We start from the raw sequence: 121,896 nt of genomic DNA, 5'->3' as shown, positions 1-121,896 counted from the left end.
AGGACCCAGTAGGAGGTCGCAGGCCTGACCCACCTCCCCTCCAGCGTGGCCCCCCCGATTCCCATGAGCCCTTGGCAAGTTAGCATAACTGGCCTGTCCCATCTGCCTGGCACCGCGGGCAAACTGGGACAGTTGGGCACCCTCTTCTCAACTGAGTCAAGGGTCAAGGCGGCTGGGTGGAGGGAGGAGGGACAGGATGGGTACCGCAGAGGCCCCATCAATGCCAGCCTTGGGGTATTCTGATGAAACCATATGGAAATGAGGCAAGTGAGTTACCGTTACCGAGCCCAGCCCTGGGTTTGTAGCAGAGCCTCAAGGAACGGGCGCGGCCCCACGCTCAGCCAGCTCTCTCCTTCCCACGCCAACCACCCCCCACCATGGAAGACAATGGACAGTCCTCTTTATAAGGATATTTTTATTGAAAATTAAAAAGGCATGGTACTTTCTTCCTTGTAAGTAGCATCCAGCCTGCCTCCCCCACCCCCGCCCCCAACGCTGCCGGTCCTGCCCCCTGGGTGCTCTCCGCACAAAATCCACAGTAGTGGCTCGCTCACTGGTGGACAAGATGGCCAGGACCTCACGTTTGTCCACGGTGACAGAACTCCTAGAGACAAGAGCCCTCTTCGTGTGTGCCCCCGGCCCACCGTCAGGAAGGCAGATCTCAGGGTATTGACATTCATGCATTAGACAGCGTGCACGACCTGGGCTGTTGAAATCAGACTTTGTACAGATTCGGAGAGTACAGGGATTTTATATAGATATATTTATCTCTTTAAATATATATATATAACTATATATAATATATATGTCTATATTTTTACAGCTATTAGTCTCTCTTCCAAAACTTGCTTTAGAAGCTTCTAAGGAACACCTAAAAACTCTGGGAGATCCTATAGGCCATTCTAAGTTGGGCTCAACTAGGAGATAGTTAAAAAATATCTATTTGAAGAAAGGCGGAGAAGAAATGTGCATTTCGTTCTCGACCTCCACGTTTGGGCTAGTCTGAGGATTGATCTGTGTTGAGGGACTGCAGATACATTCCTGAAATAAAAGTTCCGAGCTCAAATACCAGGCCGAGTGTTTTTGTTTGTTTGTTTTTTTTTTCTCGTCACTTAAGCCAAAACTCCGGTGAGGTTCCCTTGTTGCCACATGTGGGAGTTTCCAAATGGCCAGTTCTAGGTTTGGTGGGTTGACTTCTCACGTAGATTCTTTTTTAAGAACTGGGCTCTTCTCTTGGTTTTCACTAACGGAGCGATAAGAGACTTTATAAACACGATTTGGGGGAATTTATGCACAAATATTAGCTTCTCCCAGAGCCCCGGCTGTGTCCCCAGGGAAGGGGACACTGGCCCCAGAGCCTGGTGGGTGGTCATCGAAGTTCCTCACAGGGAGCCTTGCCAGGGGCTGAAGGATTTAGCTAGTTGTAAAACCTCCCAGGTTGAAGCCAGGGTCAGGGAAGGTGGGATTGTGCAAAGCAGGCCTGTGCCCTGCCTCCCTGGGTGCCTCTCCGGGCCGGCTGCCCACCCCTCCGGCACCCCTTAGCCAGGATTCTCCCCTCTGACCACAGGGGCCTTCCCATCCCTTCTGAGCCCAGGGTGGCATGTGCTGAGAGTGGGGTTCCTGCCAGGGTATCTGCTCAGGGCATAGGCAGGGGACTTGGCAGGAGGCTATAGGCCGTGAGGGAAAGCGTCTCGCTGCAGACTCACACCCTCTGGCCTCTTGTCACGGGCCCTGCATCCCTTGGGGGGGAGTGGAAGGCATGGGCGCCCACCAGCTGGGGGCACTGACCATGGCCGCCCGTGGTGGTGTGCCATGCTAACGTAGGCAGGGAAAGCAAAATCCAAATCCAAACTCAAAACAGGTCCTCACACCGAAGGAAAACTGAAAGGAAGACAGAAGCCTTTCCCAGAGGGTCTGGGCCTGGACCTGTCCCCAGCCTGTTCCCGCTGACCTGGGGGTGGGGGGGGGGGGGATCCGGGTTAGGGTCTCAGCAAACTCACCTTCTCCCTCTGCCCTCTGCAACACAATGGACCACAGACTGCTCCATGGCACAAGGGCTCAGGGACAATGGATTTCTAAGGTTCAGCCTGAACGGGGACTTGTTTTCTGTCAGGCCTACCTGGATGGGAAAGTCTCACCGTGGCCCAAATACCCTCCAGAGAACTACACGTGGTGGTCTGGGAGGTGGACAGGATCCACTTAGCTAAGTCCCTACACAGAGAGAGCAGACCCACGAGGTCAGGAGCGTTCTCCCAATCCGCCAGGGGAGACCAAACCACAGGCCGCTGTCGCCACGGGGTTAGTCATGTGGCCACAGGGCCGGTGGCCCCCGGGGAACCAGGCCGGTGGACGAAGATAACCAGGCCTGGAGGGTCTTCCCATTCCTTCCCTTCATCTACCGACCCCTCCGGAGGTTTCAGCACGTTTAGAACACAAGACCCGGGGAAGAGACATTCAAAGGGGAGCCCTAGGAGAACACCACCTCCCTGTGGGTGAGGGGAGGCCGGGGGCTCTCAGGAGAGAGTCTGAGTACCTGGTCAGGGCCTCTGGAGGTGGTCAGGGAGACCCCGCGCCAGGCTGGGGCAGCCCAGCCCGGAGCGCCCACAGAGGGCTTGGCACAAATGGTGGCCTCCGCCGGATGAAGGCACGGCCTGGCTCACACGGTGGCGTCAGTCACTATGAGGATCCACTGTGCGAATGAGTCTGAGGACAGGCAGAGGGGCCTCCATCCTTCCTGGCTCCTCGACCTGGTGTTCAGGGAGTTGTTTTGCCCCTGGAAGGTCAGACACTAAAAGAGCCCCTCTGTCTGCTATCAGGAGGGGGCTCCACAGGCTGGGCTCACAGCCCTCCGTGGCACGGGGTCGGGGGTCTAGAGCCAGGGGCCCCGGATGTGGGTGGGAAGGGGAGGGAGGAGGCAGGCCCTGAAGACTGAGGACAGTCGCAGATGCGGCGGCAGACAGATGTGTGGGAAGCACCTTTGGTAGGGGACGTCTCGTGGCCGTGCCGATGGCTTCTGTTGGGACGCATGGTGAATGGAGAAGCAGACAGGCTTGCTGGGGAGGAGGAGAGGTTTTCTGGCAGGGGAGTGGCCCCTGGATCGCCCTTCTCTTGGCTAAAGCGGGATGCCTCCCCAGCCCAGCAGACAGACTCCCTGCCTTTGTCAGAGCGCGGCTGGAAGACGGGAAATCAAACACAAGACAGGGAGGAGATGTGCGGAGCCTGGGGTGGCGGCGCTGCCCCTGGGAGCTGCGTGCAGGGGAGCCTGGCTCAGCCTGGTGTCTGTGCTGCCCTGCCTGCGAGCTGACCAGGGGCAAGGCTGGGAAGAGGTTGGTTTCTCCTTCGGAAGTCCTGGACAAGCCCAGTGTCAGCTCGGGTCCACCTGCTTTCCCGGGTCCTCTAATGCCACCAAGGTACCCCTCTGGCCAGTGGGTCCGGGCTCTGCAGACTCACACCACGGCGCTGTTCACGTCCACCCCTTTGTTGCTCTGTGAGGAGGTCATGGGATACTCAGCAACACTGGTGCCGTTCTCCTCTTTTCTCAGTGGTTTCCTGGGTGGGGAGGCAGGGACAGCCGTTAATGACCAGGGACTGGGGTGGGGGTATTATGTCCTTTCAGGGAGCCCACCAGGCTCTGTTTTGGGTTAGCATCCTTGGGCTGCTGGTCTGGTGGGGGCCTATCAGAAGCTGGAGGTGGTTTCAATGAAGGTGACTGCATCATGTGTCATGCACACCAGGGCATAGTTGAGAGTGAAACAGGGGAGCTTTTAATAATGAAGCAGGGACAACAGGCATGAATCGGGATTGTTCTGGACAAATGAGAAAGGAGAATGTATGGTCAGCCTAGTAGGACACATGGTCCGGCTTTGATGGGTCTCACTGATTATGAGCGAGCAGATGCGGAGATGAATATTTGGGGGTGAGGAGTGAAAGAGGAGAGGTGCCAGAGGTTGGATTTTGCAGTCTTGCCTCTGTGTGGTCAGAGGTAAGTGGAAAATGTGATGAAGAAGATGGCAGCGAAGGCGATGCTGGGGGTAGTGATGGGGGTTGAGGTGGCGGGAATAGTAATGCGGCAGAGTTGGTGGTGGAGGTGTGGTTGGTGGTGGAGGTGGTGGTCATGGTGGTGTGGGTGGTGGAGGTGATGGTGATGAGGGTGGTGGTGGTTATGGTTGTATTGGTGGTGGTGGTTATGGTAATGACGATGGTGACAATGGTGGTGGTGATGGTTGTGTTGGTGGTGGTTATGGTAATGACGATGGTGACAATGGTGGTGGTGGTGGTTGTTGTGTTGATGGTGGTGGTTATGGTAATGACGGTGGTGACAATGATGGTGGTGGTGGTTGTGTTGATGGTGGTATGGTAATGACGATGGTGATGGTGGTGGTGGTGGTGGTTGTTGTGTTGATGGTGGTGGTTATGGTAATGACGGTGGTGACAATGGTGGTGGTGGTGGTTGTGTTGATGGTGGTTATGGTAATGACGATGGTGATGGTGGTGGTGGTGGTGGTGGTTGTGTTGATGGTGGTGGTTATGGTAATGACGGTGGTGACAATGGTGGTGGTGGTGGTTGTGTTGATGGTGGTTATGGTAATGACGATGGTGATGGTGGTGGTGGTGGTGGTGGTTGTGTTGATGGTGGTGGTTATGGTAATGACGGTGGTGACAATGGTGGTGGTGGTGGTTGTGTTGATGGTGGTGGTTATGGTAATGGCGGTGCCCCTGATGTTGGCAGTAGTCACGATGATGATGGTGGTGGTGGTGGTTGTGTTGATGGTGGTGGTTATGGTAATGACGGTGGTGACAATGGTGGTGGTGGTGGTTGTGTTGATGGTGGTCATGGTAATGACGATGGTGATGGTGGTGGTGGTGGTGGTGGTTGTGTTGATGGTGGTGGTTATGGTAATGACGGTGGTGACAATGGTGGTGGTGGTGGTTGTGTTGATGGTGGTTATGGTAATGACGATGGTGATGGTGGTGGTGGTGGTGGTGGTTGTGTTGATGGTGGTGGTTATGGTAATGACGGTGGTGACAATGGTGGTGGTGGTGGTTGTGTTGATGGTGGTGGTTATGGTAATGGCGGTGCCCCTGATGTTGGCAGTAGTCACGATGATGATGGTGGTGGTGGTGGTTGTGTTGATGGTGGTGGTTATGGTAATGGCGGTGGTGACAATGGTGGTGGTGGTGGTTGTGTTGATGGTTATGGTAATGGTGGTGCAGCTGATGTTGGCAGTAGTCGTGGTGACGATGACAGTGGTGGTGGTGGTTGTGCTGACGGTGGCAGAGGTGGCGGTAGTGAATGTCCAAACTAAAGGAGTGCCCACTAGTGGTTCTCAAACACTTCATGTTGGGACATTTGAAGTTCATTCAGAGGCTGTTTAACCCCAATTGCCATTTCTCCCATCCATACACAGCTCAGGAAGGCTGGGAGGGAGGCTTTGAGAAGGCTCTTGCCCATGTGCAGAGGTTCTGGATCCACAGTCCTACTTTCTGGCCTGGCTCCAATCCCACCTCCTCTCCTGCCTGGTTCAGGAGGGCTCTGGCCCCCAGCGCGAGGCCTGCTGGCTACAGCCTCCCGATCTTGGCCACTTACCGGCTGTGGTGCCCAATCCCATATTGCAATACTGCTGCCCCTTGTGTGATGCTGAGGCCCATGGGGTCATACACTCAGTCACCTCCTCTGTCCCCACTAATGCTGGGGCTGAGCCTAAACTGGCCTCTGTTGTGTGTTGTCTAAACTGAATGTCCAAGGCCATCTTTGAAAGCCTGGTGATTGGTTGCTTCTGCCTTCTCAAATGTCCCTGGAGCCTTCCCAAACCCAGGCTGAGGAAGACTGGTACCTGGTGACCAGTGGGTGCCTACGGGACAAAGTCTTAGGTGAATTAGTTTGGGGGAGGCAGGGTCTGCAGGGTGGTTATCAGTAGTTTCATGGGTGGGATTATCAGGCCCGTTCAGAGGCAACACCCTGAGATCACATCTATTAACTGTTCCCTTTTTCCTTGCAGCAGAATTAGCTCACAAAACATAAAGAAACCCAAGTGCACTCCCTCCGGGTGTCAGGCTCAGCCACAGTGGCTTCTAGAAACATGAGGTGCAAACTAGCCCTTCCTCCTGGGGCCTATCACACTTTGTGCAAAGCACTCTTGGTTACAGATTTTCTTGTCCGCTCTCACAATGGTACCCTGAAGAAGCCAGGCCTGGGGTTAAGAGATTCATTTCATGGGGAAACTGAGGCTTAGGGAGAGCTGTCACTTGCCCAGGGACCCCCAGCTGGTTGGGGGCCACCTGCTCCTACCACATCCTCGTCCGGACATCTTTCCATTACGTCAGCGTTCCCAGCAGGCGTTGCCCCCCAACACAGGGGGTTCCCATCAGCTTGGGAAGGCCTTCCTCCACCCTCCTCCTGGAGAGTTCCAAAGTTTTCAAGGGTCCCGTCTCCGAGAGGCCCCATCTCATTTTGCTTGAACCCAGCACATCCCAAGAACCCCATTTTATGGATACGCTCAGGGACACTTTCCAGAACCTCCAGGATTGTAGGGGTCAGACAGCTGCCTTGTTTGTGATGGGCTTGTGGAAATGACAGCCTCTGAGCCAGCCTCTGTCCCTGGGCCTTTCCCCCTTGGTCTCCTTCCTTTCTCCCCTGGGCCACCCACCCCTTACCGGGGCTTCGAGCAGCTCTGACTTTGCTGGGTGGGCTTTATTTCCGACTCTGAGTTTGCATGGCCCGGGAAATTGGGTGGGTGGGGTGCACTTCCTACATTTGTCATCAATCTACAAGGGGGGGGATGAACATCAGAATCAGGATTCCAGAAAATAGGAACAAACATCTCTGAGCCCAAACGCACACTGCTTTGCTCCCTAGTAAATGTTCAGTCTTGGGCTAGGTCTGAAAAGTCAGCCGGAGCAGGTCCGGGTCAGGGGAGATAAGGCTGAAGGGCCTTCCAGAGTGGATAACGGAGAGATGAAGAAAGGAGTCTGGAACTCCCATGGAAATGGGCAAAGCATGGAGGGCACAGAGTAGGAAATCAGCAGGATTTCTTCCGCCAGGAGAAGAGATGAAATTTCTAAAGCCAGGCTGCTGGTTAGGAGACCCCTTTGCATTCCCTGGATGCAAAACTTTGCATTCCCTGGATGCAAAACTTTGGAACTCTCCAGGAGGAGGGTGGAGGAAGGCCTTCCCAAGCTGATGGGAACCCCCTGTGTTGGGGGACAACGCCTGCTGGGAACGCTGACGTAATGGAAAGATGTCCGGACGAGGATGTGGTAGGAGCAGGTGGCCCCCAACCAGCTGGGGGTCCCTGGGCAATGTTGGCACAGAGGGCCCAGCAGGAAGCAAGCCTGGCTGGAGGGATGCTGAAGACAAGGCAAGGAGACAGCCCCAGGGCCTTCTCGATGGCCCCAGCCAGCTTCCCAGGCAGGAAAGGACAAAGGGGGTCTGGGCAGGGGTTCCACCCAGCAAAATGGTACTTGTGGCTGGCGCAGCCCACCCTCCCCGACCCCCACCAGGAGCATTCCAAGAGTCTGGGCATGGCAAGGGGAGCAGAGGGTCACTGTCCCAAGGGTTCTCTTGAGAAATGGACCTGGTCTGCTCCCCTCCTCCACCAGAGCTGAGCCCTCAATCACTCTACTCTCTGGCCCGCAGCCCCAGCCCACTCCCAAAGCCCTTTTGGGGTTCACAGAAGCCCAGTGGAGTCTGAGGTGTTAGCTACAGCGGGAGATGGCTCTGCCTCACCCCTCCCCACACTGTCCTTCCTCTAGCAGGGCACTTCACGGTGATGCTGCCCAAGCACTGGGATGTCACGGCTCAGTAAACCCAGGCCCCGCCACTTCCAGCTGTGTGATCCTGGGCAAGCCACTTAACCCCTCCCTGCCTCAGTTTCCTGGCCTGTAAAATGGGCACAATAATGGTGTCCATTTCATAGGCTTTTTGGGAAATACATTAATGTGGGTTAAGCACTTAGATGAGCATCTGGCATACAGTAAGTGCTCCATAAGTGTTTGTTAGCTCTCGGTACTGCCGTTGGAAAGGGGTCAGCGGGGAGCTGTCCTGTGGGCAAGCGGCGGCCAGCGCTCTCCGGTCTGCACAGACTTCCTACCTAATGCGTGCCCCGTGGGGCTCCAGAAATGCCAGAGAGGCTTGCTGGGACCCAGCCTGGCTCCACGGTGCCGTGAGACAGCCAGGGCTGGTCCCACTAAACCAAAGAAAGGCATCTGCACCCTGGTGCAGGAAGGGATGGCCACAGACGACGCCCTACAAGGCATGGTTCCTAAAACCAAGAGAAAGGGGAGTGAGCTTTTCCTTGGCCGTGTCCAGGATTCCTGCGTGCCGGAGGTGGGTCCCCCGCCCTGAGACCCTTCCCCCTTGCCCGGCCAGCAGCAGGCACTGCGTGGTCTTTCCATGGAGCACTGTGCTGACGGCTCGGGGGGCTCAGGTCACCAGCCATGGCCTCCGCGGGAGCCGCCTCCCTGCGCCACCCGCCTGGGCAGGGAGGGCCAGGACCCAGGCGCCCCTCTTGAGTCCTGCTGACAATGATATGACAGGTCCCACCCTCAGCCTGCTGCTCTGCCAGGGGAGCTGGGGACAAAGACAGCTCTGAGGAGCCTGGCAAGGGAAGGCTGCCAGCTCGCTCCGTGTCTCAGGCCCCCCACGGAAGGGTCTGGTTTCCGTGAGGTTTAGAGTCTCAGACTCCCTCTTCCGAAAGCATCCATCCTCCCCTGCACCCACCCCCGAAACACACCCCACCCCGCCTATATACACACACCCACCCATACCTACACACATACCTACACACACCAGAGCACCCATACACTCACACCCACGCACACCCTTCACACACACACACCCCCTTCCATGACGAGATGCCTTTGTCGCCTGCAGGCTTCTCCAAACCTGGGTCAAGAAGCCAGGAAAAGCCTTTGCGAGCCACCCCCAGGGTAGTTGCTGAAGAAGCACAGCCTCATTTCTAACCCAGCACACCTCCCCTCACCTGCGTGAAGGTGAGTGAGTCAGGTATGCAGCTGAGGAGGATCCTCACCCTCTCACCGAGCCCCCGGGTGGACTACCTCCCTAGGGCTTCCTTGTCGGGCCACCTCCGGCCGAGCAAGCTGAAGGCGGGCATCGGGAGGCTCGCGGTCTGGCGCTCACCTGGGACCCAGCCAGCAGGGCCGGACATTTGGATCTCACTCCAAGGGCTCCTTAAATCAGGGACTCCTGTCTTACCCCTTGTCCCGCCCCACAACCTCCACCCAGCATGTCTACAGAGATGAGTTCAGGGAGGGATGGAGCTTCCTGGTGACAAAAGCGCCCTGAGAAGCAGGAACCCGTCTGGTTCCCCCATCCACTGGCGCTGAGCGTGCCCACCATCTGCCTGCCTTTCTGGCCACGACTGGCCTGCAGCACCATGGGCCTCACTGCACAAAGCTGCTCCCCCTGCAGCCTGCCTCCCACCACCAGGACGGGATTCCATCTCCAGCCACAGCAGGTTGGTCCCCGGTTGGGGGCAGGGCGAGGGGGCATAAATGAGCCCGAGCGAGCATCTCCGCCCAAGGCAGATGGGGACACACAGTGCCCTTGCCTCTTCGGGGCCACGTCTCTTGCCCTCGGAGGGAGGACTGTGCAGGTGATAAAGATGAGAGATGCTGTGGCCTGTGGGACTCAAGAGAAGCCTGTGTGTTGACCCCACCACTGGGGAAAAGCAAGCCCTGTGCTGCCTGGAGGGTGGCTGTGAGCCCCGGAGGAAAGACCACCAGCCCCGGAGTTGGAAGACTAAGTCTTGGTCCTGCAACAAAGCACAAGACTCTGTTCCCTGAATCCAGCCGAAGTCCCCAAGGAAGTGAGATGGTCTTGGAGCGGCCACGGCCATGTGTCTGTGCTCAGCGCTCAGCCAGAGGTGGTCCCTCCCTGGAGCACACTAGCTTTGACTTGACTCACGGCACAGTCAGACGTGGTGGTCTGGACTGCCAGCCAGAGAGGCTGGATTTGGCGCCTGGGGGGTGGTGCTGTTACAGGAACGTATGGGGGGGGCAGCACGGAGAAGTGACAGATGGGAACGGTTGGGTCTCAAGTGTCCAATCACTGCATCAGGCCCCGCCTGGCCCAAGAGGTTTTGGCACAGAGACAGCTCCAGTCTCAGAACCCCGGGGATCTGAGGGGCCTTCAAGGTGAATGTCTCGCTCCCAGTTCATGTGAGATGAGGCTGGATGAAAAGGTTCCACTCCTGTCCCCAGTCCCTGCAAACCGCCCCCCGGCCCCGGGTCCTGACTGTGCAGGCTGGTAGGGGCCGCGGGGAGAGGGCTGGGCCGGTGGCGTGTGCACTGGGGCTGGGGAGGAGGCAGCAGAGGGCGGGGGGCCTGCCCCAGTGTGTCATGCCCAGGCGGGAGGGAGGCCGGGGAGGCCGGGTCACCCAGGGCATGGGGAGGGGGTCGCTGAGTCACTGCGCACGCACACCAGCTGGAGGACAGCATGAAGGCGGAAGACACTGGGGCTTGGAGGGAGGGGAGCCGAGCTGGAAGCCCAAACTGGTGAAGGGGAGGGGCCAGGCATTTAAAACCGGGCACGTGTTATCTCCTCAAAAAGCAGATTCTACTTCACTTACCCAGAGGGAGAGAAAAAAACTGAGTTCACTGAAATTCTCAATAGAGTTTGCTAATTTAAAAGGTAGAATTTGAGGGCACCTGTGTGGCTCAGTCAGTTAAGCATCCAACTCCTGATTTCGGCTCAGATCATGATCTCAGGGTCAGGAGATCGAGCCCCCATGTGGGGCTCCGTGCTCAGCGGGGAGTCTGCTTAAGATTCTCTCTCCTCCTGCCCCTCCCCCAGCTTGCGCTCTCTCTGGCTCTCTCTAAAATAAATAAATAAATTAATTAATTAACTAAATAAAAGGCAGAATCTGGCAAGTCTATGTAAACAAGCCTCCATTCAAGCCACAGAAAGTCACGGAATAGTGACTACGCGCCAGATGCCATCGGGGAGATGAGGGAGATAAGATGACCGCCCGCCCCACCCTCTGATGTGTGTGCAAGTGTACACGTGCGTGTGCACACAGTCCCTCACACACATGCGGGGGCACATGCACGTGTAAACACCAACATTAACCTGCCTAGAGCAGAGAGCAGAAACGTAAATCAGGGAAAGCTCCAACTCCAGGGCTGGGGCCGGGAAGAAGGACCTAGAGCAGCCTGCGACACGGGTCAGAGGAGGTGGTGTCTGAGCTGGGGCCTGAGTGAGGGGTAGGAAGGGCTGAGCTGTGAGAGGAGTAGCACTGTGTGGCTCAGAGGGAGCTCCCTGCGAGCTCAAGGAGCACCGAGGAGGGCTGGAAACCTCCGTGACCTGAGCCAGCTCTCTTCCCCAGCCTGGACTCAAGTTTCCTCCCATGACCCGGGAGGCTCATTCTGGCTCAGACCCCACAGGAAACTCCCTTCCACCCTAGGCCGCCAGGTCTTCTCTACTGGCCACAAAGTCAGCAAGAACCCACCCTTCTAGGCCACCCCCTCCCAAAGCTCCAAAGAGAATGTCAGTTCTAAAAAGAAAATGAACTTCGCTGGCTGACTGGCTATGGGGTCTGTGATTCAGGGAAGATCTTGAAACAACTCCACCATGGTGTCAGGCTGGAGAGAGCAAGGATGGGAGAGGGAGCGGGCTGAGTGGGGCAGGTTCCCAGGGAGCTGCTGGCTGCCCATCTGCCCCGGAGCGGACAGAGCCTCCAGGCAAACCCGGCACCTCGGGATAGATCACCTGAGGTAGCAGTGCACACAGAGAGGAGGTGTCGCTGACTCCAGGGCAATAACCACATCGCCGCACACGAGGTGACTGAGCGGCAGACAGCACGCTGTCGTGTCAAGGTAGACTCTAGTCACGACCCCCACCCGGGAGACCCCTGTAGGCAGGGGATGGGGACCGGGTGGTGTTCTGTATGTCTGTGGGCCCTGGGAGGGTGCTGAGCCTTGCTTCTTGGAAAGCCAACAGATAATGTATGAAATGGAAAGAAAATCCTCATAGCCGTATACACAGTGCTCAGAGCATGGAAAGACCAGAACCACTGACACCCAGAAGCGGTGGTCTCTCAAGAACGCGGCTGCGGGGGCAGGGGGGGCAGTCAGGGGGCTGCTGTACTTCTTACCATTCTTGTGGCAAGTTGATGGTTTAAACTATGTGCCTGTATTACCTCTATAAAAATGTAAAAAGGTGGTTGTGGGATGTACGAAGCCCTAACCTTTCTTTCTAACCATAAAGCCGCATCAGGAAGCAGGCACAGCGTTCCCGACTCTTGGGGTGCGGGGAGCACCCCCTCTCCCAACCTCTTCTCTTTCTCTCCTCCAGCTCTCTCGAATTCTCCCCCTCCTTCACAGCACTCAGGTTTTAAAAGCACCTTATTCATTTGTGCAACAGCTTTTTTTTTGTTTTTTAAAGATTTATTTATTTATTTGAGAGAGAGAAAGAGCATGAGTTGGGGAGGGGGGAGTGAGGCAGAGAAGCAGACTCCCCGCTCGGCCGGGAGTGGGATGCAGGGCTTGATCCCAAGACCCCAGGATCAGGGCCTGAGCCGAAGGGAGACGCCTACCGGATGGAGGCACCCAGGCGCGCGCGCGTGTGCGTGTCTGTGTGCGTGTGCGTGTGCATGTACTTAATCCGCTTACACCACTAGTGAGGGGCTGAGGGCTCATCTTGCGTATCTCTACATCCCTGGCACCTAGTCTAGTCCGCAGCACGCAGTAGGTGCTCCATACATATTTGTGGACCAGGCCGAGGAGCACCAGAGCCCAGCGACAATGTGTGTGCTCGGGCACCCTCGGGTGCACACACACCAGAGCTCACTCCCAGGGAGCAGCACGCTTGCTCACCGCCCGCAATCAGTGGTCTGTGGGATTGGCCACACCGCTCTGTAGCCTCTTATCGTCTGTCCACCAATACCTTGTCAGTCAGAACAAGACGGCCGTCAAGTGGCTTAATGGCAAATCGACGGCAGAAGGTGAAGGCTCCGTGGCACGGATGGCCGGAGGAGGAGGAAAGGTGCTCTTCGGGCGCCTGGGGTGCAGGGGTGACTCGAGGCAGGGGGCCTGGAGGGGATGGGTGTCACCTGTTCTCTGCATGAATGGGGGGGGCTGACAGAAGTTGCAAACGCCCCCCTAGGACGGTGGGCTCAGCCCGGAGAGTCCATGAGCCTGTGAACTTCCTCCTGCTGGCCTGGCCCTCCTACCCGCGCCCTGGCACTTTGTCTCGGTGACTCACACCCATCATTGCTTGGTTGAGGTCCCCATCCTGTCCCGGACCAATAGCTTCTTTCCTTGTGTCTGCTTTACATTATTTCCACTTGGTAGTCCCTCCAGATACTCCTCTCCCGAGGGCGGTCTGATCAACACTGTCTCCTCCCCGCACCCCCCAACTAGGTGTGTGCCTCGAGGGCAGGGACTGTGCCCGAAGCACCCAGGACGGGAGCCCCTGTGCCAAGCACAGCTCCGCCGCCTGGCCTAGACCTTGGCAAGCATCTCCGTCAGCATTTATACCTCTGAGCAGTGAAATGTCCTAGTGGCAGTCCTCTAGCCACCTAGGGATGGAAACCAAGGCTCAGGAGCTAGACAGAGACTTAGAGGACCCTCGTTTTACAGGTAAGGAAATAGGCCCAGGGAGGGCAGCGACACCCACTGAGCTGGCGGCTGGCTGGGAACAGAGCTCAGAGGTCTGGACTCCCAGTCCTGGGTGCCTTTAACAACTCCGGGCTGTCTGATGCCATATGCATACCAGGCCTGGGGGCGGGGAGGAGGCCTGGCTGGAGGCACAAGGGTACAGAGCACCCAAGGGCTCTTTGGCTCCATCACTCTGTAGCTGTGAATAAAGAAGCTGCTTGGGGTGCCTGAGGGGTTCAATCGGTTGAGTGTTGGACTCTTGGTTTCGGCTTAGGTCGTGATCTCAGGGTCTTGGGATCGAGCCCTGCATCGGGCTCCGTGCTCAGCTTGGAGTCTGCTTGGGACTCTCTCTCGCTCTGCTCCATGCCCCCCCACCCCTCTCTCTCTCTCTCTCTCTCAAATAAATAAATCTTAAAAAAAAAAAAAAGAAGAAAAAGCTGCTCACAGCAAGTTCATGGTAAGGAGGCCACTGAAATGTAAGCTGTGTGGGCTCCCATGGCTGGGGACCCTGCAGAGTTTGGGGTCATTGACAGGGGACCTGGGAGCCACTCTATGAGCTAGTCCCGCTGTGAGAAGCTCCCCCTTCTGAGCCCCTTGGTCTGATTAACACCCTTCCCCTTCCAAGAAACCTCTCAGGGCCCTGGGTCTGGGGGAGGTGCCCCTCCTTGGGCTCCCCGCCTTGGAGCCCCCCCATCCCCGAGCACCATGTCACCCAGTTCAGAGTTGGGACTCCGGGTGCATTTGTTGACTCACCGACGCAGTTTGATTCACTAAGTCTGTGAGTAGGAAGTGCTGATTCGACCCCACCTCCCACCAAGGTCATGCCCAGTGAGGGCACTGTGGGGTGCTGCTTCTGCACCTGCTCCTGTCTCCTCCCATTCCTGCAGAGGCCTGTGGAGCCTGCGGCCTGCACCCCAGATGCCAAACCAAGCTGGCGTCTCCAGAACCACCTTGCTACCCCAGCTGATTCTAGAACCATCTTCCCAGCAATCTGGCTCCCCAAGGCTACGTTGGGACCATTCACAAAGATCTCTCGGAAATCCTCCCCCAGGACATCAGGCTGTGAGAGTTAAAAAAAGATCCGGGTTTATCACTGAATTTTCCTCTTAATGGTTTTACAGTGACATGAAATGCTTTTGTTTCCTGAGAGAAGAGGCATGTTTCAAATGAATTATTAACCAAAAAGAATTGGCCGTGAGCAAGAAATCCTCCATTGACTCTGGAGAGAAATGCACACAGATAGCTGGCTGGCGCAATGCTATCTCTTACAGCCCCCAGCAGAGGTTAGCCCGGGCAGCAGTAGGGGCCATCTGCTCTCCCACACAGCTACAACTCGGGCTGCCCCCTTCTCTCTCCCCCAAGGGGTTAAGCTTCTCCCACACAGGTCTCCTTCCAGGCCAGTTCTGGGAGTGCTGGCCTCTATTTCTGCCTCTACTTGACCCCAAAGAGAGCCCCCTCCGGTCACTGACTATTTGTCTTTGCGGGCTGGGGTACCCTTTCTGTATCTGTGCTGCCGAAGCGAGCACTGGGATACCCTTGCTGGATGATGAGGTCTGGAGGAGCAGAGGGCTGGGTCTTCTTCCCATGTCCCAGGGCTTTCGAAGAGGAGGATGCGGATCAGAGCAGGGACTGTGCTGGTCTCTGTTTCTGCCCCCACGCATCCAATCCATCCTCTCCCTGCCCTGTGCCTTGGGAGGCTGACGCCTACCACTGCATGTCCTGGGAGTCCCTGTTCCTTGGGTTTGGCCAGTGAGAGGCACCCTCAGGAGATGAGGGAGGGTGGAGAGAGGTTGGGGTGTATCTCCCCTACCTTTCCTGTTCTGGGGCTCATCTCCATCTGTTCCAACCACAGCTCCTGCTAAGCGGCCCCTCCTGAGTCTCGGGCTTTCTAGGTTCTCTAGTTCCTATGGCACCGTTTCGTCCCCTTGTCTTGGTCCTAGGGGCGCTGACGCCCCCTCACCGCTACGGTCCTGGAGTGCTTCATCAGCCCCATTTACTCCCAGGACCCGCCCGAACTCCTGGAGGAAGCCCCGCCCACACCCTGGAGGAAGCCCCGCCCACATCCTTGGGATGAAAGCCCCGCCCATACCCTGGAAAGGAGCCCCGCCCACACCCCTGGAAGGGATCAACGGAGCCATGTGGCCTGGGTTTGGTGTCCTTCCAGGCCACTGACAGATCCAGGAACCAAGAGCTCAGAGCCTGTGTAAGGGGACAGAGGGCAGACAGGAAGCCCCTCAGCCTGCTCTGAGGGGAGGGGATGGGGCACCCCCACACGCCTTCCTGGCAGACCCCCAGCTCCGCTGGAGCAAAGCCCTGCACGCCACAGCTGGCCACACCGCCAGTCAGCTATTAATGTGAGTTAGTTCTCCTCGTGCCCTCCTGACGTTGGAGCAGACAGCACGTCTCTCCCGAAGTTTGCGGCAGAGAGGGAAGGCAGAGGTGACCTGAGAATGCTGCCTCTCTCTTTAAGGGGTGGGGCGTCCTTGAGGGGACAGTGGCCCCTCTCTGGTGGGTCTTGCGTGCTCTTCCTGGCAAACCTCCCGTAGCTCCCTGTGCCTCCCGAGCCCCAGCAAGCCGCTCAGCCCGGTGGGCCAAGCACCTCCCCGTCAGGCACGCGGCTCCCTCCAGCCTCATCTCCCACCGTCCAGGAGCTTCCTGGTGTCCTGGTGCTTTCACTCACACAGGTGCCTTTGTCTGGAAAGCCTCCCTGCTCTGCTTCTCAAAATCCTCCTCCCGCTGCAGCAGGCTTTCAGCTCGGATGCTGTATCATCCCGATCAGAGTTAGCCATGACTCCTCTGGGCAGCGCCACAGGCTGCCAGCAAGCCTCCCATAGCCTCATCGCCACCTGCCTTGTAACATGGTCATGGTCATGCGCGTATCTGCCGCCCACCGCCCTTCCGTCGGGTAAGCAGCCCACAGGCATGGCCCGGATCTTACCTGTCTCTGTCCCCACAGAGCCAGGCACACAGTAGGCCACTTGGGAATCTGGTTGGCTGTGTCCCCCGGGGGTCTCCCAACGTATCCACTTTGGTCTCCAAGGCCAGGCCTCCCCCTGAATTGCAGGGTCTGGGAGCCTTGGAGCCTTTCTGTCCATCTGTCCTCCCTTCCTCAAAGTAGGACAGCGACACCCCAGGTGCCCAGGCACCCTTGAGGAAGGGCAGACAGGAATAATGAGGTCCGCTCTTTGCTTAATACTAATGATACCGGCCGCAGTCTGGGGCTGGGCTTTGGAGTCACGTTCAGATTCCGGTCCATTGCTCCCTGGTTGTGCCATTCTGGGCAGTTCCCTTTATCCCTTTGCACCTGGTTCCTCATCTGTAAAATGCTGTGGATTGGAAAAAGATGTGACGAAGGCGAACTGAGGGAATGTTAGGGGGGCCAGGAGCCCCACACACACGCTTGTTGAAGAGACGCTGGGCTACAGCCCCTCCCTTGCGACTTGTCATTGTTTGTGGACGTTATCTGATAGCATGAGGGCCGGGGGCTTCTAGAAGGGGCTCTTGGCCGAGAGGCAGATCCCCAGGGTTTGGCCGATGTCCGGGGAGCTGCTGTACCTGGGCCCTGTCCTCCTTGTGTCCTGCCAGGATGCTCCTGCTCGCTCTGGCCCGTCGCCCTCCGCGCCTGAACATGCACTCGTTGTCAGACTTTTAACTTGATATTTTACTCTTTCTGCTTTTGAATTATTCAAATGAAATCACATAGAACAACGGATTGAAAGGCTAAAGTGAAATAGTTTAGGTGTTCCGACTGTTCTTAAGAGAGACCCCCTGACTTTGGGCCTTCGGGAATTTTCAAAACCTTTATTAGAAATATATGAACAATGCCTAGCACCCTCGGGTGTTTTGCAACATTTTTGTTTGTCTTTTGACTCTCTCCTCCCCCAAGGTCCCAGGAAGTTGGGGTAGATGGGGAACATTTTTTGGAGGCTGGGAAGTCTGGGGGTCAGGGGACCAAAGGGGGGAGCTGCTGTGCTGTAATTCCGGGGTGCGGGGAGGGGCATCCACCACATGGCCTATTCTACCAGACTTAGGGGCCCCGGACACAGCTTAAACCTCAGACCCCAATGACAGCCACACTCGGCTGCAGACCCCAGCTCCACAAGGCAGGTGGTGACGGGTGATCATTTTTGAAAGGCAGGGTGAGTTGGTAGTTACAGAAAGGACAGAGAGTGTTTGTGAAAGCGAGTCTGCTGTTTGGATCATTTACGACTCCGCTGGAGCACCCCTGTTCATCCTCCAGAACCCAGCTGAAGTCATGTTCACTGAAAATCTTCTCTGAGGCATCTCAACCTCTCTCTTCCACCCAGAGAAGCCTGGCTCTCTGTGTCACCCTTCCTCCTCTATCTGCGGCACTGGAACAACGGACCCCTGAGCAGTACTCTGCAAGCACCTATTGTATGCCAGGCACTGCAGAGTATACATGTTGCGCATACTGTTGACAGAAGCATCTCACCACGCCTCCTGACAGTATACAGCTGTCATTCTTTCCCCCCATTTACAAGTAGGGAAACCGAGGGTCAAAGGGGTTCAAGTGATTTCTTCCTGGTCCCACAGTTTGAACTGGTATCTGAATTTAGATCTGGTTCCAAAACCCAGTTCCTACACCAAACCAACATGGCGCCTCCATCCCCCACCCTGCAAGGATTATTTCCATACTCTTAAGTCCTAGGCGCCTTGAGTGAGCTCCCCAAGGCAGGGCCTGTTACTTCCAGGTGGGGGGGGATCACTATATGTACACATGTGTGTATATATATATATATATGGGCATTCACTATACATTCTTTCTGCTCATTAAATGCTTAACAATTTTTATGGCTTAAAGAAACATGATGGGGGTGGGCGGAGCAGCTGCCAGCCCAGGCGGAGCCCCCTCGGGGCTCAGAGCCCCGTGAGCACTCACCTTTTGATGGCTTTGTAGCAAATGATGACAAGCACAGTGAGAAACACCAGGGAGGCACAACATACCGCAATGATGATCACCAGCCCCGACCGCCAGCTTTCCTCAGCAGGGCACGAGGTAGAGTTGGGGGCTGAAAGACATAGTGACAGGCTGAGTCTCCGCCAGATGAGCAGGTGCCGGCCACGTCAGAGGTGGACTGTTGTGGGTGACACCAAGGGCGGCCTCACCATCATCAGTCCCCCGCCCTCCAGGATGAAGGCTCTCTGACCTGCCCTGCCGTACCCACTCCCACCCCAGAGGCAGGTGACATCATGGCTGGCCCCCAGCCAGACACGTGCTCCGAGCAGGGGTTAAGCGCCGAGGCCCGGGCCATCCATCCTCCCTTGGCATGAGCTAACTGACAGCAGGGTCAGGTTTAATTTCCCATGAAAAATAACAGAACATCTCATTCTCTCAGTTGAGGCATTAAATCCGCTTCCTCCGAGGGTGGGGGTGGGGAGCAGGGCTCACAGGGCTCACACTGCGGGAGGAAGAAGAGAAAGGGAGGCCCATCAATGTCAGTGTGGTAAGCTGATTTCTTCTAAGAGGCAGGCTCTCTCCCTTCTTGGATTTGGCCCAGGCGGTGAGTACCTACAGCCGCCTCAATTTGCACGGGTGGCCAAAATCTGGAAAAGTGTCACTGACAAAGCATCTGACCCTGGGTGCCGTGGGGCCCCTTGGTCATTGCGCAGTCCATGGAGTCTCTGAGGGACCTTGTCCTCCCCCTTGGCACCAGTTATGTGGGGCTGATAACGAAGCACAGGGGTAGCTGAGGCTCACAACAAAGCTGGTTCGCTCTCCTGAGAAAAGCAGAGACATCACACAGCCTCATCCCAGAGGCTCTGAAATGTCCAGACACAACTGGAAAGAAGTGCCCTGAGTTGCAAAAGAAATGGGAGAGGGAGAGAGGGGGGAAGGAAAGAGAGAAAGAGGCAGGGAGGGAAAGAGAGAGGGGGCTGGTGAGGGAGTGAGGGACAGACAGATGGACAGATAGACACTACTAGCTTTGGGCAGGTCTTCAAGACCTGTGACTCTGTGCAGAGGAATCAAAACTAGGCTCTAGGCTCTGAGTCCAGTGAATAATAGACACCTTCAGGGACTCCACAGCACATGGGCAATAAGGGACTGGTTTCCCAAGGATACTGTGGATGGCTTCATCTCCATCATCATTCTTACTATGGACGTTGTTGTTGTCCTAATCATCAAGGTGTAAATCCCATATGGTGACTCTTACCCACTGGAAGTGTGTGGTCTGATCGGCTTTGACAAATACGTTCACCTGCCTAAGCCACAACACTGTCATGACATAGAATATTTCCATCACCCCAGAAAGTTTCCCTGGGCCTCCTTCTAGTCAATCCCTGCCCCGCAGGCCACCACTATTTTGCTTTTTAAAATCATTGATGAGATTTGCTTGTTCTTGAAAGTTCACAAATGTAATCATGCAGTGTGTGGTTTTTTGTTTTTGTTTTTTTTGCTCCTTTTGTTTAGCAAAATGTTTTTGAGATTCATCCACGTTGCTGCAAATTTCAGCAGTTCCTTCTTTTTTACTGCTGAGGGTTATTCCATTCTATGAATAAACCACAATTCGTTTATCCGTTCACCTGTTGTGGACTCCTAGGCTGTTTCCAGGGTTTGACTTTTGTGGATAAAGTTACTAGAAGCATTTGCATGCGTGGTATAGATCTGTTTTCGTGTTTTTCTTGGCTAAATGTCTGGGAGTGGGCTTGCCGGGTCCTAGGGTGTGTGTGTGTGTGTGAGTAACTTTATAAGGACTGCCATGCTTGTTTTCCCAAGTGCTTTTTCTCTTGTATACGCCTGCTGGGAACAAGGAAAGAGAAACAAGCTGGGCAGAGGGGTTATAGGTTACCGACTTGTTACCGGATTGTGGCATTTTTGCAGCTGGGCAGGGAGACGCAGGAAGTCATGATGGGCTTTGCAAGGAGCAGGTGCTAAAGCCCTGTTAACAAATGCAAGGTCCCCAGATGTGGCGCTCAGATAACCACACAACCAAGCAGATTCGGAAATGCTCCCTGAGCGGGGCCGGGGACAAGGGTGTCACCGAGCCATGGGGCTGCTCTCAGCCAGGGCGAGATCAGGCCTTTAGAAACCCCAACGCTGAGAAGATATAGAATATGAAATTCAAAATAGGAATAAGCTCTAAAATAAGGGAAAGGAGATTCAAGAGGATTCTCTTTTTCCCCATGATGAATGTCTTCAGTATTTTTTTGGTGAAATATCAAACACAAACCTCTCTCTCCCCCCCGCCCCAGAGAAGCCTGGCTCCCTCCCCCCACCCAGTTCCTCATTTTGGGGTGTCCCTGGCTTAGCCGAGTCTTCCTGGAGTGACCCAGCACAGATGCAGGCCCCATCTTCCCTACAGTAGTCACTGCAGGACAGTCTGAAATGCAACCAGATACATGGGGTCCCAACCCCAAAGGGCTTGCCTCCTTGTTTTCGCTGCAAAGGGAAGCAATTTTGGTTTCTGTCAATTCTACCTCAGGCTGTAATATTTCTGGACCAAGTCCCAAGGGCCATGCCTGCAGCCCAAGGGGACCCTCACACCTGCCCTCCAACGGCGCACAGGTGGCTGGGGCTCACATCACCAGTGTGTATCCTCAGCTGGGGGCAGCCCCCCTCCAGAGGGCACTTGGAAATATGGGGACAGGGGCTGTCTCTGATTGCCACAGTAAGTGAGCCCAGGAGCTCCCGAAAACAACAGTAACCTGGATATTCCTACAAGGTCGAACTGTCCCTCCAAAAATGCCACCAGGGCATTTGTTGAGAAATCCCATCAACTGGAAACAGAAGCGTTGTTCCTAAAACTCATCTGCAATTTGACACTCAATTTCAGAGCGTCTCTTGTGATGTTCTTTACATTCATTGGTAATGAGGTGGGGATTTCCTTCTTGCTCACTTTTTTGAGACACAACTCATACAGAAAGCAGGAAGTCTGGCTTGAGAGGGTCCTTCTGCTTCGGGCCCCCAATATTATTCAGCCGTGTACTGCTCAGCACACGCCTGTGAGGAAGCTACTCAAGGCAAGAAGCTGACACATAGGAAAAGAGGGAGGAATTTTGTGAATCTGGTCCAGGGCATAAATCTTGGATTTTGCCAAGAAAACAGCTCTTGCGTTCAAGGAATGCATCCTTATTTATCCTAGCTCCGGTCATTCTTTTTACATTAGGAAGGATCAGGGACTGTAGGAGCTGGAGGAAGGCTAAGAAGTATCATTTCAGAAAAAGGACAAACAGGGACGCTCGGGATCAAGAAGCATCTTTTGCAGGGGCTGGGGTTGGGGCACCGAGCTTTGGGCTGCAGGCCAGGTCTGCTCCTGCCTGAACTTCCTTCCTATTGGTGTGGCCAGTTCTCCTTTGCAGATATGATAAGCTTAGCACGTGAGCAGACTGATGGTGCATATTTGAGAAGGTAGCATCATGAAGGTGCTCATTCACTTGTTCGTTCGTTCCTTCATTCTTTCCTTCATCCACCAGCCATTTGCTGAGCACCTGCATCCCTGGCATCACGCTAGGAGTTGGGAGTGCAAAGATGGATTCGATAGAAACTGTGCCCTTTCCAGGTCTGGTACCAGCTGCCCACGGATCATTACCGGGCTGGCCAGAATCTGCTCGACTTGCTCAAGGTGCCAGCAGGCTCCAAGAGACCAGACATGCAGATTTGCTAATGTGCAAGAGGAAGGTCATTTGTGGCTGAGGGGAGGAGGCCATTTGGTGCTAAGGATCAAGGGCTAAGGCAACGCCCGTGAGAGGCAGGTGGTCAGACGGAGAAGACCGAGGCAAGCAGGGTGTGAAGTCCCAGACAGGAGCCTGCTGGAGCTCCGCCTCCTCTGGCACTCCCCCCCCCCCCCCCACCAGCGCCACCCCCCCTCGCTCAGGGCCAAGATTCTGCAAACACCCGACAGATAGGCAGGAGCTGTCCTGACCTCTCAGGGGTAGAAACACCCTCTCTCCTGTGACTCAACAAGGCTCTGTCTGCTGTATTCATTTAAACTCTCCTGACGTCCATAAAGATGATAAAAGTGACAACCAGAGAACGTGATGTGGAACCACCCAGGTTCGGTTTTGCTTTATCAAAGGAGCTGCTTTCTTCCCAGTCAAGAAATGCATCATTTAAACTTCTATTTGGGGGGCCCCGGGTGGCTCAATTGGTTGGGCGTCCAACTCTTGGTTTCGGCTCAGGTCATGATCTCAGGGTCGTGGGGTGGAGCCCCAGTCAGGCTGCCCACTCAGCACGTAGTCTGCTTAAGACTCTCTCTTCCTCCGCCCCTCCTCCCGCTCACGCTCTCTCTTTAAAATAAATAAATCTTTAAACAAACAAACAAACAAACAAACAAAACCCTTAGATTCAGGACTTCTGCTTCCAGCTAAGATGCAGTAACAGGGCCAGATTTGCTGTCCTCCACACACCTGAAACATCCACAAAATATACCAAACACATACAACAATGGTTTTCAAAATAGTGGACCTCAAGGCCACAGAAGGCGGGGATCTCTGAAGAACAAGAAACGAAGGAGGAGAGCCCTGACTGCCCCAGCTTACTGCCCGAGAGTTTGCAAAGAAGGGTCCCAGGAGGGAGAAGCCAGCAGGGCCCAGCCAACTGGGTGAAGTTGGGGAGATGGAGCCGAGAGTCCAGGGAGTGAGCAAGCCAGATGAGGTCCCTCCCAAGGCGGGAAAACCAACAGCATATCAGGAGATCCACCAAGGAATGTGTAATTACGCAACTGGCAAATGCTAGAAAAGAGATGAAAAAGAGGTCAAGATGCTCCCACATCTTGTGGAAGTGTCTGGAAAAGGAGCAGCTATGAACAGGGGAGCTGTGAATGTGCCCATGTGAACCGTATCAAGGAGCCTGAGCAGACCCACGGGATTCCTGTGGGCTGGCGGTCCGGTGCCCCAGGGAGCTGTGTGACGTCAGGCAGGCCACCCTCCGCTCCCTGCTCCTGGCAGCCCCGCTCGTGGCCCATCAGAGGGTCACAGCCACGCAGTGCAGGCGTGTGGGGGGCCCCCTGTGCGGCGCCCAGCTTCCTTCCAGGGGCTGATGCCCATGAAGGTGCTTCCCGACCAGAGGAGCCATTCAGCCTTGCCTGTGGGAAACCGGTCAGAAGCTGGCCCGGGCCTGGTGACATTGCCAGGTTCGCGCCACGGTTGTGTGTGCGGTACTGCCCCAGGGGTCTCACAGCCCCGCTCCCAGGGACGCCTCCTGGCACAGCTGGCCCTTTGGGTGTGGGGCGTCCCTTTCCGTACCACGTCCTCCCCTCCACAGGAAGGGTCCCGAGGACACCATCCGGCCGTCTGGGAAGAGCGCGCCCCAGGTTGCTAAAGCTCTGAAGAATGTTTTCGAGCCGTTCACTCTCGGCCCCTGCCTCAGCCTGCTCACCTCAAGCACCGCTGGTCCACGGGGCTCCTGAGGATGGCGAGGTCCAGAAGCTTTGCTAAAACATCTGTGTGGCGACAGAACCTGTTTCATAGGCCCTTTGGTCAAAGACGGGGGGCTGGGGCTCAGAGGAGGGGGGAGTGGAGGAGCAGATTGTGTCCCCCCACCCCCCGTCTCAGCCCTGCCCCTGGGACCCAGAAGGACACAAGCTCTCAGAAGTTCCTTCACGGTTGATGGCCCTTTCCCTGTCTCTGCCTCGATGTCCCCAGCCCCACTGCGGAAGGAGGGGGTGTGGGGCAGCCTCCTCCCCCGCCCCCACACAGAGCCCATTGTTTCCGGAACACAAGGGGCCGACTCAGCCCACTGCCATCCATTCATGGGCACAGGGCGTCCGCGGGGAGGCCTGTGCCAGGGGCGTCTGCCCTTCCCTGTGGGTCTGCTTGGGGGTGGGGCCGCTCACTCATCTCCCACCCCGAAGGGTGTGTGGCCCGACTTTACAACCACAAATATGAGATCAGACCCTGGCACTCTATGCAAACCTCTGAAATAAGCCCCCATTTCTAGAGAGAAAAGTCTCCTTTGGTGCTGCGCCCGATGAAAACAGTGAGCACGTGCATTTCAGCCGGAGGGGGTGGCTTCCAACCCTTCTCCGCTGACGGGAATCTGGCTCAGGCTTTGGGTACAGGACAGAATCCCCCTCTGTGATAAGTCTTCCCAATTCCGCCCCCCACCGGGGGCCAGGGGTTCCTCTGTGTCCCCCCACTCTCCGCAGGGCTCAGGCTTTGGGGAGGCGCATCCAGCCCAGGAGGTGGGTTTTCAGTGGTGTTCAGCCAGGCCTGGTTGGTCTAATCCTTCTGCCCCTAATTCATTCTCAGGTGGGCACATCAGGTAGACCTGGCCAATGACACATGAGGGAAAGACTCCTGGGAGCTTCCAGAACTGTCTCCTTGCTGGTAAGGGAGCAGCAGGGAAATAGGAAGGCTCTTTTCCTCATGGACACTGCCATGTCCTTTTCTCGCCCCTCGACAGAGCAGCTTTGGGGGGGCTGAGGGTGCTGGGGTGCAGAGTGGGTGGGTTGCAGTGTGGACGAGGGCAGCCATGGTGGCTTCAAGGGGCAACATGTGAGCAAAGACTGGGATCTGATAAGGGGGTTCATCACGCAGGTGCCTGAAAGAAGAGCTAAAGCCAAGGCCCTGAGGTCAGTGGGGATGTGGCATGTCTGGGGAGCAGCTAGGAGGCTCGTGTGACTGGGATGAAGCAGGCAAGGGAAGACAGAGGGGCTGAGAAAGCTTTGGGCTTTTATACTGAGAAATGCGGTGCCGTTGGTGGGTCTGGAGAGGGAGTGGTCAGGTCCAACTTCACACTGGCTCAATCACTCTATGTTCAGAGTAGACTGTGTGTGTGTGTGTGTGTGTGAGGGTGGGGGAGTATAGGAAGCTGGGGGGTCATTGCCAATAGCCCAAGACAGACAGCATGGTGGCTCCGATAGGGCTCAGCAGTGGAGGTGGGGGGAAAAGGGTGGATTCAGGATACATCTGGAAGGTCAAGTTCATGGAAGTGTGGATGTGTGTGCCTGAGAGTCAGAGAAGAGTTACAGGTGACTCTGAGCAAGTGGAAGGAGGGAGCTGCCATCAACGACGGGGAAGGCCGGGGCTGGGCAGGCTTGCTGGGCGCGCAGGTGGGGAACCAAGTCTGGCAATCCCATCACACCCCACGAGAGATGGCGAGCAAGCAGCTGGATCTAGATGCTGAATTCAGAAGCAAGCGCTCAGCTGGAGCGATCAGCACCCAGGCCCGAGATCATCAAGTGCGGGAGCGCAGACAGAGCAGAGAAGAGCGTCAGGCCTGAGCCCTGAGAGGCCTCCATGTGAAGAGACCAAGGCGAGAGGAGGCCAGGAGGAGAGGCCAGTGAAGGCAGAGTGGGGGCCAGGCCATGTGGAGTCCTGTGGCCAAGTCAGGGAAGGACATGGAAGAGGAGGCCAGTCACCGTGACCAGAGCGGGGATGGTTTTGGGGGAGTGGAGGAGGAAACCTGATTGGGGCCATTTAAGAGAGAATGTGGGGAGAGGAGACAGAAATAGCAAGAACGCACAGCTCGGTGGTGCAGTTTTGTTGCAAAGGGGAGCAGGAACAGAGAGCCATAGCTGGGGGCAGGGGGAATATGGTGGCTGGGGAAAGGTTGTAAGATGGGAGATGGAGTATGTGTGTGTGCGCGCACATGGGTGCGTGCTGGGTGTGACCAAGGAGAGGGGATGGGCCCCCGTGCACAGGTGGGTACTCCCACCCCGATATGTAGGAAAGGTGACAGGTGGGGTCGGTGGCTGCTTCCTTCCTTCCAATGGTTTCAGTTGTCTCAGCGAAGTGGGAAGCGAGGTCAGCAGCTGAGTGAGGATGGGGGAGGTGTCGGACGTCCGGTGGGGCAGGAAACCCAAAGTGGGTCCGGTCCAGGGCTGGCAGTTTCACCCCACGTGCCTTCACCCCATGCCCAGGACAGCGGGGGGCAGACAGGTTTTCCCCACGGTGTCGGAAGGGAGCGCGCAGCCAGGGGGCTGAGGGTGAACCCGGAGCGGGGGGGGGGGGGGGGTGAATGCAGTGCTGGACCAGGAGGGGGAAATGGTTCGTGAAGGTGCCCGACTTCACTGGGGCAGGTGGTGGAGCTGGGATCTGAACTCAGACGTCTGGCTCCAGGGCCAAGCTGCAGCCGTCACCCAGATAGAAAGCAGCAAGCAAATCCAGACAACTACAATCCGGCAACGACAAAGTGCCGAAAGATACACTTTGGACAAAATGAGACACGGTCGCATGGAGGGATCGAGGCCGTTTGTGGAAAGGGGACATCAGTGTCACCCTGAGCATCAGGGAAGCCTCTTTGAGGAGGTGATATTTAGGTTGAGCCCTACAGGGTGGGGGAGAGGGGCAGCCCTATGGAAAGGTCCCATGTGGGTTGGTTTAGGTCAGCAGAGGAAGGAGCAGGGGGCACGGGAGGGTGGCACCCAAGCCTCTCTGCTCCCCCCGCCCCCGGTTGGTGTTTGGGACCTCCCTGCTGAAGCCCTGGTGAGGGGCTCCATGCCCTTCCATCTGTGAATCCCAGCCTGTTGCCCGAGCTCCACGGGACACTCACTTCTCTGATTTATTTATTCCTGCCTGGCATCCTGGGCACGGTGCCCAGCGTGGTGGCAGTGTGGCTGCTTATCATCAAGGACGCTGTTCTCAGGCCCGGCTCCTGAGGGGGGCATTAAAAAAAAAAAACTCTAATACATTATTAATAATTGTCTCCATCATTCCCGTGCCTAATTAGGAAAGGAAAATTATGAATTGGGTTTCAGTCTCCATGGTGGGGGCAGTCCCGGCTTTTCCTGATGCAAGGGAAAGATCTGGGCGGAGACCGGAGCAGGAGGAGGGAACCGCAGGCCGTTGCCTGGTGCAATTAATTATGCTTCTGGTGGCGACTGTAGAACACGCCTCCCCTTGTTCCTCACCCAAACAGCCCTCTTTGTGAGGCTCCATAAGGCTAGGACTTGTTACTCAACAGCATTCCTCCCTCTCCGTAGCTGCAATCCATCCTTTCTCTGTTCCCTGCCCTGGGGACCCTCCCCAGATCCCCCGAGCCTTCTGTGCCCATCCAGGGCTCCAGATGCCCTGCTGCCCAGAAGGTCCACACTTGCCAGCTTCAGCACAGTGCACAAGTGACGGGAAAGCCCTGGGTGACCACTTGAGCCCACCCTCATGGCCCAGAGTCCTCCTCGTTTGTGTGCTAAGCCATTCACTCACCCATATCTGTTAAGAGCCTACTCTGTGCCGCGCGTGCCCTGCGCTAGGTCCCGGGGATAGGAGGGTCAGCAAAACAGACAGGGACCCTGCCCTCATGATGCTTACAGTCCACTGGAGAATGGACACTAATTCAGCAATCACCAGACAAATGCCTACCGACTCCTGTCTCCCCAAGACACTTAGTTGCACATGTGCCTTAGGTACCAACAGCAGGAAACCAAAAAGCAAAACACACTAATGCCCTGAACATGGGAGCCAACGTTGCTTGACTGAGGATAGTGAGCTTATCTTTGTTTGTGAGAGACTCATGACCTTGGGATGGGAAAATACTCCCAAGAGTATATATTAAATGCTCAGCAGAGCCCCGGTACCTAGTTGATACTGAATAGATGCTGAATTGCTTTCTTCCCTTCCAGCGGGCACTTAATACATGAGGGGGCCTCAAGAATGCCTAGTTAGGTAGAATCCGCTCTGTCCGAACAGTTGTAATCATGCTGAACAGGGATTCACGATCAACTTGGACCAATGGTCGACAAACTCTGATCCCTAGGCCAAATCTGGCCCGCCACCTGTTTTTGTGAATAAAGTTTTATTGGAACACCCATTTGTTCATATATGGTCATGCCCCCTACTGGCTGCATCTGCCAGGCTGCGTAACTGCATCATAGACAGAATGGGCCCCGCAAAGCCTGAACTGTTTACTATCTGGCCTTGGACAGAAAGAGTTTGTCTTTACCACGAGAACGTGCTCAGTGGTTCTCCCAACAGCAGAGGCAATGCCATTTGGGCAGACCTAGGACTGACATCTCTAGGAACTGTCTACACTCTTTAACTGCCTGACAACGGAACAGGCTGGTTTCTGAGGCAGGTACAGCCCGCCACTTTGGTGCCAGTCTCCAAGGCTCTTTCTGGCTCCCAATCTGATGAGAAGCTTACCGTCAGCTTAGCTGTGAGGTAGGACAGGCAGCTCCGTCCCATCCATTGTCTGGCAGTTTTAAGCACACCGGAGAGCCACCAACCCCTCCTCTCTCCCCCTGATCCCTCCTGGTACATCCTGGGGTGTTTTTGTTTGTTTGGCACTCAGACTGCAGCTTCTGCCGCCACCCGACTCAGTCCTGGCTATGGAGGTGCGCCCTATAAGGGCCTGTGCCGGGGTGCAGGCGACATGCAGCTATAATGTCGACTTTCTCAGGCACCCGGAGCCCTTCTCTGCAAGATTGCCCTCCGGCTGCTGGAGTGGATACGCATGAGGCGGGGAGCCTGGAAACTGACTCCCCCACACCTCGGAGAGTCCATGACCAGTGACCGACAGGGGCCAGGTGGGACAGTCTAGCCCCCTGCTGCCAGCCGGGAGCAACGGTAGGACATAAGGAATCCTCCAGAGTCCCCCCACAGGATCGGGCTCAGGCCTCCTGGACTCTCACTTTTCTTCTTCCCTTCCCTGTCTCACCCTCCAGTCTCCCCTGGGCACACTTCCTTTAAGAATCCTTGTCTCTGACTCTGAGGACATGTTCCATGGCAGGAACCCCAGACATAGGTCGCCAAGGTGTGGAAAGTTCCTGGCCTGCCTTCTCAAGCATCAGATGGATGACATCACCTCCCAACAAGATTCATGTGAGCTTCTTATGTTCCAGATTCCTTCCCAGAATCACCCTTTGCTAGTTGTCTGGACAGAGTCTAAGTCCTGTTTCCAGGTCCCTGTTGGCTTAAGCTATGAATGGTTTTTGTCCAGGTTGTGAACACAAAGGGCTGGTGACACAGCTGAGAAAAATCAGTACCGCTTTGTTGCTCTTTGTGTTAAAAAAAAAAAAGAATGTCTGAAATGTCAGTGGCTTTGGGGAAAAAACCATAGTATTAAAGAGGAAAAAAAACACAAACCATGCTAATGGTCCATGGCTGCACTCTGATATAATATACATAGAACATGTGACTACTTAAATTTAAATTAATTAAAACAAAATTAATTAAAAATCCAATAGCCACACGTCGCTAATGGCTACCACATCAGACATCACAGACATAGATCATCTCCAGCACTGCAGGAAGTTTTCTTGGATGGCGCTGGTCCAGGGCCGTGAGAGGTGAGCTGCTCTTCTTCCCTCTCCAAAAAGGCAGCAAGAGTTGTTCCCTGCCCCTCTGAATGGCTGTTTCCAAAGCACCTTCTTCTTACATTCTTTTTTTTTAAGATTTATTTATTTATTTGAGGGGGGAGGGGCGGAGGGAGAGGGACAGAGACTCTCAAGCAGACTCAGCACACAGGACTGAGGCAGACGACGCAGGGCTCGATCCCCTGACCCTGAGATCAGGACCTGAGCTGAAGCCACGAGGCGGACGCTTGACCGACTGCGCCACCCTGGGCCCCTCTTACATTCTTTTATTCTCATGTACCCCCCCCCCCCCCGCCGCAGACACAGGCAAGGCGGGGGTTCTTAGTACCGTTTCATAGGTGAGGACATTGAGGATTCCTAAGGGCCAAAGAGGCAAAGCGGCAGAGCCGCTAAAAACTGACAGAGTCAGGGCTTCCAAAGCCGCTGCTGAGACGGTCCCCACGTGTGTGGGGGCAGATTCTAAGGCCACGCTTGGCACGCACGCTCACTCGTTTAATGCCACAAGGCTTGGGGAGCAGACGGCCCCTTCTTGAGCAGATAACAAAGCAGAAGGCTGGGGCGGGCTGCGCCCCCGCTGATCAGTGATGTGGCCTTGCCGTGAAACGGGGCCAAGTCTGCGGCCAAGAGACCCCGGGGCTACACTCTCCGCGGACAACTTCTGGAACACTGGCCTGCTCAAGGGACGGCGCATGCTGAGACTGGGTAGAAGGTCCCGAACTTGGCCTCAAGCCCCTGCCTGGGAATTTCCTTCTCGAGCCACGCCACCTGGCTTCTGGCATTGTCTTGGAAACCCTCTGAACTTTTGCAGGCACTTCATCAATCTGGACCTCAGGTGGCCATCTGCCAAACCAAAGTGCCAACCTCGGCCGAGAGCAGTAGGGTCCCTCAGCCTCGGCACTACTGACACTCGGGGCTGGATCGTGCCCTCCATGGGCAGCCGCCCTGTGCACTGTGGGATGTTTGGCCGCATCCTTGGCTTCTCCCCACGAGCTGCCAGTAGTTCTCCTCTCCCAACTGTGATGCCCAAATGTTCCCCAGGGGAACACAATCTCCCGGTTGAAACCCGGCGGCCTGGAAGATCTCCAGGACGCTTCCCTGTCTCCTACACTCTCCTACACTCCTTCCCTGTCTCCTTCCACTGTCTCCTACACAGAGACGGATGCCTCCTGCAGGGGCCCGGCCAGCAGCACAGACTTGACTCAGCCTCCCAGAGTGCACCTCGCCAAGCCCGGCCAGCGATGCGAGGAGTTAAGCTGGACGGCCTTCCAGCTGGAGCCTACGATTCCGAGCCAGTTGCCTCCACGATGACCTCCCGCTACTCAGAGTCTCCACAGTGGAACTGCCTGGAACAGGGTCCAAAAAGAGTCGAATGCCTTATTTCCCAAGGCATCCATAATCCTCTCTGCCAAGACAGGAGACAATGTGCCTTTGCCACCCACAGGCCAGTTCATTCTACATCCGAGAACAAGGAGCCCATTTACTCTCCGGAGGGGCAGGGGGCAGGCCCCCAGCTCTTCCAGGAAATGGTGGCCTTTGACCTGGGTGGCTGGCAAGGGTGACACAGAACCTTGGGAGCTGGGAATAGGCGCAGCTCAGTTGCCTTGTTTTCTCTGGTGGAAGAAGGGACCATACACGAGAGGATGTTCCTCCCGGACCCACCTGGCTGAACCTCATCATCTCTCCCAGGGGGAAGGCCCACCCACAGGGCTCCTTCTCAAAGGCCACTGGAACCCACTCTTGCCAAACTGGAGGGATGGCCCTACCCTCTTTCCCCTTTTCCCTTGATAAATGGAAAGCACTTTGGAGCACGGCTTCTCTGACCCGTTCCACATCCGAGTGGAGGATGCCAAACGCCATGATGCATTATACCCCACAATGCGAACCTGGAACATCCTTGCCATGGTAGAAAAGATGCGACCATCGCCACCTGCACGGTCAGGCCACTATCACCGCTGTTCATGCCAAACGCCAAACCTCTGGCCTGGGCCTGCCAGGCTACTTCTGAGCCCTGACTAGTGTTTGTTATTTGTCATCTCCTGGGAGACAAGCAATTGCTTAAGGTTTCAGAAAACCGTATGGAGGAATATCTTTATATTTTCAAATTATTTCAGGGAGCTTAATAAGAATGTAATGGTAATAACAGGAGCCCCCCCCTTGCTAAGCGTCCATTCAGCCACTCTGCGTGCATGCATACTACCTGATTTAAGTCTCCTGATCCATCAGGAGATGTGGGTGTCCCTGTCCCCATTTACAGAAGTGGGGACAGACTGTTAGGGAAAGTCAACAGAGAACCCAGCATTCCAGGACAATCTGATGCCGAAGTCCATCTTTCTACCGTATCCTCTTGCAAATCTGGCAAAGATCAGATTTTTCTGCCAGAGCACCTTGGCCCAGATGAAAGAGCTGTGAACCTGGAGAGGCTGTGACCTCTGCCCTGTGGCCTCCGGGACGGTGCCCCTAGCCACACTCGCAGCCTTCTTCAGCCTCTTACTTACTCCTCTTGAGGGCAAAGGGCAGGACTTACTCAATGAAAGAATTTGGGGGGAGACCTAGGAGCACCAAGTTTGCTTCATGCCCACCTTGGGCCCCAGGGGTGATGAGAAAGGGAAGCAAAATTCCCCACAAGGGAGAAATGAGAGAGTAACTTTTTATATCACATGCAGGATAAATTCTCCCCTCCTTTAATTCCTTATAGTCATGAGCTCCCTGGGCATATTGTTCTAAAATCCAATGGACATGGAGCATCTCAAGAACCCTGCTGCTGCCACCTGCTCTTTATTTTTCCTGACAGCTGGCCAGACAGGTCACCATAATCGACCGTCCCATCATCTTCCTTTGACAGGGACATTAATGGGGCCTTGGAGGTGAAGACCGCCTCATCCAGACAGGGTGAAGTCTCAAAAGCTCTTCTGATGCAGACATTCCCCAATTCTGGGGAATCTTCCGAACCATAAAATATGATCCATGACCCTGAAGGTTCTTGAGACATCCAGAAATCGGTGAAGGGGAAGGAGACCCAGGGGTCAGCTCAGCTACCCGGTTCCCCTCCCCAGAGGCCACCACTACTGAAACAAATTTCTGATGTATCCTTTGAGAGAGCGGGCCTATGTGCATTTTTATATATTCCAAGTGAGAGCCCCTTTAATACCCCCCATCCCCCAAATTCATACATTAAGCTTAACCCCTAAGGTGATGAGGAAGTGGGGTCTTTGAGACGTGTTTAGGTCATGAGGGTGGGGCTCCCATGAAAGGGATTGGTGACCTCATAAAAGAGACCTCAGAGAGGTCTCTGCCCTTCTGCCGTGTGAGGACACAGCAAGAAGGGACTATCTATGAAGCAGGAAAGGGGCCATCCAGATACCGAATCTGCCTGGACCTTGATCTTGCACTTCCCGGCCTCCAGATCTGGAAGAATTAAGTTTCTGTTGTTTATAAGCACCCCCAGTCTATGATATTTTCTTATAGCAACCCTCCTAGACTAAGACCAACACCTCCCCCCACACACATCGGGGTTGCTATCTTTGGTGACATAGAATATATATTCCACTTAATACATTTTGGCAAAGCTTTCACATCGGTATAACTGAGCTGCCTTTTTTTTTTTTTTTAAGAGAGGAATGGATTGCCACTATATGGCTGTGTTGTGATTTACTGAACCAGCTCAGGAGACACTGCTTTTCAAGTGCAAGGACCTCAACTTTTGATTTGTCATTTTTAAACCCAAAAGGTAGTTTGCCGCCCAAAGTAATTTGGTAGCAAAACCTGAGCGGCGAGGAAGTGGGGTTCTTGACGGTCTTGATGGGATATGGTCTCATTTAGTGTGGTGCCCACACATCTCACTGCAGAAACATCACCGGGCGGCTGGGCTGCTGGCCCTATTAATCTGTAATATATATGTGACACTGCTTTTCCAAAATCGGAAGCATTTGAAAAATGCCAATTCGCAGGGATGAGAGGCGGGCATTTGCTGCAGGTTTCTTGGGGGCAACGCAAGGAAGAGACTACCAAGCAAAGCAGAGAAGAGAAACCATCCCTAGGCCTCCAGGCACCCTGTCATCCTCCCCTGCCCCCAAAGGCCATCCCCTCAGCTCCTCCCCTCCTGGACCCGACACTGCCCCAGACTCTCCCTGTCACCTTGAAGAATACCACTCCGAGCCTGGTTCAGCCTTCCCTTTCAACAGCACTTCAAGATGCTGATTTTTTAAAAGAGAATACAGGAATCAGGATTTTCAAAATGTGAAGTATCTTTGATGGATAAATACTGTTTCTTTCTTTTTCTTTTCAAACACTGGTTGTGGCCATGGCCCACTGGTGTGGCATCCACTATGGCTGCCATTCCCATACCTCTGGCGGGGGGCAGGCAGTGACCCGGGCGAGGGATCAGCTTTCATCTATCTCTTGGGGAAGAAAGGAGGAAAAGGAAGCTGTCATCTAGAAAAATGGGAAGAAAAGCGCATGCAGTGTTCTTAGGTCCCGAGGTTGCAGTTGGCCTTGACCTGGCCTACCTTAGCTTCTTACCTGAGGGTAGTGGGGGCAAAGGTCCTGCAGCTGCGGCCCCCGGCCCCCGTCTCTATCCATACTCTTTCCCCAGAAGATCTCTCCAGTCCCCTGGCTTCAAAGACCAGCCAGATGCCAAGAGCTCCCATATTTAGAGCTTCAGTTCCAGTACCTCCCCCAAGCTGCTGATTTGTACATTCAACCGTGACTCAGTGTCTCCACCGGGACCGTCCACAGGCTGGCTCAGACTCACATGCCTCAAACGGAACGCCTCATTTTTCACCCCTCAACCTCCTCCCCTCCCCATCACCCATGTACCCGGTGGCTCAACGCAGAGACGAGGGGGTCCTTCCCGACAACCTCCCCTCTGTCCAAGCAAATGCGTCTCATCAGTTTCTGCCTTCAGATTTGGTCTCTGCCCGCCGCCCCCCTGCCCCCGTCCCTTCCTCCCCCTTCACTCATACCCTCGACAAGAGCCTCCTAGCTTCGCCCTCCCTGCCCCCAATCCATTCTCCACACAGCCGCCACCAGAAGGTTCCTTGGAAAACGTAAATCAGATCATATTACACTCCTGCTCAACCCCCTTCACCAGTGTCTTACCAAATGCAGAATAAAATCCCATTTTTTCACCACGGTCTTTGCTAAACTTCGCTCCCCTTTTTGGCCCGTTCAAACCCTTGTAGGGAAGAATCTAGAAACTTTCCAGGCAGTGACAGAACTGCCAGGGCCAGCGCTTAGTGGGACACCTTCCAAGGGGAGGATGAATACGTTGTGGGATGTGTGTTAGAAGGGAAGGAAGAAAAAAAAAAAGCAAGCAAGACAGGAATTAGTCCTCCTTCTTTAGTGCCTGCACCTCCAAGGCAGTGGCCGCTTTAGAAACTGTCAGCCTGGGCTCACGCTCCTGCTGGGCGTCCGGGGAAGAGGAGCCGCGGGGTGGGCACGTCCGAGCCGGCTAATCCCACAGGGCTTTAAGTGGCCGGCGGAAAGCATCTTAGAGTTGAGTAAGGAAATAAACTGCTTTGCTGGTTATAAGCCCCCCCCCCCCCCGACTTTTCTCTAAGATGAGACTTAAATCCTTTGTGTATTTCTGACTGTGCAGGAATGCAGGGTTCCAGCCTGGAGGCGGAGGGTGGGCGGGGGCTGGGGAGGAGCAGCGGGGCTCTGCAAACCAGCCCCGGTGACCGAACCTCCTCCTCCGTAGGATGCCCTTCCGGCTCTCCAGGGCACGTGAGGGCGCCGGGCTCTGGCTTGGTGGGAGCAGGAGTTCAGCAGAAATGGGGCAAGGAGGGAATGAAAGAGGAGAGAAGCTGACATCTCGAAAGCAGGACGATGAAATCTGGTAGGTCTTTATAGCGATGGATGGTGCCGTAGTGGGGCCAAGAAATTGAGAGCACGTTGTGCAGTATCTAGCTGGACGGAGGCTCTCCTGGCTTCTCAGAGGGATGTGCGGTAGCTGCTGTTGCCCCCTCCCCCGCAGGTCACTGGTGCAGTCAGGGGTCAATAACTCACTGATACAGAGGCATCAAAGGCTGCCCCTCGCCTCAAGGCTTCCTCATTGGAGCTGTTCACAATCCAGCACTTCCTATGGACTCTCCTGAAGCAAGCTTCCAGCTGAAGCCATACCCTTCCTGGACTCCTTCCCCTTTCCTGGCCTGCTTCCCTCACTTCCCTTCCACTTCCTCCTGAAAGCACTTCGGCCATAATAACACACACCTGAACCCTTGCCTCAGGCTCTGCTTCCAGGGTACTGGAGCTAAGACAGGATGACTAAGGAAAATCAAGAAAAACACAAAGTCTGTCAAGATATAGCCCAATAAAGTACCTGACCTCATAAGACTCTGTGTTAAAGTTCAATTTCACGTACCAACATTCGAAAGCATTGAGTAGAACAAGAGCCCTGTCCTCCGGCCAACCAGGATCAACAGCCATGACTAGAGTCCTTGGGTCAATTCAACACATCCAAAGTTACGGAGTGTTCTGTGACAGCGTGCGGTAGGCTCCCTGGGGTGGATGCAGGGATGGAGTGGACCCATTCTCTGCCTCCCAGGGGCCTGCAAGTTAGTGGGTCCCCAAAGACTACTAGTCATTCCACGATGGGAAGCACGAGCCCTCTGAGGACTGGACCAGGTCTTAGATATTTTGCTTTTCTGTTGTTGGCAAGGTGTTTTGTAAGTGCCTTATAAATGAATGTGGACTAGCCCAACAACATCGTGAGTGAAACAGAATCATCCAGAGAGACAGTAAGTGTCTTCCACCATAGCAAGGCGGGTCACTGAGTCTTCCAAAAATGGAAAGAATCTGCTCTCCTCGGGACTTCAGGTTAGGACTTGAAACCTGGCCGGTTCAAAACAAGGCTTAATGGCTATGCAGATTCTTGGCAGGGGCTCTATCAGTAGAAAGGGGAGGCACTTCATGGTGTAGACCTGTCCCTTGCATGACATTCATTACCCCCAACCCCTGTCCACTCAATGCAGCAAGCACCCACCCACCCACCCCCAGTGACTACGGCAACAAAATATAAATACCCCCACATTTCCAAATGTACTCTAGGGGTTGTTTTTACCCTGATTCAGAATGAGTGGTAGGATAAAAGTCAGCTCAAGGTGAGAGAGAGAGAAAGAGTGTGTGAACCAGACAGATGCCATCTTGAACAATGCAACAAATGTACATAACAGCTCTGAGACCTGAAGTCTTGAGCGCAGCCCTCCCCGCATCCTTTCCTTCTGTTTCCCTGCAGTGTGTGTGTGTGTGTGTGTGTGTGTGTGTGTGTGTGTGTGTGTGTGTGTGTGTGTGTGTGTGTGTGTTGGATGCAGGAGATTCATCTGACCTTGGAAAAATATGAACCTGGAGGATAAGGGAAAGGGCCTGAAGTGGAGGAGGAGGAGAGGAAGGAATTAAACACTCCCTGGGTATTCAAAGTAACTCTGCGTTTCCAGCACAGAGTTTAGAATCTCTTCAAGCCAGTCATTCCTCTGGTGCAGTGGACGGAGTAAGAAGGGAAGCAGTTGCTATTTCCCCCAGCAGCCTAACGTGCCAACTGCAGTGCCATTCATAATCTCAACTTCCACACGTCGGGAAGGGGAGGCCTTCCTGGAGGAGGAGCGGCCAAGAAGAAGGACTAGGTGTCACCACCCTGCTCTGAGGTCGGCAGAGGCCCCAGTGTGAACACACAGTCTGGAAGCTTCCCAGAAAGGCTGGTCCAAGCCACCTTGAACTTCTACTGAGTTCCTTCTCCAGAGGCCAAAGGGCAAAGGGTAGCAGAGAGGTAATTGCCAGGTCATGGCCAGTCTTGATGAGCTGCAGGAAGGCCCACGCTGCAGGACAAACAGACACCGTGCCCATTTGCAACCTAACCATATTCAGAGGGAGAAAGGGGACAGAGAGGGAGCCTAAGTCAATCCCCATAAACTGATGTGTGACGGGGAACAAAGCAAGGCCAACGACTTGGTGCCATCTTGGAAAGAGATGGTTGCCACAGCCGGGAACCAAACAGACACACAAATGTGCAATGGACCCAGCCTCCTTCCCATCTCTGTAAGAGTAATGGTCTGCAAACACCACCTCGGTTGCTTAACCCAGCTGCTCAAAAACCTTCAGCTATTCTAGAATCACATCCAAACTCCTTGGGCCATCCATGCTGAGACACGTCCACTCCCGTCACCCTCCCTGGTATCCTACACTCCTGAAAAGGAGAACCACAGGTTCCCAAAAGGCCTCAGACCTTCCTGACTCCCCGCCTTTGCTCAGGCCATTCCTTCCCCTTGGAGCACCTCTTTCATCCACCTCTATATCCTTCCCCACATCTGCTCTTCAAAATCCCAACTGCTCTCTGAGACTGTTCAATGCCACCTCCTCCAGGTGGTCATCCCTGATGGCTCAGGGCTCACTGCCTCTGTGCTCCTGCAGCACTTTGTACCCATTGCACTCTGTGCTGGATGACAGCTTCTCATTCCCCCTCCCCTGACCAGTGAGCTCAGCCAGGGCCCGGAACAGTTCTTACTCATCTCAGGGTTGCACGAGCCAGAGCCCAGGACACGGGAGGTGCTCAGTTCACACTAGCTGGGTAAATCAGCGTCCTTGCTCAGCAGATGATCCCAGGGCCACCAAACTCTTGGCAGATACTGGTTGGCATCAACTCTTCTTTGGACCTCCTCCCTTTGACTCCTCGCTTTCCTTCCCTACCCTCCTCCATCCCGTCCTGCGGGCTCTCCACTGTCCCAGTCTTGGCGCCCGGCTTCTATGGTCTGAACAACGGCTGTAGCTTCCTGACCAGTCTTCCCCACAAGACTCTTGCTCCTTCAACCCATTCTCCTCTCAGCCACCGGTGACTGTCTTAAAAACTAAATCTGTTTGTGCACCTCTGGGACCCAAGCCTCTTCAACGGCTCCCCATTGCACTCTGGGGGGAAAATCTAGCTCTGTGCTACGGAAAGTGTGGTTTATAAGGCCCTGTGCGATTTGGTACTACCCTCCCCATGCTCCCCCTTGATCACTGTGCCCAGCACAGCTGTCCCACCGCAGGGTCTTTGTACGTGCTCTACCTTCTGCATGGTATGCTCTCCCCAGTCTGCACAAGGCTCCTCCTTCAAGTATCAGGCAGCCTCAAAGGCCTTCCTTGGCCACGCTGTCCAAGCTGGAGCCCTCCCTGTAGCCTCCCATTCTGCCCGGAACCACTGGTACAGCTCACATCCCCAGCTCCTGCCACAGCATCTGGCCCAGAGTAAATGCTCAGTAGGTGTTTGTTGAATGAACGAGTGAGTGAGTGAGTGAATGAATGGTCCTCTTCAACACCTGCAGTGGTCTCCCTCTGGGCATCTTGATTCTAGTTTCATTTGCTTCTTGACTAACAAAGTTAGAAGAGTTTTGTGTTGTGAACTTTTTTTTTTTTGAGTAGGCTCCACGCCCAGCACGGAGTCTGATGCAAGGCTTGAACTCACAACCTTGAGATCAAGACCTGAGCTGAGATGAAGAGTCAGACGCTTAACCGACTGAGCCACCCAGGCGCCCTTGTGTTGTGAATTGTTTTGTTTTGTTTTGTTTTGTTTTGTTTTAGCAGAAACCAAGAATGGCTTCTTCCTTCTGAGCATATGTGGCCTCTTTATTGTTCTGTTCATTTGTCAGCATTGACTTACTTTAGAGAAACATCCCCATGTTTCTGACAGACCTCGACTCTCTTCTGGTAGCCACAGGAACAACCTCCCAGGACGGTCCCTCCACGAAGCACCAGGCCTGGGTGCCAGGATGGAGGCCGCTTTGGGAACGCCAGCCATGTGGCCTCTGGGCTTCCCACCTGGAGGCACCGGGTGGCGGGTCTCCCTTCCCCGCCCAGCAGATGCAGAACTCATGTCTCCTTTTAATTAGACCAAGACCAGGCCACTTGCGAGGCCACCTCATCAGAACCCTGTGGGGATCGGAGTTGTCAGCCAGGGGCTGTCTGGGACATGAGACCAAATGGCTGTGTCCTGGCTCCAGGCCAGCCCCAGCCCCACCACCCCTGGGGCCGCTCCATGGAAGACTCCACCACAGCCGCTTGCTTTGGAGCAGCGGCAGGGTCCCTCCACCCCTCTCTGCTCCTTGTCCTGCTCCCCCAGGACACTGCCCTTCGGGACCTGGCTCATTGCGAGATGCAATGGGCTCCCATCCGGAATCTGACCATTTTCACCATCCAGTCGGTGTCATCTGCTCCCAGGGGCCATCACCTCTCACCGGGACTGGTCTCCCCGCTTCTGTCCTGACCCCCGCTTCTGCCCTGAACCCCCACAGTCCGGTCTACACAGCAATCAGAGTGAGCCTGTCAGGAACAAGTCTGGTCACGACCCCCCCCGTGCCCCGCTCACAGTGGGCCCATAGGACCCACTCTGCTGCTCCTCATTTTCATTTCCTACCCCCCTTCCCTTTACTCCACTCCAGCCACACGGGCCCCTGGCTGCTCCTCAACCACCCGGGCAAGTCCCCGACCCGGGTCCCAGCTTGGCTCTGCTCTCCACCTGGGACAGTCCTGAGACTGGCTTCCAGGTGCCAGCGAGCTCTGCTCCCTCTCTGAGCACGAGCCTTTGATCCAATGCCATCATCCGCTCTTCAGACTGCCGCCCGGCCCCGCCCCAACTTGCCCTGGTTCAGTCCCCACCTCCCTAGCATCTATGATACGGATCACAGGTGTATCCTGCTTACTTCTCCCTGATCTCTCTCCCCAGCCAGGATGTGCGCTCTGCTTTATTTTGTTCCATGGTGTATCCCAAGCTCCTAGAACGTAGGAATGCTCAAGAAATGTTTGAAGGTACAAAGGGCTGCCTGCCCTGCTGTCGCCTTGCCCAGCTTCACTCTCAGCGCCCTGGAAACTCTGCCTCTGACCCTCCATCGGCGCACATGCCTATGACAACGCACGCCTCCCCTGGGGGCCCTTGGTTGCTCCCAGCCCCATGCAGCCGGCTCCCTTATGTTCCTCATGGCCTCCCCACTCTGGGAGGCCAGTCGTACTGCTCCCCACCTTTCAGGCCTACAGTGAGCTCTGCCTCCTCCTTGGGGACCCCCTCGAGGATACTCGTTTGTATCCCCACCTGCTTTCCCGTGGTCCCTCGGTGGGAGCCACCTGTCTGTTTCACCTCTAAGTACTTACCCTTCTTCATTCTCCTTTCTGGGAGGCACAGGTAAGTGGATAAGGAAGGTGGCGAGCAGTGTCTGGTTCCTAACTCTGTGAGCTGTCCCCAGCCCTCGCTGCTTCCTTCTTCCCAGGTCACCTCTCTGGTTTTGCGCTTTCTCCCTTTGTGGCTGCCCTTTCTCAGGATCCTCTTCCTCCTGAACCTCAGGCTCTGTCCTCCCAGAGCACTCTCTCCCGGGGTGATCTCTGGTAGCTTCGGCATCATTGCTGTCACTGCCCCCCCACCCCCCTGAGGGCCAGCTCAGGGCTCTGCCCTCAACCCCAAACCACATGTCACTTCCAACACTACGTGACAAAACCTGGAGCTTCTGAACCCTTGGAGCCCTCTCCCTCTGTGTCCTGTCTCCACGAGAGCATCTGATCAGACACCGTAAACCGGGAGGCTTCCTTTTCGCGCTCTCCTGACAGGAGTTGGTGACTGAGTCCAGAAGGTTCTCTAGCGCATGACCCCCTTGCTCACATCACCGCCTGGCCCAGACCACCATTCTCTCCCCAGTTCACCACTCTCTCCCTGCTGTCTGCCTTCGGTCTCCTGCCACTTAGCCCCTAAGCAGGGCTGTCTGAAGGCAACTTAGGTGGTAGCTTTCCACGCAGACCCTCTGGGCGCTCTGCACTGCCTGGAGTTCAAGTCCAGGACTCCTGCATGCTGCACCGCGCCCCTGCTTCTCTAACTCATCTCTCGTGCCTCGCGCACTTGCAGTCCTGGGATGGACAGACTCTCTCTGGTCTCCAATCCTTCGCCCCTGCCGTACTTTCTACCAGGAGCACGCCCCTCTTCCCCACTTCCACTCCCAGCCTTCACTTGGAGAATCATTGCGCCTCAGCTCGCCTCCCCCCCGCCCCCCCCACCGCAGGGTACCTGCTCCGGGTCAGACACTCTCCACTCAGCTGACTGGGGATTCTTAGTGCTCTGTTTAGTCTGCAATCCTTGTATCCTGCACCCCTGAGCTGTCCACACGCATCCCAAACTCCACATGAGGACAAGCAGAACCCCGATCTTCCTCCATGAGCCTTCACTGGGCTGTCCTCGGTCTCTGACCACAATGGAGAGATCTACACATATCTGCTGAATGAGTAAATGTTTGTGAATGGATTACTGCTCTTTAAATATATAAATCAGGTATCCCAATGATAGGAGAACACTCACGAGTGCTGATGTGCTTTCTTGAGTGGGAAAGAGGGGTATGGACTCTTGGAAGGTATAGACCCAACTGGGTCTGACCAGGGGTGAGGTCACCCATGGCGATTCCAGTGGAATAAGGCGACAGCCCATAGCCTATAGCTGGTGTCCTTCCGGGGCTCACTGGCTCGGCTGTCAACTGTCAAAGCTGTATCTCTGTCTGGGAAAGTGGGTCCCCCACTCCCCTTGGGATCAGTTCTTAACTGTGACCCCAGCTCCCTCAGCCCGCGGGTCCGGTCACTCTGCGGGGCTGTCCCACACCATTTCCCAGAGCTCCGCAGCAGGACTGAGCTCCCTCCAGCTGTCCATAGGGATGACTGGCTTGACGTCACACCTTGCCCTGTCTCCCACTCCCTTTCCTTATTGGTGTTTTCTGGGATCAACTCCCAAATAGCCACCTGTCCCTGAATTCTTGTCTCAGTATCTATTTCTGGATCCCAAACTGAGACGTGGTCCCAGATGCTCCCTGGCAAATGGCAGGCTCAAAACTGTGAGTCCCCCTCCACACCCCCTTGCTCCTGGAGAGCTTAAATTCTGTCTTCACCGTCAGTCATGCATTTAGTCAAACACTCAGCGTGCACCTTCCATGTGTCAGGCTCTGAGCTGTCTCTGGGGACAAAGATGAATCAATAGGCCTAGTTCTCAGAAACTTAACAGGTCAGACCGGCTGCTTTGTCCTGGGCACAAGGAGGACATCCTATATGAGTTCTGCAATAATATGAAATCGCTAACATTGACAGGGTGATCGCCCTGGGTTGGCATTGTTTTAAGCACTGGTGCACAAGCTCGTTTGACCCACTCAACAGCCCCATGAGGGAAATGAGGTCCACACCAGGCCAGAGTTACAGGGTGTCAGAACTAGCTCTTGATCCCAGTGCAACAGGTGGGGGCCTTTCAGCCAGGATAGTGCCCCTCACCCTGCAGGATCCCTTTCCATCACAGGGTCACCTGCCCTGCTCAGTGGGCTGAGCCTGCACATGGCCTCTGGATTCCTCCCCACAGCCACACTGCGGGAGGAGGCCTCCTCCCCACGAGGAGGAAACTGCGGCTCACACTGCTTCAGAACACCCAGGTTTGTGTGAAATGTCCAGAATAGGGACTGTGAAAGGGGCTGTCTTAGGAGGTATGAGGTTCCCTTTTGGGGTGATGAAAATGCTCTGCCATTAGATTCGGGAGTGACAGTTGCATGACATGGTGAATGTACCAAACACAGCCCCCAACTGTCCACTTCCAAATGGTGAGTTTTATATTATTATATGGACTTAGAGCACCCAGGAAGTGGGCGGGATGTGCGCTCTGGCCAACATGCGTGTTTCCCCATCTCCACCCCCATGCTGAGTCCAGACTCCTCCCCAGATTCCGGATTCTCAGGGGGTCAGGGTCCAGTGTGGCCCTGATCCTGGGGACCTCCCAGAGCCCATGGTGGCACTGAGATGTCACTCACTGGTGTGCAAGTCTTACCGGCCTTTTGGCGCCAAGTGCCTTTGCACACACGTGTTCGTTTTCTGGTGGCACAGACCCCTTCCTGCCCACGCCTCTGGTGACAGCCGAGGGTCTCCGCCTTGATTTGGGCAAGAATCACCTCCCTCCAGGGTAGGCCAGGGCATTGGTCATTTTTAAAAGTCCCAGGTGATGCCAACACCTCCCAGTAGCCAAAGCTCAGGCATCCAACCAGAGGCGCGGGGCTGTGTACGATTCATCTCTGCAGCCCCTGGAACCTGCCAAGGCACAGCCTCTTGGCACACGTTTGCTCAGTAAATCAGCAAATAAAGGTTGGTTGAGCAAATTAAGAGTCCACATAAATGTGTAATCTTTTATTTGCTGGATACCAGCAAATAAATGGAAGACAAACAATTCCATGTATTGAATTGGGAGAAGGAAATTCAGTACTTAAAAATAAATAAAGAAAATCACTTAAAAGAACAAGCCAGCAGTCGTTAAAGCTCTTCTGAGTATCAGATGCTCAAGTCCAGAGACAAAAATCATGCTCACATGCGCGTGCACTATGCTCAGTTTAGAGTGGAAGGCGAGGCAGAGCCAGCCCATTTTGTGGATGGGGGAGCTGAGGCCAGCTTGGATAAGAAACTTGCTCAAGCCAGGATTATGTGGATGAGAGACCCTGTTTACTGAGAGTGGGAGTGTACCAGGTGCTAATCAAGGCCCTCACGTACTGTTTCTACTCTCACCCCCGCCTTCGGAGGACAGCCTCATCCTCTGCCTTTGGCAGATGAGCAAACGGAAGCTCGGAGAGGTGCAGTGACCAGCACACGAAGCTAAGGGCCAGAGCTAAGCCCAGCCCCCAGGCCCTCCTGCTCGCAGGCCTGCAAGTGGCTCAAAGATGACAGGACGGAAACTCCGACCCACAAATGATGAATGTCCAGTACCCCAAGGTCCCAAACCACGGTGACAGTGAAGACCAGCTTCACCAATGCAGCCCACGAGGCAAGACACTTGCCAAGCGACACGGTCCCTCATCAGGTCTCACTCTTGGCCAGGACAGCACCTTCATAAGGAGCTGGTCATGCACTTTCATAAGGAGCCTGGCGCCCTGTGGAGAAGGCCCGTCCCAGGGGTCGGCCTCCCCCTCTGCACCCATCTTGAGCTTTAGAGTCCTGAGAGGGTCTCCACCTCTGCTGGCCCCAAACTGCTCACAACCCGGAAGAAAATCTGGGTGGCTTCTTTAATGTGATGAAGTGTTGTTAAACCCTGGATTTGTGCTAAAGCCCCAGAGGCTGTGTCCTTAAAATGGCAGCCGCTGAAACGGTGGGACATCTGAGCCTTTGCTAACCCCTTCACGACGCCATCCGAGTCTGCCTGATGACCCCACTGGTGAGATCACCGACATCCGGAGGACCAAGGAGAGGAGCAGCGTGGGTTCGTCCCATGGCTTCTCTGCTCCTTGATCCCACAAAACCCAGTGGCATCACTGCCTCCTGTCCCTTCCCTACAACCACAGCCACCACTGAGTCCCATCACCCTGCCTCCAAAACCATCTTAAATCGGACTGGGGCTTGACACCGCCTGCTCTCCCTTGCCCCCACGTCCCCCCCATTCCAGGCCACACCACTGGCCTCCCCACCACCATCTGTGGCCTGAACCCAAGTGACTGGTCTCTGTAATGTGTAAATGAAGCCATGCCCCACCTCTGCTCCAAACCGTCCAGAGGATTCTCGGTGCACTTAAGAGAAAACCCAACCCCCCTCCCTCGCCTCCAGGGCCCTGCGTGGTCTGCGTGCTGCCTCCCTCTGAGCCTCGGCTCCTCCTGTCCTCCCTCACCCAGTAGCCAGAGCCACCCTGGCCCTTCACACACACCCCCAAGCGCCGCCCCTCGTGAGGGACTTGCGCTTGCTGTCGCCTCTGCTGAGAATGCTCTTCCCCTGGGGTCTTCCACTCCGCCTGGTTCCCTTCCGCCAGCTCTCAGCTGAAACATCACCTCCTGTCCCCAGACCACGCGATCTAAGTGACCATCCAGTGATGCCCTATCAGATCACAGGATTTTAACGACCTTTGTAGGTCGTTTCCCTCTATTTGTGATGTTTTTGGTTTATTTTCTGTCCCAGCGCCCCCTGCCCTGCTGGAGCCTACACACAGTAAAATGTAAACTCCGTCACTGCAGGGGTCCTTCTGTCAAGTTCACCACTGCCTTCCCAGAACCTAGCCCAGGGTCTGGCAATAGCAGATAGTCAAAATTATTTGCAAACCACATGGACGAGTGGCTACTGAGGACCTGCGATATGCCGGGCACGCACTAAGGAACTTGGCTATATGTAGCAAAGGATCCAGGCATTAGCCAATTAATTAATTAATTGCCAAAGATCGAATCTGATACTTAAAAGGGTCAGATGACTGCTATAAAGGAAAAAGAAAGTTCAAAGAGTGTGTGCGTGAAGATGGAGGGTGGCGCGCTTTTTAAAATGCAGGCCGATTCTCTGACACTCTATCAAGAGGCGGGAGCTGAGTCCCACTCCCCAAATGTGAGCAGCTTTGGGCCCTTGATTCCAAGGAACAAATGCAGTAGGAGCGATGCTGTATGACCTCCTCAGCCAGGTTCCACCTGCTTCTGGGGCTTGGCACGCGGCCGCCATGCTGCGAGGAAGCCCGAGCCACAGGGAGACAGCACGTGTGTCTGGTGCACGCGGCCGGCTGGGGACCCGACCAACGGCCAGCACCAGACACCAGACGTGAGCAGAGAAGCCGTCAAGGGGGACCAGGCCCAGCCAACTGAGTGCAATCTCAGGAAAGGCCTCCAGTGAGAGCCTCCTGGTGGAGCCCCGTCAACCTCCTACCCACGAGAGGAAAGGTAATGCACCTGCTGCTGTTTTCACTACTAATTTTGAGGGCGATTTTGTTTCTTAGACAGAACTCCAGACGGTGGGACCTCTGTGGAAGTCAGGGAGGGTTTTCCTGGAGGATATTCGAGCTGAAGTCTGCACGAGTTAAGGTCAACTACTTTGAGGGGCAGTCTGGTGCCAGGAAAGACTCATACATGCAAAGACTCTGAGACAGAAAGGAGCAAGGCTCAAGGACAGGAGGGGGGACTCCCAATGCTGACTGTCCATAATGGAGGGGAGGAGGCAGGCAAAGGATGCAGCAGGAAGCAGGAATGACCTCCCCTTCTTACCAGCTGTGCAGCCTGGGACAAGTAACTCACCCTCTCTGAGCCCTAGGCTCCTCATAGAAATTGGGGATAATACCACTTACTACAGAGAAGAGTGGTTAAGGATTAAATGAGCTGAGGAAAGAAAAGCTTCCACCGCAGTACCAGGAACCAAATATCATTTTCTTTCTAGTGTTCTGGGTGAGTGAAAAAAAACATTCTAGAACTTCCACAGTCCCATTTGTTTCTCTTTGTTAACACTTGGCCCTTGGCACAGGGGATGGGGAGCCAGGTGACCCCACTCTAGCTCCACCACTGCTGGGCGACCTTTGGGGAGTCACTTAACCTCTCTTCTGGCTTTTCTAAGAATAAAACAAATGCAAAAATAAAACCTCTATCAGACTTGACTCCGTAAAGACAGGCACTATGGAGATGCAGGCTCACGCCTCTGTTCTGCCACAGCTATTTTTGGCCCAATCAGCCTCAAAAGCAGGTCTCACAGAGGGGTGTACGTGCTTTTCCTTGAGGGCTGGTACATGTCTCCTTCCACGGCCTCAGCCATGTCTGAGTCACACGCGGGGACGAGTGGGCATTGCTGACATTTACCAAGCGAGCCCAGGTCCTGAGCTCTGGCGGCTGCCGTGGGCTTTCTGCTCAGGTCCCATGAGCGTGCCTTTGCCTTTGCCAGGATTCACCCCTGCCCACGCCTTCCAGAAATATATGGACCTGGGGGACCCCGATTAACCGCGAGCCTGGCGAGGGCTGCCCCGAAAGGGGCCCCAGGCGGGACTCTCTGAAAACCTTTTCCTTTCTGTTGAAAACCTAGGAGAGCCGACACATCCTTAATGAGCCAACTTCATCCTCAAGTTTCTAACCTGATGCTCCTTTGTCAGCAGACAGGTGCCAGGACCGTGTTTAAGTAACTCCCAACCTGGAGGCCAGTGACCTTTTATTATTACTACTCTGATCATTAATATTTATTAGCTGCCATTTATTGAGTATGACTTGGGCTCTGGGTTCTGCACTGTGTTAACTTTATAGCACTAAACCCCCCAACCACCCACATGCAGTTGGTGTTGTCATTAGCCCCATTTTACAGATGCAGAAACTGAGGTCCCATGCAGTTAAGGATACCTTGCCCAAATCACTTAGCTGATGAGCAAGATTTGGCACCAGGTCTAGAGGGCGGGAAAGCTGGGCTGCCACAGGGCTTTTCGAGCATGTAGTTCCTGCCACGTGCAGCCTATGTCATCTCCAGTCTTCCCAGCAATCCCTTCTCCAGGGGGTACCCCCAGCCCCACTTTACAGATGGGGCCCTAAGAGGGAATGTGACATGCCCAGCACGGCAGACTTAGCAGCGGAAGGGCCGGGTCTGCCTCGAAAGTCCCCTGTCATTCTCTGGGACACCAGGACGGTCCTGGGCAAAACAGGACACGTTGGTTGCCCTGAGCAGCAGGGTGCTATTTGGAGGAAGAGGGTGGCCTGCCCGCCCAGCCACATGGAGAACGCCCAACAACTTCTGGAGGTCACTTTCACGGGAGACCATACAGGTCTGCAGGAAGATGCACAGAGCTTTCTCTCTTCCCTCCTCCCTTGATCCCAGACCCACACACTGTAGCCCACACTCCAGCCGACGAACATTCCTTCAGCAGGGAGCCTTCTGCCTGATCCTAACTCTAGGCTTTGTTTCCACCGCTCCCTCTCTCCCACGGCCTAGCCCGGCCAACATCTACCGGAGAACTCTTTCATGCCATCCCAGATCCTCCGTTCCAGCCCCTGCTGGGGAGGCCAAGTCCCTGTGCCCCTCTGGGTGCCGCTGGCGTGCCCACTGCAGGCACTGGGCAAACACTGACCCGTGAAGGAGAGGCCCTCGTGAGCGGAATGGATGCAAGACGCATCCGTGGGACAAATGGGCAAAAGGCTGACATGCGCTCAGAAACAGCGTCTCCCGAAAGACGGCAGGAAAGGACACTCCTTCTGCAAACTGAACTTCGTGAGGGCAGGAGCCGCCCCCCTCTTGCTCACTGCTGACTTCCTAGCCCTTGGCACCATGCCCGGCACCTGCTGAGCTCCATGCACACCTAGTGAACAAAACCACCACAGAGGCTTCACAGCACCGAAGCCCTGTGCCTGCTGGGAGAGGCCGATTCCTTGGGGACTAGAGAACAGGCTGAAGTTGTGGCTGTGGCTCTGTCTCTGTCTGACATTTATTGGGCACTACCTGTGTGCAGGGGGCTAGGCTGAGCTCAACAAGGACGGAAAGAATGTACAAAATATTTTCTCTGCCATTAGTCTCATCTGCCTCACATGCCCCCAGGTAGGCCATGGCCCCGGGGGGCATCCTCTCTCCCATCCCTGCCCAGTGTCCATGTCTTCATCCTGAGGTTATCGCCTCTCTACCCACTCCACCTGGCTCTTCCCTTGGAAAGCCATCCCCTCCTTTAACCTCCGGCCCTGAGCGTCAATGCTAAGGGAGGTCACATGGCCCAGGCCCGATCAGTCAGCCCATTCCATCCTGTAGGACTGACCACCACTGACCCAAGGACAGACATGTGACCCAAGCTGGTCCCCTGAAAGTCAGCCCCAGGACTTTAGTTGAAGGATTCAGGAAGAGAAGCTCCCTTTGTGGGAAGATTACTGACAGTAAGGTTGATGGAATCCGGGAGCCTGGGGTCCTCAGGGACTGGGTCAGCCTCAGAGAAGGGACAACCCAGGGGAAACCAGAAGACAGAACGACAGAGACAGAAATCCAGTACTATCATCATACAAGGCCTGCTGCTGGCTATCCTGACACGTGAGCCAAGAAACTAACTTCTCTCACCCTGGTTTTAGTATGGCTTCAGCGGCTTCGAGATGCGTCTCTGCTCTGTGTAACTGAAGGAGCCCAGCCATAGAACCAAGTGACACCTGCTCTCCTCAGCCCCAGAAGCCCTCGGGCCCCAAACCCAACATGAGGCACCTGTCCCCCCACACAAGGCACTCCCTGCCTGCCTCCCCGTCTCTGCGGCTCCCAGCCTGGCTCCAGGCCCTCGTGGGCGGTCTGGGGCTTGAAGTCTCTTACGAGTTCCCTACTCGACTCCAGTCTAGCAGCTCACCCCCAAGCCACCCTCCACATTGTCAGGAAAATGGATCTTTCCGAAGAGGACAATAGAGAATCATGCCAGTTCCCCGATTCACACCTTTGTGGGCTTGCTGCTCTCCACGGCAGATTCCTAAAGCATGGGGTGCGTGTCCCTGCAGGTAAGTGAGCTGCCTGCAGATGGCACGTGGACCCAGCACGCTAACACACGGAGACAGAACAAGAAATTTCGGTCCCCTCTGGCTCTCTTACAAGCCTTCTGATTTCTTTATAGGGAAAAATCTCTCCATGGTCCTACTAGGGCTCCGACATCTCTACCACTTGCTTCTCTCCCTTTTTAACAAAAAGAGGGAAAGCCTTGAGCTGGGCACCTTCCGCAACAAGCTAGAACTTCAAAATATTGTTTTGTGCTTGTTGCATTTGTTTTTATGGTCACTTTCTGTGTATGCAAATGATAGTGGTTTTTCATTGACAGTAGTTATATAAAGGTTTCTTTGGAAATTAATTTATATAAACACAAAAGTGAGTCTATTTAAAGAAAAACTAAGGCAAATGACAGGACGTATACGGAGATGGTGAATCACGTTTGGCAAACAATGATTCACAAGATGCAATGTGATCTCCTCAGCTGGGCACACGACACCCTCACGGTCCGCCCCTTGACCACTCCTTCAAACCCACCGAAGGGCTTTTGGCTCCCATGATGAGGCTCACAAAGTCAGACCTCCAAGCCTCTGCCCACGCTGTTCCTTCTGCCCAATGTCCTTCCCTCAGACCCTCCTTCTCAACCTAGAACAATCTTATTTATTCCTGAAGACCCAGGTGAATGTTGCTGTCTACTGCGGCCCAACTGCTCAAAGATCTCAAGGGCCCCCCTGTGCTCTCTTGGGCCACTTTTTAGGGATTGCTGAGAGGCCTTCCCTTTGAGGCTGAGAGACCTCAGAAGACCAGAATGGTCTTTCACCTCTGTGTCTGGCACAGAAGCTCAGTTAGCATGGGGGGGATGTGGACCCATCAGATGCAAGCATATCTGGGGACCACAAAGGCCCAGAGCCCAAACAGCGGGAAGAGAAGGGGGTGGGGAGTGATCTCCAGACGCAGGTGCCTGAGGCTCGGCCCCACGGCACAGCTCAGGAATTCCCTCAGGAGACAGGAAGAGGTGAGCATCCGGGCTACCGGGTCCTGCAGAGGCCTGGAGCAGACAGCCTAGCAGGCCAAGCTTCTTGACTTTAACTTGCATTTGGATCATCTTTGGACTTGTAATGCCAATTCCTAAGCCTCACCCAAACACTGGCTCGGTGGGTTTGAAGTGGGTCCTAAGCTACACTTTAAAACGAATGCCTCGGGGCGATTGGGTGGCTCAGTTGGTTGAGCAGACAGACTCTTGGTTTCGGCTCAGGTCATGATCTCAGGGTCCTGGGATCAGGCCGCATGTTGGGCTCTGCACTCAGTGGGGAGTCTGCTTGAGGATTCTCTCTCTCCCTCTGCCCCTCCCCCCACACTCTCTCATGTGTGTGCGATCTCTCTCTCAGATAAATTAAAAAAGAAATGCCTCAAGTGATGGTGAGGCCCACACTCGGAGAAACACTGGGCCACAGGTGTCCGCACGAATGGAGACAGGTAAGGGCCTAGCAGACAAAACGCAGAAATGCATCTGAACGGCAAAGATCCTCCAGAACATCGCATCACTGTCTGGCCACCGAGAGCCTGAAGACACAGTCTACTGGAGAATGAGCGTTGTCAAGGTTATTTACAGTATGCCCCCAAATAATTCAACGGAGATGTGTTTAATGAGGTAGATCCACGCATGATCACAGGCAGTGTTATACGCCGACCCTGGAGTGATCCATCCCAAATACAGAATCTCTTGTTAGAGACCTTCTCGACTAGCGATTGTGAGCAGGAAACTTAACCCCTCCGAGTCAGGATGAGGCCATTTGTGGCTAAAGAAACCCTCCTTTGGGGCGCCTGGGTGGCTCAGTTGGTTAAGCGACTGCCTTCAGCTCAGGTCATGATCCTGGAGTCCCAGGATCGAGTCCCACATCGGGCTCCCTGCTCGGCGGGGAGTCTGCTTCTCCCTCTGACCCTCCCCCCTCTCATGCTCTCTCTCTCCCTCATTCTGTCTCTCAAATAAATAAATAAATAAAATCTTAAAAAAGAAAAGAAAAGAAACCCTCCTTCGTTCGAATGACCAGGCAATCAAATTGTTCGTAGATGAAATCCAGGCAAACCAGAGAAAGGGAGGTTTCTAGCAGAACTAGCTGCAAATGGCAGTAAGAGCCTCCACTTTGGTTTGTTACCAGTCGCCTCCTCACTTGCGAATTAAAATAGAGAAGTGAAAGCATGTGGACCCGTGGGGTCTTTATGGCCAGCCCAGTGGCTGCCCCCCTTCCAAGCTCTGGCCTTCAGAACAATCCAGGCCGAGTCACTCATCAAATGGAGATTGACTTTTATCTGATTAACCGATGGAGAAACAGCCTCCTCCATCTCGCAGGAACATTCTGTGGGAAAGGCGTTTTGCAGACTGCAGGGAAAAGTTGGGCCTTGGCTTCCCTCCTGCTTGGGCAGTGGAAAATTACAAAGGAAGCAAGGCTGTCCTCTGCTCTGCTCACGGGTTCTTCCTGGGCCCGGAAAACACAAAGAGAACCCCGGAAACGGAGTGAGCCTTTACTTACCTGGGGCGGAGAGGAGTCGGGGAGGTGGTGGGGGCGGGGGTGGTGGGGGCAGCAAGGGAGGGGGGCGGCACTGGCAGATGTGTTGACAGCTGTCGGTCACCTTGGAGCAGGACTTCTGGGGCTCACCATGCGTCACCTGCAGAAACGGGCAGGTGCCCAAGAGAAGAGCATGAGGCCGCAGGGAGCAGAAATGGGCCCGCCCCACCCACTCCCAGCCAGGCTGGAACTCGGGATCCTTCCCCCAGGCCACGGAGGGAGGAAGGCAGGAGTCAGGGTGGCTTGAAGGGAACAGTGTTGTGGGAGGCCGGCCTGGTGGGTTTAGAGACCAAGGTTTTATTCCTCACTCTGCCAGGGACAGGCTATGAGACCGTGGCCCGTGACCTGGCCACTGAGAGGGAGACAAGAATTTTATGGTTAACTCTTAGAATTTCCCTAGCGCACAAATGAGGGACCTGAGGCCCAGGCTGCCCGAGGTTCCCACACCCGGGCAGTGACTGGATACCGATTTTACCTCCTCAGTAACCTGAGCCAACCATTCCTGCAGTCTTCCTTGTTACAGCACAAGGCCAAGCCCGCCCCTTCTCTCTGCCCACAGGTCCTGACAGCCTTCCTATGTCCACGCAGGGCCAAGGTGCCCCCCATCTGGAGGGAGGAACCTTACCCAGACCGGCCATGTGAGCAAAGGCAGCCTGAGTGGTCTTGTGGGAAACACACCAGACCAAACCCTCCTCATCCTCCTAACAACCCCTGGGCACCTGCCCACAGCTCAGGAGCTCACGTGGCCACAGGGCCCTGCTCCAGAGGCCCCTGACGATGTTCCCAGCCCCACCTCACGCCACGCTCTCAGCTTCTGCTCTGCTCCCAACACCCTTCTTCTAGTCCCTGGGCCCTGGCCACCCCCCCACCCCCCTTTACGTATACTGCTCCACTGTCCCAGAATGTTCTCCCACACCTTTCTCTGACTTGATCCATTACTCAGCTTGGCTATCGGCTCCTCAGGGAAGCACCTCTGACCAGGTCAGGTCTCCTTTTATAGGCTCTCCTGGCACCAGGCTGTACTCTGTGGGGCAAAAATCTACATTTGGGTGATTATCTGATTCCTACCTGTCTTCACCATTGGACTAGATGCTCTGTAGGGGTAGGGGCCCAGCTTTTTATTTTCATCCACTAAGGGAATCCCTGGCATCCAATAAATATTTGGTGAATGAATGAATATTAAAAACTGGCCCAGAATCCATGCCTCTCGACTCCTGATCTGGTGTTTTTTCGACACCAGTCTTTAGTTCTTCACCTGTCAACCAGCTTGGGGCTGGGCTCAACCAGCAGTTCCCAACCCTGACTGCAAATGAGAATCTCCCAGGCAGCTTTAAAAAAATACTCATGCCTGACCCTTTCCTAAGACCGATTAAATCAAAATTTTGTGTAATTTTCCCAGGCTAGACTTCTACTGTATAGCCCGCATGTGTACTGCTGGCTTAGACACACCGTCAGCCTCCCTCCCCATGGCAGAGTGCCCTAACCTGCGAGCCTAGGGTTCTGTGCCTGTCCCAGGGAACAAGGGGATGTAAAAGCATGAAGGAAAGAGTTGGTGGGCATCCCCACCTCAGTGAAGCCCCCAGTAACTTCTCCGGCTGTCCTTTTGGGGGAGTAGAAACCCAGAACCCCAGTTTCTCTGCAGCTAGCCACCTGCGGTCTGCCGTTGGGAAGGGCATGCTATAGACCACCTTTGGGTGCCAATGCAGTCCCTCCAACACGCGTGTCCTGGGCCGGCAGGGAGAGTCCCTGGGGCTCCGATGCTCCCTTCACACTTGGCGGCTCTGAACAGGCTGGGTGATGACCACTGGGTGATGGCAGTAAGAGGTGGTTGATTTACAGCCCCTAACTTACTCTGTATGAGGCCGAGAAGCCGAAGCCGCTGCTCACCACCTTTTAGGGTTCTTAAAGGGCCACTGACTGCGTTTCAAACTCCGAAGGCAAGCTCACCTCCCACCAGGAAGAGCAGATCCTCGGATGGGGTGTCTTTCCTAGTTAGTTGACGGGAATGCCTAACTCCCTGCGCAGACGTGGTAACCCCCACCAGCTTCTCCACCAGTGCACCTGTCAGCTCCCCCGTGGTCATAGAGCCACCCTCCTCCCGTTCCACCCTCCTCCTGGTGCCGACCTTCTAAGACCACGGCCAGGTCGGGGGGTGGGGGGGAGGTGGGTGTTGCTTGGAAGGCTCCATTCTGCCAACGATAGCCTCCGAGGTCGCTTCTCTGCTGGACTCTACCAGTGTGCAAACGTCAAGCAATGCTACGGCCAAACCAAGGACCCTCGCTGAGGGGCAATTTATGCAAGAGTTCCAGAGGAGCACGTCTGCTTAACCTGGCCCAACTCGATGACCCATTTTTGTGAGAGGATACAAGGGCACCGATGGTTACGAGAGTTTAAAGTGATAAAATTATCAGCAGGGAAGCTGGGGCCAAGTTTCAAGACTGAAGGGGGAGGGAACAACGGAGCGCATGGCATTTAAAAAAAATCCATGGTTCCTTCGTCTGTCGGATAATGGCCCCACTGGAATGGGAGTGTGCACATCTGCCTAACCAGTCACCGTCACAGAAGTAATCCGATTTGGGGTGTCTATCCTTCTCCCTGATTGGGGGGGCCCACCTGGGGTCCTTCACTGGCGTTTGGTCCAGCGCAAGCCTGTGGCCACTGAGCCGCTCTTAACTGACACTTGGTTACTCAGACCTTGATCCCCTTGCCAACCTCCGGAACCCCATTGGATCCACCTGCTCAGGGCTGCTGCCTCACCCTGTAATCTCTGGGGCACTCTGCCCCTGTTTTGTAATGTCTGCTCCCCGCACTGAGCCTCGAGCATCTTGGGGCAGGCAGGCGGGTGGGTCTGTGCTTCCCGAGTCCTGACCCAGTACGCCTTCCTGAGCCCTACTGTGTGGGAACCACGGCTGGTAAGTGAGAGAGGCAAGCGTTACCACTGACGCTTATGGGGGGCGGGGGGGTGGGACAGGCCCAGCGAGGCTAAGTAACCTACTAGGATTTCACAGGGCCCTGCATTCAGTTGGCACACAATGAAAAGATGTGTTGGGGGATGGTCTGCCCACCAGTGGAGAAACACAGGATCTATTCTGCTCCCCAACTCTGGGTCCACTTGGGGGTTCTATGGATTGGCGGTGTTGTATTTAGACCAGTCGAGAGGAGACCTCAGCATTGAGAGCTCGTCTCAACGCCTGGCTTGCTTGGTTTGTATCTTGGGGAGTCCCACAGGGAGAAGGAACTTTCCCTGAAGCCACCTGCTCTTGGCTGGACTTGACGAAGCAGGGGCAGAGGCTCAGAGAGGTCAACGACTTGCCTAAAGCCCGCAGAACAGAAGCTGACATCATGACTTCCTGCGGCCACTTTTCGTCCAGTTTTGCTGTCCCCTGCCTTCCTGCCCCTGCTCTGCAGCATTGTTCTGGGGCCAGAATCTTGTCAGTGCTACTGTCGTGGAGAGTGGGCTAAGGCGCAGGTAGGTCCCACAGTCACCTGGATTTGGTACCTGCCACTGTGGCCCGGCAGCCATCAGTTTCTGCCCATTCTCACTGCTACCACCCTAAACCAGGATACCATCATATCTCCACTGGGCAGCACCTGCCTCTCACCTAGGATTATGAGATAAAATAGAGGGCATCTTGTTAAATTTTAGAGAAACAACCATTTTTAGTATAAGTATATCCTAACTATTGGGTGGGATATACTTACACTAAAGCCCGAGGCGGCGTTTATTTGAAATTCAAATTTAACTGGATGTCCTATATCTCTACCTGCCTAAATCTGGCAACCCTCCCCTCCCCAGCGTCTTTGCCCCCTTGCCTCACCCCTGCTGCCCCAAATCCATCTTTCTGCTGGGCCTGGACCGAGATTTCTAAAATGCCAGCCAGAGACTATGTCATTTCTTGCTTAAAACCTTAAAACGGCTCCCATAGCCCTCGGGATCGTGTCCGAACTGTAAGGCATTATGTTAGGGGCTTACAACAGTGGCCTTACCTGGGACTTCCCTCCCCGGGGTTCTTCCCACGCCCCGTTCTCTCCTCTGGCCTTGGGGCTACTCCCTCTGCCTGGACACTTCATTCATGCCTGCAGCCTGCTCCTCTCTTGTCCTTGTTCACACTTCAGCCACAGCACTACCTCTGCAAGCCTTCTCTGACTCTCCCACCAGGTCTCGTCCCCAAGCCGACTGCTCCTGCTGAGTTCTCTTGCCTATAATTGCTTCATTTCCTCTCCAGCACCAGGCTGTCAGTGCCGCGAGGCCAGGGACCACTCCCCCCTTGCACTTAACAAAGGGCCTGGCAAACAGTAGGTGCCCCCAATAGATGCTACTGACGAGATAAGCCAAGCTGTAGTGACTGATCATAGGAGGAGCTCAGCATTGCTGGTGGCCCCCCTTCAGCACACAGAGACCCATTGGCCCGGGTCACAGCCTGTCTCCCTGGAGGACACCCACAAAGATGATGGCTTCTGGCATCTTGTATGGAGACAGGCCAGCACCACAGTAACTTGATGAGACACACTCCTGTCACACCTAATAAATTTGCCAGCCTGTCATCCTCTTTGCTTGCAAAAAAAGGAATCATCTGGAAGTGAACTTAGAAGAACCTAAATCACAAAAGCTCAGAATCTCAATTCTAGACATATTAAAGAAGAAAGGGGGGAGGCTAGGGAATGCCCCCACCAACCTTGTGGCAATTAAAATGTCATCCGACTTTAAGGATTATGTTTCTTATCCTCTGGGCGACAGCCAGAGCTTCAGGCTGATTTCAAGGTGGGAACCTGGTGCTTCGTGGGGGACCACAGGTCTCTTGCTTCACCAATTATCCTATCAATTACAACTCTTTGATATGTTGGTCTCACTCTTGCACATGTTTACAACTTTGGGGGATTCTTCTGGCAAAATGCTTACGAAAGCACGGATAGCTCTGAGTTCTTTCTCTATATTCAAGAAACTCCTATGATGTGGCAGATTTCAATCTCTCCACTTAGAGGGAAATACATGGCCCTCATGCACTTGTATCTTTCTTTTCTTCCCTCGCTTCTCCCGGAGTCAGCTCTTTTCCTTAAAAACCAGATCCATCCATTTCAAAGCCCCTCTTCCCTTGGCTTCTCAGCCTCTTATCAATTGTAGATTAATTTTTCCAGAGCCTCCTGCCAACGTTTTGCCCATTTTACTTGTCTGGAGGACTCCTGTTCTAATTGATTTTCACAAAAATTGACTTGTATTGAGTAACAGCATCTGAAACACACACACACACACACACACACACACACACGCATGCACGCACGAGCGCTGCCTGGCTGAAGGACATTGCTAAAAAACTGAGCTGCGTTCACAAGATTATTTCTTTTGGTGGTGATGGTGGGGAAGCAGTGGGTCTGCTGTGTGAATCCTGCTAGTTCACGCCACAGAGATGCCAGCCTCGGAGGCTGACAACAGCACGTTGCTCTCTAGGAGTGTTAGGGAAAACTGTAAACAGATGAATAGAAAAATCAAGTGAACTTCACATCTGAGGTTCAACTAAAAGTTGCACGAGGCAAGCTGGTCCCAAGCCGCCCAAGTGTTTAGAAGTGATAAAATCCTGAATCCTGAGGAGGCACAGCTGAGTTTAATAGCTGCCGTTTCACACATTAAACAAAGCTGTCAATTCCGGAAGGAAAACAATCGTGAGGGAGACAGAGGGAAGCCAAAGAAGCCAGAACAGAAGATGAGCCTGGGGCTGGGGCTGCGGTTGGGGGGGGGGGTGTGGCTGGCCGACCCACCTGCTCAACTAGCATGCTTCTTCCAGCCTGAGAGCTCCTGGTGCTCCCCAGTGGTCACCCAGGCCACCATCCAAGCAGGACAGACAGCTGGTTTCCAGTGGGGCCCCATTGCGCAGGGCAGCTCAAGGACTGCAGCAGACCGGCAAGTGGTCTCACCCTATCCCCTCTCCTTTGGTTGATAGCCCCCTACTCAGGGCAACCATCTGAAAGATCCCCAACCCCCAACATGCCACCAGAAGAACATGAAGCCGCAAAACCTCCCGAGTTGGGGATGTCGATGCTCAAAACAGTAAAAATGTCCTCCCGTGCCTGTGGAACCGCTGAAAATTCAAAAACGTCCAACAGATTCTGTCGTGATCAAGAGAGTAGCTGGCCATCCAGATGGAAGAGCAGCGTGACTATTACTAGTATCGACAATGGCGGTCACAGCCACCATTGAGGGTTTATTATGGTCCAGGGGCTGCGCGAGGCGATCTTTACTTGCTTGACCTCATCAAGTACTTACAAGGGCACAGTGAGGAACAAGAAACCAAAGCCCCAAGAGGCATGACCTGAAGTCCTGAGCCGGTGAGGGGCAGAACTGGAGCTCAAAACGCAGAGCTGACACCAAAGTCCACGTCACCACTCCACTGTACCACTGACCGTGGACATTCTGGAAGGTACCAGGGGCCACGCCATCTGACCCTCTCCCTGAGCCTGACAGAAGTCACTCCAGCTGGTGGCCCCCTGGCCCGTGCCCCGGGGTCTCGGGGGCCCAGGGTGAAGGCTCCAGCCCCAGGCAATCCTTACAGATGGACAGTTTCTTCCTACATCTCCACCAGGGGCCCCATCCACAACCTGTCCACATCCCCAACTCCGCTGCCTCCAGGAAACACAGCCCCAGCTGTGGTTAAGTCCAGTTTAAGAAGGCTAAGTACAAGTTTACTAGTGATTCTGGTGGGAAATAAAGAATGTATAATTCTTGGGATCATTTCCTTCTTGAGTTTGTAGAAGCTCTAAGGTTTCTTTCCCTGCATTTCTGCAACAGAATGTTACCATCGAGAGGGCACTCCCAAGCCCTTTCTGTTTCACGGCTGTCCTGCAAGCCTTGCTAGGCCAGGACTGAGGCCTGCCCCAGAGTTTTTCCAGATCTTTTCAGGGCCAGAGTATGGAGGGGTAGGGAGAGTGGGAGGGCATGCACCTTTTCTTGTCCTAAGCTCTCCCCAGGAGCAATCGGAGGGGCGGCTGCAGGAAGCCAGGGTCGTGGGAGTGAAGTGCCACCGCCCCCCTTCCCCCCCCCCCCCCGGCCCCCCGCCCAGAGTTGCCCGGGAGAAGGTCCTCCAGCCCGCCAGCCGCCCGCCGCTCACCTGCACGAAGCCCCAGAGAGGGTGGAGCGCGCAGTGCAGCAGCAGTGAAGGCCAGCAGCAGCCCCGGCGCAGCACCAAGTCCCGGAGGAGCATCTCGGCCCGCGGCACCACCGCTCTCGGGGGCGAACTGTCAGGGGAGCAAAGCCCGGGTCAGGCGGGCGCCGCGCGGGCACCATCGCCCGCGCGCACCCTCACACGTAGCCGTCCGGGCTGGGCGGGCACGCCCCGCACCCTGGGGCACCCTCATAAACCAAGACTGCCCCTTCACTCCAGCTTGCACATTCGCTGACCCTTGGCGCACACTCACAGAAGCCGGCATCCCAGAACCCCCAACCCTGGCGCACACCCACAGAACCTTATGTGTATCCCTTGGCTCCGTGCACACCCCCAGAATCTTGCGTGCACACTTTGGCTCCATGCACACCTCCAGAAACAGCCAAGCACACTTAACCGAACCCAGTGCATCTCCCCCAGAAACCTCCCCAGCCATGCACAACTCACTCCCACTGCGAGCATACTTCAAACCCGGCGGGCACTTCTCACCCTGCCTGCACACCCACAGAAACGGCCGTGCACACCCACCGACTCCTGCCTGCACACTCGCTGACCCTGCGAGCACAGCACCAGGAAATCACACGCTGCGTGCACCCTCTCTGCCCCGCCGGCCCTCACTGCGCACACTGCAACATAGGCACCTCCGGGCGCACCCCATGTGCCCTCGCGCGCTCTCCCGAGCCCCGGCCTCCCGGCTTCAGGGCGTGAGCCTCCGGCCCTGGTCTCCCTCTCCGCCCGCACCTCTCCAGCGCCTCACGCCACCTTGCCTGGCGGCGGCCCCAGCCGATCCTCGGCGCGGGGAATGGAGGTCTGCGCTCCCCCCGCGGCAGACTGTTCCCGAGCCGCCGGACGGCCCCCATTTAAAGCCGGCCGCCTCCCCGGTCCCCCGCCCTCTAGGCGGGGCCTCGGTCCTCACCCTGGTGACTGCGCGGGCGCCCGGGGGCTTCACCTGCCGGGGAGGAGCGCCCGGCACTGGAGCAAAAGTTTGCGCGCGGCTAGGGCCGAGCCGGCTGCCGAGCGGGGGCCGCGCGCGGGGCGCCCGCACGGGGCGCAGGGCGCGGCGGCTCCGGGCTGCTCCTGGCCGCGCGCGGGCCGGGAGGGGCGGCACCCCGCGCCGGGGGCCGGGGCGGGCGGCCGAGGCGGAGGGGAGGGCGGGGAAAGTCTCCTCCGAGCCGCCTGGAGCCGGCGGCGCGAGCCTCCCCGGATCCCCGCCCTTGGCGGTGGCGCCGCGCGGCTGCCCGGGGCGCGGGGGTGCCCGAGCTCTCCCCGCCCGTCACGCCGGCCCGCGGGAGGCGCTGCCCGGGAGCGGCCGCTCGGGTAGCAGGGCCGCGGGCGGAGGCGAAATAAATAATGCACGAAAAAGGAAAACAGACGTGAGCCTCGCCAGAGCCTCGCCCGCCTCCCGCCCCGGGCTGCGCTCCCGCCCGCGCTCCCCGCCGCCGCCGCCAGCGCCGCCGCCGCCGCAGTGATTCCTCGTCTCCATCTAGCGAGGCTATTGTGTATTGGGCTCTTAATAATTTATTTATTCACCCGCGAGGAAGAAGACTCCCAGCTCCAGGGGCTCACTCCGCGCTTGCCCTCCCCCCAAGTTTCTCCGCGGCGGCGGGAAGGGGGCAAGGACCGACTCGCGGAGACCCCTTTCTGCGCTCCGTCCTTACGGACTGTCTCCCCTCCCCCGCCCCATTCGGAACGGCAGGCCCCCCCTGGGTGTCGGGGCTCCAAGGCGCAAGCCGCCCCACCCGGAGCCAAGGGCCCTGTTGTCCCTTCTGTGGTCTCAGCCCGGGGACCTCTCCGACCACACGCTGCGTCTTGGAGGGAGTTGCCTAGGGCCCTGGGGAGGACGTCTCCACCTCAACCATGCCCAACTCCTCTGTCGGAGGCAAGATTATCAACAAGTCGGTGGAGAAGTAGCCTGCCACGTTTTTCTCAAACGGGCTGCCCCCGGCCTCCGCGACCGCACCGCAGGTATGCGCAGTCGCTCTGCAACTCGGGTGGCCGTGCTTGGGAAGCGCTTTGACTGATGAAGTAGCCTTCCAGAAGGTCCCCGAGGCATGGACAATCCTATTTTTAGGTTGGGCGAGGGAGGGAACCAGGGGCAGAGGACTAAGAGTGGGGAATCAGACACCATAGTTTATTCCCTGAAGAAACGTTTATTTAGTTCTTTTCTCAGTCTCTGTGGGCACCCTAAGTGACATCAACACACACTCAACTGCTCCGCAGTTTTTGGACCAGTTTCCCAGGGACCTCTTTCCCGGAGAGTGCCGGGGCAAGACTGCTCTCCGTGTAAATTCTGTAAGCCACTTCTGAGCCCCAGGGATGCAGGGGGACAGCTGTGAATGGGGGACTCCGGGCCTTTGGGAAAAAGCTGGGGGCCTGGTCAGGGAGACAGATCAGGAAATCAGCCGTTCTGCCCTCTGGGGCTGTGGTGTGAGAAAGGGGCCTGCACTGTAAGCAGGGGACAGGAGTGAAGACGAGGGAGGGGGCAGTCAAGGCTTCCAGGGTAAAATGACCTTCGGGGGGTGGGGGAGTAGTTCAAGTGTTGGGAACCCCTGGGGCAAAGATGTGGAGATACCTGTTCACTCGCTCATTCATTCATTCATTCATTCATTCCATACATAGTGTCCTTGAGCACCTACTAAGGGCCCAACAGAGCATTTGAGGCTGGGAACATGGGAACAGGAAACCATTCTAGAGGGACCATCCTGGAGGGAGGATGCGTGGGAAGAAAATGTTGGAGAGGGGACTTCCGGGGTGACTTTCTCTCGCCCGGAGTTTGAAGCAGAAGAATGAGTCACAAAATTGAGCCACTATTTGTCAGCTGAGGTCAAAAGAACACTGATTATCTTAATGCCTTTCTACTTAAGCCAGTCAGGGTATTTTGTTCAGTTCGTGATTTCAATCTTTAGATGTGACAACAACCTGACATGTTTATATATGGAGCTCTTTACCACTTCAGAAATGTCCTTGGGGCGCCTGGGTGGCTCAGTCAGTTAAGCATCCAACTCTTGATTTCAGTTCAGGTCATGGTCTCAGGGTCGTGAGAGCGAGGCTGGAACCGGGCTCCCTGCTCAGTGGGGAGTCTGCTTGAGATTCTCTCCTTCTGCCCCTCCTCAAAAAAATAACAAATCTTCTTTTAAAAAATGTTTTTATATCACATTTTAATGCACTTCTTTTTTGTTGTTGTTAAGATTTTATTTATGTATTTGACAGAGAGAGACACAGCGAGAGAGGGAGCGCAAGCAGGGGGAGTGGGAGAGGGAGAAGCAGGCTTCCCGCCGAGCAGGGAGCCCGATGCGGGGCTCGATGCGGGGCTCGATCCCAGGACCCTGAGATCATGACCTGAGCCGAAGGCAGCCGCTCAACCAACTGAGCCACCCAGGCGCCCCTTTAATGCACTTCTCACAACTCTGTGAGGTAAAGGTAATTGCTCCATTTGACAGGCTCGGAGGAGCTCGGAGGAGCTCGCCCAGAATCCCACAGCTGCTCACCTGGGTTTCACAAGTCCTGATCCCCAGACAGCGGTTCAGTTCTTTGATAGGACCTGGGCAGGCTTTACGTGTTGAAAAGCCTATGTTGGGGGCACCTGGGTGGTTCAGTCAGTTAAGTGTCTGCCTTCAGCTCGGGTCATGATCCCAGGGTTTTGGGATCGAGCCCCACGTCTGGCTCCCTGCTCAGCGGGAAGCCTGCTTCTCCCTCTCCTTCTGCTGCTCCCCTTGTTGTGCTCTCTTGCTCTCTCTATCAAATAAATAAATAAAATCTTTAAAAAATAAAAGGAAAAGAAAAAGAAAAGCCTGTATTGTACATTCTGGTCTTCAGTACTCCCGGACTAGACCCAATCTGTGTACCTCTGGAGTATCACCTGGCCCTACAGCCTCTTGGCACTCCTAACACCAGGGAATATCACAGCCTTATGGTGAGGACCAAACTCTGTCACGGGGCCCCCTCAAGCCCTGGCAGGACCGCGGGGTAGGGTGGTGCTCTGCCTCTTCTCGCCCTTTCTGGACTCAGATGGCAACTCACACCACAGTACCTGGGATATGCTTACAGAGGGCCAGGTAACTCTACTCAGAAATGCAGGGGAGTTGAACCTCGGGCCAAATTTTGACCAATGAAAGACAAGAGGACGGACCCAGTCCCTGGAGTGCAGTGGTCTCATTGGCCTGTCAGGAGATGGCCGGGAGACATGACTGGTAGTGTTTCCTTCTGAAGACGCGGCCCGCTCAAAAGCATACAATCCTATGTTTCCTTCCCTTTTGCTTGCTTCCCTCCCATTTCCTCCCTATTTTTGTTACCTGAGGGTTGTACCCTTCAATAAAGTATCAGCAGGCAAGCATCGCTTCATGCTCTGTGTCCCCAGGAACTGCAGACAGTTGGTACCACAAGTGGCCCCAGAAAGCAGATCTTCAGGATGGGGTGTGGGAGCTGGGTTTCCCAACTGTCTGAAGGCAATAGGGGTCCCATTACTGACGGCAAACAGGGTCCTACGGGGCATATAGTGACATCACAATTTCTAAAGCTTCACCCGCAGCTACTTGGGATGAGATGCAGGTAGGAGGTGAGGCTTTGGGAGGTCACGTGGCTGCCGCACTTGATCAATGTGAGGGAAATGATCCTCATAAGGATTGTGGGGTTGGATGGCTTCTGATGGTACTGGAGGTTTTTTGGGGAGAGGATGACAGGCTCACGGAAGCCATTTGCCAACTGAGGGCATGCTGGTGAATGCTTTAAGGTCACCCTTATCTTTTGACAGCCACAAAACAGACTGCGCTGAAAATCAGGCTCAGGGACTGATTGCATGGTGGCCAAGCTGGAAAGGGAGACTAAGCTTGCAGCTACACAGGTGTCCTATGTTCACGTCCGGGCTCTGATAAGGAAAGAGTTGGACCTTGTGATCTGGATTAGAGACATTTGGGTATCAAGCCCTGAAAATCTTGGACCCTCCAAATCTCCCTATAGATGCTGGCTGGTAGAGGCACCTCTCTCCCCCTTTGTCAGAATGAAACAGCTCCTCCTGGCCTGGAGAGCAAGCGATGACCTAATTGCCGCAGTTGCCTTGCAACATGGTGCTTGTTCTCATGATGATAGCCTATAGGAAATAAGGTGAGATGCCAGAACTTTTTTGGCACAATGTTGAAAAAGGAACAGAAGGCCCAGAGAGAGCTGGGAATATTAGAATCATCAGACCCAAGAATCTACCACTTGGCTATGTCTCCTGGGATGGCCCCAAGGGCATTCCCTCCATCGAGCCAGAAAGAAAAGGCCTGGTGGGAGTGGGGAAAGCACCAGGATCTTTGAGAAGCTCAACAGTGGCAATCCTCTGAAGCCCGGCTTTGATGATGGGACATGGCGGCAACATTAACTTGCTGCTATCAAGGGTCAGCTGGCCTAGTAGGTCACAAGAGGCAAAGGGGACCCAATTACCAAGTGGGAAGCAAAGCTGGAGCGGCAATTAGGGTGCCTTGAGCCATAGGTGTCTATGTCAATGGCTAGTAGGTCATGGTGTCGCTAGGGATGAGATCGATAGAGAGTTGACAAGGTTATGGCTCAATTTGTATGAATTTTCTTTAAAATAATCAAGAGCATTAGAGCAAAAAGATGACATCAGTGATGGAAAATTATCTGAGTTTTTTCACAGCACAGAGCCCATTGATTGAAAGGGAGGCTGGGTTCCTCTGAAGGGCATGCAAATGCCAGAGTCTGCAGATCAGGCACGACCCTGCAATGATCTGACATGTGATTGGCATGGTACGCTTAGGACCAGGCTCTAACAGGTCCAGAAGGAACTGGTAAATTACCTAAACAGGTGCCCCAGATCCTTCTCTCACCCGCCTCTGTGGAAGTTCTTCCTTCACGTGTACCCAGAGTCTCAAAAGGGGGCTTTCGTATGCCAGTCTGTTGGAGGAAGAAAGGACCAGGGCCTCATTTACACCCAGGTTGACACAATATGTTGGTGCTAGTTGGAAACAGCACTGTTGCATCACATCCGCATTCAAGGGTGGAAGGAGAAGGGGCGGGAAGTTCAGACACACACTGGCTCCTATGCTGGGGTAAGTGTTTAGGAGCGCGCAAAGAATGAGAGTAGAAATCCAGGGGCATAGAGGTCAGGTACACAGTAAAGGCATGAACACATGGGAGTAGTCACAAGAGATGTGGGTGTTTCTGCCCCATATTAATACTCACCAGACAGCATCATTGCCAAGGAGGCTCTGGGCAATTAGTTGGACAAGATGATGCATGCTATGGAGGTCAACCAGCCTCTCTCTCTGGCCAGCCTAGTGTTTCTGGAATGACGACATGGTCTGCTGAAGGTTCAGTGCTGAAGGAGACAGTGGCTTGCCGGGTTGGGGCATTGTTCTCCTGGATGAAGTGTGATAGATGTGTCTCCAGTAGCTAGAATACACAAATCTGGGAGCGGAAGTAGGATTGGCCCCTCTGAGCCCAGCTGCCACTCTGTGCTTCTGAACACAGTAAGGGTTCCCCTAGACTAGGAGCTGGAACTACTACCAGGTGCCTCGGGCTCCTCATGCCAGTGAGGCAGCCGTCAGAGAAGAGCTGCTACACCAGTAGGCTGATCGTCCTTGGTTGCCATGAGGATCTAGGCTTGTGGTTACACAGTGGGCACAGGGCAGAGTATGACCAGTGCTGCAGACTGAATGTGTTCCCCCCAATTCGTAGGTTGAAGCCCTACCCCCCAGTCTGACTGTATTTGGAGATAGGGTTTTTGGGGGGAGATTAAGGTTAAATTAGATCATAAGGATGGGGCCCTAATCCAATAAGAGTCATGTCCTTATAAGAAGAGGAAGAGGGGGCGCCTGGGTGTCTCAGTCTGTTAGGCGTCTGCCTTTGGCCCAGGTCATGATCCCAGAGTCCTGGGATGAGCCCCGCATTGGGCTCCCTGCTCTGTGGGAAGCCTGCTTCTCCCTCTCCCACTCCCCCTGCTTGTGTTCCCTCTCTTGCTGTCTCTCTCTCCATGTCAAATAAATGAATAAAATCTTTATTAAAAAAAAAAAGAAGAGGAAGAGAAATCAGAGCTCTCTCACTCTCTGTCTCTCCCTATTCAGAGGAAATGCCACATGAAGACAAGGCAGCCGTTGACAAGTCAAGAAGAGAGCTCTCACTAGAAGCTGACGCTGCCGGACCTGTATCTTAGGACTTGCAGCCTTCAGAATGGTGAGAAAATTAATTTCTGGTCTTGAAGCTACCCAGACTGTGGTATTTTGTTTCGGCACCCAAGCTGGTACTCACCCAGGCTTATCTCCTCAGAGATGACCATGGAAGGACACTTGCCACACACAGAGCCTCCAGGGAAGAAGCCCAGACCAGCTGAAAAGCCGGCCATAGATATCTGGAATGGGAAGTGTGGGTGGGAGGAGATGATGAATGTCAATTATGGCCCTAAGACCAGCTCCGGAATGGGGCCACAGCTTGGCTTGCTAATCCTTTGTGTCTTTCTAGGACATTGCGATTAACCACTTCAAAACTCGAATTCATACCTTCACTCTCAAGTTGATGACCTTTTGTTCTCAAGTTAGATGCAAGTATCATAGGAGGAAGTGAGTAACTCCGAATAATGCAAGGGGCAGACTATCTTCGATGCTGTTTCTATACTTCCCTGTATTTCCTTGGCTCCACCTGTCTCACCATGCTGTTCAGTGGAGAGGGTGGCCATCACCACCATCATCCCATGTCCTAACACCAATGGCTTTATCAGCCTCCCTCCAGGTAGAGCTGAGCTTCAGTGTGATGTCTCTCATGTCCACCTTGGGTGGGGCGCCAGCAGCCGTGGAGGCCAAGCCCAGCCTGACCAGAGTCCAATCCCGTACTCAGATGGAGCTCCACACTGTGGGGAGTGGGATCTGATGCCCCTAGCTGCTGTCGGGAGGGGCCCAGGTGCACGACCTACGCCTGTGGTGGAGGTAATTCCTTGTGGTATGAACTTTGATCAAGGAAAGCCCATGGTCTGGAAAGACCTAGTAGATAATCCACCTCCCTTTCCCCGTCCATGGTTCCATATGGCCTTCTCAAATCTATCTAGTGTGACTGAGCAGTTGGCTCTGTTCTCTGGCAAAGCTTTGGCCAGCTGAGTGGACACACCGCATTGGATTTCCTTTCCTTCCTTCCCTGTCTGCCTGCCTGCCTACTTCACTCTTTCTGACCTGGGCTGCCCCCCTGCCAAATGTGTTATTATTTACTCTTTACTTCAGGCCCCTCTTTCTGGGGCACCTAGGCCTTGGTCTCTAGAGGTGGAGACCACATGTATAAATGAAGCAGGGCACCGTGGCAACCAGAATATTTTATATCTGGAACATCTGTAGAACTGCGGGGGACTAAAAAGAGTGATTCCTTAAGCAAGCAAATGAGTTTCCTCAGGCTGTCACTCTCCTATGAATCCAGGAATGTTCTAGGAGGGAAGGGCTGATGCTGGCCACGGGCACAGGCCTTTCTAGCCGTCTAATCTTTGAAGGATTTCCTTACTTTTATTTATTTATTTATTTATTTATTTATTTATTTATTTATTTATTTATTATTTTAAGTAGGCTCTACACCCAGTGTGGAGCCCAATGTGGGGCTTGAACTCACAACCCTGAGATCAAGACCTGAGCTGAGACCAAGAGTTGGATGCTTAACCCACTTAGCCACCCAGGCACCCCTGAAGGTTTTCCTAACTTTTAAAGCTAACTCTTTTCCCTTGTCTTTCAGGAATCATAACACTATTCAGATGTACAGTTGACCCTTGAGCAACAGGAGGGTTAAGGGTGCCAACCCCTGTGAGGCTGAAAATCTCCCAAACTTAACTTTTAATAACTGACCATTGACCAGAAGTCTTAATCAATAACATAAATAGTCAGTTAGCACATACTTTGTGTGTTATATGCACAATATACTCTATTCTTACAATGAAGTAAGCTAGAGCAAAGAAAATGTTATTAAGAAAAGCATAAGGGAGAGAAAATACATTTATAATACTGTACCGTATTTATCGAAAAAGATCTGTGTATAAGTGGATCCGTGCAGTTAAAACCTGTGTTGTTTAAGGGTCGAGTCTAATTAGATTGCAGGGCCTTGCAAGAATTAACTGAGATAATTCATCTAAACATTGAGCCTGGCACAGAGTAACTGCTCAAAAAAGGCCATCCCTAATTATTCCGAAGGATAGTGGGGCAAAGACGCTGCCTTTTCATAAGAATGCTCCTTGGCATCAGGGATCTTTTTTTGAATGAAACACAAAGAAAACAAAGGAAATGCTTTACCAGTACTCATTATTGAACCACGAAATCATGCAGACTAATTATGGTTTGAAATGTTGTATATAAACACACAATTATTGAAAAAGACATCGGGATTGTCCAAGTTGTTCATCACTTCAGCTTGAATTAAATATGTAATTGTCAATGTAGGGTTTTATGGGTCAGCTGTGACTCTGTCCAGAGAGGACGTCTTCCTGGTTGACCAGTGGGGGAGGGGAACCCCATCTCCCCTAGACTTTGTCCAAGACCTCACTGGGCCTTCTGAGGTTGGTCCCGCACCCCAGCCAGCAGGGTTCATTATGTAGGGCTAGGTGGGCAGATTTGCCTTGCCCCCAAACTCTGAATGAACTCTTTCCCCAAGAATATTTTGGTCTAAATCCCTCGGAGCTAAGATGTTTGGACATGGAGGAGAATCAGAAAGAAGTCCAGAGTCTAAACTTGACTTTAAAACCATCTGCATCTTCCCTCCCTTGTCATCTTTTCTTAAACACTAAGAAAAGACTAAAATTTTGGAAAAAGTTGTCAGGACTGGGTATGCTTGGTAGCCCAGCCTGGCCAAGTGCCATTTTCCTATGTCAACAAAAGTTCTAAACAGAGATGACTCAAGAGGACATTTGACTGGTGCGCCACCCCTTTGGCCGGGCCAGTCCATTCGAAAAGGCAGCCCAGCCAGGAGAGCTGACTCTGTTTCTTCAATTCAGCTGAACGTACCTATGCTGGGCCATGCAGGAGCCAACAGAATAAAGAAGCTAGGTCCTATCGTCCAAGATCTCACATTGTGTTAGAGGGAGGAGAAAGATACATGTCTTCTAACTGCAAATAGGGGCATCTCTCCTCCCTGCTTAAAGCTCCCCAGAAGACTCCCTAACATAGCACCAACCACCCTGCAGCCCTTGGCCCTTCCTGCAAGCCATCCCCACTCATTAACCCCTTTGTACTTTATCTTCGCAGTTCCCCCGGGGCCGGTCTTGCTGCTTCACATCTCCTTGCTCTGCTTATCATGCTGTTTTGTCCGCCCAGAACCCCTTCCCTCTGGTCCGCTTGGCTAATTTCCACAGTCCTCCCTGTCTCCCTTCCCTTGGTCTCACGCACCCCTCCATCATGCTACCCATCCTCCTGGACTCTAATTATTAGGACGTGCACAGTCAGGGATATGCCGGGCATGGACTTCGTGGGAAAGAACTCTGATTTTGGTGTCACTTGAATCTGGGTCCAATCTGGAAAGTTCCCTTAACCTCTCGGAGCCTCAGCTTCCTTGACTCTAAAAAAAGATGCTGCTATTCACCTTGCTGGGCTCTACCGGGGACTTCTAGAGACAAAGTGTGGAAAGCTTTGGTCCCCATGCCAGCGTGGGGCAGGCCTCACAGCTACCCCATCTAACTGAGGCTGTCTCCTCTCCTCCCTGTGGGCACCGTGGGGGGCAGGGGCTCTGTTTTCGTCATCTTTGAGTTCAGGCACTTGGCAGCGCCCCACATGTAGTAGGAGCTCCATAAATATTTGAGGGTGACTTACAAACCAAGTGCCACTGGGCCTCTGGGGAAGGGTCCCCCTCACCTCCAGAAATTACCTTCTCATTTCTCGTATTACCCTCCCTCCCTCCGGCCTCGCTGTTTCTCAAACCCTAGGTTCAAGGTGCCCCAGGGCCCCGGCCTGGCTGTTCCCGAGGCCTAGAAGACTCTTCCCCACCATCAGCAGGGCCCACCCCTTTCAAGTCTTTTTGCTCACATTTCACTTTTTTAACTAGAGCCCCTATGACCGCCCATGCCTGCTGGCTGTACCCATTCTCCTTACTTATTTTTTCTCCCTAGGATTCGCTGCCTTCTAACACACACGGGTTCTACCTGTTTCCTTTGGTTAGTACATGTCTCTGCCCTAGAAGCTTCCTGAGGGCAGGGCGTGGATCCTGGAGCAGACACTTCCTGCAGCCGGCACCACACCCCCAGCACTTCCCGGGTTTCAGAGCAGCCACGAGGGACAGTTGGTCTGCATGCTGGGCTCCTCCCCTTCCCTTTCCTCTCCCAACTGAGTTGGTCCTCTCTGCTTGCCTGCCCGAGAGCGGAGGCAGCCCACCCAGCAGGCCAAACCCAGGGTGCAAGAGATTGATGCCTCCAGAACAATCTGAACCTTAGGGCAGAGTGTGGACACGTGCCCCCACTTCTCCTTCTTTGGGGACAGTTCTTTTTTTTTTTTTTTAAGATTTTATTTATTTATTTGTGTGTGTGTGTGAGAGAGAGCAGAAGCAGGGGGAGTGGCAGGCAGAGGGAGAAGCAGGCTCCCCATTGAGCAAGGAGCCTGATGCGGGACTCAATCCCAGGACCCCGGGATCATAACCTGAGCCAAAGGCAGATGCTTAACAGACTGAGCCACCCAGGCATCCCTTTGGGGACAGTTCTGAGGCTCATTCTATATGGTGTCTGGGGAGGGTCCCCAGGGGACTGAGGCCCCGTAGCCCACAATGTTAAAAGCGTAACCAGCTCCTCCTTCTTCCTTCTGGGCTCACCTCCCAAACGGATCACCTGCCCGAGTCCTCGTTCCATGCTCTGCTTTTGGGAGAACCCCAACTAAGAAACCCCCATGGAATGGTGATCGACCTCTGGCCTGGTACATATTTGTTGAGTGAATGAATGAATGAATGAATGAAAAGATAAGTAATTTACCAAGTTTTACCTTTTGCGACTTGTCTTAGGATGAAACATTTGGGTGACTTTTCATCACGGGGAGAGCTCGCTGAGCTCTGCTTCTTGGTGTTTACATTAGGATTTTCACAGAATGGCTTCTGACTGGAAACCTGTCTGTCTTTGAGCTTTGTAGATTTTTCGGGGAATTAGGATTTTGCCATTTACTTTAGTCAGAAATGTCAGAAGCCATCCGGGAGCTTGAGGAGCTCCTGCCAACCCCTGAGCTGATCAGCCCAGCCCTCAGCTCCTCACTGTAACTTCTCTAAGAGCACCCCTACCCCAGAGTACGATGTAGGAGGATTCATTCAGTCTGATAGTCCCTGAAATGCGGTTGAGAGCTGCCATCCTTCTTTGGGCACTCCTCAAACACGCATAAAATGCAGATTATGTGCCAGGCTTGGGCACCAGGGATCAGAATTGCCCAAGACAAGGTCCTTGCCCTCCCTCCAGGAGCTCCCAGGCCGGTGGGGAGGCAGAGAAGGGCAAAGGCGGTGACAGACGTGGTGTGGGAAGGACTGTGCTGGAGGGGCGCGCAGGCTGCAGACTCACGGGAAGAATCTGGTGTGTCAGTGTCTCGGCGCAGTTGTACTCTCCACTTTAGATTCACCAAACCGGCTTCCTGCACCCATTTGCTGTGTATGCCTCCCTGCCTTTGCCCGGGCAGTTTCCTCTGCCTAGAAGCTTTCCCTCTGTCTTCCTGGCAAAGTTCTCATCACCCTTCAGATCCCAGCTGACATCACTTTTCCCTGGAAACATCCCCTCCCTTGTGTCAACTCCCACTGAGCTCCTCCGTCCTCGGTGCTGACTGTAGTCCGCATTGTAGAGGTCTGTAGAGCTGCCCTTTTACCCTCTTGGGTGAGTCATGAGTCATGGGGAAGGTCATGATTTAGGAGGAAAACGTACTGACTCTGGTATCAAATAGAGCTGGATTTGAATCTCAGGACTGTTGTGTCCTGCCTGTGGCCTTGCTGGGGGCAGGGAGAGGGGAGAGAACAAGAGCCAAGGCTGTGGAAGGGAAAGGCTCCACCCTGGCGGGACTCATGAGCCCTGCTGAGACATGTGAGATTTGCTCTGGGGTCAGTGGGGAAGCACTGATTGGTTTCAAGCAAGAGAATGGCATCGTGCCCCCCCTGGGAGGAGGGACATGGGTACGGGGTGGGCAGATGGAAGGCAGGTGAGCCAAGTGTGGGCTGAGGGCCTGCCCTTAGAGTCACCCAGTCTACATTTGAATAGCAGCTTTTACCTAGCTGTATGATCTTGGACAATCGTCTAAAATCCCCGAGCCTCGGTTTCCTCAACTGTTAAAATGGGAAGAATAATATTACTTTCTTTGTCTGGGAAGATCACAAGAGAATATACCCAGGAATGGGTTTTGTCAACTCTAAAGTGCCATGCAAAACCTAGAAGTGATCAATAATCAGAAGAGGCTTAGTCATCATAGATGTTTATTCTGATAAAAGGAAGTCTGGGGCTAGTATGGTGCTCCACAGAGCAGGGTCCAGGCTTTCTCTAGCTTCTTGATCTGCCATTTTCAGCATGTATGTTTCTTTTCACCTCATAGTCCAGTGTGGCTGCTCACACGCGAGCCATCAGATCCACATTCAAGCCAGCAGGAAAAAGGCAGAGAAAATGAAGGTATGTTCCTCCCTTTACGGGCACTTTCTAGAAGTATCAAATGACACTTCTGCTTATATCCTACTGACCTGGGCATAACCACATGCTCACACCTAGGTGCAAGGGAGGCTGGAAAAGACATTTCTTATTTAGAGCAGCCATGTGCTCAGCTGAAAATCCAGAAATTTCCTTATGAATGATGAACGGACATGTTGATATTGGGGGACAACTAGACAACTAACAATTTCTCTCACACCTTTTTAATGATTTGCACGACAGAATTTCACAAGCTAGTTTTCTTAAAAGTGGAATGTGCATCACCCATAGGACATTGGACAAGAAACAGCAACCCGAGAGGTAGAGTTGCTGGAAGGATGCTTAATTATGTTACATAAGAGGCTCAAAGGTTTCCCTTTGCTCCCATAATGTGGGCCCTTTTGGGGGTCATATTCCGAGAAGAAAGAGACACCTCCTTAGGGGAGGCTTGAGAAGTCCCTCCCATTGATAGAGTCATGATGAACAGAACAGAGAATAGCCTCAGGCCAGGGAGGCAGGGGGCTGAGCGCCCCCATGGCAGCAGCTGGCCAGGTGGACCGTTGGGAGGAAAGCGAAACTTCCCTACTGATAAGTGATGAAGACACTGAGCTTTGAGAGCGGGAAAGAGGACTCTAAGCAAGAAGTAGCCAGCCCGTGCAGATGGCGTGGGGCCAGACTACCTAGGCTGCACAGGGATGTGTCCTGGGAAGACCAGATCCTCGCTCAGCCCCTCTGCACTTCCGTCACGGGAGGAGCAGAGACCCGAGACCAGGTACCACTGGACCTCCTCTAGCACCCATGGTTCATACTTAACTGAGCATAGAGAATACTTTGAAGAACCCAGAGTAAATAAATCATTCTTTCAGGCATTTTTACCTTTAGATCTTAGAATACGAGGATGCTACCAGGCTATTAGAATTAAGATGCTAGTCCCAAGAATAGGTAAACCAGGCAATAAAAATGACATCTTAGGTGTTTATCAAGTACCAGGCTCTGTTCTAGAGACATAACCATATGTCTTTATTTTCAGAGTAATGGCACTTAATGCTAGAAATGCAATGGAAGAGGCACTCGAACACCTTTGATGGTGGGGGGTACTTGATATAGCTTCTGGGGAAAGCAATTTGATAATCCAATTCTGCTTCTGGACACTTTCTAAAATTAGAATTATTTCAGAAACCTTAACATATTGATTTCAGCCAAAAAAAGGAATTTATCGACTCATAAAAATAAAAAACCTCCAGCTGTGGCTGGCTCCTGGGTTAAAATGAGGACTCCGTCTCTCCTGACTCCTCAGCTCTGCTTTTCTCTACGGCTTGTATGCTTTCTCCATAGGGAGGCTCAGCACTTTCACGGACAGGTTTCCCTGGATATCCAGAACCAGAGCGTTCATTCCCAGGAAACCTGCTGCAAGCTGAAAAGTGAGAGATCCGTTGCTTTCTTGGAGCTCTGACATTTCAACATGCTTTGGATGCATGAAGGACCATCCTGGGGACATCACGGAGCAATCTTGGTATGGCATAAGGCTCGTATCAGAAGGCATTTGTCATCTGATAAACGTTCTGGAAGCGGGAAGTCCGGGATCACAGCACCAGCGTAGTCAGCTTCTGAGAGCTCTCTTCAGGGTTACAGATCTCTCATTATAGCCTCATGTCGGGGGAAGATCCCTCCTCCCTGCCTTAGAAGGTAGCTACTGCTGTTGTCACCATTTTATAAATAAGGACACAGACAAAGAATGGTGAGTGGGTATCCATGGTTCCACCCCTTGCTGCACCCACGCCCTCTGCCCTGTGACTTTGGTTCTGCCCTCCCATTCTGAGTCTGGGCCCCTGGGCCCTGTTCCGGATCCATGGGATGCCAGAGAGTGTGGGGCAAGCGGAAGCTTGGAGGGCGCCATGTAACTGGGTTTGCTTGCTTTAGCTTCTCTCCCTATGGCCACGTGAAGAACATGCCCTGCTAGCCTGCCAGAAGGTGAAAGACCCATGGAACAGAGTCGAGTTGCTCAGGCCATCCCAGCGGAGGCCACCCTGGTTCAGCCAACAGCTTCAGGCCTGTGGGTGAGCCCAGCCAAGATCAGTAAAGCTCCTTAGTCGATCTGCAACTGCCTGCAGGTGCATGAGCCAGCCCACCTAGATCCGCAGAGCCCAGCCCAGATCAAGGGGTCCCACAGATTCAGGAGCTAAGCAAATACTTCCCAGTGTCCAGCACTGAAGGTTAGCGGCCTTACTGTCATGGTAGATAGCGGGTACAAGAGATGACATAGTTTCCCAACCAATCACTGGAACAGCCAGGAGATGAACCCAGGTAGTTCGGCTGCAGATCTTACACTCAGACACTCTTCGATGCCAGTGGTTGGCAAACTATGGCCTGTAGGCCAAATCTAGTCCTCCACCTGTTTGTGCAGTCTGCATGCTAACAATGGTTATTACGGATGGATATTTTCAGTTAGTGTGATGATAGGTAACCTTACGTTTGAACCAACCCCAGTTAAACCAGTGCTATCCCATAAAAGGAATTCCATCCTTCTTGTTCATAGAACTAAATGACAAAGTATGTGTTTAATACTTATACTTTGTATTTCGTCAATAATAACGTGTGAAAAGGTGTTCCCTCTTACTATATAAGTATACTTTATCCCTGATGTTCCCTCCTGGCCTGCAAAGCCCCAAATATTTGCTCTCTGGCTCTTTACAGAACAAGTTTCTTCACTCCTGTTCTGTATGATAGTTTGATCTTTGAATTTGGTCCTCAGGCCAAGAAATGGAAGGAATCAGACTGCTAACAGCGCGAAAGGCGCTCCCAGGACTTCTAATCCAACCTCAGAAGCAGCACCAGACCCTGGGTCTCTGGTCTTCTAGCCCAGGGCTCTCCTACTGCTCTCTAGAGAGGCCAAGGACAATAGTTGCATTTGTCTCCACCTCTCCAGCTGGAACGTTCTTGGCACCCACAGGCATCTCCAGGCCTCCCAATCTGACCCCCCATCCCAAGGGCTCACACTCACTCACGTAGGCATGGATGATTCACTGTCTCTTTCTCCAGCTCCGCCCTGAGCCATCTAACGTGAATCTGTGGTGTGTGCCTCTGTGATAATTTAAAAAATTGAGCATCTAAGATGATTTTTTACCGGGGACGATGGAGAAATTCTCTCCTGAAGAGTTTCACAATCTGGCCTTATTACAAAGGAGAAGTAGAACGGGAGAATTGAGGAGAAAACTCATTTCCTCCCTGAGCATGTTAATGAGCTAAGCCACAGGAGGCCATGTGTAAGTCGGGCTGCGCGTGGCCGTAAATTAAATTTATTATGCGCCAAGGGATTCTAATAAACATTACTTAAAATAGCAACAGTCATTTGTATTATGTCATGTGACCTGGTTATGGCGACACTTTTGTGCCTGTCCTATTAATCAGAGTTACTTTGAGAGGCAGTTGGTAAATTCTTCTGGGGCGATTGGCACCTTCCGCTTAATTAAGATTGTTCTGGAAAAGAGCAGAGTGAGTCAAAAATAGTCATAGTGTATATCATTGCACCCGGGAGGCCCTCATTGCTCATTAGGGGATGCTTGTTATGCTTTCCAAGAGGGATAAACCTGAAAGAAAATGTCACTGTCCTTAATAAAATCCTATACCCTGGAAGGTTAGTATGGGAGAGGGGCAAGACTTGAGGCCAGGGGGCTGTTGCTGGGCCTTGCTGGGAGGAAGTCGTCATGGCTCCGGAGGGGGACCATGTTAATAATCGCTGCCAACCCACTCGAGCCTTCTGGGGGTGCTGCTTGCCCTTTACCCCTCTAGGCCCAGTACAGATAAGGGCCTTTCCCTCATACTCTGGAACATGGAAGGGAATGTTCTAGCAATGCCCAGAATTATCTTTGGAACATCCCAAATGTGATCTTGTCACTCCCTCATTTAAACTCTCAGAGTCTGCTGCTATCTGTGATCTAGCCCCGACTCCTCCAGCTCTGCGACTCCTCCCCACCCCGCCCCCGCTTCTCTCCCCTCACCCCTCACCTCCACTCTCCACGCACACCACTGACTGAAGAGGCAGATGCACTCTGGGCTTAAGACCTTGGGATCTGGAGTCAGACTGACCTGTGTTTGAATTATAGTTCTGCCCTTTGCTAGCTGGGTAACCACAGGCAAGTTACTTAACCCTTACTTACCTTTTCTCATCTATCAAATGGGGATAATTATGCATACGGCACAAAGTTATGAGGATTACCTAAAATAATCCATGGAGGGCTAGGCATTTGGAAGAGCTCTCTGGAAGGGTTCAAACAACAGCCAAGAGCCTTGGTAGTAGTCCCTTGACGATTCTGTTCCCTTGTGTTTCTCTAGAGCACTTCCCTTGGCCCCAACCAACCCCACGCCTTTCTTTGTCTCATTAACGACTTTTCATCCTCTACCTCTCAGCTCAAATATAAATTATCTGAGAAGACTTCCCAGACCCCCGTCTGATTTAGAGACCCCTCTTCCGGGTTCCTGTCACATCCTGGGACACCGGGTCCTTGCCTGGGACACTGGGTCCGTGCTCCAATCGTCCATCCCTCTGTCTAGACCTGCGGTGCGTGAGGCTGAGGTCTTTCGGGCTGACATCATGTCTGGTTTTCCTTTGAGTCCCCGTGCCTGGTGCAGACCAAGGGCTTAAAAAGTGTCTGCTGAAGAGGAGAAGCAGCAGAGAATATTATGAATTTAGAAAACGGGACCCATAAGGAACAGGAGGTGAAGCCGATTGCCTTAGTTTGGGTTCCCCTGAAAGTAGAGTCTGGGGCAAGCAGTTGGGTGAATGGAGATGATTCTGAAAGAGAGAGAACAGGGAGGGAGAGACAGACAAGGAGAACAAAGGCAGTCATGAGGGCATTATTGAGCTGCTGTGGGCAACTGGGGCTCATATCCACTGGGCTACCCCCCCCCAAGACACTGAGTAGAATGAGCCTCAGCATTGTTTCTAGAAACAGAAGGGGGGCTGGGGATTGGATCCATTGACTCCCATCCCCTGTTGGTAGGGGTTAACCCCTCTACACTCCTGGGCTGCCCTGCGGGGGGCCCAGCAAGCAGCAGGCAGGGCAGCAAAATGCCGCGTGCCCAGGAACAGCTCACCATGCTGCAGCCGACATCAGACCTCAGTCTTATTTCATGTGGTGAGCATCCTGTGGCAGCCATAGTTTAGGAGAGCGTGGCTGGACAGCTTGACATCTCCAAATCTAGACCCTAGGGAGGGATGTAACATCTCTTCTTTGGGCCCCGATTTTATTCCCACTGGGGGGGGACCCACTTTCTTCTTGGGAATGTCATCTATGGAAGCCAGAGTCCAAGATGGTCCCAGTGATTATTGCCTCCTGGTATTCATGCCCTTGTGTAGCCTCTTCCCACCACGGATCATGGGTTGGCCTGTGTCACCCTTTGAAGTTGGTGGATGTGACTGTGTGTGACTTCTAAGACTAGGCCCTGAAAGGCAGCCTTTATCTCCAGCCTCCAACTTGGCCTCTTGGATATCTTACCTTGGAGGAACCTAGCTGCCATGCCATGAGAGCACTCAAGCAGCTTCATGGAGAGGCCAACGTGGAGAAAAACCAAGGCTCTTGATCAATAGCTAATGCCAACTTGCGAGCCACATGGCTGATGCACTTTAGAAGAGGATCCTCCAGTCCCCATCAAGCCTTCAGGTGGCAGTGGCAATCGACATCTGGCTGCACCTTTATGAGGGTGTCCAAGCAAGAACTGCAACTGAGCTCTTCCTAAAGCCCTGATCTACAGAATCTGTGAGCAAAGGGCTGTCTTATGCTGCCAAGCTTTGATTTGTAGCCATAGAAACAGGAACACCATCCTCTCCATAGAGGATCTTCAACTTCTCTCTAAAGAGCATAGGTTTCCTCTTGTGGCTTTTACAGGTTAACCATGTCTCTACATGGTCTTTCCCAACCTCAGTAAGAGTCATACCCTTGATGTTTCCGTGTAGTCCTACCTTTTATAAAAACTAAAAGGATAGTGGGAAGAAAAAACTGGGGAGGCTGCCCAGGATGGTGGCAGTCACCAGGCCAATTAAAGTAGGTAATTAATCACTTACTGGTAGAATTGGTCTCTATGGGTGGTCAAATGGGGAATTCATGTTCAAACCCTCTCTTGGCCACAAGGCAGGCTGGGGACTTGGACATAAATTTGGGGAGGGTGTTAATTGTAAAGCTGCTTTGGCCTGTTAGAATAGCCCCAAGGGCAGATCCCACAAGCCACACCCAATATCCAGGTATTAGAATGCACCTGGACCCAATGTGGGCCAGTGTCCATGCCTAAGAGAATTCAGGTTGGTGGATGGACCTGGGAAATTGACAGCTTCAGTTGGGTAAGATCCCAGGTGTTCTGTTCATGATGTTCACAGCATCTAGAGCAAGGGTCTCAGGGCCTCCACCAAAGGAACCAGTTTTCTAGGATCAGGCCCTACTTCCCAAACTTGTGTAGGGATCAGTCCTGTGAAACGATATTTACCAATGTAAAGCAAGTTAACATCTTTTGGAGTTGTTTTCCCTTCTGTATAAAAAGAATGATAACAGCTACTCTGCAGGATTGTCATATGGATCAAATAAGCATGTGAAGAGCCTGGCACATAGTAGGTATTTAATGAAAGGTGGCTATTATTGGCCTTCAAGATTAAGCTCATGAGACACCTCTCTCACAAGAAGCTCTTTCTGATAACTCCATCTCAAGGTGGTTGCCCCTTCTCTGTACCCTCACTATCTTGGGCTCACCTCTCAACCACACAATATGGTATTACTGCTCACCCCAGACTCCCCTGCCAGCTTGTGAGTCCTCCAAAGTAGGGACAGGTTGTGTTCATTACTGCGTCCCTGGCTCATGGTAGATCCCCAATGCGTATCTCTTGCACTCAACAGAAGCAGGCCTTCTCCGAGAAGCCAGGAGCTGTGATTTGGTCTGTACAACTTCTTACAGTTTGTAGCATGTGGAAGGAAGCTGCAAGGCTCTGTGAACTCCCCACAGGCAGCAAACCTGGGGTCTCCTGTGCCTCCAGCCCTGTAGAACAATAATTGAAGTTCATGCTGCATTGAGCATTGCTTGTATCAGGGCTCGCGGAAGTGTAGTTGCTCTCTGCCTATACTATGCCACTGACATTCCATTTTCATGGCATCAGTGTCTCATTATGACGTACTGCGTCTGCCACACAAGACCATAAATACCTGGTACCTGCATGTGGCTTTTCTCCCCATGTTGCACTCTCCCATCTGAAATCGTTCCCAATCCTCTCCCTCCCCTCTAACTCAAATACATGACTCCTGGTCCGCTGTTCTTTCCAATGAACTTGGGAGGCAGATATCAGGGATGGTGAAGATGATGAGAAACAGGATGATGAAGACTAAAGCTAATGAACTGAGAGATTATTATGCACTCTAGACACTATGCATGTTATTATGTTCAATCCTTATCACCCCGAGAGGTGGGCGTGACTATTCTCATTTAACAGAAGAGGATTCTGGGGGTTCAGGGAGATGATGAATTTGCCCAAGGTCATAGGAAAGCCCGGTATTGCAGACTCTTTGACCAGTGCTTTTCGGCTGAATATTCATGGTGCTCAAAAGGACAAATATTGTTTGATTCCACTTATATGAGGTACCATGGTACTCCATGGACAGGTGCTTGTGCCTGACCCCCCCCCAGTCAGATCAAGGTGCTCATGGCTCATGAAGCTCTGAGCAGTGATGTTTTTACAAGGGATGTGACTATCTTTGATAGAGTGGATGAATAAGGTGGAGGGGTAACCGAGGATATGTGGAGGGGGTGAGGGCTGATTCACATGATAATTGTAATGAAAGATATCGCTTGTTGAGGACCAGTTGGAGCAAGAGCACACACTGAGCAATTGACCTACATTATCTCTCCTCAGTCTTCACAGCCATCATGTGGGCTAACTATTATTCCCATTTCACAGATGAAAGAACTGAGACCCAGAGAGATTCATTAAATTGTGTCTCCCCAATGGGCCTGCTATTCCTTATCCCTAGGCCTAGATCTTTCTTCTGCCTCCTTCTCTGCTTGGTTCATTCCTGGTCATGCAGATAAAAAGTGGAGGAGATATGATTTGATTTCCTGTGTGTCCAATAATTAAGATAAAAAAAAGAAGTCACTAGGAACAGACCCAGAGATACCCAGATGTTAGAATTAGCAGATAAGTACATTAGAGAAGCTATTATAAATCTTTTCAAAGACTTAAAGGAAAAGATGGTCTGATTGAGTAAACAGATGAGAAATCTCAGCAGAAATGGAAACAAAAGAACCATGTGAATGTTTTAAAACTGAAAAATACAGTTTGAAATAAAATTACACATTCACATTCACTCTCCAACATCAGATCCGAGAAGCAGTAAACTTGAATTCAATCCACAAAAATTATCCTATTTGAAGAACAAAGAGGAAAAAACAATTTAAAACAAATTAACAGTACCTCAATGACCTCTGAGTCAATATCAAGCAGTGTAACACACATGTACTTAGAGTTCCAGAAGGCATGGAGAGAGAAACTAAGGCAGAAAAATATCTGAAGAAATACTAGTTGAAAATTCCCAAATTTGATGAAAAATATTAATTGACAGATACAAGAAGCTCAGCAAGACCTTGAAAACCACACCTAGAAACAACTTAGTCAAACTTTTGAAAATCAAAGATAAAGACCAGAATCTTAAAAGCAGCCAGACAAAAACAACACATCACACACAGAGGAACAACAAAAATCAAGGCTGACTTCTCATCAGAAACGGTGGAGACCCAAAGGAAAATGGAATAGGATCCTTAAGGCAGAGAAAGAAAAAAATAAAGCATCAACATAGAATTCTGTATCTTTCAAAAATATACATGAACTCAAAGTAATTGAAAGCAGGGACTCAAACGGATATTTGTACACTCATGTTCACAGCAGCATTATTCACACTAGCCAAAAGGTGGAAACACCAAAGTGTCCATTGTGAACGAATAGATGCACACAATGTAGTATATCCAGACTATGGAGTATATTATTCAGCCTTAAAAAGGAATGAAGTACTGATCCCTGCTATGACGAGGATGATCTTTGAAAATATATGCTAAGTGAGATAAGGCATATGCAAAAGGACAAATATTGTATGATTCCACTTATATGAGGTACCGACTAGGCAAGTTCATAGAGACAGAAAGTAAACTAGAGGGGCTGGCAGCCAGTGGAAGACATGGGGAGTTATTGCTTAATGGTTACATTTTTTTATTTCGTGTGTGATGAAAAGGTTCTGGAAATAGTAGTGATGGTTGCACAACATTGTGGATGTAATTAATGCCACTGAATTATACATTAAAAATGGCTAAAATGGAAAGTTCTGTGTTATAACTATCTACCACAGTTTAAAAAATCAGTACGTCATAGACCAAAAAACCACTATACACTTTAAATGGGTGAATAATGTGGTATGTGAATTGTCTCAATACAACTGTTAAGAGCAAGGGGAAAATAAAGATATTTTCAGATAAATGAAAGCTGAGAAAGTTTGTCACCACCAGACCTGTACTACAAGAAATACTATAGGAAGTTCTTTAGGCTGAATGGAAATAAATCTCCAGGGAAATTCAGATCTGAAGATGTGAATGTGAGCAGCAGAAATGATAGAGATGTAGGGGCACCTGGGAAGCACAGATGGTTGAGTGGCCAACTCTTGGTTTCTGCTTCTGTCATGATCTTGAAGTCATGGGATTGGGCCTCGAGTCGGGCTCCATGCTCAGTGCAGAGTCTGCTTAAGACTGTTTCTCCCTCTCGCAGCCCCTCCCCCCGCTCGCTCTCTTTAAAATAAATAAATAAAATCTTAAAAAAAGAAAGAAATGATAGAGATGTAAGCAAATATAACATACTAGCTTTTATTTCTGTTAATTTTTTAAAAAACACATCACAGTGGTGCACCTAGGTGGCTCAGTTGGTTAAGTGTCTGCTTTTGGCTCAGGTCATGATCTCAGGGTCCTAGGATGGAGCCTGTGTCAGACTCCCTGCTCTTTGGGGAGTCTGCTTCTCCCTCTGCCCTTCCTCCCACTTGTGTATGCTCTCTCTCTCTCTCTCTCTCTCTTAAATAAATAAATAAAATCTTTTAAAAAAGAGACATCACAGTTTAAGGCAAAAGTAATATCATTGTAATATCAGGTTTATCTGTGTCAAAGTAAAGTATATGGCAATCATATTCATAAAGGATAAGAAAGTAAATATAATTGGACTCTTATGATGTTTTTAAATTTGAGAAATGTGAAGAGAGAAATATGAAGTGGTGCAATATTGATTCTAAGTGGACTGCGGTAAGTGAAGGTTGTATATTAGAATCCACAGAACAGGGGCACCTGGGTGGCTCAGTCATTGAGCATCTGCCTTCAGCTCAGGTCATGATCCCAGAGTCCTGGGATCGAGCCCCACATCGGGCTCCCTGCTCCGTGGGAAGCCTGCTTCTCCTTCTCCCACTCCCCCTGCTTGTGTTCCCTCTCTTGCTATGTCTCTGTCTGTCAAATAAATAAATAAAATCTTTTTTAAAAATATCCACAGAATAGCCAGTAACAATAAAGACAAGAAGTATGGCTAAAAATGCAGTAGAGGAAATAAAATAGAATGTTAATAAATAAAATCAATGCAAAAGAAAGCAGTATAAGAGAAACAGAAAAGCAAAAAAGCTGAGATAAGTAAAAAAAATTAGCAAGATCATAGGCTTAGACTCAACCATGACAATAATTATACTAAATGTAAACGGATTGAACACGTGAATTAAAAAGCAGAGATTGTCAGGCTGGACAGAACAGCAAGACCCAACTATATGCTGTCTATAAGAAATTCACTTTAACTATAGAGACACAGGTTAAAAGTTAAAGGAGGGAAAAGAGGTACCAAATATAGGCTAACCCAAGGAAAGCTGATATGTGACTGTCTTAATAGTAGACAAAGTAAACTTCAGAGCAAAGAGCATTATTTGGGAGAAAGAAAGAGTGACATTTCATAACGATAAAGTGGGCTATATAACAGAAAGAGAGCAACCATAAATGTGCTGGCACATGGTAGCTTCAAGATGCATGAAGCCAGAAAAGAGAACTAAAGGGAGAAGTGGTGCATCGCAATCCGAGTTGGAGATTTTAACATGTGTTTCTCCGTAATTGATAACACAACCCCGAGGCCAATCTGTGGCACTGGGGGACCTGGGGATGTCTAGGTGCTACCCCTTGGGATGAGCAGGGGATGAGTAAACTATTATCATGACCCAGCTGGGTACCAGCTACTGTGTCAGGGTCAGCCCACTGAATTCTCCCCAAGATCCTGCTAGTTCATTTGTTCCTGCCTCATAGATAATAGTGTCCCACTACCACTCGAGGAAGTTGAGCCTAGGAGAAACAAGGCAACTGGGCCCTGTTGTAGAGCCAGTGAGTAGTAGAGACCAGATAGGAATTGAGATCTATCCCTTATCTCCTGTTCTTTCCACTCCCGTGATGCCCCAGGGACCCTGCCACAGCACTCACTTACCTTCAAAGCTCTAATGATGGCCCCCAGCGATTGTCAGACAGGGATTTACAATGAAGATATACTTATAAGTAGAAGCCCAAAAACATTAGGTAATGAACACAACTGCAGGACACAAGGTATTCAAATTGACCAGGAGAGCCATCACATCCTCAGGCTGAGCCCCGGGGCCCCTCTCCCAAAGGTATCCAAAGGAGACCGTGCTGATGCTACCAAGGTCAAGGTCAATGGCCTGCTTAGACTTCCTTTTCATAGGAGCTACTTCTCCTCTTTCTCTTTTGTATTCTTCAATGATCTGACCCAGTGACATCATGCACCCAGCACTAAGAAGCCCAGCTTGGGGAATAAAGGGAAAAAAGGAAGTGATATTCCTTATTTTTCCCCATTGTCCCATGCCCTGCTCCTTACTGGTCTCCAATGCATGCATATTTTTTTATTTTAATCTGAAATCTGGATGTTTTTGTTAAGAATCATCTGTATAGATAATGAAGAAAGAGCTACCAGTCCCACCACCAGAGACCAAAGAAATTAGAACAATCGGCAGATTATAAAATCAGCAGAGAAACACCTTTTCCGCTCACTCTTTCCAGGATATATACCTCCCCTTGTACACTCACATGGCATGCTCAGCATGCATTCATATGCACACTCACTCACACACTTGTCTACACGCAGGCTTCTACACCGGTCGGCATTCACGCAGGTGTGTGCACACACGGGCATGTACGCATACACAAAGACACACACATGCTCACGCCCTCATTCACACGTGTGGAAATATAATCAGGGTCTATCCCAGCTTCAGGAAGACCGTGGGTTGACTTGACTTGTACTCATGAGTTTTTGATCATGCCTTCACCAGCAGGAAAATCATGAATTATTTATTGAATTATTCAATAATTAATAAAAGTCATCACAAAAAGCTCAGCTGAGAGAGAACCCTGTAAATAATTCCTCACTGTTGTTGGCATGTGTTTGTGTTTGTCTGTGGGTATGTTAGAAGGGAAGAGGTGACAGTTCAGACAAAGCCTTCAATCTTAAATTATCTTTAAAATATGCTGCCATAAGCCATAAGCCCTGACTCAGTTTACTGGCTTTTTGTTTCTTCATGCCGTCACAGCTGCCAGAAAAGGAAATAACCACATGCTTGCTTCCTCTCTGCAAGCTTGCTCCTGGCTTCGCTCCTGATGGACTGTGTGGCCATTGTTTCACTGAGATTTACCTCGGAGACTCTTTAAATATGCCACGAAAGGGCAATCTATAATAAGAGAAAAAGACAAATAGCTAATAAGCTTATGAAAACATGTTTCACTTCGCCATGAATCAAAGAAATGGAAAAGCTCCTAGCACAATAATGAAATACTCCTCTTTCCTATCAAATTAGCAAGGATTTTTTTTATTGTTTTATTTTATTTTTTTTAAGATTTTATTTATTTACCTGACAGAGAGAGACACAGCGAGAGAGGGAACACAAGCGGGGGGGGGGGGGGGAGGGAGAAGCAGGCTTCCCGCCGAGCAGGGAGCCCGAGGCGGGGCTTGATCCCAGGACCCTGGGACCATGACCTGAGCCGAAGGCAGCCGCTTAACGACTGAGCCACCCAGGCGCCCCTAGGATTTTTTTTTTTTTTTAAATGACATGCCAATTTCTGGTGATGGTGCATGGGGACAAGAAGCCTCTCTCTGAGGTTGCGGGGATGGCGAGAGCTGGGGCAACTGTTTTTGGAGAGCAACTTCACAATATGCTTCCCATGTCACTTGAACATGTTCATATGCCTTCATCCGCATCCACTTCGGGGACTCAGTTCTGAGAAACTAGTGCACGCAATATCAAAATGGCTTCGAGTGCAAGGATGGTCACCAAGTGGAGGGCCTTGATCCATAGTCTGGCCGCTCGCCCGAGCCTCTGGGTGCCCTGGGCGCCTCCACCATGCCCCCCAATCTTCCCACACTCCTCTAGGCCATCCGAGTCAATAATGTCACACTTGCCCTCTGTCCCACGTGTTTTCCCGGTTCTCTCACTCAGTCGGTGGCCTTGCCTCACCCAGGAATCAAGGGGATGCACCTGCCTTTACTGTCCTGCCCTCCAAGCAACCAGCTGTGCACTCTGTACCCAAACTCTTTACCTGCCCTCCAGCGACCACAAAGCAAAGGTCCTTGTCTCGTGCTGGGTCCCCTGCCCTCTCACCTGTCAAGAACTTTGCAAGCATCGCCAAGCTTTAAAATGTCCTCCTCTGACTCCACATCCCCTCCAGGGGGCACCCATTTCTCTGCTCCTCTTCAGGAGGACATTCTAGAACATTCTGGAAAGCTCAGCGGAGCCAGGACCTGAAGGCAACTGTCTGACTCCAGCCAGAGTGTGCAAGCCCCTGTTTGTTTTTAATGAGGTTAAATCCACATGACTTAAAGTCAACTTTTCAAGAGAAAAACTTGGTGGTATTTAGCTGATTTACAATGTGGTGCCACCACCCCTTCTACTTACTTCCAAAGCATTTTCCTCACCCCAAATAAAACCCCAAACTCATTAAGCAGTCGCTCCCCATTCTCCCCTCTCCTCAGCTCCAGGCAGCCACTCATCTGCTTTCTGTCTCCACAGACTTACCCATTCCGAACATTTCATATACGTGGTATCGTACAGTATGTGACCTTTTGTGTCCGGCTTCTTCCAGTTAGTTTTCAAAGTTCACAGGTGTTGTAACTTGCACCAGGACTTCATCCCTTTTTCTGGCTGAATAACGTTCTGTGTATGGAGAGAGCACCGTTTGTATACCTGTTCATCCGTGGGTGGGCATCTGGATTGTCTCCACCTTTTAGCTGTTGTGCATAGTGCTGCTATGAACATGTGTGTATTTGGGTGTTTTTAAAGATTTATTTATTTGAGAGGGGCAGGGTCAGAGGGAGAGGGAGTCCCAAGCAGACTCCTCGCTGAGCACAGACCTGGGCTCAATCTCACCACCCTGAGAATATGACCTGAGCGGAAATCAAGAGTCTGTGCCTTACCCGACTGCACCACTGAGGTGCAGGGAACATGTGTGTATTTGTACTTGGCTAGAATCTCTTTTGCATTCTTTCCTACCCATACCTAGGAGTGGAGTTGCTGGGTCACGTGGAATTCTGGGTTAACCTTCTGAGGGGCCTCCAAACTGTTTCCCTGCAGCAGCTACACCGTGTTACATTCCCATCAGCAATGCAGTGGAGTTCCCATTTCTCCAAATCCTGGCTGACACTTGGGGTGCCCTCTTACCCATGATCTCATTTAATCCTCCATCCGACAGAGCAGAGCAGGTAAACTTGCTCAAGGTCATCCAGCCGGGAACCTGCAGATGCCTACTCAGACGCGTCAGAATCCCAAGGCGCTCTGGCTCCACCCACCCGCGCGGTTCCCCAACAAGTCCACATTACCACCCCCTTGCGTGGTTGTATCATAACCTTGAAGGCTGCCTTTTCCGTGAGAGCCCTTCCCCCAGCTGGCTGGTAAGCCTGGTGCTGGGGGAAGTAGGAAGGGAGGGCCCTTAGGAACACCCCCCCCCCCCCCCCCCCCCCCCCCCCCCCCGCCCTGGGTGTGAGCGCACAGCATGGGGGAGGGGCGCTGCTGGCTGGGGCTGGGCCCTCAAGAGCGGCGGAGGGAGGGCCAGCAGCCGGGACTTGGTGTCTGAATTTCGTGGGTTCCAGCCCAGGCCCTGCCACCACCAGCCGTGTGACCGCCAGCCAGTGGTTTTGCCTCTCCGAGCCTCGGCTCCTCATTTATTAAAGCAGGATGACCTGTGTCGACTCACTGAGCTGCGGTAGTGACTGCTCTCGGGTGCGTGCCAGGCACCCTTTATGACTTAGTCCTGCCGACGGGGAAAATGAGGCATGGGGTGTGTGGGTCGGGGGTGTGTGTGGGGGGAGCCAGACTGGAAATGCGCTGTTGGACTCCAAGGCTGGCTTCCTGACCACCGCCTTGGTACACAGCAGGCACTCAGAAGGTGCTCCAGGGCAGCAAAGGTGGAAGCCAGAGCCTGGGGCAGAGCACGTGACGGTGGCACTGTGACACTCAGAGGCCGTGGGCGGGGCGGCACTTTCCCCCCAGCACCTGCCACAGGCGGGGCTGAGGGCGGTGGCGACAGCAAGGTAGCTCCTGACTCAGTCACCGTGCAGCCTGCATGGGAACTCCGGGGTGGGGGGCTCTCGACCCACAGGTTCGGGGGCCCTGGGGGTGGGGCTGTCGCGTGGCTGCTCCCTGAGCGCTGCCAAGCCAGGTGTGGGCGAGGTCCCCGCCGGGAGCTCACAGAGCTGCCATCACCACGGGGGCTTGTCAGCATTCGGGTGTGTGTGTGGGGGGGTGCTTCGTGGGGTCTGAAAAATAGCTCTGTTGGCGTCAGACACAGGAGCCAACTGACCATCCGGTCATCCCCAGTGAGCAGTTGCTGCTGCTTCTTGCATACCTCCTGGGACAGGAGTCTCACTACTAGTTCCACTTGGCGTCAACTCTGGCATTCAGTTCTTTCTTGAATTGAGACAAGGTTCCTCTCTGTGACTTCTCTCTATCAGAATCAGGTCTGCCCTGGGGAGCCATCCCCTTTTGATTGACTGATTGATTGATTGATTGATTGATTTTAGCAGGCTCGATGCCCAGCATGGAGCCCAAATGGAGCTTGAACTCAGGACCTTGAGATTGAGACCTGAGCTGAGACCAAGAGTCAGAGCCTCAACCGACTGAGCCACCCAGGAGCCCCTTTGTTATTATTTTTTAACTGCAGGGAGGGAGAGTAGTATAGAGGTTAGGACAGGTCTGCCTTCAAATCCCGCCTCCTCTCCTTACCAGAACTCTGACTTGGGGCAAGGGATGCCACGTGTGAGCGTCTGCTTTGTCATCTATGAAATGAGAGTAAGTAGGACCCCTCTTGAGTTTGCTGTGAGGATTGAATGACAAGAGGAAGAGCTCCAGGTGCAGGGCTTGGCACATAGTAGGTGCTCAGTAAACAGTAGCTGTTACTCGCATTAATTCTAATTTCTTTCCCACGTAACAATCCTTTAAAATACTTACAGTTCGCAGGTGCCCTCCAGATCTCCGTCCCTTGACATTCCTGGTTTCCAGAGCCTCCCGTGGCGTATATGTGAGCACCCTGCGTGATGTGTGCACAGTGCAGGCACCTGGTCCGACTCCGGGGCTCTGCCCCCGTGTGAGGTTTCCTGGCATTTCCGTCCCGAGCCTGCCCACCTGGCCTGAGCCTGCTTCTCCCTGGTTCGCTTTGCTTTGTCATTAGCGTGGCCTCGGGCTCTGAAAGCGAATTTCATTTCGTTACAGAAATGACTGCTGGCGGCCCCCAGGAATGCCTTTTTGCTTTGAATTGAATGGTACAGAACTCTAAGAAGGGACTCGAAAAACCATCCCTGGCTTGGGGGGCATCGCCTGCATCCTTGGTTTGGGTACTTACTGGAAGACCATGTAGGGGGGTTAATCCCAAGTCCTGATAGTGTTCCAAATTCCCTGGGCCAGCACGGGGCTGTTTTCACTTGGGCTGTAAACTCGAAGATGCCATGTACGACTTTAATTATGTCCTGATCCTGAGTCACATCCCTAAAAGGCCTTGTTAGGGGATCAGTCAGGCAGGGAACCATGCTTGCCTTCCTGCTGACAGATGCAAACTTTATCACCTTGTCAATTTGGCTCACCCTCCTGAGCCTCCATTTTCTTATCTGGGAAAGGGGAAGAATAGTACTTCACAATCAGGATCTTCCACGGGCTCAAAGGAGAAAAGAAGGTGAAGGCATGACCTGCGGCAAAGCATATGCAGCTCCTGATGTGACTGCTGGCCCTTGGTCAGGTTCTCTGGGGGCAGCAGGGTCTTCAGGGGCCATGGCCCATGTGGCAGGTTGACCAGAGGCAAGCTGGGGCCAAGGCTCCCTTGGATTGTCACTTGGATTTGTCATACCGCTATCCGAGGTCCGTAGTCACTGCTTGCATCAGAGCCTCAGGAGTGGGGGACAATGCACTGATGGTCAGGAGCCCCAGGGCTGAGATCACTAATAATGGAAAGGTTCCTGGTGGTTCCAGCAGGTGGGTCTGTCCCCCATCAGATGTCACACTGGGTTTTCTCCAGTCTTGCCGGTGGTCCTTCCCTGGCCTCAGTCTTTTGCTGGTCACATAACAGAGATGGATTTCGGGGACCAGGAAATTTTGATTAAATCACATCTCGAAATTACTCTGCTCTTTTCTCCCAAACATTGATGGTCATTTTCTGAGAAGGCCCCTGCCAACAGTGAGCTTTTCACTTAGAGACCAGGCCCCATTCCTCTTTGTTTAAATCAGAGGCCTGCCCACAATGGTGCTCAAGAAATGCTTCTGGATGCATCTATGGATGGATGACGGAGAGAGCAAGGGAGGGAGGGAGGGGGGCATGGAAGGAGGGAGGGGATGATGGATGGAAAGAGGTATGGATGGGGGACACCTGGGTGGCTCAGTCAGTTAAGGGGCTGCCTTCGGCCTGGGTCATGATCCCAGGGTCCTGGGATTGAGTCCCACATTGGGCTCCTTGCTCAGCAGGGAGCCTGCTTCTCCCTCTCTCTCTCTCTGCTTGTGCTCTCTCTGTCAAATAAATAAAATCTTTAAAAAAAAAAAAAGAGGTATGGATGTGGGGAGGGAGGGAGGGAGGGAGGGATGGAGGAGGCCCTGCTCTCTTTTCCTTTGCCTGCATCTTCAGGAGTAGGCACAGCTCTTTGATCGTGCAGTCATTGACTTAACTAAACGTGTTTCCTGGGCATCTACCATGTGCTGGGTAATTGGAGCACAGCAATGAAGGAGACACCACTTCTGCCTTCGAGGAGCTTCCAGTCCATGGAGGTCTGTTACGTTCAAATGTAGATGAAGGTACAGGGCACACAGCACCAGGGCTGCTCGCTGGAGGCACCGGTGTGGCCGGAGGGGAGTCAGGGAAGGCATCCTGCAGGAGGGGGAGCCAACTGAACCTCATGCAGGACACACTCAAGAACAGACCTTCACAAGTTGTAACCTCCGTATTTCTTCTTGATTGTGTTTCTTCCTGGGCTTTTGCTCTTTTTTGTTTCTGTGAGTTTTATAAAGACCTTTAAAATAGCGTGTTATGATGGCTCCAGGGTTCCGTAGGGAATAAACTTTTTTTTGACTACCACCCAGGGGAGCACGCTGGCCTACTCCCAGCTCTGCCACTGAATTGCTGTGTGGCCTTGAGCAGGAGGCTCTCCCAGCCTAGGCCTCGGCTTTCTCATCTTGTAAAATGGCCCAGTGAACCCTCAGGTCTTTTCTACTCCCGACAGTCACGCTGCAGTGTGAGGCTGATCATTTAACACGAGGCCTGCCCCAGAGTTGCCCTTGGTCTCTGTCTCCCTGCATGGCCTCCCTTGGAGTCACATTGGGCCTCTGCAGTCATGCAGTCTTCACAGTGCCTCAGTGGCTTTGGGGCCTGTGGCTCTGTGGGGGCTGGGCCAAGCCAAGGTGACAGAGGGCCCATTTCTCCCAGTTACCTCCAGGTGGCCCTGGGATGGTAAAATGGTGCAGTGCACAGTGGGTTGGGAAGAGCACTGGGCAGGGAGTCCACATATAGGGGACATGTTATCTCTGCTTTGATCCTCCAGAAAATTCCTACACACCCAGACCAGACATCACCTCCCCTGGGAAGCCTTCCAAGATCACTCCTGTCCACCCACCTTGCCACCCCTCTCAGGGCCTCCGCGCCCTCCTCTGCTCAGGTTGACCTCCAGCCTGGCCCTTTCACTCCCCATGTGGTCTCAGACTCATGGGAGCTTGGGCCCTGTCTTCTTCAGCCCCAGGTGCCCACAGTCTGGTGTGAAGTCTGGAATCTAACAGGGGCTTGGTAAGGTTGCGGAATCATTGAAAGAACAAATGACCAAATGATTGGATGAATTAAATAATGATTCCCGTGATTTCTAACTGGAAATCCATCCCCTGTCTGAGCCTCCTTATGTCTAAAAGGTTGGACTGGATGGTTTGAGGTCTTTTTCAGGAATAATGCTCTGTAATTTGATTTAAACTTGCCCACCTGGGATAGCCCCATCCCCTGGGCTTCCCTTACACACACACACACACACACACACACACGCACGCACGCACGCACGCGCGCACACAGGCTCAGAGGTCTCTGCCTGTTCTGGGAAGGCCCGGCCTCTTTAAGTAGAAAGGTGGTCGGTGCCAGGGCTCTGGGGACGTTGGACCATGGCCAAGGCCAGCGGCTGCCAAGCTGCAGAGCGTGCTTTCTGCCCCGAGGACCCCATGCCAACCCGCCGCCTCCTGACCCCGGATCCCAGTCCCCAGGCTGGGGGAGGCGTCTTCCTCACTCTCAACTCTCTGTCCATTTGTCCTCTTTGGGGAAACAGGATGATTTTATGATCCCGATGCCATCTGGGCCACGGAGGGCGGGGTGGGCCTCTGGAACCCTCCCTCAGACTGGATCCGCAACCAGGCAGCCTTGGCCCAGAAACTGCTCCTAGTGGAAGAAGAAATCCTTACCCGGCCTCTGTTGGCCCCCTGGCCTCAGGGGCTTTGGGGAAGTTGGAGGGGCCGAGAAGAACCCTGGGGCCCACCGAGGGCCAGGTAGTCTGAGGAGGGATCACCCACAGAACATTCCCCAAGAGCATGCGCGTGATGCCCACCTCCAACAGCCTGAACTTCACCGTCCTGCCACCTCCCTTCGTAATCACTTCTGTGACTCGGTTTCCCACGCCTTCTCTATTTTAACCCAAATACTAATGAAATCCTGCTCCAGCTTGCTCGCCTCTGCTGCCGAATGGGGCCTGCGCTGGGCCCTTCCTGGCCCTGCTGCCTGCCCCCCGGTGCCTGGCAGAGGAGGCTGAAGCTTGGAGCAGTAAGGTGACTCCGTGGGGCCTGGTGCCCTTGAAGTGGAGAGCTGCGGCTTGAACCCAGAGCATCTGACTTGTCCCACCACACCCCTGCTATTTTCTCCCACATTTCTGCTCTAGGGACTAACGCTAAAACTGCTGACCCCTTCTTGTGGAGAAGTCAAAACACCAATTTAACAAAGCTAAGGCTTTTTTTTTTTTTTAAGTAGTCACTCTCCTCCTCCAGAACCTTCCATAGCTCCCCGGTGCCTTGATGATTAAGGGTGAAGTCCTCAGCTGGCCTTTTGGAACCTCCCTGGAAGGTGCACCGTGTCCATAAACATGCCTGCATTCCTGCCCCTCCAGCCATACCCGCTCTGCATTGGTATAAATGCCCCTCCCTCCATGACACCTTCAGAACATTCCTGACTAACTGATTCCCTGTCTTCGGGTCCTTTGTGAGTACCATTCACATGCCACTCACTAAGAACCCATCACAACCTTCTGCATGATTCCTCTGAGGCCCGCAGGATGCAGACAAGCGAGCAGGGCTGAGGGTGAAAATGAGCCTGAGCTGAGCTATCTTTGCCCCAAACACGTCAGGACCGTGTCTCTCAGAGCCAGCCTTTATCCTGCCTGCCCTCCTGGCTCTCATCCTGCCCCTCTGCACTTGGGCTCGGACCTGCCTCTCTCACCTGACCTGGCCCTTGCCTGAGCACCTTGTATCAGGTGCCAGCTACCGTGTTTTCCTTGTACAATGCCATCTCGTGTTCATAACAACCCCGGAGAGGTAGATATTCCTGGACCCATTTTACTGATGAGGAAACTGAGGCCAAGATGGGCCATTTGACTTTGGACAAGTCCCCACGATTTCATAGCTAGAAAAAGCAAAGTTTCATTCTTTCATTCATTCATTCAACCAATATTTACTGAGTGCCTAGTGTGTGCTGAACCAAAACTTGGCCCCTACTGTCCTGAAAACAAAGCTCCAGAGCCTGGGCCTTGACCCCCACAGGAGCACAGGGGTCTGTCATGAGGCTAGGAAATGAAGGGGTCATGCGTCTTCTTGGACCTGATTGGCCTCTTCCCGTGAAATATGGAGATTCACGTTATCTTTCTATGTTGCAGGCACTCAATCCATCACGCTTTCTGGCATTCAGGGCCGCCAGTGGCTTGGGCTGAAATCCGATGGAGTCATGCTTCCTCCCATTTAATCTTTAAAATGAGAGCTGAAGGGCTGTTGATCACTTTCATGAGCTGCAGGAGATGATGGGGGCCTGATGGGGCTGTAATTTCCCAAGCCCTGTCTTCTCTCCTGTCCTGCAAATTGATGGGGCAGGACTGTTTACCTTCAGGGACTGCACTCTGTCATCCCAGCGATGCGTCCTCTGTCGGCTTCCATTTGATTTGCTCTTCAGCCTCTCGAGTTGGAGCCCGTGGGGGCAGAAGCAGAGGCCAGAGATGTCTACAGGTCCATGCAGAAGGCAGCCGGTGCCGACAGCCTGGCCAACAGCTTCCACTTAGGCGGGCATCACTGTAGCAGAGGGTGGGGGGGTGGGCAGTGAGCACCTCTGCTGGCCTCCCATGGCCAGGTTTTCTGAGGGTGGTGCTGGAGTCGGGGAGGGAGGGTTAAGGGACCCCTCTGTCCAGAACCCGCTCCCCCCGGTGCTGGAGGAGGGAGAGAATGAACCTGTATCAGTGGTGGGTTTATTATGAGTCACATGCTGTCCTAGACCTGTTATGGACTCTATCTCACTTAACCCTCACAATAGTTGTATGAAGGAGACATCCTTGACCCAATTTATAGACAAGAAAACTGAGACTCACAGAGGCCAAATGCCTTGCCAGAGTCCTACACAGTGGCAGAGCTGGGATTTGAGTCCCAGGCCGAGATTCAGCCCGTGATCATTCCTCTGTACTGCAAAGGAGGTCCAATGGGCTTGAGTCACACCTATCAAAGTCATAAGAGACTGATGTACAAACCAGAAAGTGGGGTTATTGGTTTGCAACATGGATGAATTCGGTGTCTGGAATATTCCTGGCCATCATGGCTGAGTTAGTTATCCACTGGTTTTCTGTAGGCACAAAAGCAGAGGAAGCAGACTTATGCATTCTTGGGGGATATTTCACTGAGGCTACAGAAAAGTCTAGTAACTTCTCTCGACCCTGTGCATGGCTCCTCAGTGAGGGACATGGGTGGTGGCTTCCACCAGCTGCTAGAGAAACAGATACATCTTCCCTATTTGGCTTCCTTTTCTTTCTCACTCTCAATTCCTTCTAGACCACCATCCTGGTTATCTATTGCTTTGTAACAAAACAATCCCCAACTTGGTGACATAAAATACCCATCATTTTTTTTTACATGCACAAATACTGGGAGTCAAGAATTTAGACTTGACTAAAGGGGGGGGTGACTTGTCTCCATGATGTCTTAGTAGGGAACCTCAGTTGGGAACACCCAGAAGCCGCAGATGACTCAAATGCCTGGGGATCAGCATCATCTGGAAGCTTCTATACTCACATCTGTGGTACCCTAGCTAAGATGTCTGTTTGGACCTCTCCCTTTCTGTGTGGTCTCAGGGATTCACCACGTGGTAGCACCGCCAGAGCTTCAAGCATCAGGAGAGTCAAACTGCTAATTAATGGTGGTTCAGGACTAGAGAGGCGGGAGTTCCTGCAAGTGAGGCAGAGCCTCACTCAGAAGTCAGATGGCTTCAGTTCTGCTCCGCTCTGTTGGTGGAAGTGGGCACAAGTCCACCGAGATTCAAGGGGAAAGGGTATCAGCCCGTCTCTTGAAAAGAAGAATGTTGGAGAATTTGCAGGCATGTTTCAGAACTCCCGTAACCACCTGCATTGTTTGTACCTTTTTTTCTTCAGAAAGCCACAGCTGAATGAATCCACGTGTGGCTTTCTTTTTCAAGATCTGGCCTCACTTTCTCCAGATGATAGTTGATAAAAAGTAGCAATTATGAAGCACTTACTTTGGGCTAGCACCTGGGTTGACTACTTCAGGTGAGGAATGCGTGCTCACGTCCCCATTTTACAGATGGAAAACCAAGGCTTCCAGCTGGCCATGAGGTTGCCCCAGTCACCCAGGGAGGAAGCCTCAGAAGAAAGACCCATACCCCGAGTTCCTTGTCTGCAGAGCCCACGCCCTTACTGCCTCATCCCCCACGCTGTCTGTGAGCCCACTTGGCCCAGTTTGATTGGCAGGACCTGGTTGCTTCCCACAAGTCTTCTGATATCACTCAGGACCTCCACACTTGCTTTGTGTGGGTCCCTCCTGCCCTTCCTCCCAGAGAGGAATCTTATCTCTCCATTTCCAGGTACACCTAGTATTCCTCTTGTTCTGACTACAACTGGTGTTCATATGGCGGCTTACTGGATGGTTTCTCTATAAAATGCTTTATGAAGCTGCAGTAATTAAAACTGGGAACAACCCATATTTATTTACAGCTGGGAAATGGGTAAACTGTGACATATCCATACAATGAAATATTATTTATACAATGAAATATTATACAACCATAAGAAGGAATGAATCACCTACTGATACTTAAAATAACATGGGGGGCACCTGGGTGGCTCAGTCATTAAGCGTCTGCCTTCCGCTCAGGTCATGATCCCAGGGTCCTGGGATCGAGCCCCACATCGGGCTCCCTGCTCAGCGGAAAGCCTGCTTCTCCCTCTCCCACTCCCCCTGCTTGTGTTCCCTCTCTCGTTGTGTCTCTCTCTGTCAAATAAATAAAAAATTTTTAAAAAAATAAATAAAATAAATAAAACAACATGGATGAGCCTCAGAAACATTATGCCGAGTGAGAGAAGCCAGACTCAAAGGGCTGCAGACCGTTTGATTCCATTTATATGACATTCTGGAAAAGGCAAGACCGCCGTGACAAGACACATCAGGACCTTGGAGAGGGGTAGGAGTTGACCACAAAAGCACGTGATAGCTACAATGGAATATTTTTCAGCCTTGAAAAGGAAAGAAATCTGATAAATGCTACAGCATGGATGCACTTGGAGGACATTACACTAAGGGAGATAAGCCAGTCACAAAAAGAGAAATACTGTAATATTCATATTCATATTCAAATAATCTCATTTGTATGAAGTTGAAAGGAGTACATTCATAGAAATAGGAAGTAGGATAATGATGGCTCTGGCTGACAGGGGGCGGGAAAGCTGCTGTTTAACGGGTCCAGAGTTCCAGTTTTGCAAGGTGTAAAAGGCCTGGTGATCCACTGGGCAACAATGTGAATATACTTAATGTTACACTTAAAATGGTTAAGCTGTAAAGAGTACACTTACCGTAATGAGCACTGAGTAACAGACAATTGTCCAATCGCTATGTTGTACTGCTGAAGCTAATACAACACTGTATGTTAACTCCACTGGAATTAAAATTTTAAAAACTTAATTTTAAAAAATGGTTAAGATGGTACATTTTACATTACAGGTTTTTTAAAAAAAACACAATTTAAACTGAAAAATGAATTTAATAAAAGGCATGATAGAGTTCTTTTGATGTGATGGGACTGTTGTATATCTTGATTATGATGGTGATTCCCTGACCATATGTGTGTTAAACTCGTTAAACTAGACACTTAAAAAGGGAGAATTTTTACTGTATATGAGTTATACCTTAATAAATCTGACTTAAAAACCAAAACAAAACACAGTTCTGGCACAGAAATAGTCCAGGGACGTCTGGGCGGCTCAGTCGGTTAAGCGTTTGCTTTTGGCTCAGGTCATGATCCCAGGATCCTGGGATCGAGTCCCACGTCAGGTTTCCTGCTCTGCGGGGAGCTTGCTTCTCCCTCTCCCTCTGTTCCCCCCCCATTCATTCTCTCTCTTTTTCTCTCTCAAATGAAGAAATTAAATATTTTATTTATTTATTTGAGAGAGAGAGCGAGCGAGCACACAAGCAGGGGACAAGCAGAGGGAGAGGGACAAGCAGACTCCTCGCTAAGCAGGGAGCCCGATGCGGGGCTCAATCCCATCATGAACTGAGACAAAGGCAGATGCTTCACTGACTGAGCCATCCAGGTGCCCCTCTCTCAAATGAAAAAATAAAATCTTAAAAAAAAAAGAAAGAAATAGTCCATGCTACCATTCAGCACGTATTTCTTGAGGACTTACTGTGTGTGAGGCACCCTTCTAGGCACTGGTGGGTATGGAGGCAACTGCCATGGGGTTTACATTTTTGTGAGAATGTGATACAATATAAAGAACAGACAGACTCGTGGAGTAAAAGAGAGAGTTCAGAAGTAGACGGAGATTTAGCTCCATATATTTATAACCATATGGAAATGTGCGTATGTATACGAATTTAATAAAAGATAAAGATGACATTCCAAATTATAGAGTAAAAAATAATTATTCAATGATTTCTAATTTTATACTATATCCCCAAATAAATTCCATATAAAAATTGAAATGTAAAACAAAATTTAATGTTAAAAATGTAGAAACCTTAGGGAAAATAGAAACATCTATGTAATTTTGGCCTGGGGAAGAGCTTTCTAAGCATGAAACCAAAGGCGAGTGCATGAAAAAAAAGATTAATAGATTTGACCACATATAAATTGAAACACCGGACATCAAAAATGCTATAAATAAAACTAAATGTCAAACCACAATGAGAAAATATTATTTGCAGCATGTATTGTAGAGCAAGGATTAATATCCTTAACGCATAAAGTAGTGTTATGAATTGATAAGAAAAAGGCAAATATTGCAGTAAAAATGGGCAAAGGACATAAAATCTGACATTTTCATTATTTTAGCTTTATGTTTCAATGATTCATAAAACAAGTAATAAACACGATGGCCAAAAACATAAGAAATATATTCAGCATCACTGAAAATCAAAGAAATGGAAAAGAAGACAAGGAAGAATTTTTTTGAGGTCAAAGCTTTAAACGATGACATCCAGTGTTAGGAAACTTTGGGGACTAGATGTTCCCACACTCTGCTAGCAGTAACTTGTAGTGTAAGTTGATAGAAACTTTCTGGAAGATGACGGAAGAATATAAAGCAAAAGCCTTTAGGACAGGTATTTATGTATAGCTCATCAATTCCATTCCCTTCCGCCATCTCTGCTCTATAATGCAAACTACATTTTTCAGACACCTTGTTGGCTTGTAGTTGGCCCATGGGAGGTGTGGGGGGAACCTGGAAGGCATGAGAAGATACAGGACTGTCTTCTGGTGTCTAGCTGAGGTCTGCAGCCCTCCAGCAGCAACCGTGCGGTTTGCACCCTCTGGAGGGGCACCAGCCGGTAGTCTGCACGTCAGGCCCCTGGTGATCCCTCAGAGAGCAGCTGTGGGCCCCCCAGTAGGGTGCCATGGGTTGATCTGTGGCCCCCCAAAAGATATGTGAAAGCTCTTCCAACAGCACAGTATGAACTTACTTGGAGGGAGCATCACTGCAGAGGTACTGGCTAAGATGAGGTCATAGTGGAGCAGGGTAAATCCTTAATCCAATATGACTGGTGTCCTTACAAGAAAAGGAGAAGAGACACAGAGATGCACAGGGAAGACAACCGTGGGAGGACAGAGGCAGAGTTTGGGGTGATGCCGCCACCAGCCGAGGATGCCAAGGATTTCCTGCAACCACCAGAATCTAGGAGAGAGGTATGCGTGGAGCAGATTCTCCCTTTGAACCGCCAAGAAGGAATCAACGCTTGATTTCCAACTTCTGGCATCCAGAACCGTGAGATACAGGTCTTTTGTTTTCAGCCCCTGTTGGAGGCACTTTTTTATGGCGGCCCTAAGACATTCCTACAATGACCCTGGTTACTTAAGTTAGAGAACCGTCAGAGTAGAAACCAGTGCAATGATTAAAATATAAAATCATATTGTGGAAGAATTGGTAATGACAGGATAAGATGTTCCCAATGTGTTAAGGTAAAACATAACCTTTTACATAATTTGAACGTGTTTTTGTAAATTAACAGCAACAACAAAAACGTGTGGTCAACGACAATCTGTAAAGTAATACACTAAAGCAATAACATCAGTTATATGCTGGGGGGATAGTATTGTGAGTGGCTTTTATTTTCCTTGATTATCTTGGTTTCTGAATATCCTACAGTGAGCATGTCTCAATGTTGAACAAGAAAACGAAGGCTTTAAAAAGAAGTGTTTTCAGTTCCAGCATTTTCTTTGGCTCTGGAAAGAACCCTATAAGGGAGTCAAAGCAGGGAGCCTCATGCTTAGTGTTCTATGGGGAAACTGAGGCCTGCAGTGGGGGCAGGGGGGCAGGGAAAGGCACTTCCTTCCGAGGCCATGTCTCGAGTCGAAAGAGTACATATTCATGGAGGGGTGGGGGGACATTTGTTCCTCCCTTTGAAACCAGGCTCCATCCAGGACATCCAGAGAGCAACTGGAGTGAATGTGGGCTTCGATGATAAATTATCAGAGATGTCATGTGGAGAAACCAAATAAATCTCTTGGCTATTTTTAGCACCCTCTGTTTCCATCACTAACTCTACAGACAGAACCTGAGGCGGCTTCCTTAGGAGGCTCTTCTGTTATTTACCTAGAAATTTGTTTTTCAGTTATTTTAAATTTTTATTACAAAACTCCCAAATACTTTAGAGTAGAGAGGACAGTGATCTACTGAGCTTTAACCACCATCAAAATTTGGCTGCACTAGTTTTATCCCCACCCCACCCCCACTTTTTATTTTAAAGGAACTGGCAAACGTTATAGCATGTCCCTCATAAATACTTCCATTTGCATCTCAGAAAAGAGGGGGGCATGTGACACCAGAGGGTGGTGTTTCCCAAATCTCTGGGATTTTTGTCCTGCTTCCATTGTTCTTTCCCCAGCAAGGGGCAGGGTGATAGGACTGCTGTTGGAGAGAGAACAGGTACAAGAGGGAGACACAGCAGAACTCAGTAGAAAGACTTCAAAGAAAGACTGATGTGGCTCTGCTGTGTGACCTTGAGCATGTTACTTAACCTCTCTGTGTTTCAATTTTTGCTTCTGCCAAGTGCAGAACATGATCTGAGCCCTTGATTTGCCTGTTTGTCCTCAGAGCCATTGCCTGCCCTTCCTGTCTGGGTCTATAGGGCAGCAGCTTGAGGGCCAAAGTTGGGCCCCAAGGATGGCCCAGGGGAGGGATGGGAAGAATCGGGCTTCTCGATAATGTTGTTGGGGTACTGGATTAACTGCCCAAGTCTGGACAAATGTGTTCACAGCTCAGCAAGTGGAATGGGGTTTTGACATCTATAGGTGGCATTGTTTCCACGAAGGGTGGTACCTGGCTTTATCACAATCTGGAGTAATTTTCTTAATTGGAGACTTAAAAAAAAAAAAAAAGGAAAAAGAAACCCACAGACAGTTGAGAAAAACTGAACTTCCACAAGAACCAAATCTATCTGGATTAGACATGCTTTGAGAGAGTTTACTTGAGTGTGATTATGTAGCAAGTTACAAAGTAATAATCAGATACAAGGTCATAATAAGAGTATGAGTCTCTTGTCCATCACTAACTCCTTAACCAGAGTTCATTAGCTCAGTCATTTGTTCATCCTATGAGTATTTACTGAGCACCAGCTGTGTACCAGACATAGTGCCAGACACTGGAAAGTACAAAGATCAAAGGCACAGTTCTTGCCTTCAAACAGCTCATAGGGCGAGGAGACAGATCTGTAATAGACAATCCTTCTAGGGGTTGATGGGCACCGTGAGTGGTGACCCCACGTCGCCAGTTGCTTGGGACAATCTCATCTTATGCCTGTCCTGGAGTTAATCATTCATAGCGGCCCTCTCTTACTCTCAAGTATGTCCTGGGTTGGTTGCTAATTATGTGATTCCCCTAACAATGACAGAAGTATGAACAGAGTCCAGCAGTAAAAAAGAAAGTTGTGGATTCTTCTACATCATCCTGGTGTCATGTTGTCGCTTTTACTCCATCCTGGTCCAGGTGGCCTGGGGCCCACCGCAGTGAGGCCACTATCCTACAGACACAGACTTCATCATGGCGTTTCTCCTTCCTTCCTTCCCTACCTCCCTGCTTCCTTCCTTCCTCCCTCCCTTCCTTCCTTCCTTCCTTCCTTCCCTCCTTCTCCTCTCCCTCCTTTCTCGTCTTCTTTGTCATCATTGTCATTTTTATTTTGATCAAATTTATATCTTGCACATAAAGAGTCAAACGTCATATTTCATTGAATCAAAGATGATACAGATAGCAAATTACCCCCCCAATTTGGCAGCTCCAAACAACTCTGCATGATCTCACACTGTTTCTGCATTTCAGGAATCTAGGAGTGGCTAAGCGGGGTGGTTCTGGATCAGAGTCCATCAGGAGGTTGCCGTAAAGCTCTCAGGCAGAGCTGTGGTCACCTGACGGACTGTCATGGGGGTGGGGATCCATCGCTCACTTGGCTGTTGACAGAAGACCTTCGTTCTTTGCTGGCTCAGTTCCTTGTCCTAGGAGCCTCTCCTCAGGGCTGCTCAAGTGTCCTTACAACATAGCAACTGGCTTCCCCCAGGGCTAGCGAACCAAGAGAGAAAGAGCAAGGCAGAAGCTGTGATGTCTTCTATGACTCAGTCTTGGAAGAGACATACCATCAATTTTGCTGCTATTTTACACAGACAGACCCTGACGCAATGTGGGAGTTGGGGGATGGACTACCAAGAAACAGGAATCATGGGGCCATCTTGGCGACTGGCCAGCCCAGGAGGTAAACACTCTGAGGCCTTGCATTTCTGATAGTCTAACTGGCAATACACTGACTTGATAGTCCACTGGCTACATTGTTCTACATTGGGAGTCCTTCTTCAGAATCCTGAAGGCATTCCTTCATTAGTCCTGGCTTCCATTGTTGCTGTTGAGAATTCCACCAACATTTGGATTTTCTATTCTTTTCTCTCTCTCTCTTTTTTTAAGATCTATTTATTTATTATTTGAGAGAGAGAGAGTGAATGAGTGGGAAGAGCAAGAGAAGGAGAGGGACAAATAGACTCCCCACTGAGCACAGAGCCCAATGCAGGGCTCAGTCTCATGGCTGTGAGATCATGACCTGAGCAGAAATCATGAGTTCAGTGTTTAACCGACAGACCGAATGACCCATGCACCCCCATCCTATATTCTCTTTTCACATATTCTCTTTGCCCCCTGCAACCTGAAATTTTACCAACACATGTGGGATCATGGTGTGGGTTTACTCCCGCCCATTGTGCTGCGCACCCAGCAGACCCTTTCAATCCGGACCCCACACCCATCGCCTTTTCCTGTTCCACTGTCCTTTCCTTCCGTTTTCTCTGGCCTGCCTTCCTCTCCTATCATTTGGTTATTGAGACTTGAATCTTCTTATTTTTAATTTCCTTGCCTTTTTCTCCACTTTCTGAGAGATCTTCTTGGCACCTGGCTGGCTCAGACGGTAGACCATGCAACTCTTGATCGTGGAGTTGTAGGTTCAAGCCCCTCATTGGGTATAGAGATTACTTAAAAAAAATAAAATCTGGGAGATCTTCTTCAGTTAATCTTCCCACCTTTCTGTTGAATTCTCATGAGGACCATCGTGTTTTTATTTCCAAGCACTCTGACTTTTTTCCTGGGTGTTCCTTCTTTTTTAAGAAAACAGCATCCTAGGGCATGTGGGTGGCTCAGTTGGTTGAGCCTCTGACTTATCACTCTGAGGATGTTAATAATAGTTTGTGTGGTTTTTTGAGAGTTCTCTTCTCCCCCTGTAGTCCTCGTTTCCCCAATTTCCTTTTTTCTGTTGGTTTTGGCTTCTGTCAAATGTCCGGTGGTCACTGGCTGGACGCTCCCCCCTCCGCGCGGGAACTAAGCTGATTGGAGCTTAGGACCGGTGGGAGGGGCTTGTCCCTGCAGGCTTCACTGTGATTGGTCAAGTTGTTTCTTGGGGTACTTTTAAGGGTTTTCTCTGGGGCTCCTCAAATTCTCCATCCCTTACTGGAAAGTGAATGCTGGTTGCCTGGGGGCCCTGGGAGCCGGGTGGGCCTGCCTTAAGCAGAGTGTACCTAGGCCATCCCTGGACTGTCCCTGGTGTCCGCAGTCCAGTGGCTCTCTGTTGTATCCTCTTTGGAGAACAAACCCCCAGCCTTCTGCAGAGGTGGGCAGGGCTGCCCCTTATCTTTTTTTTAACCCCGTGTCACCCCACTTCCTAAAGCATCCGTGGTATCACTAGTATAAACTAATGGGTTGTTTATTGGTTGTCTCTACTGCTGACTAAGGATTCCACTGTCTTAGATTTGCTTTTGGGTCAGCCCTCCTCCAGCAACTGTTCAGGTCCCAACGGGCCGCTCCCTGTGCTTCCTTCTGGGTCGTCTTAGTCTTTGTGGGTATGGCCTGGACAAAGGCATGGAGGTTGGGTGGCGTAAGGAACATAGCACCGTCCATTCACGAGATGCTCTCCTAAGCACATCACATATATTTACTCACTGAATCCTCACATCACCCCTGGGGAAATGGGGACACAAAAGAACAAAGGAGGCTAACTAACTTTCATTGGGTGACCCCGCTAGCACGAGGTGGTGCCAGCACTGGGACCCAGAGAGTCTGGCTCCAAAGCCCACACGCATGTTCTCAGAGGCCCCGCAACAAAAGGTGAATGTTTGCTTCCTATGTGTACCTACAGGCAGGGAGACATCAATGCCCCCCATCGGTGCTTTGTCTCAGGTGTGCTCCAGGCACCTGTGCTCCGGGTGGCCCCACCCTCAGCTTCTCTGTAAGGCATGCAGGTGTTTGAGGGTGGCTATCCTTTGGAGGCAATATTGCCTCCTTCGTGGCGGGGACTCTATCCTCTCTACCTCTAGCACCTAGTGCAGTGCCTGACACATAGTAGGTGCTCCATTAGTATTTGCGGAGATTAATGCTGAGCCCTCTCCCACCTCTCTTCTTTCTCCTGGTCCCATAACCAGGCTGACTACCCTCCACCTCTCCCACTCCCTCTTGGAGTACAAACAAGCCCACTTGACTGGACTCTACCCCCCATTCCTTGGTTTCCGATCCTCAAAGGCTAGCCCTCTGTTTCTGGCTCCAGTTGCCTCGTGGACACGGTGATGAAGTCAGCTGACTGTGGCCTTCAGGCTCATCCTTTCGTTCCTCCTGATGCTGGCTGCACTGGGCAGGGTGCACCCTAGGTCTTATGGTAGCATGCAGACTGAGCCACTGTAACAAAGAATCCCAAGAGACGGTGGCTCACATAGATAGAGGTTTCTTTCTTTCTTGCCTCAATGTCTAAATGTGCGTGGGGGTCGTAAATGATTGGCCCATCTCATCACCCCTTTCTAGATTCTCATTCTTTGCTGTGTGTCTTTATACTTTCCCCATTAGAAGTGCTAGGCACTTCCCTGTACCATCCCGTAAGTAAGGCTCAATGATTTGACTTGCCAGAGCCAGGGGCATGTGGGCAGAAGTGGGAACGTCCCAGCAAAACTAGGATATCAGAGGGCTTCCATGTTTCCGCTTGTCCCTCTGGTTCTCCGGCTTTTCATCGTGGGAAGAACCATCCGCAGCTAACCAAGGAAGATGAGAGAAATTGGAGCCCGTTCAGACCCAGGGGGATGCTCAGCCACCCCACTGAGCCCAGGTGCGTCTCAGCCAGCCCTCGGATGCGTGAGTGAATTGCCTGCCAGGGGTTGTGGGACACACAGACTCTGTGTTATTACAGCGATGGTCCAGAACGGGCACATAGCTGTGCTTCATGAAGTGGCTTATGGACCCGGGTTAGTGGTCAAGTCTGCTGTTCTAACGTGTGACTCTCAAAGGTGTCCATGGCATCTGCTCCAGCCACTGGGAGGAGGAAACCAAAGATGGGCAGGATGTGTGGCTCGACATTAGGGAACTGACCCAGAAGCTGTCCAGAGCACTGTTGCACAATAGCTCGCAGGACTGAGCCCAGTCACGTGGCCTGCAAGGAGGCTGGGGAATATGGGCTTGCTACGGGCTGAATTGTGTTCCCCTAAATTGATTCGTTGAAGTCCTAACCTCCAGTGCCTCAGAATGTGACTGTGTGTGGAGTTAGGGTCTTTAAAGAAGAAATTAGGTTAAAATGAGGTCATATGTGTGGGCCCTCATCCAATATGACTGCCAATGTTAGGACCCAGACACGCACCAAGGGAAAACCGTGTGAGGACACAAGGGGATGGTCATCTACAAGCCGAGGAGAGAGGCCTCAGAGGAAACCAACCCTGTGAACACCTTGATCTCAGACTTCCAGCTTCCAGAACTGTGAGGGAATACATTTTTGTTACTTGAGCCACCCACTCTGCAGTCTTTTGCTATGGCGGCCCAAGCAGACTGATACAGCCCATCCCCCAGGCGGCCATGTTCCCGACTTTGGGGAGCCTGGTGATTCTATTAGGGGAGATACTGCGGGCAGTTAAGTCTCCACCACGGTCTCCCTCCTGTGTTGGATCCTGCACACCCACCTTCCCAGCCCAGCAGATTCCAGCCCCTTGTGATGTGTGGGCTCTAGAATGTATCTGCTGGCTACTTACCCAAAGCCGAAATCGTAATTCTCTGCATTTTAGTGTGTGCATTTGCAAACATTATACTGAGAAGGGGGTCTGTGGTCTTCACCAAATTATGGTCTGGTGTCTGTGGTGTGTGGTGCCCTTCCCGAGTCACAGGCAGGCCCGAGCTTGCGCATTACTGACACCATCTTTAATGTGGCTTGGCTTAGAGACCCCTCGGTAATTCCATCTCTAGTGTCCCCTGGCAGGATGGGCGGAGAAAATGGGGCGATAGAGGCCCCCACCGGTCAGTCCCATGGGGGTTCCGGAGCAGAGTAGCCCTCCTAATATTGGGCCTTTGTAGCCCCCACAGTGACCTTCATTGGAGACAGGCTACCTGGAGATGAGGAATGGCCTCAGGTACTCAGCTCTCTTCCGCAGAAGGCACTTGTAGGAAGGGGCTCAGCTGTGAGCCCCGAGCAGCCAGAAGTCCTGGCAGCTGGGAGATCGGGGGTCTGGGGCCTGCAGGGGCATCTGGGAGGCGGTGCACTGCAGTGCAGGCTAATTCCAAGTCTGACCGCCCTCGCGGATATGCACCTTTCTGTCTTTGTGTCCCTTCCTTGGCACCTGGGGCAAGCTTGTACTGGTAGCTCCAAGAGACTTGTAAATACCTAGGAATTAGCCTTTTGGGCCGAGGAGGAAACTGTCTCTTTAGAACATCAGATCCCTCAAAATTTCCACCTAAAGGATTCTTGTCTGAAGCCTGCTGCTGGCGCAGGCAGGGGTCCTAAGGAGGGAGCCTGGCCCAGCTCGGCAGCTCTCAACCATGGGCTTGCCTCTCCTTCCACGTCTCCCCGAGGGAGAGCAGACATCTATGCTTGGGGCCCAGAGGAGCACGGGTGAAAGGCAGTCAGGCCAGGGCTGTCTGAACCAGAGGCTTTGCTCTCTCCCTGGGCTCCCCACACTCTCGGGGGCTGCCTTTGACTTCTGCTACCATGAAGGTATTATTAACCACCTCGGTGCGTGGACCACTGAATAGAGCATGGTGGAGCCTATGGACCCCTTCTCAGAGTAACATTTGTAAGTGCATATGATAAAATACAGAGAATTAAAAAAAAAACCAATGATATTAGAGTAAACTTAACAAAATATTGTAAAAGCCAATCTTGTGACATAGTACTATCTGTGTTTCTTTTCCAATGCTTTAATACTAAAACTGGGCAAAGGTGATCTTTTTCTATACATATCTCATAACGATCATAATATCAAAGTCGTGATGAGCATAAATGATATTTCGAGATATCTGTTGACAACCATAACACGGTACAAAAATGTCTGCGATTCTTCTTCGTTTCAAAGTATTACTAACATTACTGAAGTTTGTTGCCTATGACATTATTTTTCCCATCTAAGTTCATGGACTCCCCCAAATTCCACCTACACAGCACTTAGGGGTCCATAGACCCCAGATGAAGAACTCCCACTTATTACTGAGCTGACAGCTGGAAAAAGCTGAGCCCCACCCGGGAGCCAGGAGCTGGATTTTACGGCCTGCTGTTGTGCCCTTCTCCTAGGCCCCTGCAGGCAGGTGATCAGCCGCTGCAGTCATCTGGCAAGCCTCAACACGTGGCCTGCGACCCATAAGTACTTGTCCATCCATCCGTCCATGCATCCATGCGTGGATCCCTCCCGGCATTCACTCAACAAATGTTTATAGAGCTGGGCTCTGCGCTGCTATCTCAAGGGGTTTCCAGGCTGGGCTGCCCCTCTCCAGACAAGACAATGACATGATCAGCTCTACAGAGACAGGGATATGGGTTGAAGAGGAGAAAGACTGGAGGTAGGAAGGCCAGTTAGAAGTTTTTGGAATGAGCTCATCCTGAGGTGATGAGACCTGAGATCAGGAACTGGCAGGGGCCATGGAAAGAGAATATGCATGAGAGAAATTTCTTACATGGAACAGACTGGAATTGATGACCAATAGGGGGTGGGGAGTGAGGACGACTCCGGGCTCTCTGAATTGGGACTTGGGAGCTGACACATGCATTAATCCAGGTTGGGGGACGTGGGGCCAGAATGGGGAGGGGAAGGAGATCATGAGTTTGATTTTGAGTTTGCTAAGTTCCAAGTTCCTGTAGCACACCATGGTGGGGTCGTCAGGTAGGGAGTTGCCTCCACGGGGTGGAAGGCTGGAAATCCTTCCTGTGTTTGAGTCATCTTTCCTCCCAGAAGAAAAGAAAAAGCAACAGAATGCAACGGACCCTTCCCCGATGTGCCTCCTTGTCTTGCCTGGGGGCTGCCGATGATCACGTCAAGAGTCTATTGGAAAGACATTGAGTGTGAGCAGGTCATGGGCTGAGGTGAGGAGTAGGGTACAACTCAGCTGTGCGTTCCAGGGCAGAGCTGACCAAGCAGAGTGTATGAGTTTCCTATGGCTGATGTGACAAAGTACCACAGACTGGTGGCCTTAAGAACATAAATTTAGGGATGCACAGTTCTGGCAGCCAGAAGTCCAAACTCCAGATGTTAGCAGGGTTGGTTCCACTCTCCTTGGCTTGTGGAAGGCCATCTCTCTCCCGTGTCCCTTCACACTTCTCTTCCCACTCTGGGTCCAAAGTTTCCCTTTCCAGAAGGACAGACTGCATTAGGGCCCACCCCAGTGACCTCATTTTGCCTTGTTTATGTCTATAAAGACTCCTCTCCAAATAAGGTCACAGCCTGAGGTACTGGGATTTAGGACTTTAACATGTGAATTCTGGGGCGTACGTAAGTCACCCCATAACACAGAATGGGAAGCCAGTGTGGAAGAAAGATCCAGAGATCCCATGAGAGCATAGGAGACGGGGCCTCAGAGTATGCAAGAGAACCATTAGGGCAGGGAAGAAGTCTGCTTAAACATATCCCCAGGGCTGCGCGTGACCAGACGGACAGTGTGGCAAGTAGGAGCCATGAAAGGCGTCTGAGCAGGGGAGAAGTCACTCACATCTGGGCTTTGGGAAGATCTCGTGAGGAGAAGCAAGCAGCCGTGTGATCGCCATGAACCATCACTGCCCCCTCCCCCACCAGGGAAGCAAATGAAGGACTCTGAGCCTTCTGGGACATCTTGCCTGGAGCACAAATCAAGACAGAAGCGCTAGGGACAAAGATACACATAGATCTGCCGTGGCGGGGACCGTCCCCTAGGACCGCTCTTGGTTGAAGAGGCAGCAATCCCAGGGATTAGGGGGGCGGTGGCCGCTGGGCTGCGTCAGCATTAACACCTGCGACGTGCAGGCTCTGACATCACTCATTGATCCCCCAACCTGAAAGCTCCTGCAAAACCAGAAAATTAATGGCAAATCATTTAAAAACAGTTCAGTTAAGTCTCAGAGATTAATGTCAGCCTTGCGCTCCGGAATCCAAGCCAGAGCTGTGGTGGCAACGTGTGACACGTGGTCTTGGGTTTCCGGAAGCGGAGGGCAGCAGGGAACAGAGCTCCTTCCTGCTCAGTGTCCTTTCCAGGCCTTCCTCAGAGGGGTCACTGATTTCTGTCGCTGCAGGTTAAGTGTCTCTCCCCAGGATGCATGTCCTCGGGGTTTGGCACAGTCTGCTGCCCCTGGGGGAGGAGGTCTGTCTGCCCAGTGCAGGAGGAAGTGGCCCGCTGGGCTCTACACTTCATCACGAGCAAGAGCTTTTCTGGCTTTAGGTTCAGGGTGGCACTGATGTAGGAAAGATGTTAGGGTTCGAAGCTGACGGCCAAGAAGGAATTCTTGAGACATCTTTGGTGCAACAAGGCGGTTTGATTAAAGCCGGGGACAAGACCCCTGGGCAGAAAGCTGCAGCGGGGTCATGAGGAGCGGCCCATTATGTACTCAAGTTGGGAGGGGTCTAGGGAGAGGGTAAGCCCCCCAGATATTTTGGAAACAAGATTTCCAGGACCCTTGAGGGGGCTTGCTTTTGTTAGGAAAGGTCATTTACTACTGTTTAGTAAACCCTCAGTCCTGAGACCCTTCAGATGTATATCGGCGGGCCATATGCTTGGATGATGATTGCCAACACGAATCTTGGGGGATTTAGAGATAAAGGAAGTTTCCAAAGGAATGTTTATATGTTAAAGTAGATTTACAGGATCCTGGGGGGAGGGGGGGCGGGGTTGGGCCAAGATTGCCTATTGCCCTTCGCAAAGTATTAAGGTCGTGGAGGCAGCTGAGTTCCTAGAGGAAGGTCACTCTGCCTGTTTCAAGGACTTGTCAATGGGCTGTAGGTAGTCAGGAAATTTAATAATTTTTCTTCTGCCTTTGATTCCCACATCAGCACTGCCAGTCGGTTCTCTGTCTTTGGGTCTCTGTGGTTCTGCCCCTCTTCCTGCATCCTGCCTTCTGGTTCCTCTTTCCTGCCCCTCGCTTGGCATTAAGTTCTCCATCACCCCCCGCGTCTCTGTTCCCTCTGTCCCCAGCCTTCTGTATGTCTGCCTCTCTCTTCCTCTCCAGGCCTCTGTCTCTGCGTCCATGTTCACCTCCGAATCTGTCTATCAGCATATCTCCAAGTGCGCGATTTTCCTGGGCGGGTCTTTGGTGTCTGCGGCGGTGGTGACATTAGCTGGGAAACCCTACTGTGAGTCCTGGGATGCACACCTACCTCCGCGTGTCAACGGCACAGACCCGCCTGCAGAAAACCACCTTTCTTAGTCCTGTTGCATCCTGTGCTTTCCACCTGACTTGTTTGACAACAAGGACCATTTCTGCCCCCCACACGCCTGCTGACATCCTGTGGAATGATCTTAGATTTCTGCTCTGTGCCTTGGCCCTGCTCCCTGTTTGTCTTCCCAGTTCTCTCTCTCTTTTCTCTCTGCATCTCTGGGTCTCTGTCTCCTTTCCTGAGTCCTTGCCCTCCCCTTCGTGTGGCTCTCTCTCTGGGTTGGGGGGGCCCGTCACTGAAGGTCTCAGGGAGGCTTTCTCCCCTCTTCCTCTGGCTGTCGCTGCCTCAAGCTCTCTGTATTTCCATGTGTTTCTATCTCTCGGTGTCTCTCTGTGTCTCCCATTTCCGTGATGCCCCGGGACAGCCTTGGCCTGAGGCCCAGGGTGGGTGGGGGCTCCTTGGCCTTTCCCAAGAGCCGGGATGCTAGACAGAGGGGGGCGAATGGTGAGCTATGTGGGTCAGACGGAGGCACAGTGAGGGCGCTTTTCCACCAGCAGAGGAAGGGAGCCAGAGGATCACCATGCCACAGACACCGCGTGTGTTTCCAAGTGCTGGGCGGCAGGTGCAGGCTGAGGGGCGCGGGGCCAGCCTGCCGCAGGATGGGGGCGATGACATGCCTGAGCCCCGCTGACTTCCACGGCACTGACAGAGATCAGTCCGGGCCACCTGGGCCGAGGACTCATAAGAAGTAAATACAAGGGGGACAGGCATGGAAATGGGCTTTTAAAAGCCCATTTCTACTGTTTCTTCCTGTCTTCACTTTTCCTCCTGTGTCTCATTTGCTGACCCTGTGACTCCTCTCCTTAGCTCAGGCCTGAGGCCTGCTTCCTGTCTCTTGGCCTTCTGAACAAGCCATTACCTGTCTCTGCTCCCTGAGAGGGTCCTAAGAGGAAGGCCTGGCACGTGCCCGATGCCTCAGACTGGAGATGTCACCAAGAATTTCCACATGTGCTGTGCCAGCAACCTGGGGAAGGATGAGAACACCAGACAGGGTGAGTGACTTACCCAACATCACACAGTAAATAAGTGAAGCTCAAGTCCACCAAGGCAAGTCCACCTTGCGACACTCCCCCCCCCGGCCGTGGCCCCCATGCACTCCTCCGGAGGGGCCTTTCCCAGGGACACGCTGTTTCCCTCCCCCTCCTCTTGGATCTGACCCTCTTCGCTGCATGGCTCTGGGCAGGACAGCACCCCAGTGGACACCAGAACCCCTTGGGCTTCGCGGGCTCACCCAGCCCAGGCCTGCTGACCCCCTGCACTGCGTTGGAGGCTGGGCACCTCAGCCCTGGCAGGTCCGATGCTGATCTGTCTTCTTTTCTTCCAACCTCGGCTCTGTTGTGCCAGGCAGAGCTGCAGAGAACGAGCTGGCCCTGATACAAATGATTTTGGATTCTGGAACACTAACCGTCAGCAACTCTGGCAGCAGGTGAATTTCCAGTCCTGTCTTACATAAGGAAACACCAAGTTCATATTTCTAAACATACCAGAAAACCATTCTTCAACTGTGACCTGCCATCAGGAGGGGCAAAATGGGGACAAGCAGGGAGCCGGAGGGGCCGAGAAGGAAGGGGCTCGAGGTGGACCTGACGGTGGCCAGCCTCAGAAGCGGGCGCGGATGCCAACAGCAATGGTCCCGAGCGCCTGCGAAGAGCTGGCACTGGGCCAGGCTCAGGGGCCGTCCCATTTCATTTAACCCTCCCAGAAGCCCTGTGGGGCCAGGGCTGCCGTTCCTGATCTAGAGAAAAGGAATCTGAGGCTTAGACCCCAAAGCCTCAAGGCCCCCAAACCAGGAATGTCAGAACACAAGCCCTGTTCACCCTCCCTCGAAGTGAGTCTCCTCCTGGGGGGGTGAGGAGCACTGTTGAAGCAGTGACTTGGTTGCAAACAAGGGTGGGATGAAATACCTTTGGTCTAAGGCACTGGAAAATTCTGAGCATCCTCAGACCAGCGTGGTGTGGCCAGAGCACAGGCATCTGCTGTGCACATTGTCTAGAGGGATTCCAGAATTTCCCTGCAGCTCCAGCAGGGATCTGGAAAGTGCTCATTTGGGAAAGGAAATTATCTGATGGGTACCCACCACAACAGCATTTGAGGGAAGGAAGAATTGGGGAAAGCCTCAGTGCTCATCAAGAAGAGTCTAGATAAAGAAAGAATGGATCAGCAACTAAAAAGACCCAAGGAGCTCTCCGAGACTGACCAGGGGAGAAGTCCAACATCCAGGAATCTGCGGTCAAAGCAAGAGGTTGCAGAGTGAGATGCACAATGGGAAATCATTTATATTAAAAGATCCACAAAATGCAAAGTCTTATGTTTCCGTGTGTAGTTTTAAGTGTGTGTCAGTGCCTGTCAAGAGGTCCGGAGGGAGTCGCCCCAAACTGATGATGGGCCTGGGCTCCCTTCAGGGGAAGGACTGGAGTGAAGGGGGCAGAGAGTGATGGGTAGGGGTGGGGACTGGGGGGAGCTGGGATTTCTCTGTAGTGCTCAAATGGCTTACAGCAAAAATATAATCATGTGCTTCTTGAGCAAAGATAAATGGATAAGAAAATAAAAAAAAAGGACAAAGCTGCTTTGTGGATAATAAATACATGGGATGGCAGCTTGATTTAATGGATCGATTCATTCGTTCATTCAGCCAATAAACATTAAAGAGCATGTGTCCTCTGGGACAGGCCCTGTGCTAGGGGCTGGAACTGCAGGCATGACAGACAGAGCCTGTGCCCCCAAGGAGCTTAGGATCAAATAAGAAAGGTGTGTGGCAAAACCAGAATGACAACCAGGGTGATAAAGTCATTCTAGAATCTGCAACGGCCCAGGGAATCACATCATCTGGCTGGCCCACAAATATCCTGAAATTTTTGTCAAGAGGTGGCATTATTTGGGGCTCTGCAGGAGGATTAAGAACCCAACCAGTATCTAGGGAGAAGGTTCCTGGCAGAGGGGGCAGTGTGAGCAAATGCTGCATAGCAGGGGAGCCCAGAGCCACTCTGGGGGGCTTTGACTCATCTTCCCCCCCAGCTCCCTTCCTCCTGCAGCCCACACAGCTGGGTGACGGTGTCCACCATGAAGACACCCAGATTCTAGAGCAGCTCTGTCCTCTCGGGCACATGATCTCTCTGATCCTGTTTCTTGTCTGGAAAAGGAGCGGGGGCGGGATGTCTGATCCCTGCCCTGCCAAGTTTCCAGGATCATCATGAGGACCAGGTGGGCTAATGATTGCAAAAGTGTTTCACAAACCAAGAAGCACCAAACGAATACTTGGATTCCAGTCTTGGTTTTAGAGTCTGAGCCATTCGCCTATCCAGAACAATAAAAAAAAAAAGAGGACCTGAATTTCTCCCTCTCTTATCCCCAGGCCTCCATCAACCCCAGGCACACAACACCTTCTCAGGCCAGCCATCAGACTGAAGGGTTGGGGACATGGGGGAGAGGGCGTGGGGGTGGGGCAGGGGAGGAGATGGCCTCATCATATCCATGGGTCGTGAGGACAGCTGTCCTTTCCAGCAGGTCTGTGGTGGGGCCCAGCCAGGCTCAGGCCCAGCTATGAAGTCACCAAATAGGATTTTCTTTGCTCTCAGACTTGGCTGTTTTCCATTGTTTTAATATCTTGCCAAGGAAACCAGTTCTTGGGAAGATTTTGCACCCTTTCTGTCCTGCAGAGGAGAGATCTGGTCTTTCTTTAGGTGGTACCCAGGGGTTGCCATGTTGACATGGCCATGGTCACCTCAGGCCCTCCATAGCCTGGGATATGAGTGGAAAGTGCCACTTAGAGCTCCCAGGGCCTTGACAGGCTCCTGAGAGAAACCCTCCTTGCCTTTCTCAGGGATCAAAGCAGTGAGGTGAAGGGAGGCAGCTCAGTCAGCAGTGAGCCGACAGGACTGGTATTTACTGGGGATGCTGGTAGGGGCTTCCAAGGCTCTGCTGATCTTGCACAGCTTAGCTCGTTGTGGATTTCCACCCAGAACCCAAGACCAAGGAGTGGTCCCTAAAAGCTGTAAACGACACTGTTGTCCCAGACAGAAAATAGACAATGGTCTGCAATGGGATTGTCATGTTTGAGTGTCTTGTCCCTCATATACAACATTGGTCTGAGAGATCCAGGTTCATAATTTGTCAAGCAAAAATCAGAAGGCAGTCTAGGGAAGTATATGGCAGCCTAGAATCTTGCCTGTTGTATCCAGCTCATGGAACAGGGAGCAGTGTGGATGGTAGGAAATTGGGGTGAAATCTGGACACCTGGGATCCTAGCTCATGGTCTGGGGGGATGGGAATGGGGGCACAAACATGTAATGAAACAGGATGGATTCTGTGATAGGAGGTGTGTTCCAAAGCCCTGAGAACATGCTTAGGCTTGATGATTTGCTGGAAGGACTTGCAAGACTCAGAGAGCTATTGTACTCATGGTTATGGTTTATAACAACGAAAGGACCCAGATTAAAATCAGCAAGGGGTGAAGGTGTGTAGGGAGGGGTCCAGAAGACACCAGGCACCAGCTTCCATGTGGAGCCTTACAGACTTACTGATCGATGTAGCAACCATGTGTGACAGCGAGAAGCTCACCTGAGCCTTGGTGTCCCGGTCAGCAGGTAGGCATGGCTGACCACCACATGGCTGACCTTACTCAGTCTCCAGCTCCTCCAGACATCAGACCAATACCAGGTGGCCCAAAGCCCCCGATCATAAGTCCCATTGTTCTTGTGGACTATCGGGCATGGCCCAAAGACGCTCCTGTCAGGACGAAGAGTGCAAGGGCTTAAAGGGTTTCTCTCAGGAGCGTCAAGGGCCAGACCTCTCTTTGGAAAGTGCAGCATGTGGACAGCCCAAGCCTGCGGGGACAGTCCTTTACACACAGCAGGATTCATAGAGAACTCAGAGAGTCTGTGTCTTTGCCCTGCTGGGTCAGACTGGGTAGGGAGAGGAAGCAGGAGAGAAGCTGGCCTGGCTGGCATGAAGCCCTCAAGGTCCTGGCTGGCAGGAGAAAGTTGCTACATGACCCTGAGGGAAGACTGGGAGCAGACAAGCAACTGGGAGGGCCAAAGCCGTTCATTCAAGGAAGGCCGTCCCACTCGGTCCAATGTGGTTGTCATAAAGAGTTTGTGCGAGATGAGGGACAACCAGGGAGGGGCTGAGGTGAATGGCAGGGCTGCCACTGGGGACCCCTGGCGTGGCTGCTGGCTTCACGTGACGACCTCCAGCATGGTGACCCCCAGCCAGAGACAAAGCAAACAGGCCGGGCCTTGAGGAAGGAAGGAACTGGGGGTGCTTCACTGAAGGTTCAGAGGGGAAGTCTCTTATTTTTAAGTGCCCTCTCCTCTTGTTGCTAAGGCCATGGTTCAGCAGTTAAAGTAAGACTTTGTCACTTCCTGAGATGGGAGATGGCAGTGGGGAAGACAAGAGAACCTCGGAAGAACCTGGGTCCCTACTATCAGAAAAAAAAGAAGATGTGGTGAACCACATCACTTGATTCTAGCAGATCAGGGCAAAGAGGGAGCTGACCAGATGGGCTGGGCTCTAGAAGACAGAACCAGGACAAAGGAGTACAATCAGGAGGGTGGTTTTGGCCCACATACAAAAGAATGTACTAATAACCAGAACTTCCAGAAGTAAGCAGGACTGGCTTGGCTGGTCATGAGCTCCCTGTCATTGGAACATGGGAGCAGGGGCTGGGTAGCCACCTGTCAGTGATACCATGGAAGGAAATTTTGCTCTGAGAGGAAGAAAGAATTAAGATGCCCTAGTCCTCCTACTCTCTCCTCTGGTGACCTCCTCTGGACCTGGGCTTTAACCACCTTTGATATGTTCAGATCTCCCCAATTTAGAGTTCCAGCCCAGATCACTCTCCTTAACTCGAGAACCACGTCAATCTTCTTCACTGAATGTCCAGTACCTGGAACACATCTAGCACACAGTGAGTGTTCAGTAAATATTTTTGAACAATTAGATGAACCCCAGCCCCTGCTTCTCTTCTCCCTTGGTGTTGTATAATTACCACTTTGGGCATGCAACCTTCATGCAAACCATGGTCCCATGAGCCTTCCAGCAGCTATGCCAACTTCACTCTTGACCTCCACCCAACCCCCCAGGGCCCCCCAGAGCAGAGGAAGGACATTCTTTTTTTTTTTTTTTAAAGATTTTATTTATTTATTTGAGAGAGAGAGAATGAGAGATAGAGAGCCCGAGAGGGAAGAGGGTCAGAGGGAGAAGCAGACTCCCCGCCGAGCAGGGAGCCCGATGCAGGACTCGATCCCGGGACTCCAGGATCATGACCTGAGCCGAAGGCAGTCGCCTAACCAACTGAGCCACCCAGGCGCCCGAGGAAGGACATTCTTTGTTGCTTTCCCTTGTCCAGCGCCCTGTCACTGTGCCTGCCCTGCCTTGTGCGGCTGCATCCTCCTCAGAGACTGAGTTACTGGAGGTAGTGGTTGTATCTGGTTCCTCATCGCTCACCCGATGGCCAGCCTAGGCACAGGCACAGAGCAGGTGCTCAGAACCCCAGCACTGCACCAAACCACGGTGTTCCCAGCTCCAGCCTCAGCCGGGGTAGGCTGGGGGCTGGGGCTGGCCGTCCCTCCCCATGCCTTCCTCCAGTAGAGCATGTGTGAAATTAATGAACCTGCTCTTCCCGTGCTAGGAAATCTATTTCACTTTAGTGAAATCCAATTAATGCCTTCAGTGCGCAGCCCTGGGCTCTTCTGGACCAAAGATGCTGAATGAGGGGCCGCCTTTTCCTGTAACCCAGATGTGTCTTCCCGACTTCATCTCCCTTCCAGGAACAGCACTGCCAGCAACGATTTCTCAGCATCTTTCATCTCCAAATGCAGATCTGTTGCCCACATTTCCCTATCTCGGGGTTCTTTATCACTCTGCAGAATAAATGGAGAGGGTACTCTCTCATGCCACCTACTCAGCCACATGCCCATCCTTCCACTTACTCATACACCTATCTGCCCATATGCTCATCCACTCGGCCACCCTAACAACTGAAAACACATCTATTCACCCACCGGCTTTCTCCACCCATCATCCATCCACTCGTCACCCTACCCTCCATCGCCCCATCCATCCACGCTCGCACCTACCCATCCATGCACTCATCCATCCATGCAAACACACCCAGTATTCATTTCCTCGAGTGTCTATGTGAAGTCCTTTGCCTGGCACTAGGGAAATAAAATTGAACAAGATTTAGTTACTCCCTTGAAGAGGCTAGCAAGCAACTTTTAGCAACTTTTCCACTAACTTCCAGTTACCAACTTTTTCTGGTTTAATAAAAGAAAACCAACACAGTGTTGTGGTTAAGAAAAAAAAGCATGAGTTCGGGGTGCCTGGGTGGCTTATTTGGTTGAGTGTCCAATTCTTGGTTTCGGCTCAGGTCATGATCTCAGGGTGGTGGGATCAAGCCCCAAGTCAGGCTCCCCACTCAGCGGGGAGTCTGCTTGTCTCCCTCTCCCTCTGCCCCCCCAACTCTTGCATGCACGCTCTCTCTCTCTGAAATAAATAAATCTTTTTTTTAAAGATTTTATTTATTTATTTGACAGAGAGACACAGTGAGAGAGGGAGAGGGAGAAGCAGGCTTCCTGTGGAGCAGAGGCTCAATCTCAGGACCCTGAGATCATGACCTGAGCCGAAGGCAGACGCTTAACAACTGAGCCACCCAGGCGCCCTGAAATAAATAAATCTCAAAAAAAAAAAAAAAGAAGAAGAGCATGAGTTCTTGTGCTAGAAAAATTGGAGTAAAATACCATCTCAAGTACTTAGTAGCTCAAGAACATGAGCAAACTGCTGGAATTCTTTGTGCCTCAGTTTTCTCATTGCAATGAGAAATGGAATCCTGGTATGTATTAAGTGATCAACAAGTGATCAGTAATACTATTATTTAGGGCTGTTACTCTGATCATTATGGTCTAGTCCCTCATTTATTAATCACAAGATGTGATTACTTGTGCATTTAATGATTAATTTATACACTCAATGAGTATTTATTATCTACTGCATATCCCTGCCTGCGCTAAGCTCTGTGCGCTTCAGAAGTTTAGAATCTTATTGTGTAGGCAAGGCAGACACACTTGAAATAGCTCCACCATAATAACAACCACATGAATGGTTGTAATAATAAAGACAGCTAATATCTATCAAGAGCTTACCATGTGGGCATTGTTGCAAGCGTTTTCTGTATATGAACTCATTTCAAATTCATAAGAGCTCTGAGGCAGGTCCCAGCATGCTCCCCATTTTACAGATGAGAACATCAAGACAAGAAGAGGTTAAGTGTCTCATCCAGTGTCCTAGGGCTGGTGAGTGGAGGACTTGGGATTTGAATCACAACAAATGGGGCTCAGCCAGAATGTGCCCTTGGAGTGTGCGGAGGGAGATTCCTGTAGGCAAGCTGCTTGGGGAAGGTGGGCAGATGAGGGAAGATCTTCTTTGTGGATGGGAGCGTTTAATACCCTCCCCCCTCCCACCCCCACCCCGTCCTGCCAAGATGTGGGCCAAGGACCAGCGGCAACAGATTCATCTGTTCCTGAGACTCAGCCAGTGCTGCTAAATAAAAACCACCAGGCGCGGGGCCTAGGAATCTGCATTTTAAACATAGGCTCCCACTCTTTAAAGCTTGAAAACCCCCGCTCTAATGTTGAAAGTAGAGGCCTGTCCTCAACTTCACCACCTACTCCCCCGTGTGATGTCAGACACATTGCTTAGCCCCTTTGGGACTCTGTTTCCCCGCTAGGAAGTAAGGAATGATACTGTTTGCCTCTTGGCCCTTGGCTCAACAAGGCAATCAGAAATTTGAGTGCAAAGGTGTGGGGGCGTGGGAGGGATACAGTGCTTGGGTACCAGGTGCTGGAGATGCCCTGCAGGTGGAGAGAAGTGCCCCTCAGGTGGTGGAAGGGAGGTCAAGGGCAAGTGCGGAAGCTTTCAGAGTCTGAGGATCCCTTGTGAGCTTTGTGTTGGATTCATTAGGCTCCTTCTCGGTTTCTAGGCCTTCCAGGTATCTGCTGAAACTTACTCACTGTCCCTTCCTCGCTGGGAGACCTCCTTCCAGGACAACTAGTTGGGGTGAGTGGCAGAGCGTGCTTGTGGTCTGATGGGAGGCCTTTGTGCGTGCCACCCTCAAGCCCACTTGGCATCTGTGGCTGGTCCCCACACATTCCTAGGACATCTTCCTCAGGCCTTCCGGCTTTGCAAGCAGCATGCAGGGTAGTTTCAGGATGCAGCACCTGCTTCTGCTGTGTGAGTGACGGGGTCACCCTGGCAAGCGGGGGCTCTCTCGGGTGGGCATGACCAGGGTCACCGTAACTGCTGGGAGATGAAAACTCATCCATCAATGCGCCTGTCACCATGACTGTCACCATCAGCGAACACTCCTGGTGGCCCATTCATTTGCCTTGTGGGTGCAGACCGCGTCACCGTAGAGAGCGAGGGCAACCCTTTGGCTGGTATCTGGCCCAGCAACAGTGCCCACGTCACGGCCTCCTGAAGTTTGGATCCCTCGGCACTTGGTCAGGGAGACAGCCACTGCAAGTGACCCGGGAATAGGGCTGCAGTGGAGGAGGGGAGGTTTGCTGAGTGTGGGGAGAGCTGGGGCCTGGAGGCCCAGAGAAACAGCTGCCAAACCTTAGCCTGAGGCCCCAGAGCAGGGGAGTGACGAGGTGTTGGGGGTCCCCACAGACAGCACTCATGGGGTGGTCCCAGAAGCCCCACATCTAAGGCAGTGGTTGGCTCCAACCTCCACAGCCTCCCCCCGAGAATAACTGAAACTTCCAGTCTCAAGGAAGCTTGTAACACTGACGAGCCCCAACCAGAAGCTGCCTGGTTCCCTGGGCTGTGGGAACAGCACCAGGCTTGGGGACTTCAACAGCAGAAATGGATCATCCCACGGTCATGGAGGCCGGAAGTCCGAGATCTAGGTGCCGGTGGCGGGACTGGTTCCTTCTGAGGCTGGGAGAGAGAACCTTCTCCAGGCCTCTTCCTGAGCTGCTGGGGGTTTGTTGGCGATCTCTGGCATCCTTGGCTGTAGAAGCATCACCCCGATCTCTGCCTTTGTCTTCACAGCGCGTTCTCCCTGTGTGCGTGTGTGCCCAAGTGTCCCCTTCTTGGAAGGACATGGGTCATATTGGATTAGGGGCCCACCCTCGTCCTGCATGATATCATCTTAACTAATTACATCTTCAAAGACCTTATTCCCACAG

The 121,896-nt window shown here is 52.3% G+C and overlaps 1 protein-coding gene and 1 long non-coding RNA gene across 5 annotated transcripts; both read right to left on the bottom strand.

The window, feature by feature from the left end:
- Window positions 1-496: 496 nt before the first annotated feature.
- On the bottom strand, window positions 497-60,523 carry PRIMA1 (proline rich membrane anchor 1). 4 transcript variants are annotated; one of them, XM_027568771.2, is made up of 6 exons: window positions 60,445-60,523; window positions 59,650-59,776; window positions 52,514-52,649; window positions 18,518-18,647; window positions 3,451-3,549; window positions 497-3,171 (listed from the first exon to the last, which is right to left on the bottom strand). In XM_027568771.2, exons 2-6 carry the CDS (start codon window positions 59,740-59,742, stop codon window positions 2,670-2,672), a joined length of 960 nt encoding a protein of 319 aa, XP_027424572.1. In that variant the 5' UTR covers window positions 59,743-59,776; window positions 60,445-60,523; the 3' UTR covers window positions 497-2,669. The 4 variants fall into 4 exon arrangements, 3 of the variants coding, with proteins under 3 accessions (XP_027424572.1, XP_027424573.1, XP_027424574.1); XM_027568772.2 differs by having other exon boundaries at window positions 60,466-60,522; XR_003515522.1 differs by lacking the exon at window positions 497-3,171 and adding an exon at window positions 8,091-8,261 and having other exon boundaries at window positions 3,417-3,549.
- Window positions 60,524-85,706: 25,183 nt separating this feature from the next.
- On the bottom strand, window positions 85,707-88,276 carry LOC113910208. The gene is made up of 3 exons (XR_003515964.1): window positions 88,027-88,276; window positions 87,385-87,522; window positions 85,707-86,043 (listed from the first exon to the last, which is right to left on the bottom strand). It is a non-coding gene; the product is annotated as an uncharacterized LOC113910208 (long non-coding RNA).
- Window positions 88,277-121,896: the final 33,620 nt, after the last annotated feature.

This window comes from Zalophus californianus, chromosome 6 (assembly GCF_009762305.2).
Source record: "Zalophus californianus isolate mZalCal1 chromosome 6, mZalCal1.pri.v2, whole genome shotgun sequence".
Taxonomy (NCBI): Eukaryota; Metazoa; Chordata; class Mammalia; order Carnivora; family Otariidae; genus Zalophus; species Zalophus californianus.
This window is presented reverse-complemented; position numbering and strand designations above follow the sequence as displayed.

Bases quoted from the DNA above. Each gene is read 5' to 3' on its own strand.
- PRIMA1 (XM_027568771.2), bottom strand. From the start codon at position 59,742: ATGCTCCTCCGGGACTTGGTGCTGCGCCGGGGCTGCTGCTGGCCTTCA. The intron at 52,650-59,649 runs GTGAGCGGCGGG...CCGTTTCTGCAG, and splicing joins CTCTCTGGGGCTTCGTGCAG to GTGACGCATGGTGAGCCCCA. The intron at 3,550-18,517 runs GTGAGTGCTCAC...CTCCCCACCCAG, and splicing joins TGCTACAAAGCCATCAAAAG to GAAACCACTGAGAAAAGAGG.